The sequence below is a fragment of the Budorcas taxicolor genome, chromosome 23 (assembly GCF_023091745.1).
Source record: "Budorcas taxicolor isolate Tak-1 chromosome 23, Takin1.1, whole genome shotgun sequence".
NCBI lineage: Eukaryota > Metazoa > Chordata > Mammalia > Artiodactyla > Bovidae > Budorcas > Budorcas taxicolor.
In genome coordinates this window covers 9,510,997-9,655,175 of record NC_068932.1, presented here as the reverse complement: position 1 = coordinate 9,655,175, position 144,179 = coordinate 9,510,997, and the positions used below count along the sequence as shown (strand labels likewise).

General features: G+C 37.4%; 1 protein-coding gene across 1 annotated transcript; it reads right to left on the bottom strand.

Annotated features, from left to right (window-relative positions):
* Positions 1–44,549: 44,549 nt before the first annotated feature.
* PTEN (phosphatase and tensin homolog) lies at positions 44,550–141,353 on the bottom strand. Its single transcript, XM_052661205.1, has 10 exons — positions 141,238–141,353; positions 140,533–141,182; positions 111,553–111,637; positions 78,005–78,049; positions 71,446–71,489; positions 69,431–69,669; positions 55,348–55,489; positions 49,925–50,091; positions 47,334–47,558; positions 44,550–44,890 (listed from the first exon to the last, which is right to left on the bottom strand). The coding sequence occupies exons 1-10, from the start codon at positions 141,351–141,353 to the stop codon at positions 44,705–44,707; spliced, it is 1,899 nt and encodes a 632-aa protein (XP_052517165.1). The 3' UTR covers positions 44,550–44,704.
* Positions 141,354–144,179: the final 2,826 nt, after the last annotated feature.

Sequence of the window (144,179 nt, the reverse complement as noted above, 5' to 3'; positions counted from 1 at the left end):
ACTTGCAGTGAAAACCTTAAGTGTTGTGTATCTAGAAACAGTATCAGTCCCTTGAAAAATAAATATCACTAAGAGTAAAATGCTAAAATAATTTGTGATAACTGTGAAAACTATTTCATGTACAAAAACAATTATTAAAACCTTTCAAATAGTTCAATAAGGAAATATATCAGTTAATATAAACATTTGTAGACAGAATGCTACCTAAGTAACCTTAAACAAGAATATGACATACTTTGAATCAAAAAATGTTTACAAAATTTTAAATACAAGTAAACATGTACTAATACAACACAATAATAAAAAATATAATAATATGAGTAAACTAATAAAGATAAGATATCATAATTTTTAGTCTTTGTTAAATTTCTTGGTTTGTAACATTCATAAAAATTAATAAAATAAAATCACTTTCAAGAAATTTATTTAACATTCAAATATTTAATTGAATTAGGCTATGAGTCTTTCAAGGAAAAGTCCTATTTGGAAAAACTTTCATACCTTGAGAGGATAAATAAAAAGAAAAATATCACCTTTGTCCCCTCCAAGTTTCATGAGCAGGACAGTCTCCAAAATCTGGATACAACAGTAATTACATTTGGAGCATACATAAGAAAGGATATTAAGCATATAAAGAAAAGTAAAACATGTTACAGAACAATGGGGTACCCCAAATATCTTACTCCCCCACTGACCTCAACTGAAAGAAACCAATGGTTCACTATTGGGAATGTACAGATATTTGACCAAAGAAGTCCAAGTAGAGACAGCACTAAGGAATGATGGTTTCTATCCTGGGATATCAAAGTTTTCAAATTTGACTACTCAATTTTTAAATAAAAAAATAGTAATAACAGTTACCCTTAAAAATAAAAATCCAAATTTATTCTTATATGCCAGAATTCTATTCTTCGATAGCGTGTTCATTTTGGTCAAACACTGATCTTAACCAGATGACTCAGCAAAATTGTCTATTTATAAACCCTCTTTCTCTGATACCCTAATCCCATTTCCCTCTGCCTGGAGTGTTTTGAAACAAATCTTCAACATTTTATCATTTTATTGAGAAATATTTCAATCAGTTCAGCTCAGTTCAGTCGCTCGGTCATGTCCGACTCTTTGCAACCCCATGAACGGCAGCACGCCAGGCCTCCCTGTCCATCACCGACTTCTGGAGTCCACCCAAACCCATGTCCATTGAGTCGGTGATGCCATCCAACCATCTCATCCTCTGTCGTCCCCTTCTCCTCCTGCCCTCAATCTTTCCCTGCATCAGGGTCTTTTCCAATGAGTCAGCTCTTCTCATCAGGTGGCCAAAGTACTGGAGTTTCAGCTTCAACATCAATCCTTCCAATGAACACCCAACATCAGTCCTTCCAATGATTTCCTTTAGGATGGACTGGTTGGATCTCCTTGCAGTCCAAGGGACTCTCAAGAGTCTTCTCTAACACCACAGTTCAAAAGCATCAATTCGTCAGTGCTCAACTATCTTTATAGTCCAACTCTAACATCCATACATGACCATTGGAAAAACCATAGCCTTGACTAGATGGACCAACCAGTTCATTCTGAAGGAGATCAGCCCTGGGATTTCTTTGGAAGGAATGATGCTAAAGCTGAAACTCCAGTACTTTGGCCACCTGCTGGGAGGGATTGGGGGCAGGAGGAGAAGGGGACGACAGAGGATGAGATGGCTGGATGGCATCACTGACTCGATGGACATGAGTCTGAGTGAACTCCTGGAGTTGGTGATGGACAGGGAGGCCTGGCATGCTGCAATTCATGGGGTAGCAAAGAGTCAGACACGACTGAGCGACTGAACTGACTGAACTGACTAGATGGACCTTTGTTGGCAAAGTAATGTCTCTGCTTTTGTATATGCTATCTAGGTTGATCATAACTTTTCTTCCAAGGAGTAAGCGTCTTTTAATTTCATGGCTGCAGTCACCATCTGCAGTGATTTGGGAGCCCCCATAAATAAAGTCAGCCATTGTTTCCACTGTTTCCGCATCTATTTGCTATGAAGAGATGGGACCAGATGCCATGATCTTAGTTTTCTGATGTTGAGCTTTAAGCCAACTTTTTCACTCTCCTCTTTCACTTTCATCAAGAGGCTCTTTAGTTCTTCTTCACTTTCTGCCATAAGGGTGGTGTCATCTGCATATCTGAGGTTATTGATATTTCTCCCAATAATTTGATTCCAGCTTGTGCTTCTTCCAGCCCAGTGTTTCTCATGATGTACTCTGCATATAACTTAAATAAGCTCTCTAAAATAATAATAATAATAAGGACTCAGTATTTTCACACATAAAACATTAACAGTATCTTCTTAATAGCGTCCAGGATCTAATTAGCACACAGAGTCTCTTGCCTGTTTTGTATACTCGAATGTCAGTACACATACATGTTTATTTATTTTATAATTTGTTTATTTGAGTCATGATCCTACTAAGATATATATATTACAATTAGTTGATATAACAATTAAGTCTCAATGTGCATGTTCACTTTTCTGTTTCAATTTTTTAAAAATTAAGGATTGCATTTAATTGTTGAGGAAAATAGGTTATTGTTTTGTTCCACGGGCTGTTTTTTGATCACTGAAGTGTTATATTTACATGTCTTTTTCTTCTCTGTATTTCTCATAGAGACTTCAACATTTAAGGAATCATAAGAGAAAGAGGGTTTATGAGCAGACAAGTTTGCTGAGTGACCTAGTGAGAGGGAGAAAGGGGTGATAATAGATATTTAGGAAATGGAGCAAACAGGACTTACAAGTGTTTCATAGAAATCAATTATCTACCCTCTTCTCTACACTGTATTTTTACATGTAAATGAATCATTTCACAGCTTTTTAACCTTAGTCTCCCAAATATTTATCTAAATCTCATACTTCTACAATAAGCCAGTTTCATATTCCTAATGCTCATGACAAGTCAAATGTCTTTTTTTATTGGAATATAATTGCTTTATGATGTTGTGTTAGTTTCTGCTGTACAATAGCGTGAACCAGCCATAGGTATGCATATTCCCCCTCCCTCTCATTCCCCTATTCCGTCCCTCTACCACAGAGAAGGCAATGGCACCCCACTCCAGCACTCACGCCTGGAAAATCCCATGAACGGAGGAGCCTGGTGGGCTGAAGTCCATGGGGTCGCTAGAGTCGGACATGACTGAGCGACTTCACTTTCACTTTTCACTTTCATGCATTGGAGAAGGAAATGGCAACCCACTCCAGGGTTCTTGCCTGGAGAATCCTAGGGACGGGGAGCCTGGTGGGCTGCCGCCTGTGGGGTCACACAGAGTCGGATACGACTGAAGCGACTTAGCAGCAGCAGCAGCAGCAGCAGCAGGGCATCACCGAGCACCCAGCTGAACCCACTCTGCTCTACAGCAGCTTCCTGCCACTATCTATTTTACACATGGTAGTGTACATGCATCAATGCTACTCTCTCGATCCGTCCCTTCCTCTCCTCGCCCCACCGTGTTCACAAGTCTGCTTTCTGTGTCTGCACCTCTATTCTTTCCCTGTAAATACGTTCATCCGTACCATTTTTTTAAAATTAAATTCAAACATCTCTTTTTTAAAAACCAAATATATCTTCTACGGAACTTAGCTCCTCGTATAGTATGCTTTATCTTCATGAATGTCACCATTGTCACAAACCCAGGAATTGTGCGGGATCTTGTCTCTACTCTCATTCACTAAGTCAATCACTTGCCAAGTCCTGTTTGCTCCATGTCCTAAATCTCTATATATTATCACCCCTTCCCCTTTTCTATGCCCTGTTCTTAATTGAGACTTTCATCTTCTCACACCAAGTTTTTTTGTCTCACTCTGTATTATTAGCATAGACCAAGTCATGGTAATAGATCCAAAGATACAATGACTCAACATCATAAAAGCTTATTTCTGATTCACAGGACAGCCCAAGAGTGTATTTTAAGATAATAGGGAGGCCTGTAATGATGGCAGCACCAAAATCTTCATGACTTGGTTTCCGAAGTCTCAACCTAGTCAGTCAGGAAGAAGAAAAGCGTAAAACCCAAGATAAGCCAGCCTTTAGTGGACCTGACCAAAACGTAGCACAATTCACTTCCACACATATTTCACAGAATAAGGACACACAGCCACACAGAGACTGAGAAATGTGGTCCAGCTATGTATCTAGGCCAAAGAAGCCCAGTTTGGAAAACAGCTGATCTTCTTTGCCAAATACCTGTTATTTATTCATCGTTCACATTGCCACCAGAGTGTTCCAACAGGAAAGCTAGGTAATATTTGTTGAGTGGGTGAGTGAGGCTGTCAGTAAGCAAGAAGCTATTGCTGCTGCTGCTGTTGCTGCTGCTGCTAAGTCGCTTCAGTCGTGTCCGACTCTGTGTGACCCCATAGATGGCAGCCCACCAGGCTCCCCTGTCCCTGGGATTCTCCAGGCAAGAACACTGGAATGGGTTGCCATTTCCTTCTCCAATGCATGCAAGTGAAAAGTGAAGTCGCTCAGTCGTGTCCGACTCTTCACGACCCCATGGACTGCAGCCTACGAGGCTCTTCTGCCCATGGGATTTTCCAGGCAAGAGTACTGGAGTGGGGTGCCATTGCCTTCTTAAGAAGCTATAAAGATTCTCCTCAAAATTCTCCAACAGCTCTCCATCCATCGCAGGGTAAAAACTGTCAGTTACCACTGCATCAAGGCCCATACTTCTCTGCTTCTGATATCCTTCCAGCCTCATTTCACATCATTCACCCCTTCTTGTGCTTGTATTCAGCCATATTGGACCATTCACCATTGCCCAAATTAGCCAAGTTCTCACATATGTTATGTACACGTTTTTCCCCCTTTTCCATCCACGAAACTCCCACTCATCCATCCCTCAAGCCTCAATTCAAGAGCCATTTCCTCTTGGAGGCCTTCAACAGCACCTCACCTCCACTTCCACGCCAGGCAAAATAAGAGGCTGGCTTCACCTTTAGCACTTCAGCGCCTTGTAGTGACCCCTGTTCTGTGCTTATAGGACCTGTCTCTCCCCTAGGTAGTGAGCTAGCCAATGGGAAGCAATGGGGGTGCCACCTATTCTCTTCCTATCAGTGATAGGGTGGCAACCACTTAGGCAGTTTTAACTTTCTCCTTTTCAAATTCCACCAGTTTGTAGAAGTATAGCCAAAACACACACACACACACACACACAACAACAAAACATCATATAGACAAATGCATTAGATAGGTAAATACAAAATTTCCTCCTCCTGTTGGGTAAATGGCACCCTCACCATCACCCACAATTACCCAGACCATGTACGTATGTCTGTATATACAATCTGATGGGGATTGCCTTATCTCCCCTCATCATTTACATTTAAATCCTCAAATCTTATACATTCTACATTCTTAATATCACCAAGTTCCCTTCCTCTCTGAGTTCCACCTTGGCAAGTTCAGCCCTTCTCCTCACTCTTCCTTTCTCCTAAAGGAACTCGCCTTCATTCTACACAGTGTTTTCATGCTACTGCAGATCTGGAACTTTCCATGACACTCTCATCAGTCCCTGGACTTTCAGGCAGCTTAGCTTTAAAGAATCCACCAGCCAATGAAGGTGATGCAGGAGACTCAGGTTCAATGCCTGGGTTGGGAAGAACCCCTAGAGGAGGAAGTGGCAACCCACTCCAGTATTCTTGCCTGGGAAGTCCCATGGACAGAGGAGCCTGGTGGGCTGCAGTCCATGGAGTTACAGAGTCGGACACGACTTAGCAACTAAACCACACGACCACACACTACGCAGGAACAGACAAAAACTTCTTCCAAACTGACACTGACCCCTGGCCTTTTTCACTCAGGTCAACCAGTATTCCATTAAAAAGTTTCAACCACACCATGGAGCATTCTTTCCTTCTGACTCATATTACCCAGAAGCCTCTGGTTTCCCAGAATTTATGTTAAGTAGTGGCTGTCAGAGATGATAATATTTGCCAACAGTCCCTGGGGCACACTGCTTTATATTTTCCTGAAACAGATAGGGGATTATTTTGTCCATATTTCTCATTTCTATGGGCTTTTGCATGTATTAATTCCTCCTCCTCCAGCATTAAACAGCAACATATTCCCAGTAAATCATGAAAATTACATTATTGTCTTCTAAACATCAGTTGCCAATTAAGGTTGACAAACAAGCTCTCTGACATGTCTCTCTTGAACATCTTACTCAGCGTGTGGGTACTAATGCTTCACTCATTTTGAGAAATACTCATCAGAGGCAAGCAGGCAGAAGTAAATACTTGAGAATTTGATTTTTAGCAACTTCCCTTCATCACCTATTCAGTTATATATGCCTGCATTGTCGTCCCAAACACTAATGTTTGAAACTGTCCAGATTAAAAAAAAAATATCATGCTGCAATCATTGTTGATCTAATCACATCAAAATACTCACTGTTGTTATCTTTTCTCTCTGGCCTATTTTCATCCTTTTTTTGTACCCCAGGAGTGTGCTTTATCATACTTCCTCCTACCCATAGGTTAGTATATCCAGATTTTAGCTTTAATGTAACATTCCCAAATGCCAACATCTCCTCTATGAAATTTCCATGATGCTATCCTGCCCAGCATAATCTTTCTGTCCCCAGTGCAGTCCCTGTTCTAATATCTAGTACTGCATTTATAGACATTATTTAGAGTCTTAACTCCCCTACTTCACTATAAGGTCCTTAAGAAAAGAGTACACATGCTCTTGCTATGTTATCTTTACAGGGTCAATCAAGAGTATTGGGTTTATAGATTTTCATTAAGCATTTGTTGAAGAAATACATTTTCCCTGGATATAAATGATTGTCCTAGTTAAACTGTCACTGTAAAAAGTTTTAGTGAATAATTCGGATGGATTTGGAAGAAGGTTTTCACAATTATTTGTACAGTGTTTGATACATACAATGTAACCCAAGTTCCACTATTCTAAAGATTCACTGTCTTTGCTTAGAAGAGTCTTAGTCATGGCTGGTATATAAGCTTCTTGAGGAAAGAGAGGACATTGCCATTGTTTTCCTCTGTGTGTCTGGTATGTAGTCAGTACTCAACACACACAAAAAAACCAAATTAATCCTTCTAGATTCAGCTCAATTTCTTTCAAAAGCTTTTCTAACCAACTCTGGTTTCATTTATGCCTGATGCTACATGTATATGTGTATATGTTGTTGTTGTTCAGTTGCCAAATCATGTCCGACTCTTCGCAATCCCATAGACATCAGCACACCAGGCTTCTCTGTCCTTCATTATCTGCTGGAGTATGCGCAAATTCATGTCCACTGAGCCGGTGATGCTATCTAATCATCTTATCATCTGTCAAGCCTTCTCCTCCTGCCCTCAATCTTTCCCAGCATCAGGGTCTTTTCCAATGAGTCAACTCTTCACATCGGGTGGCCAAAGTACTGGAGCTTCAGTTTCAGCACCAGCCCTTCCAATGAATATTCAGGGTTGATTTCCTTTAGGATTGACTGGCTTGATCTTGCTGTCTGAGGGACTCTCAAGAGTCTTCTCCAACACCAGAGTTTGAAAGCAGCAGTTCTTCGCTGCTCAGCCTTTTTATTTATTTATTTTTAAATTGAAGGCTAATTGCTTTACAGAATTTTTGTTGTTTGTTGTCAAACATCAACATGAATCAGCCATGGGTGTACATATGTCCCCTCCCTTTTGAACCTCCCTCCCATCTCCTTCCCTGCATTCCTTGAGACATACAGAAAATTCCCATTGGCTATCTGTTTTACATATAGGAATGTAAGTTTCTCTCTCTTTCTAATGTTACTGTCTCCATACATCTCACCCTCTCCTCCCCTCTTCCTGTGTCCTTTTTGGTACAGGTCTTACATCCATACATGACTACTGGAAAAACCATAGCTTTGACTATACAGAACTTTGTTGGCCAAGTGATGCCTCTGCTTTTAAATGCACTGTCTATGTCATAGTTTTCCCTCTAAGGAGCAAGTCTCTTTTAATTTCATGGCTGCAGTCACCATCTGCAGTGATTTTGGAGCCCACAAAAATAAAATCTGTCACTGCTTCCACTTTTCCCCCTTCTATTTGCCACGAAGTGATGGGACTGAAAACCATGATCTTGGTGTTTTTTCACTCCCTTCTTTCATCTTCATCAAGAGGCTATTTGATTCCTCTTCGCTTTCTGCCATTAGAGTGGTATCATGCATACGTAGATATATTCATATATACAGACACATTTGCTTAAAGAAAGGATGTATACATGTATACATCCTTTCTTTAAGCAATCCAATATAACAATCATCCAAAGAAAACATTATTATTCCCTTTTTATTAATGAGAAAACTCAGAGTTAGATATCTTTAAATAATCAGGTAACAATCTGAGTGGCAGACCTCGAAATCCAATGTGAATAGGTCTAATTCCATATGGTTCTTTTTACTGCACCACAGTGTCTCTTATCGTTTCATGAGACTTACAATTTTCTTCACTTTCCAAAATCAACAGCATAGTAATACAATCCTTCCAGGATTAGCATTAACTTTAATATCTATACTCCTTTGGGATCTATTTCTCTCTGGCCCTTACCTTGTGGTACACTCTGCTTGGGAAAGTGCTCTCCAATGCTAAGAGCTCTCGTTCCAGTGCTGGGCTATCTTGGCTCCCTTTTCTGTATATAAAGTGAAGGAATAATGTCTTTTTCTTGGACTTCTCTCAATTCTTGTAGTTTAATAAAGCTTCCCAAAACACACTAAAATTTCCCCCCCTCTGGTCACACTTCCTCCTTCCCATTGATGACCTCTTTCTTATTATGGCCCAATTCTTTTCTAATAATATGTATTTCATTTTATCATTAATTAGCTGTCAACAATAAAAAAAAATCTCTTTGTCCTATTTGTTGATTTTTATAGGAATGCAAAAACTTTCTATGTAAATTGGGAGTCCTGCTTTAGTTTTGTTTGTATTTGTATGGTATGCGTGAAAAGTGTGTCCAACTCTTTGAGACTCTATGGACTGTAGCTGGCCAGGCTCCCTTGTCCATGGAATTCTCCAGGCAAGAATATTGGAGGGGGCTGCCATGCCCTCCTCCAGGGGATCCTCCCCACCCACAGATCAAACCTGAACCTTCTGAAGTGGCAGTCAGGTTCTTTAACACTAGTGTCACCTGGGAAGCTCTTGAATGACATATTTTTGCCAGTTTTTGCATTTTTAATCCAACATTTATAACAGCTCCTGGCATGTGGTAGGCATTCAGTAATTTGATCCAAGGATTGACTGAATCAATAAATGCTGATTAACCTTTGTTACCTCATCTTAGATGTCTGTTGTAAACAGAATCTTATTTGATTTTGTTTTTTGACTGACTGCAGCCATTAAATTAAAAGACGCTTACTCCTTGGAAGGAAAGTTATGACCAACCTAGATAGCATATTAAAAAGCAGAGACATTACTTTGCCAACAAAGGTCCGTCTAGTCAAGGCTATGGTTTTTCCAGTAGTCATGTATGGACGTAAGAGCTGAACTATAAAGAAAGCTGAGTGCCAAAGAATTGATGCTTTTGAACTGTGGTGTTGGAGAAGATTCTTGAGCATCCCTTGGACTGCAAGGAGATCCAACCAGTCTATCCTAAAGGAAATCAGTCCTGAATGTTCACTGGAAGGACTGATGTTGAAGCTGAAACTCCAATACTTTGGCCACCTGATAGGAAGAGCTGCCTCATTGGAAGAGACCCTGATGCTGGGAAAGATTGAAGGCGGGAGGAGAAGGGGATGACAGAGGATGAGATGATTGGATGGCAACACTGACTCATGGACATGAGTTTGAGTAAACTCCGGGAGTTGGTGATGGAGAGGGAGGCCTTGGTGCTGCAGTCCATGGGGTTGCAGAGTCAGACATGACTGAGCGACTGAACTGAACTGAATAATCTTTACCTTTATTGGTGATTTTATCCCACTTGTATTTATTTTTAGGTCATATACATTTGGATCTACTTCTTGTATGTTTTTAAATGTTTCATTACCATTTTCTAACTTTCAGCTGATGCTCTAATAATTTTTCCTCCAGTTAGGAATTTGGAATATTTTAGTTCTGCCAGTGGTTATCTTTTTTAAAAAACTACTTAAATCCATGCTTCTCTTCTATATTCTCAATGTCTCTGGTCACAAATGAATGGTATCCACTGGTGTCTCCTATAAAAGTTATGGAAATCAGCATGCATGTATATATTGGTGGTATCCATTGGTATCTCCTATAAAAGTTATGGAAATCAGCTTGTGTGTGTATATATATATATATTGGTGGCTCAGTGGTAAAGAATCTGCCCTCATGAAGGAGATGTGGGTTCAATCTCTGGGTGGGGAAGATCCCCTGGAGAAGAAAATGGCAATCTACTCTAGTGTCTTTGTCTGGGAAATTCCATGCTTGGAGGAGCCTGGCAGGCTATAGTCCATGGGGTTGCAAAGAGTCAGACACAACTTAGCAAGGAAAACAGCAAAATATATATATTTACCCTCTTACCACCTCCCTTCCAGCTGCCATTTAACCCATTTTGGGTTAGTAAGATACGTTATTGTTATTTATCTCCTTAATCTATTATATTCTTTCTAGTTCTCTAATCACTTGGTCCTTAACCTGTGTTCTCAAAGAGCTTCTGACTTGTCTTTCATTGGATTAATTCTCTGCAGTATTGATTCTGCTCTTTACTGCGTCTTATGCCACCATAATTTCTCTTATACTCTTCCTTGTTTCCTCACATATGAGTCTCACATTTCCATTTTATTTTCATCTTGTTGTCTCACCATAACATCTTTTATAGCTTATTCAAAGAATTCACAATTTCCTTAAGTACCCTGAAAACACTGAGCAAATTTTCCCTAACATTTAATTGTCTTTCTTAAAGTATGCTCATTCTGTGTTTGGAAATACTATGGTAATGCTCTAATATATGTGGCAGAATTTTTTCACATATCTCAATTTTGTTTCCTTGCTCTTTAGTCACTTTTGAAACCATTCATTTAACTGAAAATATGTATATTAGTGGAATATATATAATGTATTATATATACATTAGTGGAAGATCTCCACAGGTTTGGCCCTGGAAGAAAAATGGTGAAATGGAAAAAAAAAATCCTAACTTACTAGCACTAGCTTACAGTTTCATCCTCTAACGTGAAAGACAGACTTTAAGTAGGTGAGAAAGTAAATATCCAAAATGAGAGGCGGAGGTGGGAGGGACTAAGCAACATGGGGGAAGGAGGGTTCCCTGTTTGGGGTGAGGCTTTCATTGGCCTGCAAGCATGCTCAGTCACTCAGTCCTGTCTGGCTCTTTGCAACCCTACTGACTGTAGCCCTCCAGGCTCCTCTGTCCATGGGATTTCCCAGGTAAGAATACTGGAGAGGGTTGCCATTCCCTTCTCCAGGGGATCTTCCCAACCCAGGGATCAAACCCAGGTCTCCTGCACTGCAGGCAGATTCTTTATCATCTGTGCCACCACGGAAGCCTTCATGGGCTTGGACTGGGCCTTCTAACCGTCTCTTGCTGGTTGTAGGAAGTTGCCCACATGAAGACTGATCTCTTTGCAGATGTTGTACCTAAGATGGCCAAGAATTTTAGGCAGTTCTGAGATGGAGAATTCAGAAAAGATGGGGTTCCAATAAGATACAAAGGGAGCATCTTTCACAAGGTCATAAAAGATTTCAGGATGGAGATTTTGTTAATGGAGATGGTACTGGAGTTGCCTGTATTTTCCAAGGGCAATTTGCAGATGAAAAATTTAAGTTTAGACATAGCTCCAGGCCTGCTTCCCATGGGAAACAGTGGTCCCAGTACAAATGGCTGCCAGTTTTTCATCACCAGCTCTAAGTGTGATTAGCTAGATGGGAAGCATGTGGTATTTGGAAAAATCACTGAGAGACTTCCGGCGATGAGAAAGACTGAGAATGTTCTCCAAGGCCCCAACAATAAACCCAAGCTGCCTGTGATGGTCTCACAATGAAGGGAGACGTAGAGCAGAGGGGGGCTGGACCAGACCCTCCCCCTCCGCCACTATAGGCCTTCCCTTGCTCGGGGTAATGCTCTTCAGTAAGATAAACTGGACTGGCCCCTTGTTGGCTGCACTGCTGGCTGCTGCCCCATTTGGTCAAGAGACCTTGGAAGCCTCACAGATTCAGAACCCAAGATTTCATGTTTAAGCTTTCAACTGTAAATAAAGTTGTTGTTTTTGAAGAAAGAAAAGAAACATCCAAAATGAATCGGGACAAATTATCAAAGAAAAAGAAAGGAGTCTTATGAGAGAAAATCTGGGAGAACCTACCTTACATTGCGTGATCCAAGAGACCTCTTTTTTTGTAAACAGTATAGATTTTATTAAAATGTTCCTACGTGAAACACTGTATAATATACAGTTTTACTGATACACATGCTGAGAAGTGACATTTAAGATGAGATTTGGAGGATGGAAATAAGCAATCTATATGAAGAAAGAGTGTAAGAGTGAGCAAGGTAAAAAAAAAATCCCCAGCACATGTGAAAGCCCTGAGGCCAGAGTCATTGGCACTCCTCTACCCTCAGCACTCTGGAAGAGACAAAGTTCAAGAGGTCGGTAAAAACCAGGCCATGCGCAGCCTTATACAAGCTTGGCTTTTCTTGGAAATGTTAAAATAAATTACTAGGATCTGTAAGGAAAAGGAGTGTATGATCCGATTGGCCTTGTGAATGCACTAAGCTGCTGTCTGAAGCATGGAGCAGAAAGACAAAAGTAGAAGCTGGGGACCAGTTAGGAGGCTGGGTTGGGAATCCGGATGAGAAATTATAGTCGTTTGGATCATGGCAGAGGGATTCAAATTATATTTTGGAATTAGAACCTTGGAGTAGATAGACTGGATTAAATGTGGCAAGGAAGGGCTTATTAAACAAGAGGAAGAAATAACAAGGCTTGAGGCGTGAGCAACTGGATTGACAGTGCTGCTGTTTACTGAGATGTGAAAGGCTAGTGGAGGAACAGGTTTAAAGCCGAAAGTCAAGAGTTTGGGACAGGTTACATTTGTGATTCACTTGAAAAATAGATAAAATTGAGATTCTAAGGAAAGATCTGGCAGAGGAATATAAATTTGGGAGTTGGGATCCAGAGGTATTTAATATCTCATAAATGCATTAGAGCATCTCAGGTAAAGTACAGAGAGAGATGGTCATGTACCATAGTGTGGGGGCCTCCACAGTTTAGATGTATCAGTTCAGTTCAGTTGCTCAGTCATGTCCGACTCTTTGCGACCCCATGAACTGCAGCACGCCAGGTCTCCCTGTCCATCACCAACTCCTGGAGTTCACCCAAACCCATGTCCACTGAGTCGGTGATGCCATCCAATCATCTCATCCTCTGTCGTCCCCTTCTCCTCCCACCTTCAATCTTTCCCAGCATCAGGGTCTTTTCCAATGAGTCAGCTCTTCACATCGGGTGGCCAAAGTATTGGAGTTTCAGCTTCAACATCAGTCCTTCCAATGAACACCCAGGACTGATCTCCTTTAGGATGGACTGGTTGGATCTCCTTGCAGTCCAAGGGACTCTCATGAGTCTTCTCCAACACCTGGTAAAGAAGAAAAAAGTGAGAACAGAATCTGAGGACTGTGGAGCCACAGAAGCAAGGAAAGGAAAATATTTTAAGAAGAAAAAGTGGTTGACTTTCATTTAAAATTGCAAAGTAAAGATAATTCTTCACACTTTTTCTCTCAGGACTTTCCTCCAAACCACAAGGACAATGAGAACAGAAACACAAATTCAACTTTAATGAATCCTGGAGACATCTGCAAATCATAAAAATATGAAGAATGGAAAAGATACGGATGAATAGTAACAACCTATCAGAAAACAGTAGAAAGTAAAACTTAAATGCCTGCCATGAAAGATACTGATGAGAAGAAAGTCAATTTATTCTGCCAAACCCAAAAAAAGGGATGCAAAAAGCAGAGTGTTATAGACAGAGGGGTAAAACTGAAAACAGAGCTTTGAGATCTCGATCTCTTGCTTCTCATTATGAATGGACAGCCAAGCAATATTTCCAAGCAATATCTGGAAAGACATTTCCATTAATGTGAGCAAAAATAACCAAAGAAACTTTAAAAAAGAAGTTGAAGAAGAAAACGACAATGTAAAAGAGCAGATGAAAACTTAGAAATTTTAAAAACTGTAAGTACTTCCCTCAGAATAATGAGAATATGTGTGTCTATAAATCAACAACAGGAAGCCACGCAGAAGAGAAATTCAGAGAACAAGAAAGAGATTCTGGAAATGAAAATGTAACTTAAATTCTTTTTAAAAAATCAATAGGACTGGAAGATAAAGTCAAGAAAATTCATCAGAAAGTAGAACAAGGAAAGAAAAGATGTTTAAAAATCCAAAAATTCACATATGACTAAGAGGAGTTCCAGAAAGAGAGAAGAGAGAAAGCAGTAGGAGGAAAATTATCAAAGACACACACACAACAATTTCCAGAAGTTAAAAGACATGAAACTATAAATTTAAAAGATCTACTATCACAGAAAATGAATTTTTTAAAAAGTCCCTAGGGCACATGATTTTTGAGCACCAAAAGTAAAAAGATTCTGAAAGCTTCCAAAGAGAGAGAGAGAAAAAAAAAGGAGGGGGGGGGCTGTAAAAGAAACAGAAATCCAATGCTATGAACTTTACATCAGAGGTGGCACCATCATGGAAAAGTTGGGAACCTGGCTGCCTGGGTTAGAATCCTGACTTTGATTTACATCCTTTAGTCAAGGCTATGGTTTTTCCTGTGGTCATGTATGGATGTGAGAGTTGGACTGTGAAGAAAGCTGGGTGCTGAAGAATTGATGCATTTGAACTGTGGTGTTGGAGAAGACGCTTGAGAGTCCCTTGGACTGCAAGGAGATTCAACCAGTCCCTTCTGAAGGAGATCAGCCCTGGGATTTCTTTGGAAGCAATGATGCTGAAGCTGAAGCTCCAGTACTTTGGTCACCTCATGCGAAGAGTTGACTCATTGGAAAAGACTCTGATGCTGGGAGGGATTGTGGGCAGGAGGAGAAGGGGACGACAGAGGATGAGATGGCTGGATGGCATCACGGACTCGATGGACGTGAGTCTGAGTGAACTCTGGGAGATGGTGATGGACAGGGAGGCCTGGCGTGCTGAGATTCATGGGGTCGCAAAGAGTCGGACACGACTGAGCCACTGAACTGAACTGAATGATGTAACATTGCACAGTTAATAACTATTTATGTCTCAGTTTCCTCATCTGAAAAAAGGCACTAACAATAGCATTATCTCACAGAGTCGGACACGACTGAGCGACTTCACTTTCACTTTTCACTTTCACGCATTGGAGAAGGAAATTCCTTCTCACAATTGGAGAAGACAACCCACTCCAGTGTTCTTGCCTGGAGAATCCCAGGGACAGGGGAGCCTGATGGGCTGCCGTCTCTGGGGTCACGCAGAGTCTGACACGACTGAAGTGACTTAGCAGCAGTGGCATAGGGTTGATATAAGGACTTGGTTGTTGTTTAGTTGATAAGTCGTGTCCGACTCTTCTGCAACCTGGTGGACTACAGCCCCCCAGGCTCCTCTGTCCATGGGATTTCCCAGGCAAGAATACTGAAGGGGTTTGCCATTTCCATCTCCAAGGGATTTTCCTGACCCAGAGATCATACCAGCATCTCCTGAGTCCCCTGCATTGGCAGGTGGGTTCTAAGCCACTGGGGAAGCCCGTTATAAGGACTAGATGAGTTAATATATGTAAAGTGCTCAGAATATTGTCTGGAACCCAATATTCCCAATTTAAATATCTCCTACATAAAGTTAAAGAAGACAAATTGAACAGGACTTCAAAATTCTATGGCTAGGGACTTCCTTGGTGGTCCAGTGGTTAAGAATTCACCCTATAATGCATGGGACAGCGGTTCAGTCCCTGGTCAGGGAACTAAGATCTCACATGCCATGGGGCAGCTAAGCCAGTGTGCCACAACCAAGACCAGACACAGTCAAATAAATAAATAATTTTCCTTAAATTCTAAGGATGAGTTGCTACCGAAAAGTCATAACTAAAACTCTTAAACAAGTATGAAAATAGAAAAAACATCTTTTCAGATGTGCAAAATAGCAAAGAAAAAGAATTTATTTCCTCTGTACCTTTCCTTAGGAAGTTCCAGAATTATAAGCATCACTAAAACAAGAATTAAATCAAGAAAGAGAAAGACACAGCAGCCAGGAAAGGACTGGAAGATAAACGGGGGAGGAATGTAACACAAGAGAAAAGGAAAGTCCCAGGATCATATCAGGCCAAGAGGGCAACCACTGACAATCCAGAGATGGCTCCAGGGAAAAAGATGGAATGAATATGTTACAGTTGGGTTTGCCCATGTGGAACACTACTTGAAAGAAAGGAGGAAAAATACCAAAGGGTACAAGGCACAAGGAAATGGACAAATGGAAGCAGATCAGGCAATTACTAACTACAGAAAAACCAAAAGTTATTTAAAAAACAATCAGCACAGAGCCTGGCAAAGAGAGCAATATTTATTTAGTCCAGTGATACAAATATTTAATAGTGATTTAACTGAAAAATGTGATATATCGATACCAAGAGGATTGAAAAGGGGTAAAAATATGGGAATATGTGGGCTAAATGGCATCTTCCAAATAGTAAATCAATATAAACTTCAAAATTAAAAAATAAAGAGAGTGCATATTGACACATCATTTAGATACATGGAGATTATTATCAGATTGGGTATTCACCTCCAAACAGTGTGTATAGATTCTTCTTGCTAATCTTGAGCACCCCCAACACCACCTTTTAGATCCAACTGGAAGGCTGATGATGGGTGTTCTCATAACCACTCCAAAAGAAGTGTACAGAAGGCTGGAGAGAGCAGAGACCAGAGCCCGCCCCAGGGTCAGATTGGGGTGGGGGAATTTTTCTCTGCTGTTGGACTTCCATATTTCATTCTCTTGTCACAGGAAGGCAATTTTCCACGCCTTGTGCTTAGTCGCTCAGTCATGTCCTACTCCTTGCGACCCCATGGACTGTAGCTTACCAGGCTCCTCTGTCCATGGGGGTTCTCCAGGCAAAAATACTGGAGTGGGTTGCCATGCCCTCCTCCAGGGGGATCTTCCCAATCCAGGAATCGAATCCAGGTCTCCTCCATTGCAGGCAGATTCTTTACCACCTGAGCCACCAGGGAAGACTACTGAGAAGATGGATCAAAGAAAATTCCCAATTTGCCCTTGAGAGATCCCCTCGAGAAGGGAATAGCTACCCACTCCAGTATTATTGCCTGGAGAATTCCATGGACAGAGGAGCCTAATGGGCTATATAGTCCATGGCGTAGCAAAGAGTCAGACACGACTGAACGACGAACACTTTCGTATTATTATTACAGCCACACCTCCCATCCTCACTCATAACCTTAATCATTTTAAATTAAGGTGTGTCAATAGAGTTTCCAGGATTTACCTTCTTCTCTGTCACTTCTGTCTGGTCCCATTGCACTATAGCTAATATAAATTCTTTGAATTTTGTGGAATATAGTTGGCACCATTCCCTGGTTTCAAAACAAATTAGTTGGGGATGTTTTGGTTTTGTTTCTTCAATGTCTTATCCATTTCTAATTCTGAGAAAGCTTCAGAATTTTGTACTTAAGCTACCATCTTTCCCAGAAATCTGTGGCAACTGGCAAGGTTTCCTGATTCTCCTAAATGTGTTTAACACATATCTAAATATTTTTACAAAATGTATTAAAAATAGACCTTTTCAAATTCATAACCTAAAAAGGACTTCTGCTTCAACCTATATTACTTCACACCACTTAGTCCTGTATTGATTCAATCATACATTGTTAGCAAGGATGTTTAAAATTCTAATGCAAACAAAAGGTGGTATACCCACACAATGGAATATTATTTGACCACAAAAACGAATGAAGTACACCATGGATAAAATGTGAAAGAAGCCAGTTACAAGCGGCCATATGCTGTATGATTTCATTTATATGAAATGTCCAAACTAGACAAATCTGTAGAGACATAAAGTACTTTACTGTTTCCCAGGAGGTGTGGGGAAGGAAAATGGGGAGTGACTGCTAACAGATACAAGTGATGAAAATGTTTTGGAATTAAAAAGTGGTGATGTTTGCACAACTTTCTGAATACACTGAAATTACTGAAGTATATACTTTAAAAGTGTGAATTTTATGGTATGTGAATTGCAACTCAATAAACAATATCTCTTGCAATCTCCCTGGGGGCTTGAGACCTGTTGGAAAATTTCAAGCGATAGCATACACAATTGAATGCAAAAAAAAAAGAAAAAGAAAAAACGGTACTATGGAGAAAATCCCAAGCCCCAAATTACCTAAGGTAGAGTTTTATGTACCAATAATAGAATAAAAAATATTATTAAATGTTAAAACAAAATGGAATTTCTGAAATGCATATTGCATGCTACCATTTGTATAAACAAAAGAAAATAGAGGCTATATAAATGATTTTATGTATACATAAAATATCTTTAGGCAATACATAAAAGTTGGTTACAGTGGTTACCTCCAAAAAGAACTGGCTAAGGAGAGTATAACAAGGTGGTGAGACTTTTCGCTATATACTTTATACTACATATACTGTATCAAACTTCAGGAGATGGGGAGGGACAGGGAGGCCTAGGCTGCAGTCCATGGGGTTGCAAAGCGTCAGTCATGACTGGGCAACTGAACAACAACAACTGTATACACCATAAACTTTTTAAACCATATGAATGGAATAATCATTCAAAATAAATCAAAATTATTCTTGCCTAATTATACTTCATATTACAAATGCAGTCTCCAACTAGAATTGTGGATTTGTCTATTTCTCCTTTCAGTTGTATTAGCTTTGCTTTCATATAGTTGAAACTCTAATATCAGATGTACACACATTTAAAGCAATTACAGCTTCTTAAAGAGTTGACCTATTTTATACTAAGAAATGTCCCTCTCTCGCAGACATAGAGAAAAAACTCGTGGACACAGTGGGGGGAAGGAGTAAAAGTGAAAGTGTTAGTTGTTCCATGGTGTTCAACTTTTTGCAACCCTATGAACTGTAGCCCATCAGGCTCCTCTGCCCATGGAATTCTCCAGGCAAGGATACTAGAGTGGGTTGCCATTTCCTTCTCCAGGGGATCTTCCCGACCCAGGGATCAAACCTTAGTCTCCTGCATTGCAGGAGGATTCATTACCATCTGAGCCACCAGGGCAGGAGAGGGTGAAACAAATTGAGAGAGCAGCATGGAAACATATACATTACCATATGTAAAACAGATTGCCAGCGGGAAGTTACTGTATGGTGTGGGAGCTCAAACCGGTTCTCTGTGACAACTCAGAGGGGTGGGATGGCAAGGGGCGTGGTAGGGGGGTTTAAGAGGGAGAGGACATATGTATGTCTATGGCTGATTCATGTTGAGGTTTGACAGAAAACAAAATTCTGTAAAGCAATTATCCTTCAATTAAAAAAAAAAAGAAACATCCCACTATATTTTGTAATATTTCTTGTTTATAAGTTTATATTGTCTGATATTAGTATAGCCAGGTTTCTTTTTATTAGAATTTGCATAGTATATTTTTCCCTATTCTTTCACTTTAAACCTGTCTTTATATAAAAAATGAGTTATCGAATATGACAATCATGCTTTCTTTTCTATCTTTTAATAGATTATAATATTTTCAAAAACTATTTTAAGATTATTTTCTACTAATTTCATCACTGTTATTTCCAGGTCTGTTTTATCAGTCAATTATTTTGGTAATAGACTTTTTTAAAAAGCAGTTTTAGGTTCACAGCAAAATTGAAAGGAAAGTTCCCATATACATCCTGCCCTAACAAATGCATAGTCTTCCCGTTATTAGCATTCCACACCAGAGTGGAAAATCTGTTACATTTAATAAACCTTGACACATCATTATCACCCAAAGTCCATAGTTTAAATCAGGGTTCACTCTTTGTATTGTATATTCTATGGATTTTAACAAATGTTTAATTGCTATTATAAGTTCATGTAAAATGGTTTCACTGCCCTAAAATTCTTTGTTCCACCCATTCATCCCTTTCTCCCTCTAATCTTTGGCAACCACTGATTTTTTTTAACTGTCTCCATAATTTTGCCTTTTCCAGAATGTCATATAATTGGAATCACAATATATAACCTTTTCAGATTGGCTTCTTTCACTTAGTAATACACATTTAAGTTTCTTCCATGTCTTTTCAAGACATGATAGCTCATTCTTTTTAGTGCTGAATAATATTCTGTTGTCTGAACATTTCACAGTTTATTTACCTGTTCACCTACTGAAGGACATCTCGGTTGCTTCCGAGGTTTGGCAATAGTGAATAAAGCTGCTGTAAACATCTGCATGCAAGTTTCTGTGTAGAGATAAGCCTAGAAATCCTATGAGGTTGAAAATATGCCAGAAGAGGAAAGGTATTAGGGCGTCCCTGGTGGCTCAGATGGTAAAGAATCCACCTGCAATGTGGGAGACCTGGGTTCCATCCCTGGGTTGGGAAGATCACCTGGAGGAAGGCAGGGCAACCCACTATAGTATTCTTGCCTAGAGAATCCCCCTGGTGGGCTACAGTCCATGGGGTTGCAAAGAGTGGGACACGACTGAGCGACTAAGCGCACAGAAGAAAGGTATAAGACTAAATGAGTAAAAATAATGAAGCAGTAGAGAGCGGGAAGCTGAAAACCAGAGATCTGGGAGACATTTGAAAATTGGAAATGGAAGGATCAAGTCTAAGAGAATGATAGCTGCTAGTTGAAGTGGAGGGAAAGGAAAGATCTATGAAAGCAATCGTGTCAGGGAACTGTGGGTCTATCAGCTGATAACCTACCAGGAATCCTAAGATTAAGGGGTAGGCCTGAAAAATTCCATGGACAGATGAAGCTGGCAGGCTACAGTCCATGCGGTTGCAAAGAATTAGACACAACTGAGTGAAGAGCACAGAGGAAATCAGAAAGTAAGGTGCTAGTCATCAGTGAAGAGGAACAGATGACCAGGAAACTGCAAGATGGAGGAGCACTGAATTGTGAAGTCTAATGCCATAGACTTCAGAGGGGATGTGTTTTTTGGTTTTGGTTTTTCAGGACAACAGAAGTAACAGTGAGGAGTAAGGACCATGCCTATCCCATCACTCCATCCCTACCAAACCTTGAGTTATCTGAAATGTAAAAGTAAAGTCCACTTCCCCTTGAGGAGGTCACGGGGAAAGCAGTGCCTTGGAGGGAGGTCAGATATGAGTTATAGATTACTAATGACAGTTAATATCATGAAATAGAAAAAAATCACCCAAGCAAGCTGTTGGTGTAAAAGATGGGAAGAGGGAAAAGATCAGAACCCTGGGAAACATGGGCATCAAAATCTCACACTGAATTTTTAATTATTGTGAATTAAAATAACACATGTATATAATTTTTTTTGGCCATGCTGTGAAGCGTGCAGGACCTTAGTTCTCCCACCAAGGACTGAATCTGTGCTCCCTGCACTGGAATGCAGAGCAGAGTCCTAACCACTGCACCTCCAGGGAAGTTCCATGTGTACGTAATCTTAAACTTCAAGTAATGCTAAAAGGCTTATACTGAAAAGGGACAGATTCCTACCTCTACCTTTCTTCATGCCCTGACCCTACTCTCCAGAGGGTCAAATCCATTGTCAGCTATCCTTGTTTTGCTTGGTATTTGCCTCCATATGTTTAATTAACCATTATGCTTCTATCTCTTGATTCATCAATGTTAGACTTTAGGTATTAACCATTGCCTTTCCATTATGGTGGACGAGGGCTTAACTCTTCCATAACATCATCTTTCTCCACACACCACCACCGCACCTCAGCCAACGTCTTAGTAATTTTTGATAAAACCACTGATCAGTGTTTACCTTCTAGTAATGCATGTTAATGCTTCTGAGGAACCTTTGCTATCATATGTTCTCCCTGTATTATTCAACCCTTTATTTTGCACAGAATCAATAAATATCCCATCTTTTCATTTGTTTGATTTTCAATGTACTTCTAACATTTTTTTTGCCCAAATGTTCTAACATCTCTGTCATCTACCATCAATAACTTACTGCATATACTCAAACACATCAGTCCCATTTATTTCCCCTGGAGAGCTTTCTCCCTGAAGACTCCATGTTTGTGCTTCTTGGCTGGTGTTTCTCTAGGCGTACTGCACAGCTCTTATTTTTAGGACTTCTCTTTGCTGCTTTCCCTCCCCTTTTCCAGATCCCATGTCTTCCTCTTTCTCGGTTTACTTCTGCATTTTTGTTGAACATATTCTCATATACCTTCCTAAGAGAAGTCGCATGGGAGATATAGTTTCTGAAACCCTAAACTCCTGAAAATTTGTATATTCTACTTTTGTGCTTGATTGATAACTTGATGAGGTATAGAATTTGATATATTTTTTACATATACGATTTTTGAATGTGGATTTATAATGGAATTAATGCATTAGATATTATAAATAGAAAAATGAGATGTGAGGGAGTAGAGACAAGGGCAGATGTCCTTTTCGAGCTTGGGACTTCCCTGGGGGTTCAGACGGTAAAGCGTCTGTCTACAATGTGGGAGACCCGGGTTTGATCCCTGGGTTGGGAAGATCTCCTGGAGAAGGAAATGGCAATCCACTCCAGGACTATTGCCTGGAAAATCCCATGGACAGAGGAGCCTGATAGGCTACAGTCCATGGGGTTGCAAAGACTCGGACACAACTGAGCGACTTCACTTTAAAAAGCAAAAGGAGAGAGATAACTAAATAGGGTGCAAAAGAGAGTTTTTTTATTTCTTCACAATATAAATATGAAGGAATTTAATAATATTTGTGGATTTCAAGGGCTTCCCAGGTGGCTCAGTGGTAAAGAATCCACTTGTCAATGTAACATGGGTTCGATTCCCAGATCAGAAATATGTCCTGCAGAAGGAAATGGCAAGTCACTCCAGTATTCTTGCCTAGGAAATCCCATGGACAGAGGAGCCTGGCAGGCTACATAGTCCAAGAGGTCTCAGAAGAGTCAGGCATGACTTAGTGACCAAACAACAACAACATTTATGTCAAAAGAGGCTAAAGAAGAACAGAAAGAGAATCCAGTAAAACATGATCTTTGCCCTAGGAAAGAGAGGGATAAAGGCATAGTTGAAAAGTTAGCCTTAAACAAGAAGAAAAACATTTTTTCCTCTAAAACTAGAGGAAGGCAGATTGAGGGAGGTAGAGGGTTCGTTGATGATGGCCATAAGAAGGTCAGGATGTTGAGGCAGTCCACATAGCACAGTGACCTTAACGTTCTCTCTTCAGTAGAGGCACGCATGGGTTCTGAGAGAGAGAATAGAGACGATGGGAGCAATAAACTGAGTAGGGAAGCAGAAGTTTAGGGATGGGAGAAAGCTGGATTAGTTGAGTTCAGTTCAGTCGCTCAGTCATGTCCAACCCTTTGCGACCACATGGACTGCAGCATGCCAGGCTTCCCTGTCCATCAACAACTCCCGCAGCTTACTCAAACTCATGCCCATTGAGTTGGTGATGCCATCCAACCATCTCATCCTCTGTTGTCCCCTTCTCCTCCCACCTTCAATCTTTCCCAGCATCAGGGTCTTTTCCAGTGAGTCAGTTCTTCACATCAGGTGGCCAAAGTATTGGAGTTTCAGCTTCAACATCAATCATTCCAATGAATATTCAGGACTGATTTCCTTTAGGATGGACTGGTTGGATCCCCTTGCTGTCCAAGGGACCTTCAAGAGTCTTCTCCAACACCACAGTTCAAAAGCATCAATTCTTTGCCGCTCAGCTTTCTTTATAGTCCAACTCTCAAATCCATACATGACTACTGGAAAAACCACAGCTTTGACTAAATGAACCTTTGTTGGCAAAGTAATGTCTCTGCTTTTTAATATGCTCTCTAGGTTGGTCATAGCTTTTCTTCCAAGGAGCATCTTTTAATTCCATAGCAGTAGTCACCATATGCAGTGATTTGGGAGCCCCCAAAAATAAAGTCTGTCACTGCTTCCATTGTTTCCCCATCTATTTGCCATGAAGTGATGGAACCAGATGCCATGATCTTAGTTTTCTGAATGTTGAGTTTTAAGCCAACTTTTTCACTCTCCTCTTTCACTTTCACCAAGATGCTCTTTAGTTCTTCACTTTCTGCAGTAAGGGTGGTGTCATCTGCATATCTAAGGTTATTGATATTTCTGCCAGCAATCTTGATTCCAGTTTGTGCTTCATCCAGTCCAGCATTTCTCATGATGTACTATGCATATAAGTTAAATAAGCAGGGTAAAACCTTGATGTACTCCTTTCCCGATTTGGAACCAGTCTGTTGTTCCATGTCCAGTTCTAACTTGCTTCTTGACCTACATACAGATTTCTCAAGAGGCAGGTAAGATGGTCTGGTATTCTCATCTCTTTCATAATTTTCCAGTTTGTTGTGACCCACACAAAGGCTTTGGCATAGTCAATAAAGCAGAAGTAGATGTTTTCCTGGAACTCTTTTGCTTTTTTGATGATGCAACAGATGTTGGCAATTTGATCTCTGGTTCCTCTGCCTTTTCTAAAACCAGCTTGAACACCTGGAAGTTCACGGTTCATGTACTGTTGAAGCCTGGCATGGAGAATTTTGAGCATTACTTTGTTAGTGTGTGAGATGAGTGCAATTGTGCGGTAGTTTGAGCATTCTTTGGCATTGCTTTTCTTTGGGATTGGAATGAAAACTGACCTTTTCCAGTCCTGTGCCCATTGCTGAGTTTTCCAAATTTGCTGGCATATTGAGTGTAGCACTTTCACAGCATCATCTTTCAGGATTTGAAATAGCTCTTCTGGAATTCCATCACCTCCACTAGCTTTGTTTGTAGTGATGCATCCTAAGGCCCACTTGACTTCATAATCCAGGATGTCTGGCTCTAGGTGAGTAATCACACCATTGTGATTATCTGGGTCATTAAGATCTTTTTGTATAGTTCTTCTAAGTATTCTTCTTAATATCTTCTGCTTCTGTTAGGTCCATACTATTTCTGCCCTTTATTGTGCCCATCTTTGCATGAAATGTTCCCTTGGTATCTCCAATTTTCTTTAAGAGATCTCTAGTCTTTCCCATGGAGAAAGCAATGGCAATCCACTCCAGTACTCTTGCCTGGAGAATCCCATGGATGAAGGAGCCTTATAGGCTGCAGTCCATGGGGTCGTGAAGAGTCTGACAGGACTGAGCAACTTCACTTTCACTTTTCACTTTCATGCATTGGAGAAGAAAACGGCAGTCCACTCCAGTGTTCTTGCCTGGAGAATCCCAGGGACGGCAGAGCCTGGTCGGTCTATGGCAGAGCCTGGTGGGTCTATGGGGTCACACAGGGTCAGACACGACTGAAGCAACTTAGCAGCAGCAGCATTCTTTCCCACTCTATTGTTTTCTTTATTTCTTTGCACTGAGAAGGATAGCAGAGTATAATAAAGCTGGTTAGCAAAGTATAAAAGGATTGCCAAGTAGCTGAGTTACAAAAATAATTGCTACTCACTATCTTTCTCTGTATTTTAGAATGGTAAGTCAGCCTCATTGGAAAAGACCCTGATGCTAGGAAAGATTGAAGGCAAAATGAGAAGAGGGCAGTGGAGGGTGAGATGGTTAGATAGCATCACTAATTCAATGGACATGAGTTTGAGCAAACTCTGAGAGGACAGAGGAAGACTGAGGAGCCTGTTGTGCTGCAGTCCATAGGCCACAAAAGAGACATGATTTAGTGACTGAACAACAAGTCAGATAGGTGTCCAAGCCAAACACTTTAAGTTCCCTTTCCATGCTGCCAGGATGATCAGGGTCAGCTTTGAATGGGAAAGCCACAAGTAGAGAGAGAACATGTTGGATCTCCTTGTGCCTAACAGGTCTTTACTGAATATGAAGTTCCCACTTCCCCACAAGTGACCCTCCCACCCTAAGATCAAGTTGCTAAGGGTGCCCAGGCAATGTACTGAGCTGCCTGAATCACAAGTGCTGTGGAATTGCTTCAAAAACATGCTGCACAGGTGGTGACAGAGCCAAGGAAGTGAGAACATGTTTAATAACTTGTTTACAGGGCTTTTTGTTGTTACGTGTCATTTTCTCTCACAAGATATGATTTATGCAAAGCACTGACAAATATGTTTAGCAACATGCCCTGTTTCTAGGGAAATCTACTATACTATATTCAAAGCTGTAAATGCAAAAATGTGCATTTTTTTTTCAGATGAAGAAACTGAGGCACAGAGTGGGTGAGTAAGGTCAGAGCTAGCAAGCAGTGGCATAGAGAATTAATGTGATGATATGACTTGGTCCAAATCATGAACTCTACTACCATTTTACCTGAAGTATACACACACATTTTGTACACTCAAGCATTCACTCAGTTATTACATATTGAAGAGTTGTACACTTGGAGAGAGGAAGGGAGACAAAGAGAATGGGAGAAGAGAAAGTCTCTCGAGTCCACCATAGACAAAGAGCTGGCAGAGCACTAGCATCCATCTGAGAACAAACTGATAACACAATATAAGCCAAATGCACTGCAAATGGAGTCTTCTTTGAGGCTCCCTTGTAAAAACTGTGACCCAGCCCCTGCTTATATATCTCAAAACATACAGCTAAAAGCAAACTTAAGTTCTTCTTCAAGCTATAATTCTTCTGTTGGAAATTCTGTTAGCTAGAACGGCACTGTCCAATAGAAATAAAATGCAGACCTTACGAGTAATTTTTAGTTCTCCAGTAGCCATGTGTTTTTAAAATAGGTGAAATATTTATAATAATACATTAATTTAGCCCAGTATACCTGCAAGTTATTTTAACATTTGATCAATATAAAAATTACTGAAGAGATATTTTACATTCCATTTCTCACACTAAGTCTCCAAAATCTGGTACATAACTTATACTTCCAGCAAATCTCAATTTGGACGAGTCATGAATTTCAAGTGCTCAACAGCCACATGTGGCTAGTGGCAATGGTATTGAACAGTGAAGAGCTGAAAGTTACTTATTGGGAGGCAAACTCGGCCTTCAAATATTCCATTCATAAATTCTGGTTATACTCCATGGAGTGAGAGAGTACAACTCACCCCTTTCAGGGGCCTTAGCCTCTTTAGTATTACAGCTAGAGTATAGATCTAGAATTGAAGCAACTTGCCCAAGGTCATCCACTGAGTGATAGGAAACCCAAGATGAGCACTCAGATGTTCTAACTTCCAGGGCTGTGCTCTTTGGAAAACACCATGCCATTAATACTTTCTCTCACATGGCAGACTTCAAATGTTTTACAACGTTTGGAAATACCCTTGGACTTCTTTTCTCAAGGAAAACTCTTTTAGTTGACCTCCATATGTGCCTCTCAGACCTGCGCCTTGCCTAATAGGGTATTTTGCATATTGTAAGTGCTATAAAAATGGTTTTTAATCAAATGAGATTTGTGCATTGTACAAGCGGTACATATAGAAATTATTATTCAACTGCCATTATGTAGTTATTCAAACATTGTCACATGTACACCATGTAAAAGCACTGGGTCAGATGATCATAAAGGAAAAATGAAACTTGAGATGACCTAATTTGCCCTCGTGACATCGGATAATCACTCGATTATTTTCTAATGTTCTTGAATTCCGTGCTACAGAATATGGTATAGTCTTTTTCTGGGAATCAGTGTTAAACACCCTGGTCTTCATTATCCAGAATGTATCCCTCTGGAGAGTTAAGGCAATCTTTTCTCATTTCTATGTGACAGAACTTTCCCCCATTTCCCCTAATTTGTCACAGATTACTGTGAATGATTCTGAGACCTCATTTTCAAGTTCCTTCATCACTCTGAAAATTAATTTGTTTGGAGCTTTGTTTTAGGTAAATGTCCTCTTACTTGCCTATTCCCAATCAAAGCTCTTACATCAGTGATCCTCAAAGTGTGGCCTCCAGCCCCTGCAGAATATTGAGATCCTTTCAGCAAAACAAATGAATACATTTCCTGTCAGTAATAAATTTCAAGCTTTAGAATAAAAATTACTATTTTTTAAAACTTATATCTGCCACCATTAACTTGACAGCTTTCCAATATTTAAAGACTTTTCTAATGAGCCTAGAGTGATATTCCATGATTTCTTTTTTAACATTGCGTAAGGAAATGTGTCAACATTCGGAAGATCTACACAACTCAGTGAACCAATATTTTCCAAATAATCCATGTATGATGTTACAAAATCATGCATGGGTGAAAGATCCATTCAAAGAACAGGATGAATCAATGTGTTTGCATTAATATAGGATACAAAAAGTTCAGTGAAGGTTTCCAATTCCACATTGTACCTAACTTTAAGGAAATTACAACTTGGTGGATTGGTAGTATCAAATAAAAATATCTACCCTGGTAGCTCAGACAGTAAAGAATCTACCTGCAATGCAGGAGACCCAGGTTCAATCCTTGAGGTGGGAAGATCCTCTGGAAAGGAGCATGGCAACCCACTCCAGTATTCTTGCCTGTAGAATTCCATGGACAGAGGAGCCTGGCAGGCTACAATCTGTGGGGTCACAAGGAGTCAGACATGACTGAGCAACTTTCACTTCACTTAACTCCACTTAACAATTATCTGAAAAGGCTGTTAACATACTTCTTTTCCTAACTACATACTTATGTGAGGCCATATTTTCCTCACATACTATAACCAAAAACCATACCATAATAGATCAAATGCAAAAGCATGTATGAAAGTCTACGTAAAAAAAGATATGAAAAAATGTTCTTTTAAAAGCTACCCTTATCACTAAATTTCTGTTTTGGAAAGCATATCATCTTCATCAAAAATGTTATCTTAATATGTAATGAATGTATTTATTGTTACTTTTTAAATTAGTAAACATATGTCAGGTAATAAGGCTTGAGTTTTAATTCCCCCCCTTTTTTTTTAGCTATAAAGCATCTTTCTTTCTGGGCTTCCCTGGTGGGTCAGTGGTAAAGAATCCACTGCCTGCCATTGCAGGAAATGCAGGTTTGATCTTAGGGTCAGGAAGATCCCCTGGAGAAGGAAATGGCAACCCACTCAAGTATTCTTACCTGGGAAATTTCATGGACAAAGGAGCCTGGTGAGCTACAGTCCGCGGGTTCGCAGAAGTGTCAGACACCACTTAGTGACTAAACAACAACGAACTACACATGTAGACCTCATCTTGATACCTCATCTGAAGAGGCCTCCCCTGCTTATACTCAGTCTTATCTCCTGTCTGTTTCCATCAGAGTATTTGGCTTGGTTCTGTAATTACCTCATTTACTTCTTTACCGTCTACTAGCTTTCTCCATCCGGAGAAGGCAGTGGCGCCCCACTCCAGTCCTCTTGCCTGGAAAATCCCATGGATGGAGGAGCCTGGGAGGCTGTAGTCCATGGGGTCACGAAGAGTCGGACACATACTGAGCAACTTCTCTTTCACTTTTCACTTTCATGCATTGAAGAAGGAAACAGCAACCCACTCCAGTGTTCTTGCCTGGAGAATCCCAGGGACGGGGGAGCCTGGTGGGCTGCTGTTGTGGGGTGGCACAGAGTTGGACACGACTGAAGCGACTTAGCAGCAGCAGCAGCAGCTTTCTCCATCCACAAAGGACACGTGTGCACTGCCAGTGGTGGGCACAGGAGTAGGACCTTAATTGGGGCTTCCTATGTGGCTCAGCCGTAAAGTCTATGTGACAGTTTAGGAGATGGGTTCAATCCCTGGGTTAGGAAGATCCCCTGGAGAAGGAAATGGCAACCCATTCCAGTATTCTTGCCTGGAGAATCCCGTAGACAGAGAGCTTGGTAGGCTACACAGTCCATGGGGTCACAAAAGAGTCAGACATGCTTAGTGACTAAACAACAATATTGACCTACAGCACTATGTTAATTCCAGATCCTGGAATGCTTCGCAAATTTGCAGAAGCCATACTAATCTCTGTATCATTCCACTTTTACTATATGTAGTGCCAAAACTAGTACTGAATTTTAGTTTCTAATATGGTAAATATCAATAGGTAAAGCACACAAACAAAAGCTTGTTGAGATCCTCGATAAATGTTAAGAGTATAAAGGAATTCTGAAACCAAACACTTGAAATGTGCTCCTTACACCATTGTTCTACCCATTCCAGGTTGAAGACCATGTTCCCTTAAAGAAATGAAAGGTTTCCTTAAGTTGTTACAGGAAGTAGCATGTATAACACGATAATTAATGGCCTCCGGTCGGCAATCAGATTGACCTGGATTTAAGTCCTGGTTCAACTACTTACTGATTTTGCTATGTTCAACAAGTTGTTAACCCTTTCTGTACCTCAATTTCTCATGTATCAGATGGATATAATCATACTTCCTACCTTATGAGAATTAAGTGGCAAAACTTGATACACTTTTTAATCCAGAATACTCATTGTCATCACAAAGTTTTATACTAACAGTTGAAAGTAATATGGTGCTACTGTAATAATGGGAGATATTCTAAAGCCTTGAAATTATCTTCCTTCATCAGGAAGTCATTTTTTTTCCAGATGACTGCAACACCAGTTCAGTTTTTCTCCAGACCAACCAAGAAACTTGTCAAGATTTCTAGGTGCTAGAAACTTTAAACATCAAATCTTTTCTGCTGGAAAACTGAAAAGTATGTGTTATGCCTACATGATTGGTCAGTTTTCTGAGGATATCTCTGTAATAAAATTCATATCTAGGAAAAGGCCCAATTACAAAGGTTAAATCAAAAGTTAACATGAGCAGGTGAGCAAAGTGATTACCCAGTACTGACTCTGAGGATGAGCTTAACCATTATGTATCTGGTGATGACTCTCCCATGTTTCAAAACTGCTTTAACTGTGGGTATACAAGACAATTGACCTAATCAGATACTATTTTCTGTCCATGCCACTTTGGATATTGTAAGTCACAGAGCATTTGAAACGGGTTTTTACATATTGCATGCATGCTTAGTCACTCAGTCACATCCGACTCTTTGAGACCACCTGGACTTTAGCCCACCAGGCTCCTCTGCCCACGGAGTTCTCCAGGCAAGAATGCTGGAATGGATAGCCATTCTCTTCTCCAGGGGATCTTTCTGACCCAGGGATGGAACCCGGGTCTCTTGCATTGCGTGCGAATTCTTTAAAGTCTGAGCCACCAGAGGAACCATTTACATATTAAACCTGCATAAAACACTGTAATATAAAATTGACATAATCATGTTTGGACCTATGATAATGCTAATTTTTCACTCAGTGTTGTTGACAAACAGCAGGAACTTTATATCTAGCTGAGGGAGTCCCATGAATGTTCTTGGTTTAATATCTTATTAAGGTACTTGCAGCTAATTGCAATCAGATATATTTTGCTTTTCAAGCACTCAACCACCTTTAAGGCTTTAAAGTCAGCATGAAAATCAGACATTTATTAATTTATCTTCAAGTTTGCTGACTCCTATCACTTCCATTTTTCTGTTGTCCATGTAGTGGTTTTTATTTTTAATATCAGATGGTATACTTTTGGTTGTTAGATTTCTATGCGATTCTCTTCATAATTTCTGTTTCTCTGCTGAGAACTTTTTCCATTCAGTTCAAGTGTGTTTATCTCTTGAAGTATAATTATAACAGTTGTATTTACATCTGATAATTCTAACATCTGGGTTATCTGGAGGCTGGCTTCTCGACATTTTTTTCTTTAGAAAAAGTATTCTTGGTTCTTCCTGGTTATGTAAGTTTGGATATTGGTTTATACACCTCTGATCTTGTTGGAACTTGGGGGGATGGGGATACATTTTGTTTGATTGTTTAGTTAAGCAATCAACCCAATAAGGCTCAGACGGCAAATTCTGCCTCACTTTTTGTGAGTGGGGGCTCCGACCTGTTTCATTTGTGAAGGCTGCTCTGGTGCCTTAGGTCTGTCCTATGCATGCCCGCTCAGAAGTGAGCCCAGGACACGTGGAATGTCACACAAAGAATTAGAAGGTTTTCTAACTCTGGATTTTCCTCAGGATATCTTCAAGATGTCCCCACTCTCCCCAACCCCATGCTGTCTGACTTAGATGAAACTCTTTTTTCTGGTTCCTCTGGCACGTAAGCTGGATGTCTCCAGCCATGTACAGCTCCACATGAGGCCCACTCTTAAGGCTGAGCTGTAAGAGAAAAGAGAAATCATGGGAAATCCTCATACAAGTTGCTTTTCCAAGTTTCGACACTGCTTTATAGTCTGCTTGCTTTTGTTTACTTTTCAGGGTTCGTAGGTACTATACTTGGAGAAGGCAATGGCACCCCACTCCTGTACTCTTGCCTGAAAAACCCCATGGCCGGAGGAGCCTGGTAGGCTGCAGTTGGAGAAGGCAATGGCAGCCCACTCCAGTGTTCTTGCCTGGAGAATCCCAGGGACGGGGGAGCCCGGTGGGCTGCCAGCTGTGGGGTCTCACAGAGTCGGACGTGACTGAAGCGACTTAGCAGCAGCAGCAGCAGCAGGTACCATACTTGACTTCCACATTTGCTTCAGAGGTTGCCGTTAGCAAGAACTGAGTGGTCTGGGCACACTTGACTGGATCTGTAAGTTCCCTGCCTACTTCTCCAAATGCTTTCTTCCACCACTCTCCACTGTCACCTACTCTACACCAGCCTTTTTCTTCTTACAGGTTCCTACATGACTAAGTTTGCACCTACAACAAGCTATGGAGCTCGCTCTTCCCTCTACCCGAAATCTGTTTCCCTGCTCTTAAATAAACACTCTATGACCTTTTCCGACTTCTGAGTGTGCTTAGTTGCTAAGCCGTGCCCAACTCTTAGCGACCCATGGACTGTACCCTGCTAGGTTTCTCTGTCCATGGGGATTCTCTAAGGCAAGAATACTGGAGTGGATTGCCATGCCCTCCTCCCCGGGATCTTCCCAACCCAGGGATCAAACCCAGGTCTCCCTGGGTTTGCAGGCGGATTCTTTACTGTCTGAGCCACCAAGGAAGCTTTCTGACTTCTACACTACCATAACGCCCACTGGACATGGAAAGCATGCAACATGTCCTTGTTGGATGGCTAGCTGGCCTGCTTAACTGATAATCAGTTACTTTGAAGAGTCCAGGTATTCTGGTCCAAGCAAAAATAAAATGTGAGTTTAGTCGATCAATTTAATAATAAACTAGTAAATAGAAAGATCTCTCATTCTGTGTCTTGATATGAAAATGTGTCAACAGCTTACTATCATACCTGTCAAGAAGTTTGCAAGATATATTTTCCTCTTTTATGGCCCTTGTAGCTCACTTGGTAAAGAATCTGCCTGCAGTGCAGGAGACCTGGGTTCGATCCCTGGGTTGGGAAGATCCCCTGGAGAAGGAAATGGCGACCCACTCCAGTATCATTGCCTGGAAAATCTCTTGGACAGAGGAGCCTGGTGAGCTGCAGTCCATGGGGTCGCAAAGAGTTGGGCATGACTGAGTGACTAACATTTATGGTTCAAACAATTTAGTATTTCTCTTTGCAATTCATTTTGCATGACATACCCTTGCTTTTCTCCTGTCAGTAATAAACAATATAGGCATGACTTCATTACCCACTAGTTGTTGAGGCTTTGTTTGCTTTGTAAATTCGATTCTGTTTAACAGGTAGGAAACAACCCTGTTAAAATCTGGATCTACTTACTAGTTGTCAGATGGGAAATTTAAGGACTCTGAACTTCAGCCTTTGTGCAGAAAATGAAATACAACTATCTACCCTGAAGGGTAGGTAAAGTACGTGAAATATCTACCACAGCGTCTGGCACATACTGCAGATTCAAAAGAACATTTTTTATTTTCCCATCCATCCACCAGCCCCCAGTACTAAGAGTCAGTTTGAGCTCCCCCATGCATTTCTTCCTGCTTTCCCTTCTTTTCTTACTTCAGCTTCCTCTCTCTGTGTTTCATTTCAGTCTCTAGGTACCAGACCTATCATCATAGAATTCCCATGAATTTTAAATATGTGCCTTCAGGTTTTCTGATGTAGAACTGTGTTTGATTTTCCTGAAAAAGATTGAAGTTGCTTGAGGTTTCCAAGGACCTCCTAGTCAAGAATTTACCTCAATAAATCATGTTCATAGTGATATTTTTGTTTTAATCTTGTTGGATTTTTTTATAGAAACAATGGCTTCAGTCTTCTCCAAGGACAGCTAAAACACATTAAATATCTGCTGGGTCTGGCAAAAGGGAAATTTTACCTTATATGCACCTACTATTTTATAAAAAGACTAAGATTTATTTTCTCCTTCAAGCATTCATTACTATACAGTACTAATAATCATAACAAGCCCATGCATTATTCATATGAATTGTGATAGCTGTACACAGTACACAATTAGCCAATTAATTACTTAAAGAACACTTGTGGTTCCCTTGTTGAATATAACCATGCAAAATGTTTTCTGACCAAATATACTTTCATGGAAATATTGAATAAAACTGGGAAGTTTGATAATTTTCATACCCATAAAATTTAAATACATTTATCTTCCTTACCGATAATAAGAATTAGAAAACTAGGAAATCTTTAATTTCAAAAATATTATAATAGAAAAGGAAAGCATGAGTTTCACAGTATCTATAGTCATATTTTTGCCTTTGCATACTGTTCACTGACTACGCTAATGCCTTTGACTGTGTGGATCATAATAAACTGTGGAAAATTCTTCAAGAGATGAAAATACCAGATCACTTTACCTGCCTTCTGAGAAATCTGTATGCAGGTCATGGAGCAACAGTTAGAATCGGACATGGAACAACAGACTGATTCGAAATTGGGACAGGAGTACAACAAGGCTATATACTGTCACCTTGCTTATCTAACTTATATGCAGAGCACATCATGTGAAATGCCAGGCTGGATGAAGCACAAGCTGGAATCAAGACTGCTGGGAGAAATATCAATAACCTCAGATATGCAGATGACACCACCCTTAAGGCAGAAAGCAAAGAGGAACTAAAGAGCCTCTTGATGAAAGGGAAAGAGAGTGGAAAGGCTTAGCTTAAAACTCAACATTCAAAAAACTAAGATCATGGCATCCGGTCCCATCACTTCATGGCAAATAGATGGGGAAACAGTGACAGACTTTATTTTCTTGGGCTCCAAAATCACTGCAGATGGTGACTGCAGCCCTGAAATTAAAAGACACTTGCTCCTTGGAAGAAAAGCCATGACAAACCCAGACAGCATATTAAAAAGCAGGGACATGCCGACAAAGTCCGCCTAGTCAAAACTATGGTTTTTCCCATAATCCTATATGGATGTGAGAGTTGGACCATAAAGTTGAGCACCGAAGAACTGGTGCTTTTGATTTGTGGTGTTGGAGAAGACTCTTGAGAGTCCGTTGGACTGCAAGGAAATCAAACCAGTCAATCCTAAAGGAAATCAGTCCTGAATATTCATTGGAAGGACTGATGCTGAAGCTGAAGCTCCAATACTTTGGCCACCTGATACGAAGAACTGACTCACTGGAAAAGACCCTGATGCTGGGAAAGATTGAAGGCAGGAGGAGAAAGGGACAACAGAGGATGAGATGGTTGGACGGCATCACTGACGCAATGGACATGAGTTAGAGCAAGCTCCAGGAGCTGGTGATGGACTGGAAGCCTGGTGTTCTACAGTCCATGGGGTCACAAAGAGTCGGACACAACAGAGCGACTGAACTGAACTGATAGATCATATTTACCTGGGAAATATTAAATAGAAAAATATGACTAGCTCATTTTTTCCCAAGTCTCAGTTATTTCAAGAATAAACACTATGGTAAAAGCGTAGCTTATTTCCTTGAAAATTAGGTTGGAGACTTATTTATCAAAGCTTAAAGGAGCAATTCACAAAAATATTCCAATGAGAGGTTCAGGAGATACTCCCAGTAAGTTTAACCCTTTAGCCAAGACCAATGGATATATGCAATATGGTTTTCTAAACTGATTTGGCAGTTCGCACGTTAGGGAAGCCCATTCAGATACCTTAAATTCTTTCTAAAGTAAAATGCACTAGGAAAAAGAAGCCATGGACTCAGAATAAAAACAAAAAGCAAGACTGTCAAGGAAATTTTTAAAACCACTTAAAACCCCATTTTAAAAAAAGCTAATAGATAACATTTTCTTTCAAAATTTTATGTCCAGTTATACATAACTGCCTTGCTAGGAAAAGAAACTGGTCACTAGCAAATACCAGTTAAACAATGGCCTGATAAATAGCTGCAAATTTCTATTGTATCGACTTAATTTAAATATACTGTTTCCCTTTGATCACAAAGTTAAACTTCTTGTTTCTTGAATGGAGTAACAGAAGAGTGTGTGTGTATGGGGGGGGGGGGGGTCCCTCTGTGAAAAGACATTTTTTTCACTATTATACAGTTCCACAGGATTTTGCTTATGAGTTAAGAATATAAAGCACTAGGCCATAAATTTCACTTTTCTTGAGTAACTCAAAATTTACAACTTGTTTCCTATCAATAAATCGTAAGTGACATTTCCTTTCAGCTTTACAGAAGTGTTTAAGGCCATAACAGAACTTTAACGTCTACTGAAAAGTGCTATCAAATATTGCCAAAATACAAACACACACATTTAGTAAGACTGCAAGAAATTTAAAAATGAACACAACTCTAACAATGAAGAGAAACAGATTATTTATACATTTTGCCAAACCAATTTAGAAAATAACATACCTTAGAACATTGTAACTATTTTGAGTAGCAGTCTTTAAAATTCTCCCTAGATATACCAACGTGAGCACCTGCGTCCTCAGTAATGTCCGACTCTTCATGACCCCATGGACTGTAGCCCATCACGCCCCTCTGTCCATGGGATTTTCCAGGCAAAAATACTGGAGTGGGTCACCATTTGCTTCTCCAGGGGATCTTCCTAACCCAGGGATGGAACCCAGGTCTCCTATGTCTCCTGCGTTGCAAGTGAATTCTTTACTGCTTGGGCCAAGGCTCAGATATACCAACCATAACCCTAAAAACTCAGGAATCAATATAGTTGTAAAAGGCGAGAACAAAATTTTATACAGGATGAGTGCATCTCGCTAATTAAAAGGATGAAAAATTCTAACTACTGTTTCAGGGGAGGCCTATCGGGACTTACCCTATTCAACAGTGCAATCTCTGCTTCCGTGTCCTTGGTTCATCCTTACCCTGTTCACATTCCCCACCCCTCTCCCCACACAGCATTTATTAACTTACAAGTGGTGTGGTGACTATTCATTATCTGTTGCTATTATCCCTTACTAGAATGTAAGATCTATGAGGACAGGGATCTATTGTTCACTCATTTGTATCCCACGTATCTAGATCAGCACCTGATACATATCAAGTGCTCAAGAAAACTGAGTGACTTACAGTTTAGTTTCTTTATTGCATCATGCTGTTTTGTCGCTTTCTGTTTTGCTTTTTTTTTTCCAGGTTGCTTTATTCTTAACTCCCTCTTCTTTGCTCAACAGAGCCTTCCCGGTTTTGTTGCTGTTCAGTCGCTACGTCGTATCCGACTCTTCGCAACCCCATGGACTCTCATGTCCTTCCTTCACTATCTCCCAGTTTGCCCACATTCACGTCCATGAAGTTGGTGATGCTATCTAACCATCTCATCCTCTGCTGCCCACTTCTCCTTTTGACTTCAATCTTTCCCAGCATCAGGGTCTTGTCCTTCCAAAGCATAAACTAGAATACAATTAATGATGCGATGTAACAAATTGTCCCCAAATCTCCGTGGAAGCTAATCTTTACTTCTTGCTCATGCTAATACCTAACACATTCAATACAGGGGGAGGATTTGAGGAAGTTTTGCTCCATATAGTCACTCACGAGCCAGGCTGACGGAGTTGCACCATCTGGAACACATCATGTCCTTGGTCGCTGTAGTAGAGAAGCCTAAGGACTGTACAAGGGATTTTATTTTCACTGCTTTTCCTTGGAAGTGTCATACCACTTATCACTGCTAACTCACGGGAATAAATTAGTCAGAAGGGCCCCTTCTAACTTAACGGGGGTGGAAATTTAGAGGAGCATATGGAACGTGTGGTAATCATCATGGTGTCACGTATCAATATTATAACTATTTTAATAAAGTCCATTTTCTCTATTAGAATGGAAACTCCTGAAGGGCCAGAGGATGTTGGTTGGATCTCTAATATAATCCAAACATCTACGGACTTGACAAACATTTGTTGAATAAAAAGTTTAAAACCAAGTATTAAAAATAATTAACCTTTTTAATTTTTTAAAGAAAACAAATACTGTCCATAAGAAAGCATTTCTGTTTTCATGTCCATCAGTAGCCAAATGGAATTTTGATATAAACATTTCCATCATACCAACTTTGGATAAATGCACAACTTAGAAAATAATTCAATAATGCACGTATCAAGATTCTACCAACAAATTCATTAATATCCAAGATTCATTACTGAATGTCAAAGTCAACCAAGGTTAAGATTATTTTCATTATGATGAACTGTAAAATTCCAGTGCCAACTGGTTGCCTGAATCAAACTGTTTAATCCCTAAAACTGGAATCTAGCACTCTTAAACACATAGTTCACCCAGCCACCCAGACCTCACTACACACACACCCTCTCACACTCTCTTTTAAAAACTGCCCATTAGGGCATTATAATGGAAAAAGAAAATAGAAACTGAAAGCGCATTTGTAAACATGGGATATCACTTAGACAACAGAGTAGGCAGAAAAATCCTAAAAGTGTACATGAAAGCCGATAAATGATAAGCTACAGAAAGCCACATTTAACCATTTTAAGAATTTCACAACAGTGAGCAGATTTGACAAACTGAAACACCAGAGCCAGGACTATGAGCTTTGCTCCACTCCAGAACAAACAAAATCTCTAACCATTTTAAGAACAGATGAGAATCCACATGCAACAAAGGAGATATAAATATTCTTTTTAATTGAAAAAATGAAAAATATAAATCCTTGTTAAACATTTCATTTAAAAATATGCAGCTTTATTTTAAAATGTGGTAATGCTCAAAAATGGCAGTTGACTTCACTCATATATGTAAAAATGTTGGTAAAATATCAATACATTGGTTTATAAGTTATGTACTGCCCTCCAGCTAAATTTTTTTTCACCAAACTTAACTGTCAAGAAAAGTCTTATGTCCTAAGCCCACCATTATTAAACATGGTTAAGTTCCAGAGCTAAAAGCGAACCATTCAAGAAATAGGTTTTGATGTGACAGAAGCCTCATGAGCACAGATAATAGAGGCAGCTAAGCGATAAACCAGCAGTAACTTTCTTTTTTGCAGGTGTTTAATTCACTCTAAATTGAGCAACTGTTTGGGAATTATAGAGTGAAAAGCTCATCCTTCTTTTCCAACTTATAAGGGAACTAGAAAGGTGATGACGAAATTAACTACTAATAGTGTTTCATACATTCTGTTTAGCACATAATTCCAAAATGCAAATGTTTGAAATAGTTTTTGAAGAGAAATATCTACAATCTTAAGCCTGTCTATGCTAAATAAATGTAACTGTCTTATTTACCTAGACATGTATCATTCTGATGCCAACAATATTCAAACGTCTATGACTGACCCACTGAATTGGAAAGGGCTCTCCAGTACACACACAATCTGCATCTGCAGCACTAGAAAGAATCCAATCGATGTCCATTTTCTGATGTAATTTAACATTCTACAAATCCATGAAGAGAAATACTCTTAAAGGCTTTGAGAGTATGCACAGTACAAATTTCACCATTTAAAGAAAATATATACATGAATATACAGGAAAAAAAACAGGATTGTATAGTCACTGAAGTATTAATAATGGCTATTTCCAGGTGGTGGGATTATGAGCGAAGATTTTTTATGGGAAACTGTTCTCAACATAGCTAACTTAAAAACCAAAGGGTATTACCAACCAATGAAATTACTGTCCTTTACGACTTCACATTACAAACTTTTAAAGCTACCAACATATGTATTTGTCAGAGTGGCTACATATATTCTGACACACTTGGAAGATCTCTTAAAAGACGGAAAAATAGCAAGATCATAAAAGAATATATTTACTCTAAAATTAAAAACCACTGATAATCATTAGGTTTCCTACAGATATATAATTCCATAGGAAAATCAGTCTCTTTCATCTCATCTTTAGAAGTTTTTAAATGTTTTTCTCTATTATCTTTTTTGCTAGTTTTTTATGTATTTATACCAGTTTGGACTGAATATTTACACTACTTCCATTCACAAACATTCCTCTCTGAACTAGTAACAGCACTGCTTATCAAAACTTACACTCAAGCCATTTAAGACTAAGTTTTAGATCTGTGGCTAATTATCTGGCAAGAATAAAAGAATAAGAAAAGTTTCATATTAGCAGCAAATTAACTAGATTTAAGGGTCTTGATTTGTTGTGAGCCTTTGGAAGCCTGCATATTAAATACCGGTGATTTTTAAATTCTCAATGGAAATGGTGATGGCATTCACTTAACCAAGCTAGCTCAAATTAAGGGTAGTGAGAACATGCAATTAAAAAAAAAAAAACTACAGTAAATTCCTATTTTTCAGACATCTCCAAGATCATCTTATAAATCAGAATGATCTTAGACTCCAGTATGGTTTTCATCCATACTTAAATATCTAAAAAGAAAAAAAATGTGTGTACTCACACACACACACTTTTCATACTTTATATATTATTCACTTTTTAAAAGTTAGAGAAAATGTAAACTTGAAATAACATTAAATTGTTACATAAATGATCTGCTTTAACATTTTTATAAGCTACACTTTCACTTATTACCTTACTATGCTTTGTGAAAGGATATGCCTTACTTAGTCTTTGCACTCTTAAAAATATGAGAAATAACAAGATTAAGTTCAGGAACATAAAGTCTTTAGACTATTGTGGAATATCAATTTTTAAAGAGCATAAGTCACAATGATCAGATGAAGCTTCCCATGTTGATGGCGTATTACAGAATCAAAGAATGGAAAAGCCACAAAAATTGAAATCTGAGATATCAAATCCATTCTGGGCAATTATCTTCAGATACCCCACTTAGTAGAATATATATATATAGATATATGCATGATTTTTCAAAAATCGTGAACATTTTGGGATTAGCATATTAATATGTGCAATTTAAATTGTGCTTAAAACAATTTACTAAGTATTAGACTAAGATCCTAAAAAAGCTAGATGCCTCTCAAACATGAGTAGATTGGTACTCTACTCCCAAACTGATAAGGGCCCATGTTTTTATGTAACTGTAGGCTTTGAAGGACAGCAGGGGGTTCAAAAAAAACCTTACAAAAAAACTTATTAATCACATTTGGCTGCCCATCATTAAAATGTCAGTGAACCTAAGCAATTTAAATTATAAATATTCTCATTTAATAAAACACCCACACAATGACAAGAATGAGACTTTAATCAGTTTTAAGTGGAGTTTATAACACTAAGAGATAAAGGGTTGTTAACAAACACAATAACAAATGGACATCTGATTGGCAGGAGGCATTATCCTGTACACATCGTATTTTTTTGTGCATCCTCAGTGCATAGCATTTACACACAGAGCCACTGCTGCACAGCACAAGAGTATCTGAAGAGGCTGAATCAGAGTAAGGCTGTTGAACAGACTGAAGTTTTTTTAGTATATATATTCTATATGAAAACAGATTGAACTTTTGAACTGGCAGGGTAGAAGGCGACTCTGCCAAACACTGCAGTTAAAGCCCCCACTTTAGTGCACAGTTCCACCCCTTCCATCTGCATGCATGACACATTAACAGTATTTAAAGGTAAACGAGGCACTTTGTGGCAACCACAGCCATCGTTATGAACATATTGCACAAATTTTCTAGAACTAAACAGTTACTTGTACCCTACTTTTATTTTTTAAAGCTGAAACATTTGATGCTGCCGGTAAACTCCACTCAAGTCTATAACCTGTGCCACAGTGAAGAATGGTGATGCTATTTACTCAGCTACCCTTCAATAATTATGGCAGAAAGATGTTCAAGAGGAGCTACAGAGGACTTGGGATGGTACAGGGCCCAATTGTAAGCTTTCTTAAAAGTGATGCCTTCAAGTAACTTCAGACAAGTAAGCGGCTGCACATCCAAAAAGTCTAAGAAAACATTCCAGAAACTCAAGAGATTTACCTACAGAATGCATTTCAGGCTAATCATGAATACTGTCATAAATAAAGTTTTAATTAGGACTCGGAAACCTTTCAGTCATAGCAATTCTTGTCAAATTCTATGGGCATGGTAACTGAAATAAAGGAGAGTAGTATGTATAATATATATTTATATATATATAATATATATAATGCCATTTTTCCATTTCCAATGACTACACCATAAAATGTAAGCAAGGCTTCTCAAAAACATTGAAACATTCAAAATCAAAACCCTCATTCAGACCTTCACATTCCAAAGGAAAAATAATAACAGTGCAAAAGCCCATTATAATGTCATTATTTATGACCTGGCCCTCCATGTTACATATTGGAACAATACAAGTTATGCTTTAATATACTGTGCCCAAAACTGTAACAAATAACAGTATCAATAACTATCTTCAAAACACAAATAGTTGATTTTCATTTTAGTCAACAGTTCTCAGCTTTTATGAAAGACAAGGTGAGATAAATTTCAATGATGAGAGCTGAGGAATAGGTGTCTCTAACTTTACCAATTTAACTTATGAGCAGTCAATCAATTCTCTACATATCAATGTTTAAATATAAATGTGTAAATACTAACCGCTTTGTTAAAAAATTTTAAAACCTTATTTTTTTGAATGAAACTGACGAGGTATGGAAAACATGTCAAGATTATTTACCAAAGACTATTTTAGATGAAGTTCTGCCTAATCTATTTACCATCAAACTCTATAAATGCTGCTCTAGTAGGTCCTATGCAATCTGTATTTGTAAATTAACTAGGTCAGACCACAGCTAGTGAACAATTTCAGCACCAATAAGTTATTGAAAATGAGATTTTACACCATTAAGAAATAAATTGGCTGGATAGTCAAACATTTCAAGGTCAAGGTGTAATTTGAAAGATATCAAATTTCTGGGAAAAAAATTATTTTTAATCATATCTTCACATTAACTTTACAATAGTAGTTGTACTCTGCTTAAAATCATATGCAGTCTGGGCATATCAAATATATGATATTTAAGAAGTGAAACTGAAGCCCTAATCCTAACTCTAGCACTATGAAGAAATGATTCAACACTGCACATTTAAAAAAATCTATTCTTTCAATAGCAAATTGATAAAAGCATTATGTGGGACAATTTCTACTGAAAAAGTAAATGACTTATTATTTGTGCAGTGTTGAAAATTTACTGCAACTCTAATTTCCTTTTTAACACAAATAACGTCCTTTTAAATATAAACATTATATGTATTCAATATTCAAGTAAAATTCCCTAACAGTTAATGACATTTAAAAAAATGTGCAAAACTGCAAAACTCATTGTAATAGAATGTGTAAGGTCAAAAGGGTGGAACGGCTGACATCTATTGGATTGAATAAGTGCATCATAAATTTTTAAAGAAAAAAAAAACCGCTTACTGTAGAATCTCAAATTGAAATTTCCTGTGCAGCATTACAAAATATTGTATATTTAATGAGAAAAAAGAAGCTTGTAGGCAGCACATGAAGCATCCACAGCAGGTACATGATTGAAAACTAATAACCTAAGTGTAAGTTGTTGACTGATGTAGGTACTAATAGCATCTGACTTTTAGCACTGGCCTTGATTACACAGGAGATGGAGCAGTCATTACAACTGAGAAAACATATTTAATAAATCATTGTCGATTTTTATAATGTTTCAAGCCCATTCTTTGTTGATAGCCTCCACATTTGTATGGTTAAGTCATTGTTGCTGTGTTTCTTATCTATGACCACATTACTTTTATATCCCTTCATTTGTGGATTCTTAAGATGTTGTGGAAGGTTCATTCCTGTACCCCAATACAGATTCACTCCCTCTAGCTGCCTTTTCTAGCACCAATATGCTTAAAAAAAATAAAATGCACAAATAACAAGCAGTGACAGCGGCCAATTCTTCAAACGTCCAGATTAATAACTGTAGCATGCTAAAGAAAGGTGCGTGTAAATAGCTGGAGATGGTATATGGTCCAGAATCCAGCACACAACAAATGCCTTTCTGAGCATTCCCTCCGTTCCCCTAACCCGAATACATGCATTAGAATGTAGCAAAACCTTTTAGAAACTCCTCTTAGCCAACTGCAAACTTATCTGTTGCCACAAGTGCAAAGGGGTAGGATGTGAACCTGTGTATCACAAAGCTCTTTAGCCACTTCAGTTGGTGACAGAACACAAAATGAGAAATTCCTACGTATACACATCAGTCTGTCTCCACTTTTTATAAAACTGGAATAAAATGGGAAAGTGCCATCTTTATTCATCCTAATTGAATTTTAAATGTCCTTTTGACACAAAAAGGTATATACATGACACTACACAATCTTTCTTCAACTGGACAACAAGTGTCGAAACCCTGTGGATGTATAGGGCAAAACAAGATTGGTCAGGAAAAGAGAATTGTTCCTATAACTGGTAATCTGACACAATGTCCTATTGCCATTTAAAAAAAAAAAAAAGGTCCATTTTCAGTTTATTCAAGTTTGTTTTCATGGTGTTTTATCCCTCTTGATAAAAAAAAAAAATCAGACTTTTGTAATTTGTGTATGCTGATCTTCATCAAAAGGTTCATTCTCTGGGTCAGAGTCAGTGGTGTCAGAATATCTGTAATGATCAGGTTCATTGTCACTGACATCTGGTGTTACAGACGTTGAACTGCTAGCCTCTGGATTTGATGACTCCTCTACTGTTTTTGTGAAGTACAGCTTCACCTAGAGAAAGAAGAGAAAGTGTAAATGGAAAATCCATAAATCTGACCACTCTCAAAGATACATATCTTTATCGGATTCAGCTTTAAGTACTATGACATACGTAACCCTTACAGAGCCTTTTCAATGACCTTCTCAAGATTTCCTACATTTTCTTTCTTGGCATACACTGAAAAGAAACTGGGATGTTAATACACTACGTGTTTTTTTAAATAAGCATAAACTACAGGCATTAATGAAATAATTCTACAAAAGAAAGGTACTGATTTCAATAGTCCACATAATATTTTTTCGATCACAAAATTCAACTCACATAGAGTTGAGTTTCAAAAGAATATTTCACTTACAGCCTGTCTGAAATTCAATGTATTTTCTAATACAGATAATATTAACAATGATGTTTAGGATTCCATTCACCCTAAAAACTTCACTGAAAGAGAGTAATAAAAAAGTTAATATCATACAGTGCTCTAAATAGTGAACCAACAACCTTTACAAGCAGAGGTGAAATAACTGTCAAGACAACTCTACAGGATAGGTCTTTCTGTTTTAAAAGAGAGAAAGCTATAGTTCAGCAAGGCTAGGACACTTGCTAAAGGCCACATATCTAGTAGGCAGTGGACGTGGGATTTAAATTAGATCTGACATCCAATTCTTTGATCAGTCTATTATAGTGTCCTAGCTTTCATTCTTGCCCTCCTCTTGCCTTTATTTTAAAGGAGAGGACAGAGTAAACTTTTAAAGACAAAAATCAGATTACCTCTCTCCTGTGGAGAACACACTCAATGTATTCACACTTGGACTGATGTGTGTTAGTCAAAATGATTTCTTATCTATTGCTCTTCAAATACACTAAGCTCACTCTTGTCCCAGGGTTCCTACACCTGCTCTTTCCTCTTTTCCCAGGTATTTTATAGCTCCCTCATTTCACTTAGGCCTCTAATTAAAGTCAACTTCTTGGAGAGGCCTTCTCTAACCATCCCACTAAAAAATACACCAAGGCCACTCTCTCTCCTATCTCTGCTTTATTTTTCCAAAGCACTTACCATTATATGATATTATATGTGTTTACTGATAACTGCAATAGCTTTTATTTGTAATAATAAATATAAAACCTCTTGTAACATTAAAACATAAAATTAGAGGAAGTCACACTTTAAAAGCTAGTAACTGAGGAAAATGTAGACAGAGAAAAGAAAGTAAACAAACTTACAAATTCTAAAAGACACTTCAAAACACTTTAAATATAAGATCTAAAGGTACTTATTAGCTCCATTTTCACTTGAAACAGGTAGCCCCTCTTTATTTTTATTACTACTAGCAATATCCTTAAACTTAGGTGAAGAAAGAAGTGGGAAGGAACTCAGCCCTTTAGGAATGATTCATATGGAATGTTCTCACTGCTTCTACCATTCTCCCTCTCCATTTTATTGGACTGGAATGAAGAGAGAATTTATTTAATGGAATGAAGAGAGAATTTTTAAAAAGAAAGGAAGAGGGTGTGGCGAAAGGGAGAGAGAAAAATCAAGTACAATAGAGAAGAAGAAATGAGAATAAGAAAAAAATGGCAAACAACCATTAGGGAATGTTCACAAGTCAGATTTTTAACCTGACTTGAATTCTCATCTAGAAATATAAACAAAAGTACACAAATACATGTGACATACAGATAAAAGTAAAATGAACCAAATAATTCTGTAACAAGAGGAGGTAGGCAGAGTTTAAAAAAGGAAGAAGAGGAGAGGATGATCAGAGAAGGCCTTTCAGAGCACATGAGACTGAAGCGAAGGTTAGAATGTAAGGACAGCCAAGTGAAGGGCAGGGAGCGGCTGAGGGCTGGAGCACTATGGGGAGAAGGAAACGAATTGGAAAGACCTGAGGCAACTGAAGAACTGACAAGAGACCAGTCTGAGTGAGCTGCAGGAAGAGAATGTGGCTAGACTAGATGCAGAAAGTAGTCCCATGCTAAATTATACAGCTCTCTGTAGGGCCCATCAAAAAACCACAGATCTTTAAAAAGTATAAACAAGACTGATGATTACAATCAAGTCATTTTTAAGATAGCTCTAAGGAGTTGAGAATAAAATGGAGAGGGAGAATGGTAGAAGCAGTGAAAACATTCCATATGAATCATTCCTAAAGGGCTGAGTTCCTTCCCACTTCTTTCTTCACCAATTCCTACTTCATATTCAACTTAAATCCCCTCCCCAACTTATGCCCCATATTTCACCAAACTGCAAAGAACAGGGTAAGGAAAAGGTAGCCTTTTGACTCTTCTGTGCACCCTGGATTTCATTAGCAAGTTTTAGGTTACTGCTAGGTAAACAATGCTTACGAATATACTGAATTTAAAAATTAACCATTCAAGTCTTTCACCAGCTATATACCTAGAATAAAACAAACACACAGAGCCACTCACCAACTTCTCAATATGTTTTTAACTGACCTTAAAATTTGGAGAAAAGTATCGGTTGGCCTTGTCTTTATTTGCTTTGTCGAGATCATTTTTTGTTAAAGTGAGTACTAGATATTCCTTGTCATTATCTGCACGCTCTATACTGCAAATACTATCAATTTCTTGATCACATAGACTTCCATTTTCTACTTTTTCTGAGGTTTCCTCTGGTCCTGGTATGAAGAATGTGTTTACCCAAAAGTGAAACATTTTGTCCTTTAAAAAAAAAAAAAAAGGCATATTTGAATTTTTTTTTTAAAGACAATGCTAATTTATTCAACATTTGCCCTAGGAAGTGAACAAATCATGCCATGTACTATTTAATATTCTGAACAAAGGTAAACACAAAAACTAATACTGGACAATCTACGGGTTATCTATCTATAGCATCTAATTCCCATAGGAAGTTTCCTGTAATTCTAATCTAGACCAAAAATGTATTTCCACAAGTGCTAAAATAAACTTACTTTAATACCTTAAGTAAAATATCTTTTCTAGTCTAATGTTAGTTTTTTAAAGTGTTGAGTTTATATTATATACTAAAAAAATTCAGAAATGGATTTAATTTCCTCTGTGTTTCAACAAGCTATTACAAAATTTACTTTAACAAAAGCTCTTGAAATGTCAGTTCAACTTTCCAATGAAGCACTGAAGGGTGTTACAAACTTCAACTTTTCGTTGTTACAAAATGCCTGCCTAAAAAAAAAGATCACTTCTTACTAATAATGAGGTCTTGTAAAAAAAAAAAAAAAATCACATCAGAAATTCACTACTTCAAACCTTTCCTGATCAACATAGAAACTGTTCTCTCTCTAGATTAGTGGAACTGGCCTGTATGCATCATTTGACAATTAATGATGTACAACCCTGTGACATCTTATCTGGTACCTTAAACTGCCATTTAAATCTTTTATTCTAATTTATCTTCAAGTTTATTTTCCTGGGAAGATGGTAAGAACCTTAAGAAACTTCTCTCTTTAATGTTTTTGTATTTTTTAACAGCCCCTAGCACAGCAATAATGTGGTAGAAGTCTTTTAAAAATGTTTTATTAATTTCAATTATTTTAGCAAAGTTACTGAGTTAGTAACTACACACATACTTAAGAGTCAGAAGAAAATAAACTAGCAAAATTTAAAACTTCAAAAACTGTGGATTGTGCTAATGCACTAATTATAGAAAAACTGCTTTGTTTAAAACAAACCAAACTCTTATAACATGCAAGGAAAATCACATAAAATGGAAATAAATAAGGTAATTCAAGATAAACAAATTATTATAAATATTTAACTTAACTTTCAATTTTACATGTGTTAATGTAAATTGAAAGAATAAGAATTAGTGCACTCCTAAAAGTATAGAAAAAGTGATATAGGTGTTTATTTTTAAAAGCAAAATATAAAATTTTTATGTGTGCTAGTCTTACGATGAATAAAAGAAAAAATTTACCTTAACTGCAAAACATTTATTAATACCTCTTGGATTATTGAAAAATATATTTTCAAAGTTATGGAGATATACTTAACTTTTATTTATATAGTACACATAGGAAATGGGTTTCTGGTGAAAAAAAATCAGTTTTACATCTTGTGATTTTCCAGCTACTTGGATTCTGGATAAAAAGAAATATATTTCTTCTGATAAGCAAAATAGAAGTCAAAATTTTTGTAGTTAATGAAGCCTCCTCATTTTCTCTCAACAACAACACTAAAAAGCTAAAATTCAGGAAAATGAAATCAGTCTGCCTATGGAGACTGTCTAAAAATTAGTGATACACTACTACCTGGTATGTTTAGGAGGCAGTAACAATACACACAGCTACTGTTTCTGCTCATTACTACCTAAATATTTTGTACCTTAGGCTCACCTTAAATGTTCACACTTAGTATTTTAAACCAAGACTGTTTGTTTTAAAATGAGCTCCTATATTCTCTAAACATAGCTCAGTGAGATGCAAACCTCACTAACTTTCTAAACGAGTATATTTAAATACCACATTTTTTCATTCTTTATTACTTCCTCTTCATATTTATTCCTCGCCTAGCTGAAAATTGAAATAAATTTACTTCCTCAGTAAATCTGAGGAAGCTAAATATAAAATGACCCAGTCTCAACAAACATTAACCAAAATGGGGGAAACAGATTTTATTTATACAAATAGACCAAAATTTTCTTTCAAACTCGTGCCCCATGCTTACTTCTCGGTTTAATCAATCATCTCTTCTAACAGGACTGTAACCGACTGAATGGGGTACATATGCAATCTTCAATGCTTTTATAGAATTCATTTGCATAAGCCAAGTTAAGAAAAATTCACCTCAAATTACAAAGTCAGATGGCCTTTTCCTTCTGCTAGGACTATGTACCACTATAACGGCTCACTGATGCCATAGTAAGCAAAGCGCGTGCAGATTTAGTAGAAAACTATTCATGATTTATTAGATGTCAGACAGAAAACACATCTTTTAGTCTCTCCTTTCAGAATGATTTCTGCCAAACTAAATGCTTTAAGCAAAAGATCTGAGGTTACTATTCAAGGTATGGCTATTTTGGATATTTTTCCCAACAAAAGTAAAGAGCAAACCTTTTTTAGCATCTTGTTCTGTTTGTGGAAGAACTCTACTTTGATGTCACCACACACAGGCAACGGCTGAGGGAACTCAAAGTACATGAACTTGTCTTCCCGTCGTGTGGGTCCTGAATTGGAGGAATATATCTTCACCTTTAGCTGGCAGACCACAAACTGAGGATCTGCATGGTCAAATACATACTAGTATCACTTCACAGGAAATGTTTTTAACTGTCAAAAGCTATTTTGATGATTAGTATTAGCAACAGACACAAAGTAGTAATTTTGCATCTTTAATGCCCCAACTAAAACAAATCAATGGATACAAAATAACAGAGATACATAGATAGAAATAAATCAGTGGAAATAAACTACAGCAAAATATAATCAATACCAGATTTTCCCTAATTTGTACCATCAATATGAGGTAATATTAAAAGGAACTTTTAAAACAGGTATTTGCTGCAGTATTTTAAAGTCTGTAAAACAGAACAAAAACCACAAAATACCAATCCTTACACATTCAGAAGAAGAAAATATAACCTATAACAAAGTTATAATACATTCCATACACACAAGTTTCAATAATTATAAAAATATTAACCATATTTCATTTTACCTATAATTCATATTTTATTTTTAAAGGTATATAAAGCCACCACCACAAGAAACAGGAGGAAAGAGATTTGAAGTGTTTGCAAAGAAATGCAACAGCCATCAAGTACAAATTATAGCACAAACACATTCCATTTTCATTAACAAGTATTTTGAATTGGTCCATGTCTGTTTTAAAATATATGGTAAAAAAAAATAATAATAATAAAAATAAAATAATCTCAAAATATATCGTGTTTATATTAGCAATGCAATTAAAAGGCAGCTAAGTGTGAAAAGAAAGGCTTATGTGTTTTATTTTAAAAATCTACTCATAAATACATTTATACTAATGACACTGATGACAGAATTTGGCTTCAAGTCACAGACATTAAGATCCTAGCAGTTAAGAAAGAAAGTAATTAAACTGAGGGGGGAAGAAATGGGTTTTTCAAGTTTCAAAACATACCAAGATAATTAAGAAATAAAAACATAAGCTTGCATAAAGTGAATGAGAAATATATAAATATATAGACATAAAGTTCTCATCACCAAAAGACATCATTCTTAAATATGGGGGGAAAAAATGTATCACATTCTTTATCAATGTGACCACAACTCTGGACAAGGCAAAAAGCTTATTCAAGCTAAATAAATTTTCCAGTATAATAAACACCTACTGGCTCATCTATGCAATATTTAATGCAGTATCATCAATCAAATAATAAATAAATAGTAAGCTTGATAAAAAGTATGAGTGTTTACTGCAATATGGATTTGAGAGACATTGATGAGAAAAAGGAACTCTAAAAAGAGATATGTTATACTAACAACCTATCAGTAATCTTCACTTCCTTGACTAAAGATTCAAAGTACAATGCGCTATTTTACAAGACTTAATTTGATACTGAAAATTTCACTGAGAAGTCCAGCTTGAAGAAGCGAACAAAGTATGACTTTAAAACTGTGATCAAAACCAAACAGGATGAAAATGCCATGTAATCATTAATTCAAACTCCACTAATTCAGAATCTGATCATCTTAATCTTAGGAGTTTAAAAAGCAAATTCACTGTGAGATCTGAATTAACAGATTTTAATTAAACTACGTCTAAAATGTGCACCTTCAAGAATTTTCGAATTGTATAAATATTCTTATTAGAAATTAGTGTTACTTAGATATTTCCTCAAAAAACTAAGCTCAAGTTTTAGTAAGTGAAAAATATTCCCTCACATCCCTAAAGAAGACAATTTTCTTTACAGTATGAATTTCATGTTTTAGATAGATAAGACCACACTTAACAGAAGTCCAACATCAGTATGGTTCTTTTGACTAAGACACAACTGATATATATATATATATGTCTTTGATAGGACAAACGGTGCTCTAATAAAACAGAAATGAAATAAAACTTAGAATTCTATATTATGAGAGAAAAATCAGTGATCATCTTTTATTAACTTTTTTAACCCTTTTAGATATATAGAAGATAGTAACTTTTTTTAAATTCAGAAATATTAAGACAATAATCAAAAAAGAAAAAGGTTGTTAACTCCTGACGACTTTGCAGAAGATACTTTATTTCCACGTTTTATTTTCTTCACTGATTCCTCTTCCTCCTCCTAAACCAAAACCATTATGGATCCTGTTTGTCTCAGCCCTCACACCGTTTCTGTCTGAGCCTTCCCACATTCTCAGCTCAGTTCAGTTGCTCAGTCGTGTCCGACTCTTTGCGACCCCATGAATCGCAGCACGCCAGGCCTCCCTGTCCATCACCAACTCCCGGAGTTCACTCAGACTCACATCCATCAAGTCAGTGATGCCATCCAGCCGTCTCATCCTCTGTCGTCCCCTTCTCCTCCTGCCCCCAGTCCCTCCCAGCATCAGAGTCTTTTCCAATGAGTCAACTCTTCGCATGAGGTGGCCAAAGTACTGGAGTTCCAGCTTTTAGCATCAGTCCTTCCAAAGAACACCCAGGACTGATCCCATATTCTAGCCCTATACCAAATTTATATGAAAGGCTTAACTACCATGTCTCGTTCCTGATGCTTCTAAAACTATGACATATCTTTCACATAAGTTCAAATCCATACTTTCAAGTACCAATTGAATACGTTCATGTAAACAGCTGACCTTTACCTCATTTAAAACATATGTTTAAAACCAAAATATCAACATTCATGTCTCCAAGTCTCAGATTCCTTTTTCTTTCTTCCCTTTTCTGTGACTTATTCACCTGACCAGAGTAAAATATTTAGATATAAATGGCAAAAGAAAAACTAATCATTTGACTGCCCCAGCAAAGCATACCTGGCTTAAAGAAAGTCATGTAATTCAACTGTTTAATTTTCCACTGTTTTTCCTTCCCTCATGCAGTCACTACTTTCTACAAAACTGTACCTAACTACAGCTTACGCCTCTACTATGATCACTGACAACACAGCATGTATCAAATCAAGTCCAATATGCCTATTCGGAGTCTTCTAACAGTCAGCCACACGTTTTATTCCTATTCTGTTCTCCATCTCTATATTCTTGTCCAGCTCATTTCCTTCTGCTGTGCTTCAATTCAAGCTATTTCCTACTGCCTGTAATTTTCTTTAGTTTAAAGGCCAATCTAAATTGCATGCTTTCTCCAATGTTCAATAAAGAGCTGGACTTCCTTCACAAAAGTATCTGACAACTCCCCCCAACTTGATTTTTCTGAATATACTATTTGTAATTTACACGTACAACCACACATTTAGTTATATATTACAGCTTTACTAGACAGTATTGAATCATAGTATGTAAACAAAGAACTAGAAAATTGGTAAAGATTAAACAGATCTCAGTAGTAACTTGCAAAGTTTAAATATAATACTAAGAGGTCCAATATACACAGACACACACAACACACATGGTTTAAAGGCAGAGCACAACTGTAGAGAAGAACTGACAGATGTTTGCTAGAGAGACCAATATGGAAAAATAAATTAGAGTAGATAAAATTACTGAACTAAATGTGTATTTCTATAATATTTTGTACCTTGCCATTTGGCTCTTACACTGATATCTAACACTATAGGAAGAACATGAGTTTTTTTGCGTTTTTTTTTTTCCCCTTTCCCTTCTCTGCTATAAATCTAAGTTCGTATGTCAATCACCTCTTGACAGCATAGTACCTTGTACTCAGCAGTTTTTAAAATTGTACTGAGATGACAAAAACATCAATGAGGTCTCTTTGAAGTCTTCCACGTGCTATGTTAAGGTCTTTGGTAAATAAAATTAACTTGCCCTAAGAATACAGGAAAGATCTAATGAAGGTGATCACACCTGACAACATAAACAACATAAAGAAATTAACTCCCTAGGTATAAATTAATTCAGCGTCACAAGGCTTTTAAGTTATATAAATACTGTAAGAAGAAAACTTTAGGCTAAAAAATAAAACCACCAACAAATTGCAAAGTATCACTGAAATACTGTTAGAGGTATTAGAAAAATAACACAGTTACATCTTATCTAGAAACTACAAAATTGTATTCTAAATAAACAAAACACAGTTCTTAAACACGAAATGCAATAGGAAATGGCAACCCACTCCAGTATTCTTGCCAGGAAAATCCCATAGACAGAGGAGCCTGGCGGGCTACAGTCCATGGCGTCACAAAGAGTCAGACAGAACTGAGCACACACAGACACAAACATGAAAATACGACTAATCACTTCCAAGACAGAAACTAATACAAAAGACTCTGTAACAGAAAAAAGCAGCACAGTCTGTTCTTTTATAGGGCTGTATTAACACTTCCACATGTTCTCTCGTGACCGCCTGCTCAGGGTCAAGGTTTTAAGGTTCCTATCAGTCTAGCTTAAGAACTCTGGCAAAGAATAGGAGAGAAGCAGAAAAGGACCAGGAGGCCTGAGGTAGGCTTACAGAAGTCAGGATGAGAGAGAAAGGCAGACATCAATGACATGATCTTCTTTAAGCACTTTTCTAGGAAGTTTCAGATTTCAGAATATCCTCGTATTATTGATAAACAAAGACAAAGAGAGGTGCGGTAGATGATGTGCCCTTGGTTACACAGCACATTAATGACAACTGTAGCACTGGAGGGAGACACAGGGGTCTCAGTCACTTAGTCATGTCCAACTCTTTGTGACCCCAGGGACTGACTGCAGCCCGACAGGCTCCTCTGTCTATGGGATTTGCTGGGCAAGAATACTGGAAAGACTTGCCATTTCCTCCTCCAAAGCAATCACGCTTGAGGGCACCCATGGATCAAATCCACGTCTCCTGTACTGGTAGGTGATTCTTTACTACTGAGCCATTTGGGAAGCCTCTTTAGCACTGGAACTCAGATCTAAAGCTAGGCTTTCTCTAATACTCCACACTCAATCAATATACTTCAGCATGTTGCTATGTCTTATAACTGTTTTCTTTTTAACGTCCTTATCACCATTTCTATTAACATCTGGTCTTCCTAAGATACTGAGGAATTGGTTCCTACCCTAACACCACTGAAGTGCTGAATCTCAATGCTACTCATACTGAATCACTGACAGGACAAGCTTTAAGTCACCAAGTCAGAATATAGGCTGCATTTGGTGGTTGTGGCATGGAATACTTCTTTCATAAATATAATATGGCTTCAAAGTCTTTCAGACCCAATGGTCTGGGCTTCCTTAGGCCAATGTGTGCTGAACAGCTGAGTTAAGTAATCAGTTTGGACACCTCAGAAATATACAAACTTGCATAAAGTTTAAGTGTGGTAAATTTCTTTATAGACTTTTTATAAACTTCTACATATGTTAAGAAAAGTGTTACAGTAAATGAGAGGATGAGGATTTAGAGCACTTACTGCAAGTTCCACCACTGAACATTGGAATAGTTTCAAACATCATCTTGTGAAACAACAGTGCCACTGGTCTGTAATCCAGATGATTCTTTAACAGGTAGCTATAATAATACACATAGCGCCTCTGACTGGGAATAGTTACTCCCTGGTGAACAGACAAAAAAAGACAGAAAGGCAAAGTCAGAAGAAAAGTTTCATTGTGTCTGCTGAAGAACATATATACATTAAAAATTTGACCTTAAATGATCTAACATTTAAACCTAGCTTGGTAATAGAGTAAATCAAAGCAACATCAATATGAAGGAAATATCATAGTAACTCTCCGCCCTTAAAATCAATTATCATAGCACTCCCATCTATTCAACGGTCACAACAACCTTTGAACCATGCACCCAATAAGCAAAGGCCAGTGCATATCCAAAACTACTGTCAAAAGCCTTCACACATAGGGTTCCCCCCAAGGATTTATAGAACAAAATTTCTCACAAACCTGGATACTTATTTTCTAGGCAAAAGAATCAGCAAACTAAATAAAGACATATTGCCTTTATGAGACAGAAATAGCAGCAGCAAAAAAGATGTTGGCTTTAGAACCCAACAAAAACAAGAGTATGTGGCTGACACAAATGTATGCTATAATCTGATAACAACGGTACTTAGAGGTGTCCCTGAGCTATGTTACCTTGGAAATACATAATGTTTTAGAAAAGTTAAGTATGTTCTTGTTCAATTGCGAAGTCATATCTGACTCTGCGATCCCATGAACTGCAGCATGTCAGGCTTCTCTGTCTTTCACTATCTCCTGGAGCTTGTTCAAAATCATGTCCACTGAGTTGGTGAGGCCATCTAACCATCTCATCCTCTGTCATCCCCTTCTCCTCTTGCCCTCAAACTTTCCCAGCATCAGGGTCTTTTCCAATGAGTTAGCTCTTCGCATCAATCAGGTGGCCAAAGTACTGGAGCTTCAGCTTTAGCATCTGTCCTTCTAATGAATATTCAGGGTTGATTTCCTTTAGGATTGACTGGTTTGATCTCCTTGCTGTCCAAGGGACACTCAAATATACAAACGCTAAAAAATATATACAATTCAGGTGGTGTTTAAATGGAGACCCTGACTTACCTCAAGAAAAAAAAAAATCTAATGTGGGCAGCAATGCATTCACTAATGGGCTGAGTAAATGAGGTATTAGGGAACTTACTGAAGGTTTCTTTTCCTGTTACACAATATTACTTCAGGAAAATTTAAACATTCAACCTAGAATTTGCAGTATTTCTCTTTTAGATGTTATATCAGCATCTAAATTGCCCTATGTTGTAAAATCTCTGGACTTTTATGCTTTCCTTCTCCAATGAATAGTAGAAAGCACATTTATGTAAGTTTAAAGATAAGTATATTGAATGGCAGGTATATAGGTACTCATTTCAGCACTTTCATAAAGGTTAGTATGATTTTATTACAATTAAAAAAATACATGAAGTGCCAAATAATGGATAAAAGTCACTTCAAAATCTAAGATTATGGCTATAGCACAAAGATCATTTAATCAGGAGACTTGGATGTGAATGCTAATAGTCAAAACACAAATTTTGTTTCTTCAGGAAAATGAAGACAATACTACTACCTTCACAAGATTCTCATGGGGATTAAACACTAAATGAAGTTTACACAAAACCATGCTAAAACAACAAAATGCTACAGAAATCCGAATCAGTGACTTTAAAAATTCTACCAAATATTTAAGGTATAATTTTTGGAACTGTAGTATTTTTAGTTCTACGTATTTTCTTAAACAAACAGAACTAAAGCTGTGTTATTTTAAGAGCTGCTACAAATACCAATGTAAAAATTTATCATTAAATTTTAAAAACTGTTAAGCTTAAAATTATTCTCTATATCATATTACTTAATTCCACTTAACCTTGTCCCCCAAAAAAACCCTTTTCATGTTTATCAAGATAAAATACAGAATTGCAAAGCAGGTTGGGGGAAACAGCACACAGAAGATGGATGGGGGGGAATCTTTTTTGAACCATGTATATTTATAACCTAGTCTAAAAATTAAAATCAAATTAAAATTTAAAAATTAAATCAATGGAAACCTTTAAGACGACCAAGCTGTCAAGTTATTTATTGGGGTTTAGTGGAATGAAAGATGATCTTTTTCGTCCTTATCTTCATTCTTGGTATAAGTGTGCATGAAATAACTAGAAGATTTTCAAAGTTTTAATTTTATTCAAGTAGCAAGTGATTGGTAGTTTATCTGTAATACAGGTTTTAGAAACTCAGTTAATCCTTAACAAAAAGGCAAACGCATAGAGAAAAAATACTATGAATCTAATAGCTGCTAGCAATGAATGAGTAGTTAATGTGTAATTACAAGAATCAAAATAACCGACACATTTCAAAGAAAAATGCTGGAAAATGTAATTTAAATGTATTATTTTGCTATCAAATTATGTATAATTAGTCTTCTGTATCTTAACTTTGCAATCCTTATCTGTTAGCTAACCAGCATCTCAAATTCAATGTGCCCAAATTAACAGAAATTTAAAACTTGTGGAGAGATCAAAAGCTTCACAGATACAGACAAGCAAATGCTCAGAGTTCAGCACCACCAAGTCAGGTTAGTTTTCTGTTAGGTCTCTATATTTGGTAATACATAAACTCTAGCTTTGTTTGGGGAAAAAAAAAAGTTGGAAGGTCCAAATGTGTACTATAAGCCCTTGAGATGTTGTCCTCACTCTATTCTTGTCTCTCACAGCAGAGATGCACCTAACTAAAATTTAAATAACAATACAATGAATCACAATGTAATCTAGGATTTGAAATAAAACGACTAAAACTTCCACACTAAGTTGACAATGTGATTTATAACGTTTTAAACATCATATATCCTGAATGCATACACTGGAAACAACGATTCATGTGCACGTTTTACCTAAAGCATCTTGAATATTAAGATTAAATTTAAATATATATACATATTTTTAAAAAATCTAAGAAATGAACTTACTGATCTTAAAAAAAAAGGGCTGACCTTTAAAAGCTCTTGAAGATTAAAAATTACATGTTCAAATTTTTCCATTTTTCATTAAATTAAGACTAATAAAATCAATTCTATTCTTGAATTAGTAATTTTAAAGCTAAACTGGTCTATAACTACATCCCCAAAATATAGTTCTACTCTCTACCACTAAATATTCTCCTAGAAAATTACTTATATTCTTAACTTTGTTTCCTCAAGTAAAACATTAAAAACACTTTAATTTTAGCTAAACTCAGCATTCTAAGGTTGGCTTAGCATCACATTCCCGGCCATCATCTCAAAAAGCAGCCACTGCCTCTTCAATCCCCTTTTATTCACCGGCCAGGAGGATGTTTAGTGTTCCTCCCACTCTTCCTCCTAACTTACATTTCTACTGTCTTTACTTAGCCTCACCAATGCCAAATCTGTATCATTCAATAACTCTTTCCTCTGGGATACACTTATTAACACCTGACTACAATGTTTTCAGCATTTTGTTTATCCACCTCTCTTTCTGTCCAGTCCCAAACATCACTGTCAAATAACTAAGGTCTCATTTTACTGGAAACCCTGAGGTAACCCAATGTGAGCACCCTCAGAATTATTTTCTCTCACCTTAAAATCTTTTTAGTGCTGATATTTTATAGAAGTGTCTCTTCATGTTCACACTGGTTCCATTTTTGCAAGTGTTCTATTAATTATCGCCTCTCTGACATCGGCCTTTATTCTCTCCACCTGTCCATCCTAATAAAAAGCTCAGATAACTCATCCTTTATCCAAAATAAGCAAACAACTCTAAGACCAAAAACCTATTCTCTCCCCAAATCTTATATCCCTCTCAGACTTCCATCTTCTCTCTCTTTATAAACTCTTGAAGAGAAGTCTCCTTAACTCTTGGAAATCTGTTAGCATAAGGCTGATTTCTTAAAGGTCTTTAGTTCTAATGGTCAATAGTGGTCATTTTCTATCGTTTTCCTACTACCACTGTGGCTCATTTGTTTGGCTGCCATTCTGAAATCTCCCTGCTTCTTTCACAGGATACACTCTCTAAAGGTATTTTCTCATCTTTATTGGCTATTTCTTCTCTTCTTGTCCCCCCAAAATCGATCTCAGCTATCCCCTTTATATCAATCCTATCTACTTCAGTCTCAGTTTAGTCGCTCAGTCATGTCCGACTCTTTGTGATGCCATGAACTGCAGCACACCAGGACTCCCTGTCCATCACCAACTCCCGGAGTGCACCCAAACCCACGTCCGTTGAGTCGGTGATGCCATCCAACAATCTCATCCTCTGTTGTCCCCTTCTCCTCCTTCCCTCAATCTTTCCCAGCATCAGGGTCTTTTCAAATGAGTCAGCTCTCCAAATCAGGTGGCCAAAGTACTGGAGTTTTAGCTTCAACATCAGTCCTTCCAATGAACACCCAGGACTGATCTCCTTTAGGATAGACTGGTTGGATCTCCTTGCAGCCCAAGGGACTCAAGAGTCTTCTCCAACACCACAGTTCAAAAGCATCAATTCTTCAGCGCTCAGCTTTCTTTATAGTCCAACTCTCACATCCATACATGACCACTGGAAAAACCATAGCCTTGACTAGACGGACCTTTGTTGGCAAAGTAATATCTCTGCTTTTTAGTATGCTGTCTAGGTTGGTCATAACTTTCCTTCCAAGGAGTAAGCGTCTTTTAATTTCATAGCTGCAGTCACCATCTGCAGTGATTTTGGAGCCCCCAAAAATAAAGTCAGCCACTGTTTCCACTGTTTCCCCATCTACTTCAGTAGTTTAATTATAAATCTTACACATTAACTCCAAAAACTGTGTCTCTCAATACGACTTCACTCCTCACTCCCAGTCCAGAATTCACATGGCTGGACATTTTGAGCTGAAAATCTCACAAGTACGTGAAAAACAATATATCAGAGCTGAAGCTTTCATATTCTTGCATGGACCAACCTCTGTTAATTACTCACTTACTATTTTCTCCAGCATCTGTGGGCCAAATCTCTTCTAATACCATCACTATCATAGAGCAAAGGAAACACACTTTTCATTTGACAAAAATATAAGATTAATCACATAAACAATTAATTCAAAATGTTAAATGGCTTCCCAGTGTCTACCCAAATAAGAAGACGTTTATCAAATACTGTAATTCTTCATGTTTGTTGTTTAGTTGCTAAGTCATGTCCAACTCTTTCACAACCCCAGGCTCCTCTGTCCATGGGATTTCCCAGGCAAGGATACTGGAGTGGGTTGCCATTTCCTTGTCCAGGGAATCTTCCTAACCCAGGGATCAAACCTGCGTCTTCTGCTTGGCAGGCAGATTCTTAACCACTGAGCCACACCAGAGAAGCTCGTAATTTTTTAACAAACATAAAAGTAAAGTCCAACTTCATTTTCTACTCTTATCTCTCACTACTCCTTTCCACATACTCTTACTTTTGGCCAAACTTTTAACCTCCCCTGTATTATGCTTTCTCGTTTTAAAAATGTTATCCTTATCACACTGAGGTTGGAGGGCAATGTGAGCAGTCCTCTGGAAAGCTACATCCCTTCCAACACCTGGACCAATTTAAATAACATAATTATTTGATGCTTCAAGGTATTATAGCAGGCTGAAATACAAATCTGGTACTTAATTCTTGAAGGCTCCTACACATTTTCACTCTTAGATGGTCTATTCAGACTTTGTATTTCATCTTGAAACACTTATGATAACACACTTATTAAGAAAGTCGTGGTACATATACCCAATGGAATATTACTCAGCTATGAAAAAGAACACATCTGAATCAGTTCTAATGACGTGGATGAAACTGGAGCCTATTATACAGAGGAAGTCAGAAAGAAAAACATCAATACAGTATATTAACGCATATATATGGAATTTAGAAAGATGGTTATGATGACCCTATAGGTGAGACAGTGAAAGAGACACAGATGGAACAGTCTTTTGGACTCTGTGGGAGAAGGCGAGGGTGGGATGACTTGAGAGAAAAGCACTGAAGCATGTATATTACCATATGTGAAACAGATCACCAGTGCAAGTTCAATGCGTGAATCAGGGCACTCAAAGCCGGTGCACTGGGACAACCCAGAGGGCGGGGATGGGGAGGGAGGCGGGAGGGGGGTTCGGGATGGGGCCACGTGTGCACCTGTGGCTGACTCATGTCAGTGTAAGTAAAACCACCACAAGACTGTAAAGTAATTAGCCTCCAATTAAAATAATTTAAAAAAACTGTCCATTTTCCACTGACATTTTCAAATTCATTAGCATAGATCTGAATATAATTTTTAATACCACTTTCACACTGTCGTTCTATCTCTTCTCTCAAACCTAACATCTGATTTTTCTGTTTTCTCTTTTTCCTTTGATTGGCTTCCAAAAAGATGTATTGATTTTAATGGCATTTTTATACAATCAGTGTTTGGATTTATTAGTTCAAATGGCTTACTGTTTGCTAACTCATAAATTTATATTTTCATCTTTATTAATCCATCTCTCTACAATTTGCTATTATCTTAAAAATACCTAATATGAATTTCTATTTCTTCAATGACCAAAAATTATTTGAGTTTTTAAGTTTCCAAATAGTTGATTTAGTTTGATTAAACATTTTAACAAATTTTCTCATTCTACTGAATTATAACAAAGGGATGGAGCTTATATATTTCTACTTGGAGATGAGATTTTTATGGTTGGCCTAATGAATTATTAATATTTATAACTTTTTAAAATGAGAAAACCAATATATTTTATGGGAGTTTATTATGTTATTCAAGGACTCTACATATCTTCTTATTTTGTATCTTTCTGGTCTTCAAGTGAGGGCTCCCTAGGTGGCTCAGTGGTAAAGAACCTGCTTGCCAATGCAGGAGACACGGGTTTGATCCCTGCGTCCAGAAGATCCCCTGGAGGAGGCAACAGCAATGCACTCCAGTATTTTTACCTGGTGTACCCCATGGATAGAGAAGCCTGGTGGGCTGCAGGACACGGGGTTGCAAAGACTCGGACACGACTGAGCAGAGCGGCACGCACGTACAATCTTAAAGTACGCTAAGAAGATTTCTACTAGCACTGCCATCAATTTTTCTAATTTCTTCAGTTTTTGCTTAATATATTGTGATGTTATGTTTAACACCCTATCATTGCTAAATCTGCATTGTGGAGTGTGCCCTGTGTTAATACAAAATGGTATTCTTGGTCCAGTTTTACACATTTTGCTGTGCATCAACCCTCTTATATCATCTTCTTCAAGATGAACTTACAATCTAGATTCCTCAGCTTAAAAAGTAATTTTCTTCCTCAGTACTCACTGGGACATCTAAACTCAGAAACAATGTAAATGTTTTAACATGACACTGTTTGCTTAAAATTTGGAAACCCATGTTTCAGAGTGATCACAATAAGATTATTACAGGAAAGTAATTCAACAAAGGAAGAAATATGGTTCTTAAGAATGGTGATTATTACAATGACATCATATAACAGTGTATGCTCAGATGCTCGGTCGTGTCCGACTCTGTGCAACCCCATGGACACAAGTTATTGTATATTAAGCTACAACTACAACCACTTAATAAGATAGATCTCTTCTATTTTAAGGATAAGAAAACAGTCCTAATGTACATAATCACTTGGTTAAAATACAAGATCTGAACGTAAATAAGAGTATTTTTTTTTACTCCTATGTCCTGGGTTTTCTAACAGTATGCATACTAACTATGTAAACTGAAAGATGTCACAACCTCTCAGAACTCTTGTTTTTCCCACTGACAAAAGACCTCCAAAGTTTAGAGTACTACTGTGCTTCAGTTCGATGAAACTAACTATAAACAGTGTGCTGAATAGTGGTACATTAACCACAGAATCCTTGAGAATAATATGAAACAGAAAACTGCTGCTTTTCTCTTTGTGTAGCTACAGGTTTATATGCTGTCTACTTTGGCAACTGCAATGGGAAGAGAGCAACGATGCTCTCCATGTAGCATCCTTTCCCCTTTGGGACGCTCTCTCTCTCCCTGTGACTTGCGGGGAGAAAGAGGTGGGGCCTAGTCTTCAGCTTTGGATATATGCCCCAAGCCTCTGGCTAGAATGTTTGGTTAAGGATCGGGACATACCCTAGTTGAGGTAAACTGGAACCTAAACCAGAAATTTTTGCTTGAATTGTAGCTCTCGTCCCATTGCAGTTGCTAAAGTAGCACGCGAACCCGGAGCTACTACCTTGCCATTACTTGTGAAAAGTCTGCCTAAAATATAGAAAGATGAAAAAAGAGAGTTGAGAGACAGATTTCTGACATATGGTAAACATCTAGCTCCAGGTCAGAGTTTTTAGGTTTACACAAGCCAATAACTGTCTCCTCATGTTTAAGCTATTTTGAGTTGGGTTTCTGTGACTTGAAACTGAAAGAGTTCTAATACATTAAAATACACTTCTTTTTTCCTTTCTAAAAATGTGTATTTTTACTTTGGCTTTGGGGATTATAGTAATAAAACTAATTTGGATAGGAGAACATAGTACAGTAAAAAGAACACTGGATTTGAGGTTAGGAGACATGGTTTTCAGTTATTGCACAGATTAAATGACCAGGGGAAAATGATCTTTGCAAATCTATTTTACCATTTATATCAAATGGGTTCTGAATTAAATAACTGCTAAGATTCTTCGTGGCTCAGTGGTAAGGAAACCACCTGCCAATGCACGAGACAAGGGTTTGATCCCTGATCAGTAAGATCCTCTGGAGAAGGCAATGGCAACCCACTCCGGTATTCTTGCGTGGGAAATCCCACAGACAGAGGAGCCTGGGGGGCTCTGGTCCACGAGGGGGCAAAAGAGTCCGACATGACTTAGTGACTAAACAACAAAAGATTCTTCAAGGTATAATAACAACTTTATGCATATATAGATCGGATAACAGCGAAACACAAGTTTAGCCCAGGAGAATTACTGCGTTAGAAAAAATAAAAACCTTATAGTCAGCTTTATTAAGCCAAAAAAGAGGATAATTATAGCTTACTTTGTTTGAAATGAAAAGATGAGAAATTTTCATTAGGTTACCATATGGGGAAACTTAATAAATAGACCAGAAAAAAATAACCTGATTATACTAGCACATAAATTCATTCCTCAAAGAAACTAGAAAACTTCCTCTTCTTGGGGTCACTCGGAATAAAGTGTCTATTACTTTCTAGAAGACAGAAGTCTTCATTAAAGATAAGCTAATGAATTCATGTATAGAGATCATAACACACAAGAACTTTAATAACTGCTTTGAAAACAAACCCTATCAAAAAGAAAATCAAAATCTCAAAATTTTTTCCTAAAAGTTAAAGAAAGTAAGTATTAATGCATACTTAATCTGCCACCATTCTAGAAGGGAGAAGACAAAAGAAAGAGAGGAATAGCAGAGATTTGGGGTATGTTTGTCAGGAATAGAAGTTTGTCTCTCTGAATTCAGAAATATGGGGCATCTTTCCAAAATATACACTCACCAGTATTGGTAGGGCATTTTAATTCAATTCATAGTTGGTGATAAATATGGTTATCTATTTTAATTCTGAAATATAAGTACAAATGCAGATAGGGTAAGTCATAGACTAGATGGAAAGCAACCCTAGCAGCTTTGAGTGGGAACCATCAACAGCTCATTTTAGACTTTTTGCCATGTGCTCGTAAGGTAAAGACCAAATATGCAAAGAAATGATTCCTAGAAAAGTAATAACATGATTGCTTTCTTATAAATTACTGAATGAAAGAGTCTTCCCTCAGGGAGTTATCCTACTCTCAGAAAACTTTTTTAAGTAAGAGGTTATCAGTTGTACTTTTACTTCTCTGCAACAATCAAACCCTGAAGTATTATTTGGATATTACTAACTGCGCATTTTATGGTGAACAGGCACCCACTACTCTACCATCTAATTTGTACCAAGTATACTGAGAAAAATGGCAAGACCGCACTAGATTAACCTGAGGAGAGTCTCTGCAAAGTCTATAAATCTTAAAACAAAAACAGGACAACTAGCTCCTCTTTCTTCAAATCAAGGGGGAGGAGTGGGGAGGAGCAACATGGTAGAGAGGGTAGAGGACAGGGAGGGGAAGGGGGAAAAGGGAGAAGAAGAAATGTCTTGCTCCTATAAAAATGTCACAAAGACATAACTTTCTTCAGTATCTTAGCGTTTCTCTGTAGTTAAAGTTGGGCTTCCCTGACAGCTCAGACGGTTAAGGATACAAGCAAAAGAACATTAAAGATAGTTCTAATAAAATTAATCCTACACAAACTGCAAAACCGATAAAATGCATGTATCTTCTATAATTGTGGTTCACAATTTCAAAAATTCAAATTCACAGACTCAACCTAAAATACTGGTAAGAGGATAAATCTCTTAGCAGATGTTTCAAGAATAAAACTACTTTGGATAATCAATTATATTTATTATAAGATACTTATTTCTCTGGAAAAATGCCACAGTTAGATAACATCAGCTTTAATATGCTCCACCAAGTTTTCTTATGATAAGATTTCTCATTTTTATTTTCCATTAAGTTTTCTTATGAGAAAGACATATTTTTAAAAGTTAAAAATATATTATTATACATATTATTATTTCTAACCATCAAATGAAGTCATACTTGTAGTTTGCAACAGAAAAAGTAAGACTGTTGTATTACCTCTATCAAACAATTTTTTCCATTCCAAAAAAACCTGAAAACTATGAAGCAGGTCATGAAAGGACTGGAGGCGCCACTTCTCTTCAGCATATGACGTCTCAGCTTAGCCAGCTACCAGTTTTCATCAAATACATGCATGGTGACACAAACAATAACTCCTGATTTGGAGTCCTTTTTGGAAACTTCAGAGGACATTAATATTTTCAAAACGGTGAAGTTTCTTGGCCCAGAAAAAGGCTTCTGAAACAATCTCATTATTCTGTAGACAGAGTACACCTTAATGCCTAGCAAAACATGGTTTATGGCTCTGGTAAAATCAGAAGTTCTACCTGTCACTGTGACTCCATCCTGAGTTCACCAGAATGCACTAGTGTATAAGACTCTACCATTAATCCCAAGAGAAAGCTTATCTACTGTTGTGAAAGTATCCTACTGCTTCACAAGAGCCAAGTTTTGAACCACAGACTGTGCAAGAGGATTTGTCACAAAAAAATCTACTGTTGAGAGAGGTGCCAAATTCAGGAAAGTCAGGACTTTAAATAAAGAATTCTTATCAGGTTTTTGTCAACAAGTGGTAGCATCTATGCAATTCTTTGCTATACATTAAGTTCACTGGCTTTAGGAAGACAAATACTATAGCATAATATACGAATTCATTAACACAACTTAACTCTTCAATACTGAAACAAAACTGTGGAGTCATAACCCTTTCCTTCCTAACACATGCAGGATCTTGCCAAAAATGATCTCAATAACTAGAAGACAAAGAAAATTATGCAAAATGAATTTATCTGAAAAGTCTTAGAGAATTCTTCTTTGCTAACACAAGCCTACTTTCATCTGGCCAAAAAAAAAAAAAAGATCCCAGTTTGCTCTTTCATGAGATAGGGTTCTGAGCGTTTGTTTTCACCCAGAATGAAGTCAAAGCTAACTGGATATCAACTATGACATAAAAATTGCCAAGTCAAAGACAATGGCATAGTTTCAATGTGTTAAAGACTAAATAGTAGGACTCTTTCATAAAATTTACTACTGAGCAGAACAGCAAAGTTTAATTTTGGTTAATCTGTACCACTTGGATTTATTCATTACTCTCAAGCAGTGGCCACTGATTCTGGCATAAAAAAGTGAAACAAAATTCAGGGAATATTTATAGATTTTTTTCATATTTTTTAAAAGGTATATAACACAAATAGTTTAAAAGTCCCTACCTTAAAGCTAGTTCTATGAAGAACAAGCTAGAATCAAGACTGCCGGGAGAAGTATCAGTAACCTCAAATATGTAGATGACACCACCCTTATGGCAGAAAGTGAAGAAGAACTAAACAGCTTCTTGATGAAAGTGAAAGAGGAGAGTGAAAAAGTTGGCTTAAAGCTCAACATTCAGAACACTAAGATTACGGCATCTGGTCCCATCACTTCATGGCAAATAGATGGGGAAACAGTGGCTGACTTTATTTTTTGGGGTTCCAAAATCACTGCAGATGGTGACTGCAGCCATGAAATTAAAAGACGCTTCCTCCTTGGAAGAAAAGCTATGACCAACCTAGATAGCATATTAAAAAGCACAGACATTACTTTGCCAACAAAGGTCCATCTAGTCAAGGCTATGGTTATTCCAGTAGTCATGTATGGATGTGAGAGTTGGACTATAAACAAAGCTGAGCACCGAAGAATGGATGTTTTTGAACTGTGGTGTCGGGAGAAGACTCTTGAGAGTCCCTTGCACTGCAAGGAGATCAGTCCTGGGTGTTCATTGGAAGGACTGATGTTGAAGCTGAAACTCCAATACTTGGGACACCTGATTTGGAGAACTGACTCATTTGAAAAGACCCTGATGCTGGGAAAAATTGAAGGCGGGAACAGAAGGGGACAACAGAGGATGAGATGGTTGGATGGCATCACTGACTCAATGGACATGAGTTTGGGTAAACTCCGGAGTTGGTGATGGACAGGGAAGCCTCGCATGCTTCAGTCCATAGGGTCTCAAAGAGTCAGACATGACTGAGTGACTGAACTGAACTGAAAGCTAGTTCTGGCTTCACATTACACAAGTTTTCTATTTTTATTTTAAATTCTTTTTACCTTCTTTCTTTTCAATGACCGAACTGTGTGGTGCTCACCAACCCTGTTTTACATTTCTACCACTGCTTTGGTGACTATCCTTTAATTTGATCCATCTGTCTAGCTCTTCTTCTCATTCAGTCTCTTTTCCTTGTGCTGTCCTACATTTATTCACTTAAGTACAGAAAAATTTACCTTCTGTATTTTCAGTTAGTAAAAGCAGCTGTTTCCCTCTACATGAAGAAAGAATGAACCAAAATAAACACCTCAGGTCCTCTGCTCTGGAATTCATTTTAGTGCTATCATTCCACGGTACACTTAGTATACAGAAATGTATAGCAAATTATTATAATCAATATTCACCAAACCAGGCATTAACAGTAAGATTCAATTTTGTAAACTATCATCAATAAACCATGCTTTGGTATCTTTAGATATAATTCAAAAAAGTAACAACAAATAAAACAGGTGAGGAAGAAGTAAAGGAACAAAAATCAGTGCAACTATACAGCTGAAAATGATAGTTATGATCACCTATGTTTCTGTTTTGAAGTTAAATTAAACAGAAATTAAACTCAAAGAAAGCCCTCCTCATTGCAAAAATTACTAAAACTATAATAAATTTTCACATAAAGTTCAGATGTCTTCCTCAATAGAGCTCTCTTTCCCCTGTAAGTACTTTGGTTTTTTTTCTTTCTTGGAGACAGAAATGTACAAATTCCCTTTGCAAGAAATGTAAACATGTTTTGTCATACTTACTATCCAAAGAAATAAATTCCTTGAAAATCACTGTAAAAATTCTCCAAGAGTTCACTTGTATTACACAAATTTGTCAATGATTTTTAGCAGCCTTTGGTTTTCTGAATAAGAGAAGAACCTTTGACGAATCTTAATTATAATTTCACTTATAAATATTCAAATCAAAAAACAATCTTTATGTATTATAAAAGTAAAGATCACACTTTACTAAGTAATGATATCCAAGCTATTATCCACAGACATTTTATTTTCAAGCAAGCTTCAGGAATATAAATCTTACTTTTGATCAATGTGCTACTTTTTAAAATACTTTGTAAAGATTTCATGAGACCAAACTTTGCAATCCTGTTAATAGGTAAGATCTGCCAGCATGATATGCAAATGCAGGTATGAAGAGAAAAACCTGAATGAATCTGCCATTTGCTCATATGAAAGTTAAGGTAGCATACTGACTTAAATGTTTAGAGGAAGGAAAATAAGGGTTACCAATTATCTTGGTGAAAATTTATTTTCCAATAAATTCTCAGATCTAAGAAGACAGAAGAAAAAAAAATCAAACGTAACTTACCTTTTTGTCTCTGGTCCTTACTTCCCCATAGAAATCTAGGGCCTCTTGTGCCTTTAAAAATTTGCCCCGATGTAACAAATATGCACAAATCATTACACCAGTTCGTCCCTTTCCAGCTTTACAGTGAATTGCTGCAACATGATTGTCATCTTCACTTAGCCATTGGTCAAGATCTTCACAAAAGGGTTTGATAAGTTCTAACTGTGGTGGATTATGGTCTTCAAAGGGATACTGTGCAACTGTGATAAAAAGATAACCTCAGAATAAGAAAATAATCTCACTTGAATTGCTTATTATAAGTAGGTTAACTTTAGAAATGTTGCATGCAAATAGTTTAAAAATATCTGAACTATAGAGGAAAAGAATTTATTGTCTGATAATTTTCTAATTTTTGAACAGAAAATAATCTCTCATTAACTCAAATTTATCCATTCGACAGGTAAGTCAAGTATTATCTTCCTCACTTTATGATGGAGGCAATGGAGTAGCAACATATCAGAGGTCACAACATAACGGAGGAAGAGGCAAACTCAGAATGAAACATCGCACGAGCCTCTTATCAGGGCTCTCAATACGTTTCCTAGCAAAAGGAACTGTAACATCTATAATATCTCATTATCACAAAACGTGTATTCCAAAGAAAGTACAGATCACTAATAAGCCAACAATGCAGAAGACTGCATTTTATGCTTGATGTAACAGAAAGGCCAAGCATATTATTTTAAAGATGGTCTCGAAAATGCAACTGTTGCGTACACACAATTCTAAAGACATTTACAAAAGACACTTAAAAAATTTTTCCTTTATAATGTATACAACTGCAGCAAAGTTAATCAAGCAAAGTTTCAGGACTTTTCACATAAGTTATAAGAACTCAAAACTTCTCTGTTCCCCATTGTTGGGGCTGAGGTTTTAAAAAAGTTTTTCTAGAAATAAGACTTTAAATATATCAACTTAAATTTTACCTTATTGGTCTCTGCCTAGGTTCCACTCTATAAAAATCCTGACTAACATTCAACTAATTATCCTTTGTGTCACTTAAATATGTGAAAAGTATGTCTTTTATATCTTCAACCAAATCATTCATAATGTGACAGGAGATATACTCAATGAAGCCTTTGGTCTGACAGAACAGCTCTTCAGACAATGACTACTACTACAGGGAGTCGTCTGGACAGCTCTGATTTAGTCATCTACCCAGCTGAACCATCATTTCATCTTCTTCCCCAGTGGCATCCAAAAATATCCAGGAAAACCTGTTAAATGTCTATTCAAAGGTGGATAAAGCTCGATTAAGACACTCTTTGACCAGTAAACAGCAAAAATCCACTAAAAATGAAACATTCTTAGTAATAAATCTACCCTAGCTCTCAGTTATTAGCACTTATAAATTCTTAAACCAAGTGTTTGAAAGTCTGTCCCTAAATATTTAGGAAGGAACAATGGCATATGTATTAATCTGTAGCTCAGGCATCAACTTTCTCTTTGTGACTATCACAGCAGCATCTTGCCAAGCTTCTCAACGTTTCAGGTCTCTCGGGGTTCAGAGAGTTTCACAAACACAAATGAAAGTGTTTGTGGACTCTGAGATATGCTACACCTGAAGAATAACTCACTTAAAGCAGTTTTTGCTCTCATCTATCAGGCTCCATTTATCCATATTTCATTATACCCTTTTCCACTGTGCAGGTCATGTTCCATTACAGAATTAAGCCATTCTCCTTTCTCCCTGTAATCTCTTACTATTATGCCAAATGCCTCAAATCACAGATATAACCCTCTATTCTGTTAGTCTATAAACTTCTCCTAGTTTTCAGTTAATTCAATTTAGTCGTCCTCATTTACAAGATCCTTATTTCCAAAAACACAACAGCAAAGTTAATTTCAAATTTTCTCAGACCATCTTTAACATAAATATATTACTTAATACTTGAGATTATTCACTATTGGTATGACAGTAAAATTTAGACTGTTGGCTTCAAGTTATCTAACATAATATGTGTACCTGTACTTACCTCTGCAATTAAATTTGGCGGTATCATAATGTCTTTCAGCACATCTAAAAGAAAAATTTTAATTTGATATGAAACTATCTTGTGCACTCGAGGAAAAAAAATGCAATAGTAACAAACATTTTCTGAACCTTTATAATATACCAGGCATTATGTTAAATATCCTATATTAACTACTTTTTTTAATCCTAAGAATCCTATGAAGTAGGTCCTATTCTTTAATCCACATTTTATAATTAAGAAAACCTAGGTTTAAAATGCTAAGTGTACACAATCAGAGCTTATACATTGGTTACAAAACTTGTAATGTCACTAATATAAAACAGGGCAAATTCACCTGCATCCACACCTTCACCATTTCCTTTATGAAAATTATACATGCTAAGGGATTTGTTTTTTATTTCACAAGTATGTGTAAATAACTAGTTTCAATTTTATCTTTGCCTTATAATTGAGCATACATAGTTTTCTCAAACTATTAGTATTAAAGGTGTATGTTAAAAGTTTAAAAAAAAAGTAGGGGAAAATTTAAAGCAAAGAATGAAAGTGAATGATGCTAATCTACTCAAATACAACATTTACTCGGTTATTCTAAACCTGATCTTTCCCTCTGTAGATAAGCCAAAGGTCATCTTTTTCAATAATCTCTCATTGTTTTAATTAAAGTCTGAGAGTAATGAAAGAGTAGTAAGTAAAATCAATACAGAAAAACATTGACTTAGCATATTTACAGCATGCTAAAATTTGTCTTTTTACCAGTAGTCACACATTTGCTATCATGCACTGGCTGACTCATGATTAACAGGCCACATTTACAGGCTCAGAAAGGGATTCCATACATTAGAGTTTATGGTCAGCAGCATCCTGGTAACTCCAACAACTAGCCAAACCAGGTATTTTCAAAAATTTAGCACTTTAAAACAAATAAAGCCTCTTAATCTGCCACTGCAAAATCCCCAAATTTTTGAACACCTGAAATTTTCTCTTAACTGTACGGTAAGCTCAACTGCAGGAGAACTAGGTCTGAGTTTATAAAAATGTGTAGTCTTTAATTAATAGAAATACATTTAGAACGAAGAGTGAAACAATCTATTCTAGGTACTGTTCCAAATCCTGCTGGGGTGTTATGTAATACAGAATATATGTTTCCATGTTAACGTTCTAAAAAAACTGAAAAATTCTGAATGCTGAAACAAAACTAGTTCAAAGAGTTTCAAATAAGCAGTTATGGACCTGTGTTTTACATTTAAAAATCCTGAGAATATCTGTAAAGTTCTTTTATTTTAAACAGTTTTTAAGCTGAAATCCACATGAAGATAGGGAATCTCCTGGCAGTCAAATGGTTAGGATGGCACTCTCATTGCCGAGGGCCCAGGTTCAATCCCTCGTCGGGGAACTAATATCCCACAAGCCTTGTGGTTGTGGCCAAAAAAAAAAAAAAAAAAAGTCACATGAAAGTTGAAATAACTCTAAGCAAACTGCGATCCACTATTTTTTAACTGGTCAGATCTGAAACAAATCAACTTTTATACTACCACTGAAAACCAAGTTTTCCCATTTTAGGATATTATAATTCAGTATATTGAGTTTGCTAGAAAGAAAATTTATTAAATAATGACATGCATACATACACATCCTTGCTAAATAATTTCATATTCACTTAAATTTTTTAAAAATGACATGACAAAGAGAACTAACGACGAAAATAGTACCATTTTACACTGTCTTTGGTACAGACTAAAGAGGAGTATGGTCAATAGTGAAGAATCCGTGAAAAATGAAAGTGTTAGTCATTCAGTTGTATCTGACTCTGCGACCCCATGGACTGCAGCCTGCCAGGCTCCTCCGTCCATGGACTCCTCCAGGCAAGAATACTAGAGTGGGTTGCCGTTTCCTTCTCCAGGGGATCTTCCTGACCCAGGGATAAAATCCAGGTTTCCTACATTATAGGCAGATCCTTTACCATCTGAGCTACCAGGGAAGCGAAAGAGTCCACGATGGAATATTTTATAAGGAATCATGTAAAGATAGAGCTTAGGAGACAAGGGGAGCACTGTATGCCAGGAAACAATTCTAAGAAACTGGTCTCATGACAACAAAACAAAAATAAACATTCTGAATTTTATACAGCTTCAGTTATCTATAAAATTCCCATACTTTTCCAGCAGCTCACACACTATGACTACCTTCATACTTTGATTCTCCAGCAATATCGTTAACCGGAAAAAAACGGAGGGAAAGTGAAAACAATGAGCTACTAAATGTCTACTAGATGTGCATACCGTACAACCAAGATCCCTTGTTTCCAAATTCATCCTCACAATCACGTAAGAGTTAGTATTATCTCCAGTTTATATATGAGCATTACAAAACTTGCCCCAAACCACAATATATAAATGGAAGAGCCCAGCACTTCTGATTACAAAAGCTGAACTTTTTTCAGTAGTTTCACACTTCCACATAAAATAAAAGATTATAAAACAGTTTAGAAAACAATAACAAATTTTAGTCAAAGTAAGCATTCCTACAAGAGCATTATTTGGCAAAACAGAACCAACAAACAGTGATAATGAAAATATGACTAAAAAATTGCAAAAATCTCTACAAGTATGGATAGGACATATATAAAAACATATACTGGGTCTGGTAGGGATAAAAGTGATCTGGGAAGAGGTTAGTAGGGTAAAAAAGAAGACCCTCAATTAAAACCTTCTCTGATAACTGCACAAATACACACATACACTATTCCTTATAAAATTTTTTGTGGTATATTAGTGATAGGACAAGTTTTTCAAAACAAACCAAAATTGAATATACATGAATGGGAAATGGGATTTAACCAAGACAAGTGTTAGGAAGATTTAACCATTTATGCTTCCTTATAAGGAGAAGTCAAAAGACATCTTTTTAAAATCATCATCTCCTTAGGCTTTTAAGAGATAAGAAAAATGAAGATACACTGAAAGAGTTTTTATGAAAATTAAGCAGCAGAAAATTAAGAAAGGGATGAGATTAATAGGAAAAGCTTCCAGAGAAGTGAGACTTGCCATAGATTCAGCCAGGCATGTAGGTCTCTACTTTCTTCAACAGAACTATCCCTATATTACAAAAGAAAACTTAATAGATAAAAATTAATAACAGCTAAAAGTTTACCACAAAAGGATGGAGAGTTGTATGTTAAAGAGAATATATGATGAAACAGCCAACCTTTTAAAAATTAGTATCTAAGGAACATTTAACTTCCTCAGAGGCAAGAACTATATTGTATCTTTCTACCCTATCTTCCCCCTCCTCACCTTACCCCCCCCAGAAGATAGATTATAGAGGAACATACAAAGATGAAATATACACACTTGCACAAAACAAACTGATTAATGTACTAATTCACCAAGCATATCTGAATTTGGTTAATGATTTGAAGCTAATTCTGTCCTTTCTTAAAATAACCTTACTGAATGCCCAATAATATAGATATAAACAGATAGTCAATTATTAGAAAGTCCATGTTAAGAATTCATCTACATCCACATTATGTCATAGTTGCCATAAAAACTTTTAATATACTATTGAATATAGGTATGTTAAGCATAAGTATTTTAAGGTCTTTCCACTTACATATGGTTTCAAAGACATATATCACATGTAATTAATATCCTAAAAATAAAAGAAACAAAATAGAAACATCTGCTACTTATCAGACTCACTTACCCAGAGCCAGAAATATAAACAGGGATAGGTAAAGAAGACTGAAAAATGATGTCAGAAATCAAAACATTCTACAACTTGGTAATTCTAGAAATTTCTGAAGTAAGTAAAATTTGGGGAGATTAAAACAAACAAAAAAACCAGAAAGGGAATACTGGTATCAACAGTGGACGGTCTGCTAACATATGTACCTGTGTGACCTTGTTCAACTCACTTAACTTCTCTAGGCCTCAGATTCCCCATCTGTAAAATGAGAAGGTTGGACTAAATGATCTCTTTCAGGTACTTTCCAGTTCTATGATTCCATTAAATGGATGGGGGAATAAGCGAGTTAAAATATGTGCACCAAAAGCTACTCTCAACTAATAATGAGACAATTCATTAACTTGAGAGTCCAATGTTTGGATATACAAACAGGCAATCAAGTTTCCAGGTTAGATCCCAATGCCAACTTTAACCAAATAACACAAGTGACCCACAATACTGACAGTACAAACCTAAGTTCTAAATTCTGGAAGCAGGAAGCCACTGCATACAGGAATGAAAAGTATTTCCTTTCTTTTCTTTGGATATAATGTTAAAGTCTTCCTTCTGGGGCTCTACATGCTCAATCCTGAGAGTCTAAATCCAAAAGGACTCATTTAGTGGACTCCAGCTTTGAAAGTTAGTTCATGACCTCTTTTTTTTTTTTTTAACTTAAATTCTGAATCCATTTGTTCAAAAATTACAAAACTCTGTAACTTATTTTCCTCCACATAAACCTCTGGCACCTGCAACAAAAGTTGTTGCAGAAGAGGTTAATCCAGAAAAGAGAAAGATATATGCACAGATCATTTGTAAACTGCTGCTGCTGCTGCTAAGTCACTTCAGTCATGTCCAACTCTGTGCGACCCCATAGACGGCAGCCAATCAGGCTCCCCCGTCTCTGGGATTCTCCAGGCAAGAACACTGGAGTGCGTTGCCATTTCCTTCTCCCATGCATGAAAGTGAAAAGTGAAAGTGAAGTCACTCAGTCATGTCCAACTCTTCGCAACCCCATGGACCGCAGCCTACCAGGCTCCTCTGTCCATGGGATTTTCCAGGTAAGAGTGCTGGAGTGGGGTGCCACCTACACTAAGTTTCTATAGCACCTGTTACTTTCTTTGATTATTTTAATACCACTGCTCCCTCCACACACCATAATCTGACCATAATGGACCCAATCTGGCCAAATCTGGCTTAATTACAGCATATCCTAGACAGTATTACACCACCAAGCTTCTCACATGCCATTCTCTAGGTCTACAACACCATCTTCCCTCCTCCTAAGCCTGCAGGTCAACCTTCATGATTCTTTTCACCTCAGCTGAAGCATTCTGTTCTTTATGAAATCTTCCCTGTAATAGGCAATCACTATTTTGACTGTTGTCCACATAGCTCTCTTCTATACAAGAGTTACCTCTCCTATAGTACTTTGTCTACTTTCTACATTAGACTAATTACTTGAGGGCTGGAACAACATCTTATTCACCTCTGCACTAGCTAACGTTTTAGAATGTCCAACAGGTAACAGGCACTCAGTAAATGTCTGCTTCTTTGTGGATCTGAGGAAATCATTTTACAACTAAGAGACACAACACCTGCGCCTATGTCACTCTCAGATGTTCTGAAGTCTTATCAGAGCACAAAGATCACCAAATTAAAGGTAAATAAGCAACATCCCATAAGCCAATAAGGCACTGCTGCTGCTGCTAAGTCGCTTCAGTCGTGTCTGACTCTGTGTGACCCCACAGATGGCAGCCCACCAGGCCCTGCCGTCCCTGGGATTCTCCAGGGAAAAACACTGGAGTGGGTTGCCATTTCCTTCTCCAATGTGTGAAATTGCAAAGTGAAAGTGAAGTTGCTCAGTCGTGTCAGACTCTCCGTGACCCCATGGACTGTCAGGCTCCTCCATCCATGGGATTTTCCAGGCAAGAGTACTGGAGTGCTCGCCATTGCCTTCTCCCAATAAGGCACAGAGACGCTTTAATTTTTTGGTGAATATTTGAAAGCCCACTCTAGAAAAGAATCTTCTTACATCTGATAAACTCTACAGAAATTAAATAGTGGATAGTATACATAACTTGGGATTAAAAATTTTCCAACGCACCATTTATACATATCACCCAGGAAAAATAAAAGCCATGTAGAAACATAACACATTTTATATATCATTTTTTAGAATTAGAAAATGGTCAGTATTTGGGGAAGAAAAAATGGTCAAGGGCAGAAAAGGGAAGATATTAATATTTGACTCACATTTTTCTTTCCTTTTCTTTTTTTTCCACATCTCTACTCACAAAGTCAAAAGGAAAAGTTAAAGATAAGGTCAGCTAGCTGAATCAAGAGGCAATCGTTACACCCCTGCCTCAAACAAGAAGAACCACCCATTTTAACAATTTTAGGTAACTTATTTATCTTATATACAGTTAGAGAATATACTAATAACTTTTTCAATCAATTGACCTAGAGACAGAGAATAAAATTATATTAGAAGCTTCTCTCCATAGAAGATGGCATTGATGCTTTAACAGAAGCTCTGTGTGAATTACACTTCCAGTTACCACTTGGTTATGGGCGCAAAGATGGGCTAGATGCCAAGTCATGTAAAGCAGATCTAGCAGCATGGATCTGTGCTGGCACTGTTTTACCTCATCACTACACTTTCTAAAATGGCCTAACAATGCTCTCAATCAGACTTCGTGAACTAATTGTTTTAGGAATACAATTCTGTTAAATTTTATCTTTAACTCTACTTCACTCTAACAAGGAAACAACTTTCACTCAATAGTTATTTTAGAAGATATTTGCAAGCATACAAACAAGAAAATATACTTACAGATTGTATATCTTGTAATGGTTTTTATGCTTTGAATCCAAAAACCTTAAAACAAAACAAACAAACAAAAAGCCACCATTAACAAAAATGAGCTAACATTTGAAATTACATTAATACTATTGAGAAAAACGAAAAGACAGATTCTATTTTTCCTAATCTCAAATGTAATTTAAGAAAAATAAACTCCAATAAATATTCCCTCCATGGGTTTAAGCTAGTAAGCAGTTCCTTCTTATATAATTACTATATTACACAGATTTATAAAATCTGCAGTAAAGCCATAGCTTTTCATAAAATGAATATTTTCATAATCTCTCTTTAGCCTAACATAATGAAGTTGAGTGTTAAGAAATAACTTCTTTAAAAAGCATTATTAGCATTTAGCTCAAGTTACCTAGCTTATACATTTTTCTGAGTCACATGCAATCAAGTAATATTAAAAATAATCCTGGTAACTCAGTCATCAATTCTTTCAAACTAAAAACATTTGATATTTGAAAGATGAAAGTAATAACTACTAGTTTTATACAGTGTATTAAACATTTTCACATACATATTCTTATTTGATGCTCACAAACATCTGAGAGGTAGAGCTTCTGCACATTTTACAGATGAGGGAAGCAGGTAAAAGAAATTACAGGACTTGCCTGAGGTCATACAGCTACGATGTCAGAACTCAACACCAGAGACCTGGCTCTCAACAATTAGTGGAGAAACTAAACAACAACTACAGCCAACACTTTATGTACCAGGCACTACTTTCGACACTTTATACATATAAACTTATCAAATCCTGTGAGGGAAGTAACAGAGGGATTAGAAATTTGTAAAGCTGAAGAAATAGAATAAATAGAAGAACAAATGGAAAACAGAAGAGACAATTTTAAAAGACCTAAAATCTAGGAGATGCAACATATGAATAGGTATCCCAGAGCAAAGGATGGAAAATACAGGAGAAATCTATGATATAATTCAAGAAAAAGACCCCAAACTGAAGGTCATGAATTTCCAAACTGAAAGGGTATAATGAATTTTTTTTTTAGTTAAAACAGATCCAAATAAAGGCATACATACTTTAGCGAAGTTTTGAAATACTGAAGAGATAAACCTAAGATCCTAGAAACTGCCTGAATCAGGTTTCATTAAAAAAAATCTGGAATCAGAATAACTTCATACTTTTTAATGGCAACACCAGCAGCTAGAAAACAATTAGACAAAACCTTCTGACTTTACATTATTCCTAGTCTAGAATTCCACAGCTGCTGCTGCTGCTGCTAAGTCGCTTCAGTCACGTCCGACTCTGTGCAACCCCATAGATGGCAGCCCAGCAGGCGCCCCCGTTCCTGGGATTCTCCAGGCAAGAACACTGGAGTGGGTTGCCATTTCCTTCTCCAGAATTTCACAGCAAGATACACTATAAAACAAGTGTGAATCTGTAATAAAGGCATTTTTAAATAAGCAAAGTCTCAAATAATTTTGATTTCCACATATTCTTTCACTCAGGAAATTATGAGAAAATTATGAGAAAATGTGTTCCACCAAGACAGGGGTGGGAAACCTATGGAAAAAGATGACAAATTCCAGAAACTGAAGAACTCAACTCATGAGAAGAAAACAGAAAACAGGGAACCCCTGAATGAATAGTGAAGGAACATCTCAAGTAGACAGTCATACAGCAAGCTCGGAGAACAGCTAAGCCAGTTTAGGGATGAACAGAAGGTTCCTGAAGAAGATGAAATTGATATAATGCCAAATGTGCTCAAACATTTCCAGAGATTCAAACTTAGAGGCAAGTTTAGAGATAAATTAAAGTTAAGAAGGCAGAGACTAAACGAGAGACAGAGAAAGGAGAAAGGGAGAAAGAAGGGGAAACAAAATGCATAGGAAAAACCAGCTATAATATACTATATCGTTTACACTGAGTTCAGTCGCTCAGTCGTCTCTGACTCTTTGTGAACCCATGGACTGCAGCACGCCAGGCTTCCCTGTCCATCAACGAGTCAAACTCCAAATTCATGTCCATTGAGTCGGTGATGCCATCCAACCATCTCATCCTCTGTCGTCCCCTTCTCCTCCTGCCTTCAATTTTTTCCAGCATCAAGGTCTTTTCCAATGAGTCAGTTCTTCGCATCAAGTGGCCAAAGTATTGGAGATTCAGCTTCAGCATCAGTCCTTCCAATGAACACCCAGGACTGGTCTCCTTTAGGATGGACTGGTTGGACCTCGTTGGAGTCCAAGCCACTCTGAAGAGTCTTCTCCAACACCACAGTTCAAAAGCATCAATTCTTTGCCACTCAGCTTTCTTTATAGTCCAACTGTCACATCCATACATGACCAGTGGAAAAACCATAGCCTGGACTAGATGGACCTTTGTCAGAAAAATAATGTCTCTGCTTTTTAATATGCTGTCTAGGTTGGTCATAGCTTTTCTTCCAAGGAGCAAGTGTCTTTTAATTTCAGGGCTGCAATCACCATCTGCAGTGATTCTGGACCCCAGAAAAATAAAGTCAGGCACTGTTTCCCCATCTATTTGCCATGATATGATGGGACTGGATGCCATGATCTTAGTTTTCTGAATGTTTAGTTTTAAGACAACTTTTTCACTCTCCACTTTCACTTTCATCAAGAGGCTCTTTAGTTCTTCTTCACTTTCTGCCATTAGGGTGGTGTCATCTGCATATCTGAGGTTACTGATACTTTCCCCAGCAATCGTGATTCCAGTTTGTGCTTCATCCAGCCCAGTGTTTCTCATGATGTACTCTGCATATAAGTTAAATCAACAGGGTGACAATGTACAGCCTTGACATACTCCTTTTCCTATTTGGAACCAGTCTGTTTTTCCATGTCCAGTTCTAATTGTTGCTTCCTGACCTGCATATAGGTTTTTCAAGAGACAGGTCAGGTGGTCTGACATTTCCATCTCTTTCAGAATTTTCCACAGTTTATTGTGATCCACACAGTCAAAGGCTTTGGCATAGTCAATAAAGCAGAAGTAGATGCTTTCTGAAACTCTCTTGCTTTTTTGATGACACAACGAATATTGGTAATTTGGTCTCTGGTTCCTCTGCCTTTTCTAAAATCAGCTTGAACATCTGGAAGTTTACAGTTCACATATTGTTGAAGCCTGGCTTGGAGAATTTTGAGCATTACTTTGTTAGTGTGTGAGATGAGTGCAATTGTGCAGTAGTTTGAGCATTCTTTAGCATTGCCTTTCTTTGGGATTAGAATGAAAACTGACCTTTTCCTGTCCTGTGGTCACTGCTGACTTTTCCAAATTTGCTGGTACATTGAGTGCAGCACTTTCACAGCATCATCTTTCAGGATTTGAAATAGCTCAATAGGAATTCCATCACCTCCACTAGCTTTGTTCATAATGATGCTTCCTAAACCCCATTTGACTTCACATTTCAGGATGTCTGGCTCTAGGTGAGTGATCACAGCACTGTGATTATCTGGGCCGTGAAGATCTTTTTTGTACAGTTCTTCTGTGTATTCTTGCCACCTCTTCTGAATATTTTCTGCTTCTGTTGAGTCCTTACCATTTCTGTCCTTTATTGAGCACATCTTTGCATGAAATGTTCCCTTGGTATCTCTAGTTTTCTTGAAGAGATCTCTAGTCTTTCCAATTTTATTGTTTTCCTCTATTTCTTTGCACTGATTACTGAAGGCTTTCTTATCTCTCCTTGCTATTCTTTGGAACTCTGCAGGCAAATGGGTTAACTATAAATGACATTTATCTAGTTATAACATAAAAACTCAATATTGATAAAATCAAAATTACAATATAACCACTGGAAGTATGGGAGAATGAAAACATGTAGCTGGATTAAGGGGGAAAAAAAAGTCCATAAACTTGAATGTGAAAAGTATGTTACACAGTCAGTCAAGCAGTACTTAAAACTTTATCACTAACTGATGTCACATTATGGTTTTCGAAGATACCAAAATATTATTTACAATCAACACTGCAGAATTAACATTAGACCTGCCAACAGATTTAAATGTGTTTATAACTATTATTACACAGATATCTTAAAATACTTTATAACCACTATAATGAAAACTAATACAATAGGCATATTTATAATCCTCTGAATTTTATTTTATCAATTTAAATCATTCTAAGAAACAGTTCATAAGCTTCAACAGACTGTCTACAAGATACACGGCATAAGATTATGAACTCTTGCCATGGGGCAGTGGTTATTTACCCTATAAATCTATCTGATTCTAGTATTTCATATGTACATATTTAAGGTATGTGTAACTTTTCCTAATTCTTTTTTTTTTAACCCAGTACTTCAACCAACCCCGGAAGCATTGATTTTGCTATGAAGACTTCTACTGAACTATAAATAATATTACAAGAAAAAGTGGTATGTTATAGACCCTTTCATTCCTATCTCTTTTACCTTCTTTATCTTCTATATTCTTGGATATTTCTCAATTTGTACTTTTGGATTTTTCTTTAAAATTAGGTAAAATTTACATATAGTGAAATACATAGATCTCAGGTACACAATTCTATGAATTCTGAAACAACCACTCCAATCAAAATATAGGACACTTCTTCCATCCCAGAAAATTCCCTCATGCCCAATTGCAGCGAAGCCCCACCAAGCTCTCAGGTAGCTACTACTATTTCATGAAGTATGCATTCTTTTCTAACTGACTTCCTTCACTTACTTTTTTAATTTATCCATGGTGTAACATGTATCACTAGTTCATTCTTTTTATTCCAATTATTACTCTGTTGTATGAACATACCACCACTGATCCACTCTTCTTTGATGGATATCTGGGATTTTACAGTTTGGGGTTATTATGAACCAAGTGCATAAACATTCTTGAGCAAGTCTTTTATGGGGACATATGCTTTCACTCTCTTGAGTAAATAATAGCTAGGCGTAGAACTGCTGGGTCACAGAGTAGATAGGGGTGGGTGTACACTTATCTCTGTGAGAAACTACTGAACACCTTTCCAGAGTGGCTGTTCTATTCCACAGATCTACCACATTTTAAGAGTTTCAGTTGCTCCACAGTCTTATCAACATTTGGCACTGTTGGTTTAAAAAAAAAATTCTAGTCCTTCATTTGTTTATTAGTCATTTTTATACTTCCTTTTGTGAAATATCTAAGTTACTGGCTCATTTTATCCCCCAACTGGATTGTCTTTTTTATTACTGATCTAAAGGAGTCTTCTATATATTCTGGGTATAAGTCCTTTGTCATATATTTGCTCCCTGTGTACAACTTGACTTTCCATTTCCTTAATAATGTGCTTTGATAATCAACAACTTTAAATTTTTATAAAATCCAATATATCATATTTTTCTTTTGTTTAGAACCTTGTAGTTTCTCTGAGAAATCTTCCCATACACAAAAGCAGTTCATAAATATATTCTCTATCTTTTATTCTAGAAGCTGTATACATACTTTTAGACTTTTTTCAGTTTCTATTTTAATTTGGTTCTATTTAATTTGGTTTAATAGATAATGCTAAGGATAATTAGAATATCTAAAACATGGACAAATGATTTCAAGGACAGTGATCATAAAATTTAATAAACAACAACTCATTGCTACCTGCAGTATCTTCCACCATGGGTTGCTTATGAGAGAAAATGAATAAGCAAAAAATAATCTACAAAATACAATTCTCTCTCAGAAAGCCTACAATGTAAATGTGAGCAAAGGAGGGGAGGGGAGGTATTATGGAAGATTAACATTTCATTTTTACTTCATTCTGAGTTTGGTAACTTTATGATTTGAATCCAAATACATAAACCTACACTATATTAACAGGAATGTATACATCCTATTGCCCAGCTCCAGGGAATACTATTCAAAGGTGGTAGTCCTATACACTTAAACTGGAGCCCAAAGTAGTGGCAGGACACATACCAAAATGGTCATAGTGGTTATCCTGGGTTTACAGGGAGAGATGGGCGCTTTCATGATTTACTTTCAACACTTCTACAATTTTGTTGTTAAAATATAAGCACATACTACTTTCAAAAGAAAAAAGTTTTCTGCCCTAATTTATTTCCCCTAAAAAGTAAGAATTGATGAAGTTATATCACATTGTTCTACCTCTAAAGAGCAGGCTTCATGAAAGTCTAGGTTCTTTTAAACAGTATTTTTTAGAGTTTACATGAAATTATTATTTCCATATACTGTTTTGAAGTACAAAAAAAAAGAATCCAAGTTTTTTTATGTGACAACAGTCCTCTTCGAGAAATAATTAGTTTTAATGAGATTCATGCAATCCCTATTTATAACGACTCGGGAGGTTTTTCTTAATTGTATTTTCATTCAAACTGAGCCTGTCCTGAGGATATTAAAAAAAAAATTTTTACTAGCACACACTTGGTGCCAAATCACAAATCTGACATCAGTGAGAAATGATGTCAACAAAAAAAGAAACGATTCATTAAAATGCTGGTAATGTGTTATTCGTCTAAACCCCTCGTAGATGTTCCAGCCATGAAAAAGCTTTTTCTTCAATTTCATCAACACACTTTTTATGTTACTTTAGCTAGTAACTACTTTGTTTATAATGTATATTCGAAGATAACTGTTATCTTTTTTTAATGTTCAAGGATTATTTATTATGGGCACAACTGCTAAGAATTTCTGCTTCCCATTCTTTTATTTTTCTACATTCCTTTCAGGAAGGACAAAGGCTTACTAAACAGTCTCATTTGATTCTTCATAACACATACTTAAAAATAAAATCAGTTCTAAAAAAGAAAACTATCTGTAAGGGTAAACTTTCATAAAATTAAATATTCCACAAAATAATAATGGCTGAGCTAGTAAAATAAAAATAGATTTGAGTAGGCAAATAGGTACCAAACTGGTGGTGGCCTATTGAGGTGCAATGTTAAGGCTATTAGAACAATATCCAGGTTGGAGACTGAGAAAGAATATGATGATTGATTACCAATGTCTGCCATTAGTGAGGGAGAGAGGATAAAATAAAAATGTTCACTCTGCCATCTCCAGAAGACATCAATACAAACTTATGGGTTGTTGTCATTCAGTCACTAAGTTGTGTCCAAATCTGCAGCCTCACAGAATGCAGCACGCCAGGCTGCCCTGTCTTTCAGTATCAATTTAGAAAAAGAAAATTTGAACATTATAAATTATTATACAGTAGGCCAAGTTACTGTAACTAGATACAAGTCTATTATGAATAAGCCTTAAAAAACTTTGTTCTAAAAATATTTTTTTACACTGGCATTCAATATAAAGGGGCCATCTCTTAAAATTTGTCTTACACTTTCGACGATTATAGAGTACTGGTATAGGCATTTTTCCTTTGTAAATAACTGCAAAATTGGAAAAAATACATGAGGAACTAAACAAAAGGCAGCAGAGGCCTATGATCTTCAAGGAAAAAGAAACCTTACCTGCCTCGTGCAAAACCTGTATGCAGGTTTTTCTCTAAGTTTACCCTTATAGATACTTTTCTTTTTTAGAACTGAAGTGATTTTATTTTTAAGTGTGTGTTATAAGGAATCAAATGAGATTATTTATGTAGTAAGCTTTTGTCATTCCTGAATGGAATAATAAATAATCTTTGAACATTAAAAAAGGAAAACAATTATCTTTGAATATACATTACAAGAAGCAACAGTTAGACTCAGACATGGAACAATGGACTGGTTCAAAGCTGGGAAAGGAGTACATCAAGGCTGTATTTTGTCACACTGATTATTTAACTTCTATGCAGAGTATACCATGCGAAATGCCAGGGTAGATGCAGGCACAAGCTGGAATCAAGACTGCCAGGAGAAATATCAATAACTTCAGATATGCAGATGACACCACCAATGGCAGAAAGTGAAGAGGAACTAAAGAGCTCTTGATGAAGTTGAAAGAGAAGAGTGAAAAAGCTGGCTTAAAACTCAGCATTCAAAAAACTAAGATCATGGCATCTGGTCCCATCACTTCATGGCAAATAGATGGGGAAAAAATGGAAACACTGACAGACTATTTTCTTGGGCTCCAAAATCACTGAGGATGGTGACTGCAGCCATGAAATTAAAAGATGCTTGCTCCTTGGAAGAAAAACTATGACAAACCTAGACAGCATATTAGAAATCAGAGACATTACTTTGCCAACAAAGGTCCGTATAGTCAAAGCCTCGGTTTTTCCAGTAGTCATGCATGGATGTGAGAGTTGGACCGTAAAGAAGACTGAGTGCCAAAGAATTGATGTTTTTGAACTGCAGTGTTGGAGAAGACTCTTGAGAGTCCCTCGGACTGCAAGGAGATCATATCAGTCAATCCTAAAGGAAATCAATCCTGATTATTCATTGGAAGGACTGATGCTGAAACTGAAGCTCCAATACTTTGGCTACCTGATGCAAAGAACTAACTCATTGGAAAAGACCTAGATGCTGGGAAAGATGGAAGGCAGGAGGAAAAGGGGACGACAGAGGATGAGATGGTCGGGATCACATCACTGACTCAATGGACATGAGTTTGAGCAAGCACCAGGAGATGGTGAAGGACACAGAAGCCTGGTGTCTTGCAGTCCATGGGGTCGCAAACAGTCAGATCAACTAAGCGACTGAACAACAACCCCAAGCCTGCCTTGTTTTCAGCTTGAAGACTCTATTTTGACAGAGCAGAAGGAAATGGAACAAAGGTTTCACTGAGGTAAACAGACAGAAATTGGAGTTCTGGGTGGTAAAGCAGCTAGGGTTTGTGGAACAGAAAAGCAGAAAAAGGAGGATGGACAGATGGAGGGACTTCGAAGTCTGTGTGGAAATTAACCTCAGGGCCTTGGCATGGGTTAGGCTGCATAGCTGCAGGTTCTGAAGCATAATGGAGACAACATCAGAGAAAGGACAGTACTGGGAGAAAGAGTTATGTCCAGCCAGAATGGAGAGACTTTAGGTATTCAGCTGAGACCCTAGAAAGCCACACCTGAGGAGTAAGGACCATGACACGAAGCAAAAGACAAAACTGAAACAGGCCTACCTTAACAAAGAAAACCAAGCCTGATGATATAAGGAGATTAGCCATCAATTTAAATGCCTGCCAAAATGAAACTCAGCACACTTAAAGTAACAATTCAGACTTCCTACAACATAAAACATTCATCATACAATTAAAACTTATTAGGCATGCAAAGCAGGAAAATATGATCTATGACCAAGAAGGAAAAAAAAAAAAGCAGTCAACAGAAACCAATTCCAAGACGAACCAGATGTTGGAATTAGCAGACATGGATTCTGAAGAAGCTATTATAAAAATATACAAGAATGTAAAAGAAAATGAGTATAGCTTAAGTGGAAAGATGAAAAATCTTAGTAAAGGCATAGAGATTATAAAAGACAGAAATTCTAGATCTCAAAAGTACAGTATCTGAAAAGAAAAATCTACTCGCAAGACTGAGGACTGCAGAAGATGTGGGAGATTGAGTTTTCTAAGAATGGACATATTCCCCATTACACATGCTCCTCTTAAACATAACCTTAACAATGGTCTCTTTTAAGTGGTGGAGTCTACGGTCCATCCCCCTTGAACTTGGGCACACTTCTGTGATTACCTCAACCAACTGAGTACTGGCAGAAGTGAGGTAAAGCTATTTCTAATGCTAGGTCATAAAAAATGCCATATACTTCTACCATGGACTCTGGATCTTCACTTTCAAGAAGGTGCCATGCTATGAGGAAGCTCAAAATAGCCTACATGGAAAGGCCAGGTGTAGGGTTCTGGCCAACAGCCCCATTAAAGACCTAGATAACAGACAGTCTATACCAGAAACATGAGTGAAAACACAAATAGATGATTCAGCCCTCAATCTGCCAAAACTCATCTCCTGCCACTGAGTTTTCCCAACTAAGGCCCCAAATATTCTGGAGCAGAAATAAGTCATTTCCACCATGCCTTGTCCAGATTTCTGACTCACTTAATCTGCGAGTACAAAATAAATAAATGTTCTATGCTATTTATGTTTAGAGGTGGTTTGTTATACATAGATATCAGCTGGAAAATAAAGATATGAATTTGATAACACATAGTAGTTAATTATTTAACACAGAGAACAAAAGAAAGAAATTGAAAAACAAAAATTTAAAGACATCATGGCTAAAAATTTCCCACCCACAGTATATAAAACATCAACTTAGAGACATTACAAGCTCAATAAACTCCAAATAAGACAAATATAAAAAGAACCAAACTATGCCTATTATAATCAAAACCACTGAAAACCCAAGAGAAAAAACAAAAGGAGTCAAGAAAAAGATACATTATATATCTAGGAGAATACAAGTATGAATAATGGCTGACTTCTCATCAGATCTAATGAAGCATTCAAAAACAACAACAAAGTCATCACAGAAGTCTATATCCAGCAAAACGCCTTTCAAAAACAATCAACAAATATAGAGGATTTGTCACCAGCAAACTTGTTCCTAGGCTGAAGGGAACTAATTCCAGATGAAAACTTTGACTCTAAAGAAATAAACAAAAAGCATCAAAAATACAGGAGTCGGTATAAAAGGTCATCTTTCTTCTTGATTTCACTGAAAAATAACTGGTTAAAGCAAATAAAATAACATTGTATTCTGTGGTTTACTACATACGTAGACATAAAATACATGACAAAAATCATACAAAAGAAATGGAGGAAAACAGAATTTTACTGTTGTAGGGCTCTTATATTTTTATGCTTACAATAACAACTCTAAGAGAACTGTAACAAGCTGTGTTCTATGATTCTGAGAACAAACTCTAAATATATACAGATACACACACACACACACACACACACACACACAGCTAAAAAATAGAAGAATTTAAATGGAATACTTTAAAATATTCTATTAACCCCAAAAAGGACAGAAAAAAAGGAATGAAGGAGAATGAGGAAATAGGAATGAATGGAATAAAATAGGAATGAATGAACAACTAAACACAAATAGGAAGGTGTTAAGACTAAAAGAAAACATATTAATCATCATATTAAATATAAATGGACTAAACACTCCAATTAAGAAAGTCAGTGATTATAAGGCAAGTTCAAAAGTACAAATACTTGCTATACAAGCTGGCACACTCTGCAAGCAATGAATACACTATGCAATGCTAAAAAGTGAAAGAAGCCAGATTACGTAAATCAAATGCAAAACCAAATCTAGATGCAACCAACTCTAGAGGCTCTATACATTAACACCATGCTGCTGAATTCATTCCAACAGAGGAGAAAAAAATCTAGGTAGTAAGATAAGCTTTTACTGACTCTTAGAAGGTATCAGAAATTCAGTTATTATTTTGGTGAAGTTACTGGTGGTCCAGAGTCTGATCTTCTATCTTTCAGAATTAAACTTGATCACGTCAACATATTGAGCAGTGTTTTTCCCCCCCAGGAAATTAGAACCTGTATCGTACGACCGATGTATGATTATTATAATGATCATAACGGCAATATGTTAATGTACTGAAAAATCCAATTGCCATAAGAACTAAATTATTCATTTAAGATCGTATCTCACCATAAGGAGATCTGAGAAGTGTAATCAGAATGTTGCTGAGTAAGTGTGAACTCAAATAAGAGAACTTAAATGAAGCAATTTTTAATAGACTAAGATATTCTGATGCTTCCATCTCCACAAAAGGTATAGCTTTCCCAAAACTATCTGAAGTTCATTGGCTAAGACTTCCTTTCTCTTGGCAGTGTTTTTCCTGTATTTCAATAGCCAACCAATCTTTCTTTACACTGAAAGGCTTTATGTAGATGAAGTAAACATATTCCACTGGACTAATCTGAAGTCTTACTCTAAGTTCTAAGAGTCCTTCTGTTTCTTAAAGGTGAACTAGTATATTTCTGCTCTGTGCCAGTATTTATAGATTAGAGCATTCTATCATTTGCAAGTGCTTGGACAACTGATAAGATATCATCCAAAAAATATGTCTTGAAAACTTGCAAAGTGACAAACACTACTGTAGATACACTGGTAACAAAACTCCAAGTATGAACAACCACAATCATTAATAAAAACTGCTTCCAGCAGCTTGACAGAAACCCAGCAAACCCGGTTTTACAAACGTTCCCATTCAGAAAGCAGTCTAAGGACACTGGACAGTTCCTGCCAATCCAGCGGAGGCTAAGAAGAAACCAATTACTTTACATGCTGCACGGTCCTGCAGCAAAGCAACTATTTGGAAACCACATTTAAGTCTGCTGTGTCCACGTTCAATCGATATTCGCCCTTACAACCCTAACAAACCTACAGCTGCTACTGCTACTACTGAAACGTGAAATTGGATTGCTGTTTTTCTTTTTAACACATAAATCGTATCATGCTTCATCCCATTAAACAAAGGTAAACTTCAAATACTCTACTAGGTTGGTGCAAATGTCATTGCTGTTTCAGACTGTGAATTTTACCGTTATAACTAGGCTCAAACACATCTTTATTAATCAAAATGGGAACCATTATAATAAATACATTTGTGTCAATGAGAAGTAAGTTTGTTTACTCCTGTAGCATAAAAATCCGAGCTTCAGGATTTGACGAACTCTTGGAGAACATTTTCTGCCTCCTGCTGGTTGTAGAAGTGTTCTGCCTGCAAAAAATTGAGATACTTGAAGAAATGGTAGTTGGCTGGTGAGATGTCAGGTGAATATGGTAGATGAGGCAAAACTTTGTGGTACAGTTTATTCAACTTTTGAAGGGCTGGCTGTCTGATGTGTGGTTGGGTGCTGCTGTGGAGGAAAATCGGGCCCTTTCTGTCGACCAATGGCAGCTGCAGGCAATGCAGTATTCAGTGCATCTCACTGATTTGCTGAGCATACTTGTCAGATAAAATGGTTTCGCCAGGCTTCAGAAAGTTATAGTGGATCAGACTGGAAACAGACCACCAGCAGTGATCATGACCTTTATTTGGTGGAAATCGGTCTTTGGGGAAGTGCTTTGGAGCTTCTTTTCAGTTCAACCACTGAGCTAGCTGTTGTCGCCTGTCATATAAAATCACTTGTTATAGAAAAGCTGTAACAAACCTAGACAGCAAATTAAAAAGCAGAGACATCACTTTACTAACAAAGGTCCATCTAGTCAAAGCTATGGTTTTTCCAGCAGTCATTTACAGATGTGAGAGCCGGACCATGGAAAAGGCTGAGCACCAAAGAACTGATGCTTTCAAATTGTGGTGCTGGAGAAGACTCTTGAGAGTCTCTCAGACAGCAAGGAGACCAAACCAGTCAAATCTAAAGGAAATCAACCCTGAATATTCATTGGAAGGCCTGATGCTGAAGCTGAAGCTACAATACTTTGGCCACCAGAGGCGAAGAGCTGACTCACTGGAAAAGATCCAATTGCTTGGAAAGACGGAAGGCAGGAGGAGAAGGGGGCAACAGAGGATGAGCTATTTGGACGGTATCACTGATTCAATTGACATGAGTTTGAGCAAACTCTGGGAGATAGTGAAAAATAGGGAAGCCTGGCATGCTATAGTACATGGGGCTTCAGAGAGTCAGACGTGACTTAATGACTCAGTTCAGTTCAGTAGCTCAGTCGTGTCCGACTTTGCGACCCCATGAACCACAGCATCCCAGGCCTCCCTGTCCATCATCAACTCCTGGAGTCCACCCATAACCCATGTCCATTGAGTCAGTGACACCACCCAACGATCTCGTCCTCTGTCATCCCCTTTTCCTCCTGCCTTCAATCTTTACGAGCATCAGGGTCTTTTCAAGGAGTCAGCTCTTCGTATCAGGTGGCCAAAGTACTGGAGTTTCAGCTTCAACATCAGTCCTTCCAATGAAAACCCAGAACTGATCTCCTTTAGGATGGACTGGTTAGGTCTCCTTGAAGTCCAAGGGACTCTCAAGAGTCTTCTCCAACACCACATTTCAAAAGCATCAATTCTTCAGTGCTCAGCTTTCTTTATAGTCCAACTCTGACATCCATACATGACCACAGGAAAAACCATAGCCTTGACTAGACAGACCTTTCTTGACAAAGTCATGTCTCTGCTTTTTAATACACTGTCTAGGTTGGTCATAACTTTTCTTCCAAGGAGTAAGCGTCTTTTAATTTCATGGCTGCAATCACCATCTGCAGTGATTCTGGAGCCCAGAAAAATAAAGTCAGCCACTGTTTCCACTGTTTCCCCATCTATTTGCCATGAAAGGATGGGACCAGATGCCATGATCTTCGTTTTCTGAATGTTGAGCTTTAAGTCAACTTTTTCACTCTCCTCTTTCACTTTCATCAAGAGGCTCTTTAGCTCCTCTTCACTTTCTGCCATAAGGGTGGTGTCATCTGCATATCTGAGGTTATTGATATTTCTCCTGGCAATCTTGATTCCAGCTTGTGCTTCATCCAGCCCAGCATTTCTCATGACGTACTCTGAATATAAGTTAAATAAGCAGGGTGACAATATACAGCCTTGATGTACTTCTTTTCCTACTTGGAACCAGTCTGTTGTTCCATGTCCAGTTCTAACTATTGCTTCCTGGTCTGCAAATAGGTTTCTCAAGGGGCAGGTCAGATGGTCTGGTATTCCCATCTCTTGAAGAATTTTCCACAGTTTCTTGTGATCCACACAGTCAAAGGCTTTGGCATAGTAAAGAAAGCAGTAATAGATGTTTTTCTGGAACTCTTTCGATGATCCAGCAGATGTTGACAATTTGATCTCTGGTTCCTCTGCCTTTTCTAAAACCAGCTTGAACATCAGGAAGTTCACAGTTCACGTACTGCTGAAGCCTGGCTTGGAGAATTTTGAGCATTACTTTACTAGCATGTGAGATGAGTGCAATTGTGCAGAGGTTTGAGCATTCTTTGGCATTGCCTTTCCTTGGGATTGGAATGAAAACTGACCTTTTCCAGTCCCGTGGCCACTGCTAAGTTTTCCAAATTTGCTGGCATATTGAGTACAGCACTTTCACAGCATCACCTTTCAGGATTTGAAATAGCTCAACTGGAATTCTATCAACTCCACTAGCTTTGTTCGTAGTGATACTTCATAAGGCCCACCTGGCTTCACATTCCAGGATGTCTGCCTCTAGGTAAGTGATGCCATCACACCATTGTGATTATCTGGGCCGTGAAGATCTTTTTTGTACAGTTCTTCTGTGTATTCTTGCCACTTATTCTTAATATCTTCTGCTTCTGTTAGGTCCATACCATTTCTGTCCTTTACTGTGCCCATCTCAGCATGAAATGTTCCCTTAGTATCTCTAATTTTCTTGAAGAGATCTCTAGTCTTTCCCATTCTATTGTTTTCCTCTATTTCTTTACACTGATCGCTAAGGAAGGCTTTCTTATCTATTCTTTGGAACTCTGCATTCAGATGCTTATATTTTTCCTTTTCTCCTTTGCTTTTCGCTCCCCTTCTTTTCACAGCTATTTGTTAGGCCTCCCCAGACAGCCATTTTGCTTTTTTGCATTTCTTTTTCTTGGGGATGGTCTTGATTCCTGTCTCCTGTAAAGTGTCACAAACCTCCGTCCATAGTTCATCAGGCACTCTGTCTATCAGATCTAGGCCCTTAAATCTATTTCTCACTTCCACTGTATAGACATCAGGGATTTGATTTAGGTCATACCTGAATGGTCTAGTGGTTTTCTCTACCTTCTTCAATTTAGTCTGAATTTGGCAATAGGAGTTCATGATCTGAGCCACAGTCAGCTCCTGGTCTTGTTTTTGCTACTGTATAGAGCTTCTCCATCTTTGGCTGCAAAGAATATAATCAATCTGATTTTGGTGTTGACCATCTGGTGATGTCCATGTATAGAGTCTTCTCTTGTGTTGTTGGAAACAGGTGTTTGCTATGACCAATGCGTTCTCTTGGCAGAGCTCTATTAGCCTTTGCCCTGCTTCATTCTGTACTCCAAGGCCAAATTTGCCTGTTACTCCAGGTGTTTCTTGACTTCCTAGTTTTGTATTCCAGTCCCCTATAATGAAAAGGATGTCTTTTTTGGGTGTTAGTTCTAAAAGGTCTTGTAGGTCTTCATAGAACTGTTCAGCTTCTTCAGACTTAATGACTAAACTACAACATATAAGTCATTAGCAAAAAAACACAAAGCAAGAAATGTGCATTAAAATGATGTATAACATAACTACATTTATTTAAGAATGTATTTCTATTATCAATGGCCAAGATCAACAATGTAAAACCACAAATACTTTTACACCAACCTAATAGTCCGTAACTATCTTCTCCTAGTCATTTTCAGGTTGTCACAATCAAAATTAGTTATATATCTGACAAAAGAAAAGTATCTTGTTGAAAATGTACTCTTGCCTGCACAGTAGTACTTTCTCCAACATTATCTCAAGTTAAACAGAAAGGCAAAAATAAGAGCTTTATATTAAATTCAGGTGAAAAATAGTAATCTCCACAACTAAAGGAAATCTATTTTATCTAAAGAGGTATAAGATTCAAAGGAAAAGAGGTTTCTGGGGCTTACCAGGTGGTTCAGACAGTGAAGAATCTGCCTGTGATGCAGGAGATTCAGGTTCAACCCCTGGGTTGGGAGGATCCCCTGGAGAAGGGAATGGCAACCCACTCCAGTGTCCTTGCCTGGAGAATCCCATGGACAGAAGAGCCTAGTGGGCTACCGTCCACAAAGAGTTGTACAGGACTGTGTGACAACAGTTTAGGGTTCTATTATAATCCATTTTCAGTTAATTTTTGTGCACAGGCATACCTCAGAGGTGTTTTGAGTTCGGCTTCCTGGTGGCTCAGATGGTAAAGAATCTGCCTGGAATGCAGGGGACCTGAGTTCGATCCCTGGCTCATGAAGATCCCCCGAAGAAGGGAATGGCAACCCACTCCAGTGTCCTTGCCTGGAGAATCCCATGGACAGAAGAGCCTAGTGGGCTACCGTCCACAAAGAGTTGTACAGGACTGTGTGACAACAGTTTAGGGTTCTATTATAATCCATTTTCAGTTAATTTTTGTGCACAGGCATACCTCAGAGGTGTTTTGAGTTCAGCTTCCTGGTGGCTCAGATGGTAAAGAATCTGCCTGGAATGCAGGGGACCTGGGTTCGATCCCTGGCTCAAGAAGATCCCCCGAAGAAGGGAATGGCAACCCACTCCAGTGTTCTTGCCTGGAGAATCCCATGTACAGAGGAGCTGGTGGGCTACAATCCATGGGGTCACAAGAAGTCGGACACGACCGAGCAACTAACACACACGCTAGACTCTGGCAATAAAATGGCTATAGCATTCTGGCTTCCCAGTGTATATAAAAGTTAAGTTTACACTATACTATAGTCTATTAAGTGTTGAAAGGCACTGTATGTCTAAAGAAATGATGTACATACCTTAACTGAAAAATACCTTATTGCCAAAAAATGCTAACCATCACTTGACAATGAATAGCTTCCATAAACTTTCAATTTGTTTCTTAAAAAAAATGCAGTATCTGTGAAGTGCAATAAAGTGAAGCACGATAAAATGAGGTATGCCGGTGGTATAAGAAAGGTTCATTTTACTTTTATACTGAGTTACAGTTGCTTCTGTATCATTCTGTTAACAAGAGTATCCTTTCCCCAGTGAATTACCTCTGTACCTTTGTCAATAAACAATGTTTTTCTGCAATCTCTATTCTGCTCTAATGACCTATAAATACACAAGCCAGCCATTCCACTCACAGATAGCCAATAGAAATGAAAACACACATCCACAAAAATCTTGTACGTGAATACTCACAGCAGCTTTGTTTTTAATAGACCCAAACTGAAAACAAATGTCCACCATGGATAAATGGATAAATTATATCATATCTATAAAATGGAATATCATTCAGCAAGAAAAAGAATGAAATTAATAATAAAAGCAACAGGGATGAATTTCAAAAATACTATGATAAAAGAAAGAAGCCAGACCCAAAAGAATACATATTACATGACTGCATTTATGTAAAATTCTAGAATAGGCAAAACTTATCTACAGAGTGATAAACTTGCAGACTGCCTGCAGGGGCAGCCCCAGAAGCTGGGCTGGGGACTGATTGCAAAGGGGCATTAAGAAACTTTTTATGGTAATAGAAATGTTCTCAATCTTGATTGTGGTAATGTTTTTACATGGGTGTATACAACTGTACACTTAAAATAGGTAAATGTTGTTGCATGCAAATTATACCTTTAAAAAGTTGGTTTTTAAGAGTATATGATTATAATTATCAACTTGTAAAATACAACTCACCTCAAAAAAGTCTCAAATTTACTTTGATTAACAGCAGAAACAGCAACAGAAGGAGCACATCATATTCAGGAATTAGAACTTTTTAGAAAGAAATGCAAAATGGCACCATCTACAATAGTACTGTATAACAGAACTTTCCACAATGATGGAAATGTTCTATATCTGGGCTATCCAACACAGAAGACACTAGCCACATGTGGCTACTGAACACTTGAAATGTGACTATTGTAAAAGAAAGTAAATTTATTTTTAATTACTGTAAACTTAATAAATAGCTACATGTAGCTAGTGGCTACCATATGGGTTAGCACAAGTCTAAAAGATGTATCGGCGAAAAAAATCCAATGGAACATGCTATGCGTGCTTCTTAGAAAGTATGTTCTTGGGATAGAGCATAAAATTGAAACACAAGAACGATACATTAATAACTAGGGACTTCACAACTGTCAAAATACCTACTGAAAACAATATTTTCAAGTACATGCAATTTTCTAACAAATTTTTGATATGCTTTTCTTTTATCAGTAGACTAATAAAGAAGGGAACTACAATTTTGGATGTATTTCTAACCAAGAATGAGGAACAAGTTTGAGTGGAAATGCCAGGAAACAGGGAGAAAGTATTCATATAATTTTAGAATTCACGTCAGACAAGGAAGGAAATACTGGCATAGTTAGATATGATACAGATCAGTAAAACGGATTTCAAAAGCTTCATTTAAATAACAGGCTATGAATTCATAACTCAATATCTAAAAGGAAAGACCACAGAGAGGTTTTAAAAACTAAACTTCTGTATAAACAATTACAAATGACCCTAGTTTAAAAAAGACAAAAGAGGAAAAACAAAAATTATTTAAGACCAATAAATACAGCTATAGAGAATTTACCCAGATTAGATTAAATATATATACATATATATATATCTCTCCAGAAAAAAAGGGAGGAAATATTTACAGATGAATATAAAACAGTAGCATATATAAAGGAAAATAAAAATGGTAAAGACAGAAGAAAAGGCTTGGAGTGTGAAGCAATGTTTAAACCAAAAAGAACAATAAATGAGGCAGAATTCCACAAGCTAGCTAGCTATATAATGCTCGAGGCAGAAAAAAGCAGGAACGCCTAAATTTCCTTTTCACTTCTGTTTTCTCTGTCCAAGAAAATATGGCTCTGAAGGAATAACTCAAGAGTGATGGATGCATGATATTTTCTGGATTAAAAGTTTTATTTGCAATTTAAACAAGGCTATTTCTTAACAAACAGCTACAAACAAAAATCTTTTCATATTCCATGATTATACATATTAGTAAAGCAGAGAGCAATCAATGATTAAAAACAGAGATAAACCACCAAGCTTATCACTGCTTTATCTGAATCTTATAAAATTCAAATGTAAGAGTGGCATTATAAAAATTGTCTGAAAAAAACAGTACCACTAATTTCCAAAGAGTTTGTAAAAATCAATAATCACAGCAAGGTCAGCACACACAAACCAACCAAGGAAAAACTTGTAAACCAGTAAAGATCACCAAATTGCTTAAACTCACACAGAAATACAATCAAAAATCACATTACCACAAACTGCAAAAAGTTTTAAGCTTCGTAATATTTATTTCACCAAGACTGTGAAGACATCTTGGGGGGAAGATGCATACATGTTGGTGAGAATATAAAATGATACCATTTTTAAGTTTAAACCACGGACTCACTGCAAAGAAATTTACCTTAAGGATATAAGTACTTGCAAAAGGACACCAAGACAAATGTGTGAAATTTCTGTTTAGAGCACTGTTTTCAATAGCAATAACTGGAAGCACCCTAAAACATGTATCTGAGTGGGCTGTTTATTATGGTATGATCATAAAATGGAAGACAACCAATAAGAGAATCAATTTCATCTCCACACCAATATGGAAAATTCCACAGTATGTTAAATGAAAAAATAATAATATGAAGTATGTTTTCATTTGTATTTCTTAAAGGGTGAGTATAACATGAAAATAATTTTTTAAAGAATATATGAAATTTTTATTGTAGGTAAGAGAGTCTGAGGATGTGTGTGACGTGTAAAACAGGAGAAATGTGTAAGGGATATTTGCCATCTCTAGGCTGTTTAGCATCCAAAACTATTCCAATCTGGAGAGAATTTCAAGAAATAAACAAATACTCCCTTCCCCATCTTTCTCACATTACACGTGCAAGGTCTAAGATCAATTAGGTCCTCATGTTCTGGACACTGAATCCCAGGTAGTAAGAACAAGGTACAGATGAGTCAAGGAATTATTCAGAGAGATCTCCAACAGAGCTTAAAGTTTATGAACCCAGTCATCAATATTTAGTCATGGTGGTAGTACCTGGGACAGCAAATATCTAAGCAGCAATGTCCTCAGCTGGGGGTGCTCTTCTTTATAACCTCTTGACTTGATCTGCTTCTCTTAGCTTCTGACAGTCTTCAAAGCCTGGTTCTCTGTGAGCTAATTTTTTTTTTTTTTTTTTTTAGAATTCTCTTCTAATTAAGTTAAGAGTTACGTTTTGTCACGTGCAATCAAGAACCCTGACCTCTTTTATTTTCCTATAGTTTTTTTAATAAGTGAGGGTTGGTGAAATCATACTTTTTTTGAGTGTTCCCTTTAATATGTGAACTTCACTGTAATTTCTTATCTAGCACTGTGGGCAACAGTGAGACAGGCAGGAGAATAAACAATCTATTTAAATGAAAATATCACAGCATTTTTTCAAGGATCAGGAGTGAGTTCTCTCAAAGAACTTGAATATTACTTAGGGAAACATTCAGCATGACTGCCCCTCCCACTTCCTCCTCTCTCCTCCCAAGGATTTCATGCCCACAATTGGCTCACTGCCTTCTAAGTTTGATACAATGGAAAGGCGGAAAAAAGCAAGAAAACAGCACTTTCCAAAGGGAAATGGGAAAATTTAACTGTGGATACTTGGAAAGTTGAGACTGAGAACTTTAATGAGAGCAGAGAGTAATACTCTCAAAACTTAAAAATACTAGAATTCAAATCTTCTAATTTTTTACCTTATTTCAAATAATTTCATATATATATATATAAATCTGAATTCGTTGTGAGAATAAACACTGTCTTATTAAGTAAGTCTTTACTTTCCTCATTCCATGGAATAGTCCTAAATAAGCTTCCGACATGCAAAATTTTTTATTTTACTGGCATAATCTGTCTGGTGTAACTATTTTAGAACTCTGGAGTCTATTCAAAAGTTTGCAGTTTTCAGGAGAGAAGGCCTGGACAGTAAATCACAATTAATTTCAATTTCAACTCCTGGTGTGGTAGTAGTTAGCCACCCATCATCCCCTCCCAGCAGGCAGCCACACATGCATTCCTAGAGCAGTCTGATGCAGCTTGTGGGACTCCATCCTCCAGATATTAGAGATCTGCGTCTGGATCCTTGACAGCTGCTTCTGATTATGATTATGGATGTGCACACACAAGCAGGCTGCCATTGCTGCAATCCCCAGCAACAGAAATGGCTTCCAGGGCATTTAAAGATCCACAGCCTATTTTCTTTTCCCTTTTCTTCTTCCAGGAGCTGGGCATTTAAGAAGTATGACATCCATGCATAGGATGAATGTTAAGTCTTTCTGTGTGAATATTAGTCTTCAACTCCTTTGCGTAAATAGCCAAAGGGGTGTACTGCTTGATTATAGCAATTATGTGTAGCTTTGTAAGAAACCACAATCTTCCCAAAGCAGCTATATCATACTGTGTGCTGTGGACTTTTCATATACTGCCATACTGAATAGGAACAGAGTTTCTGTGTGCTACATGCTGGATAATTCTACCTATGTAACATTCTGGAAAAGCTGAAATTGTGGAGACCATAAAAACATCAGTGGTTGCCAGAGGCTGGGGACAGATAGATGAACAGGCAAAACACAGACCACTTTTAGGGCAGTGAAACTACTCTGTATGATACTGTAGTAGTGAATGCATACTTACATAATTTGCACAAATCCACAGGCTGCACAATACCAAGAGTGAGCCATAACATAGACTATATACATTCTCTGCATAATGATGAGCCAATGTCGGTTCATCAGCTTAACAAATGTACCACTCTGGTTGAGGACACTGATAATGAGGAAGCTATGCACATAGAGTAGGGGTATACAAGAAATCTCTGTACTTTCTGCTCAAGACAGCTGTGAACATAACATGGCTCTTAAAAAAAAAACACTCCACAGCTAATGATATGCCAAGATAAAAGACAAAGTGTCTTCTTCTGAAGTAAATGACAAGGCAGCAGGCCTACTTTTGCCACTTCTATTCTAACGAAGTATTGGATGTTCAAGCCAGAGTAATTAAGCAAGAAGGAAAAACGCATTCAAATCAGAAAGAAGTACGATTACCTGTTTACAAATGACATGATCTTATACAAAGAAAATTCTTAAGATACCACACACACACATACAAAAAAAAAAAACCTGTTAGAATAAATAAATTCAGCAAAGTAGCAGCATACAAATTTAACATGCAAAAATCAGATGCATTTTTATATAATAAACAGTCCAAAAAGGGAAATTAAGAAAACAATGCTATTTACGATAGCATCAGAAAGGATAAAATACCTAGGAATTACCTTAACCAAGGAGGTGAAATACTTGTACATAGAAAGCTAAAAAATACTGCTGAAGAAAATCAAAGACCTAAATAAATAGAAAGACATCCCATACTCCTGGATTAGAAGACTTTATATTATTAAGGTTTCAATACTATATTATGCAATTCCTATCAAAATTGCAACAACTTTTTGCATGAATAAAACCTTCCATCCTAAAACTCAGGGACCCTCACAGGACCCTAAGTAGCCAAATTAACCTTGAAATAGAAGAGCAATGTTGTAGGACTCAATTCCCGATTTCAAAGTACTTTGTACAATGCTACAATTGGCAATCCACTCCAGTATTCGGAGAAGTCCGTGGACAGAGGAGCCTGGTGAGCTACAGTCCATGCGGTTGCAAAAGAGTCGGACACAACTGAGCACGCACGCAACAATGTATGGTACTGGCATAAAGACAGACGTATACCAATGGAACAGACTAGAGAGCTCAAAAATAAAACTTTGCATATATGGTCAAATGATTTTGACAGGTGTGCTAAAACCATTCAACAGGGAAAGGAGAGTCTTTTCAACAAATGGTGATGGGAAAGGAAAGCTGGATATCCACTTGTCAAAGCACTAAGTTGGATCTTTATCTTTTATCATATACAAAAATTAACTCAAAATGGATCAAAGACTACACCAAAGACCTAAAACTATAAAACTCTTAAACGGAAAGACAGGAAACATTCATGACACTGAATTTAGCAATGATTTCTTGGATTCAACACCAAAGACACAGGCAACAAAAAAAGATAATACTGAACTGCATCAAAATTTAAAACTTTTATGTACCAAAGAACAGTATCAACATAGTAAGAAGGCAATCAATAGGATGGAAAAAAATATTTGCAAATCACATTATCTAGTAAATGATTAACATTCATCATATATAGAACTCAAACAAAAAATCCAATTCATAAACTAGCCAAGGGCTCAAATAGACATATCTCCAAAGAAGATATACAAATGGTGATTAAGCACATGAAAAGACGCTCAGCATCGTTTATCATTAGAGAAATGCAAATCAAAACCACAATGGGCTATCACTTTATACCCATTAGGACAGCTGTTATCCAAAAAACCCCAAACAAACAAAATAAAAAACCCTGGGAAAAAAGTGTTGGCAGTGAGGGTTTGGAGAAGCTGCACCACTTGCGCGTCGCTAGGAGGAATGTAAAATGACACCGCCGCTGCAGAAAACGGTCAGACAGCTCCTCAAAAAAGCGAGCAGAGGATGATCATGTGGCCCAGCAATCCCACTTCAGAGTGTGCCTTAAAATTAGAAGCAGAGACTCAAACAGATACTGGCACACCCATGCTCATAGTAACGTTATCTACAGTAGTCAATAGGTGGAAGTAACCCAAGTGTCAATCGACAGATGAACAGATAAACAGAATGTGGTATATACACTTAATAGAAGGACACATGCCACAACGGGGGTAAAACAACGTAAAATAAGTCCCCAAAAGATAAATATGATATGGAAACTTATGTAATATATGATATATGATAAGTGATATGGACACTTATATAAATACATAAGTGGAAACTTATATAAGGTACCTAGAATGGTTAAATACACAGAAACAGAAAATATAACAGTGGTTCAGGGGCTGGAAGTAGGGGGAATGGGAAGTTACTATTTAAACAGTACAACATTTCAGTATGGATAAAACAGTTTTAGAGATGGACAGTGGTGATAATTAAAGAAGAATGTGAATATACTTAATGGTACTGAACTGGACAATTAAAAGTTGAAATTATTAAATTACCCTATGTATATATCACATGATAAAAAAAAATACTCATCTCCCATCACTCTTCATCTTCAAACCCATGTTTTTTCCCCAAAAGTAACTACCCTCAAGTATTAGAATTCTTTCTCCTGGTATTTAAGTCAGCATTTCTATATAAGATAAATAACAGTGCTTCTTGTAGATTTATCAATTACCCACATATTTTCTGCCTTTGTAGCAAAGGCTAACAAAACCAGTAGTATCCCCAACACACGCTTCATTTTTCTTAATCTCCTTTAAATGGTAACATCACAACTTTGGGTTAAATCAACAGATGTTAAAATTGCTTCCTGATTCTAATTCATCTAATTTTTGAAGAATATTATTATATTTTCTCCCAGATATTATTATTTCATTATCCATCTATAACGTTCTTCCCTGAAAGCCTTCCATCTTACTGCTCTAATCAGAACTGGGTGCTCTTTAGCTTTGCGGCATCGTTGTCACCCTGGGACTTTACTGTGGTTTCTGAGTTGGATTCTCCATTGGACTCTCAGTTTGTCAAAGCCCTTTTCTTTTCTTTCATGGTTTCTCTCCCTGTTTTCCTAGGGCACATCTTCTAGAAATTGCCTAAGAAATGTTACAAGGACAGAATTTTTTGTTCAGTCCATTAAGTGTCTTTTTTCCTACTCTTGCACTTGATTGATGGTTTGGCTAGATACAGAATTGCAGGTTGACTGCAGAACATCTGAAGTGCCGTTCCTCAATCTTCTATCTTTAATTCTACTGCTGAGAAGTTAGATGCTACTGACATTTCTCAGTTCAGTTCAGTCGCTCAGTCGTGTCTGACTCTTTGTGACCCCATGAACCGCAGCACGCCAGGCCTCCCTGTCCATCATCAACTCCCGGAGTCCACCCAAACACATGTCCATTGAGTCGGTGATGCCATCCAACCATCTCGTCCTCTGTCGTCCCCTTCTCCTCCTGCTCTCAATCTTTCCCAGCATCAGGGTCTTTTCCAAGGAGTCAGCTCTTCATATCAGGTAGACAAAGTATTGGAGTTTCAGCTTCAACATCAGTCCTTCCAATGAACACCCAGGACTATCTCCTTTAGGATGGACTGACTGGATCTCCTTGTAGACCAAGGGACTCTCAAGAGTCCTTTCTAACACCACAGTTCAAAAGGATCAATTCTTCTGTGCTCACCTTTCCTTATAGTCCAACTCTCACATCCATACATGACCACTGGAAAAGCCACATTCCTAATCCTTTCTAAATGATCCTGAAAGCTTTTGAGAAATTCTCATTCTTCTTCATATTTTTTTTTAACTTCTTAATAATTTGCCTGGTATTGACCTATTTTCACTTATTGTGCTTGGCACTAGTAGGTCTTTTCAATCTAGAGACTCAAAACCTTGAGAAATGTTCTAGTATGATACTAGAAAAGACTTTCCTAGATGATTTCCCACACTGAGTGGGGAACAACACTGTGTTAGGCCAAACAAGGAAATCAACAGGCTAAATGAGCAGGAGTTTCTAGTTTTTGTCCTCTGATATACAAGATTTTATGGTTATTAAGGAAATCAGCTTTGGAATCTGACAGACCTGGACTCAATCCTCAGCCTGTTCTTACCAGCTGTGGCACTTGGGGAAGTTAGCTTCTTTCAAACCATCTATGAAATGGAGATAGGTTTACTGTAGCAATTTAGTTAGAGAACACATGCAAACTGCTTACACAACAGTAATACATATATATAAATGCAAATAAATGTCACCTATTATTAAAATATCAAAGATTAGATTGGTACAGATACTTTGATCATTGTCAAATCCATCATGGCTCTGCGATTTGTAAAGAATAAACACTAACAAAAGAAGCAGGAAGAGTCTCTGGGGACAGAGTTTTCTTCTGGGGAGATAAAATGTTTCAGAACGTGACAGAGGTGATGGTTATAAAACATTGTGAAGACACTAAATGTCCCTGAACTGTACACTCTAAAGTGGGCAGTTTCATGTTATGTGATTTACATCTGAATAAAGAAAAAAAGGAAGCAAGAAACAGACAGGCAATGAGGGAAGAAGTCAAAAGTTGTTGGAAAGGGAGAAGGGAATTGATATCCTCCTAAATTATTTTTGAAGCTTTCCTATAAATAATCTCTTTTCAACCTTTTTAAACTGAATAACCAATAATGGTACTGTTGAGAAAACAAACATGTCCTTTTTTTATTGAAAATCAATATAATGTTGATTGAGAGATCATTATATAATTAAGAGAAAAATATTTGAAAAGTTTCTTCAGGAAGAAAATGTATAAAACAAGAAAAGGGAAGATGGACTTTTGAATCGGCAATATGGCTGCTTACACACGGGTGAAAAAGCTGATCTTTCCAAGAAAAGAGGAGGAAGTAATTTATTTCCTAATGACAGACAAGAGGAAAATATTGTTATATACAACTTTTTCATTTCAACATTTCCAAAACTGTGCTCCATGGAACACTATTGAGAGAAATGTTATTTACTATACTACAAAAGAAAAGAAAGAGATAAAGGGCAAAGGAAAGAGGAGAAGAGAAAGGGAAAGAAGAAAAAAAGGAAAGGGAACATATTAGAGTTTCATTCTTGGGAGAATTACAATGCATAATAGCACATTAAAGGTTCTGCAGTAAGAAAGCCAGTTCACTTCTATTAAATTTACACTTCTATGATTTATTACATACAGAACAATTCTTAAACTATGTCTACTAAACATATGAAGCATCATCAATTTGTTAAAGGTTGCCTAGATTTATACAGGTAACATACAAATTATTAACAGATAACTTCAATATTAACCTGAGAAATAAGATTAATATACATAACAAAGAACAATAAATCACCCAAATAAAACATTACTTCACATTACCAGCTGGTCGGAGCAAGAATTTTAGAGGCAAGAAAGAAAGGAGAGAAAAGGCAGCATTAAGATGAAAAGAAGAAAAAACAATCTGGGAAGAGTTAGTTTTTCCATTTCCATTCTATGAAATGACCCTGTCTTGCCCTGTCAATTCTAACTGCTTATTAAAGAAAACACCTGCAGTAAAGATAGTAAAAAAAATTTCAACTTGGTTCACTTTTCCTCCACTCTTATTCTTTACATTAATTCCTGATCCCAGGAGGTAATCTCAAAAGGAGAAGTTAAATATTTGAATACCTCAAGTATAAAATTTTACATTGCTGTAACGAATTATATCCATAAACAGTTAATACTTTAAGCATGAAGGTATCTGGAATATGAGTTTTACTCAAAGCAATGATGTACAGCAACAACAAAGTCTGAATTCTGAACAATATTTCTTGTTTGGGGGGAAAAATCATAGGAATCATAGGAAACACATGGGATTAAAGACGAAAAGGTAATTGTAAATACTCTTTAGATATCCCAGTTTCTAAATCCCGAAGTTTACTGTTAACAGAAAAGATGTAAGAAAATAAAGACATTTTTTCACTGAGGTGTTACCATCTTTGAATAAAAAAAAAAAATCACTACTAGTGATTAGTACTAGTGTCTCCAACATCATGAGAAATGCTGGACTGGATAAAGCACAAGCTGGAGTCAAGATTGCCAGGAAAAATATCAATAACCTCAGATATGCAGAATGACACCACCCTTACGGCAGAAAGCAAAGAAGAACTAAAGAGCCTCTTGATGAAAATGAAAGAGGAGAGTGAAAAAGTTGCCTTAAAACTCAACTTTCAGAAAACTAAGATCATGGCACCTGGTCCCATCACTTCATGGCAAACAGATGGAAAAACAATGGAAACAGTGACATACTATTTTGGGGGGCTCCAAAATCACTGCAGATGGTGACTGCAGCCATAAAATTAAAAGATGCTTGCTCCTTGGAAGAAAAGTTATGACCAACCTAGACAGCATATTAAAAAGCAGAGATATTACTTTGCCAACAAAGTTCCACCCAGTCAAAGCTGTGGTTTTTCCAGTAGTCATGTACGGATGTGAGAGTTGGGCTATAAAGAAAGCTGAGCGCAGAACTGATGCTTTTGAACTGCGGCGCTGGAGAAGACTCTTGAGAGTCCCTTGGTCTGCAAGGAGATCTAACCAGTCCATCCTAAAGGAGATCAGTCCTGGGTGTTCATTGGAAGGACTGATGTTGAAGCTGAAACTCCAATACTTTGGCCACTTGATACGAAGAACTGACTCCTTGGAAAAGACCCTCATGCTGGGAAAGACTGAGGGCAGGAGAAGGGGACGACAGAGGAAGAGATGGTTGAATGGCATCACCGACTGAATGGACATGGGTTTGAGTAAACTCTGGGAGTTGGTGATGGACAGGGAGGCCTGGCATGCAGTGGTTCATGGGGTCGCAAAGAGTGGGACACGATTGAGCAACTGAACTGAACTCCAATATTGTACAAGCCATTCAAGGAAATCAGTTATCTAGGTACTAGAGACGGTCATTTCCACAGAGAGGTTAATCCTAACACACAAACTACTTACGAATTATTCATTTTCATTTTAGCTCATAGCAAAAGACACAACTTCCTTCACGGTCACTCTGTTCACCTTTCTCATAAACTAAGGGGGGAGGGGTAAACTGATAACAGCAAAGCGTTATGGCCATTTATCCATCGATCAAAAAAAAAGGAAAAAAAGAAAAAACAAAACAAGTACAGCGTAGTTATTCTCTTCAGTTGATGATTCTTCATTTTTACGTGCTACAACCATTATTCACTAGGGTGACAAGACCAGTTGGTGACAAGATCAGTTGGCTAAAGTAACCACTGGCTAACCTTTTTCTATGGAGAAGGCAATGGTACCCCACTCCAGTACTTTTGCCTGGAAAATCCCATGGGCGGAGCCTGGTAGGCTGCAGACCGCGGGGTTGCTAAGAGTCAGACACGACTGAGCAACTTCCCTTTCACTTTTCACTTTCATGCACTGGAGAAGGAAATGGCAACCCACTCCAGTGTTCTTGCCTGGAGAATCCCAGGGACGGGGGAGCCTGGTGGGCTGTCGTCTATGGGGTCGCACAGAGTCGGACACGACTGAAGTGACTTCGCAGCAACCTTTTTCTAAGAGTGACATCTGAAAAAGTTAAAAGCTAGATAAAATAAATTAGATCCATTAAAGGAGACAGAATAAACCTCAACCGCTGTTCCTGATTACAAGCCAAATGTATATGAATCTTAATTCAGAGGCATAAAGGCAGAGGTTTCTGAAGTCAGAAGATGACAGATCAAAATACTTCCCAGCACAGTATTTTCTTGATGGAGTTATTATAACTTAACATTGTATAGGAGTCAGTGACTAAAACCATCCCAAATGAAAAGAAATGCAAGAAGGTTGTCTGAGGAGGTTTTACAAATAGCTAAGGAAAGAGGAGAAGTGAAAAGCAAGGTAGAAAGGGAAAGTTATATCCAACTGAACACAGAGTTTCATAGAATAGCAAAGAGAGAAAAGGAGGGTTTCTTAAATGAACACTGCAAAGAAGTAGAGAAAAACAATAGAATGGGAAAGACTAGAGATCTCTTCAAGAAAATGGAGAGATCAAGGGAACATTTCAAACAAAGATGAGTACAGTAAAGGACAGAAATGACAAGGACAACAGAAGCAGAAGAGATTAAGAAGAGGTGGAAAGAATACACAAAAGAACTATACCAAAAATGTCTTACTGATCTGGATAACCATGATGGTATGGACACTCACCCAGAGCCAGATATCCTGGAATGTGAAGTTAAGTGGGCCTAGGAAGCATTACTACAAACAAATTCCAGCAGAACTATTTCAAATCCTAAAAGATGATGCTGTTAAAGTGCTGCACTAAATCTGACATCAAATTTGGGAAACACAGCAGTGGCCACAGGACTGGAAAAGAACAATTTTCATTCCAATTCCAATAAAAAGCAATGCCAAAAAATGTTCAAACCATCATACAATTTTGCTCATTTCACATGTTAGTGAGGTTATGGTCAAAATCATTCAAGCTAGGCTTCAGTGGTATGTGAGCCAAGAACTTCCAGATGTATAAGCTGGGTTTAGAAAAGGCAGAGGAACCAGAGATCAAATTGCCAACATTCGCTGGATCATAGAAAAATCAAGAGAATTCCAGAGAAACATATACTTCTGATTCATTGACTACATTAAAGCCTTTGTGTGGATCACAACAAACTGCAGAAAGTTCTTAAAGAGATGGGAATACCAGAACACCTTACCTGTCTCCTGAAAGGTTTACCTGTTGTAAAGAAGGTAAACCTGTTGTCAAGGAGCAACCATTAGAACCTTATATGGAACAACAGGCTGGTTCAAAATTGGGAAAGGAGTATGACAAGGCTGTATATTGTTAATTTAACTTATATGCAGAGTATATCATGCAAAACGCTGGACTGGATCAATCACAAACTAAAATCAAGATTGTGGGGAGAAATATTAACAACCTCAGATATGCAGATGGTACCACCCTAATGGCTGAAAGCAAAGAGGAACTAAAGAGACTCTTGATGAGAGTGAAAGAGCTGGCTTAAAACTCAACATTCAAAAAACTAAGAGATTATTTGAAGATTTATAACTTCTCTATTTTTTGTTTTAGAAATAATAAAGAAACTGGGGGGGGGGGGGGAAACTAAGATCATGGCATCTAGTCCCATCACTTCATGGCAAATAGAAAGGAAAATGTGGAAGCAGTGACAGATTTTACTGTCTTGGGCTCCAAAATCACTATGGACAGTGACTGCAGCCATGAAATTAAAAGACGCTTGCTCTTTGGAAGGAAAGCTATGAGAAACCTAAACAGTGTATTCAAAAGCAAAGACATCATTTTGCCGAGAAAGGTCTGTATAGTCAAAGCTGTAGTTTTTCCAGTGGTCATGTATGGATGTGAGAGTTGGACCATAAAGAAGGTTGAGTGCCAAAGAACTGATGCTTTTGAACTGTGGTGTTGGAGAAGACTCTTGAGACTCCCTTGGACTTCAAGGAGATCAAACCAGTCCATCCTAAAGGAAATCAACCCTGAATATTCACTGGAGTACTGATGCTGAAGCTGAAGCTCCAGTACTTGGCTACCTGACATGAAGAGTTGGCTCACTGGGAAAGACCCTGTTACTGGGAAAGACTGAAGGCAGGAGGAGAAGTGGGCAGAGGATGAGATGGTTAAGTAGTATCACTGACCCAGTGGACATGAATTTGAACAAACTCTGGGAGATGGTGGACAGGGAAGCCTGGTATGCTGCAGTCCATGGGTCGAACATGTCGTGGTGACAAAACAATACACCACCACCAAAGATCTGATGATCATATGTAAATCATACACACAGAACCAGAAACTGGACTTATCAGTAACCGGAAAGATGACCAATCAGCCTCAGCATTAATCCACAGTCAGAAGAGACAAATTCACATTCAGAAGAGAACAATGTAGAAATTAGCACATCAAATTAATTTATCAAAAGGATATTCTTACAGTGACTGGAAAATGTATTCTCTACTCAAGAGTATTCATACTCTTTTTATGTATGAGTATCAATCTGACTTGTTTGAATTAGTACTTGGTTGAATGCAGAATTACAGTAATGTTAAGTAGATCGACTTTAGAAATGTTTCTTCTAGGCCACAAAGAGGCCTGATAAAACTACTCCTTCACCGTAACAGCAAGCATGTTTCATGACAGCACTGCTCGTTTCCAAGATTCTCCATCTCTCTTGAGTCAAAATTTACTTCTCTTAATCTTTTTTCTATCATTCACTGTATTTCTGTAGATTGGTATTAACATTGACTAAGCCATATCAAGCTGTTGCTCCCATTCTTCCACTGTGTCCTGCCCAACTACTAGAAGGCAAACTCATTTCTTAATCACAGGCTCTTAAATCATTCCTCTGACAGCCTCATGTACCAACCACAAAGTAGTCTGGGAGTTTTTCTGTCGATACTGAAGTTTAATTCTGAACACAATATAAGCATTACAAAAACCCAACTGGGTACAACTCAATACTGCAAAAATGTAAACAGACTTTGGTTCAAAGCAAATTGCTAAAAATTAACCACTGAAAAAAACTATGGTTGGTTCATATAAGAGTATATAGATAGTTTAAATATTAAGACAACTATTTTAAAAGAATCCTATATCTGCATAATGCTTTACAAAGTGCTTTCCTGCCCATTGTAACATTTACTTCTCATAACCACCACATACTTAAACTGGAAAGTCTCCAAAAAGGATACTTCTGAAAGAGGGTACAAGGGATGATAGAAAATTTAAACTTTTAAAAGCCAATTACACTTCTACTGACATTTTACAGTTTATTTATACACAAATTTTTTGTTCTGAAATTAGAAAACATATTGACTATTTACAAAGCAGACACAAATTCCTTCTTTGATAAAATATATTATGTACTCTTAGGTCATAAATGTATTTAAGGTTATTTAAATGAGCCTTGAGAACTATTGCTCAGATATGAATGATTATTCCTCTTAAAAACGATGCAAACCTGAAAAGCAGACACCTAGGCTTTGGTGTCTAACAGATTCCTTTCCAGATCCCCTGCACTAAATACTTCTCCAGGTCCTCTGTACATTCATGCCCCTTTATAAACTGTTCTACGTAAAATTACATCATTTATGTATACCTTAGCATAAAATTAAGTGAATAAATCCACTCAAGGATTTTAAGGCTAATACCCAATTGTGAAATAAAAGACAAAAATAGTGCAATGGAACCCAGATATTAAACTGGTAAGGGGCATTTTATGGAGTCCAGGAAATCATAACACATATACCTGATTATGTAAAAGGTCAATTCTTATCTAATGAGTTTTATCCCACTGACATCGAGTAGGTACATGAAGCAAAATAAACAAAGCAGTTATAGATCATCAACGTGATAAAAATAAACTCAACATCAAAAAGTACATCTTTTTCTGTTTAGAAATTTTCCTAAATGAAAATACAACATGAATATACATCAATATTTGAAACTGAAAGTTAAAAGCTCTTACCTGACTACATCGTCTATATTGTTCCTGTACACGCCTTCAAGTCTTTCTGCAGGAAACCCCATAGCAATAATGTTTGGATAAATATCTGAGTGCTTAAGTTAAGGAAACATGCAACAATGTAAACCACATGTACACATTTTAAAACATTATCTTACTGAAATATACAATGCAAACCTCATGTAAATGTTTTAAAACATTAGCTGATTATAAAAAGCTTTCCCCACTACAAACCATGTTAATAATAAGGCTGTCAAATGTATTTATTTATAAGCCATCATGTGTAATTAAGAAATACAGGTAAATACACTGATCCCAAAAAATATCAATGGCAACCCACTCCAGTATTCTGGCCTGGAAAATCCCATCGATGGAGGAGGCCGGTGGGCTATGGTCCATGGGGTCCCAAAGGGTTGGACACGACTGAGCAACTAACACACAATCATACAACAGTGATTATTAAATCTTACTCAGTATGTTTAGAATGCATCTAAGGTAAAAGGTAACTTTCATATTTACAATACTAAAATATCCAGACAAAATCCAAAAATCAAAAATAAGAAACAGCTGCACAATTTCTTTTTCAGAGAAAAGTAGACACAGTTAAGAGTTAGAAAATTAGATTTAAGAACAAGTTATTCCTCTAATCAGATGCATAAATTGGACAACTGACCCTTTTTAGACTTCAATTTCCTATTCTACATGGTGAGGAGGTTGAGAAAACCACAATGACCTATCTTAACCCTTGGTATTTATGATGATAATACTGAACTGAGGTAGAAACTTAATCTCATATCCAAACAAGGTAATCCATACTTAGCGTGCCCATTCTATTAACTTATATACAACAGCTGCATAAAACAAACTTCTACACTCAAGAAAAATTTATATAAAACTATAAAGCAGCAGAGATTATCCACGTATCTGAGGACTTTGTCCATGAGACTGGCTCTCATTTCTTGAGCTCCATCAATTCTCTCTAATCTCATGATTTTCTGACAAAGATGTTTCAAACCAGCCAATCTTAACTGCTTTAAACCACTCAAGACTATCTCCAAAGCTCTATGCTCACCTATTGGACCCATTTATCTTCCAAATACAATACAAAATTCATCAAATTCAGTGCCTTTTTAGAGATCTTTTTAATTTCTGCTGCATTCACATTAGTGAGCTTATTTCAGTATTATTTTCAATCCAAAATAACTACTTAAATTACTAAAACCTTTCATTTTGATATTGTAATTTAAGAAAAGATTACCTATTTATTATATGTTCTATATAATTATTAGTACTGCTTGGACAGATCTACAAAATATTTTAAGGAAAAAAATGTGCATAACAGAGTATATAGTATGCCACCTTTGTCTAAAAGAAATACTTTATAAACTAATTTTTTACACATATATTTGCGTGAACTGGAATGCTCCAACACACATAAAGATAACTGAGAGACTAATAAAAATGGTTGCTTCATAGAGAGGAGGAGGAGGAGGCAAGCACACACTGAAACAAATCTGATTAAATATCAAATTGGTAACCAGGAGAAAGGATTTATTTCAAGGGTTATCTAGACACTGTAATTTTACTGTACTTCTGGGCAGGAAGTTTTCTAAGAAAAAAGAGCTACAAAGAAATTTTAAACCTTTCCAGTAATTTCTAATGACATCAGTATTAATATCTTCAAACTTTTCCTTTATATTATAGGAAAAAATCAATGAAGTTATGTTAACGACTTGAAGGTTTGTGATTATTACTGTAAGAGAAAAGAGATAACATTATAAAATCAAGAAATCAAGTAATAACTGAAAATATTAATATGAACTCATGCTTGCAGACATTTACATTGTTTAGGTCTTTCCAAAGAAACAGCCTAAAAGTATGTCACCTGAGCAGCAGTAAACACTTCTAGAACCCTGATTTCATCTTTAATATCATACTACACTAAAAGGTATCAACTCCTTGAAAAAACAGTTGACATCAGATCTGGGGGCAGGGAAAGCATACATACATTAGTGGCCTATATCAAACAGACATAGGAGCTAGCATGAAGCGTGGCTAAATTTGTGACAAACTGAGCATCAGAGGAAAAATGTAAATGGTAGTAAGTCAAAGAACCCTGAATAAAATGGAAATAAATCCCCGAGTCTATAAAGATACTCAATACAGAAGAAGTTATAACAAAACAAAAAATTATTTTCACTTTTAAGCTTTGCTATGTGTCTACTGGAATAGTTACTTTCTTTACTTTGAAATTGGTAAAGTGGGAAATAAAGCATTTATCCTACTTTTCCTGTAGGAACTCTATTTCAGGGCAACTCAATAGCTCCATTTCATAAAGCAAACACAACAGAAAACACCAGTTAATAAAAGTAAAAATTTTAGAAAAATCAATTAGAATCAGAAAAATCAAACTTTGAAAGCCCTAATAAAATTACTGACTTAGGCAAGGATCAACAAATGGTACTAAATCAATAGGTGAGTGGATAATAAGGAGCTGAACTTTCTAACAGAGGCAAAGTGATACCACACAATGTATCTTCTAATGTAAGATAACACCACATAATATATCTTCTGATGTAAGAAGACAAACATAATTGAATAATGCCCAGAAAAGACTGTCATCACCCAATTTCAGTGGTCAGTCTCAGCATTACCAGCAAGTTAAGCTGAGATCACATAACTTTTGATGTGATGCAATCTGAAGGACACAGCATCATCTATGAGAGCCGAATTATCCTCAATCTGAGAATCCACGAAGCACTTACATATAAATTTCAACTTACAGATATGAGATAGAACAAGCTAAATGACATTATGTGTATAAACTGGACAATTCAAAAAGTCTGTAGGACGTGACTCAGTATCTTTCAAATTATCTTTTTTAAAAAAAGTCAAGTATCATTTCACAGCTGAAGAGAGGAGAAATGGGTAGCTGCCCTTGGTTTAGAAAGACTTAGGGTTCTAAGTCAAGTTCACTGGTATAATCCTGTTCTGGTTACTGTTTCAGAGCAACCAGCCATTAAGGATATTTTTGAACCAACTAGAGAAATTTTAAATATGATCTAAGTATTGGCTGAGATAAAAATTTACAGAAATGGAAAAGCAGACATTACTGACTGGAAAAAAAAAAGGTTTCAAAAGAGAAGGTACAATGTGATACTATTTTAATAAAAGAAAACATATACAGCATACTAGTATAACTAAAATATGTAGACAGAAAGATTACAAACTAAAGTACTGAAGGTAATAATATCTAGGGAGTAGGAATATTGGAGAAGGCAATGGCACCCCACTCCAGTACTCTTGCCTGGAAAATCCCGTGGATGGAGGAGCCTGGTGGGCCGCAGTCCATGGGGTCACTAAAAGTCAGACATGACTGAGCGACTTCCCTTTCACTTTTCACTTTCATGCATTAGAGAAGGAAATGGCAACCCACTCCAGTGTTCTTGCCTGGAGAATCCCAGGGACGGGGGAGCCTGATTGGCTGCCGTCTATGGGGTCGCACAGAGTCGGACGCAACTGAAGCAACTTAGCAGCAGCAGTAGCAATATATAGTGTTTCTCATTTTTGCTTGTTTTAATATGATCACCTATACTGTTTCTATAACAGGTTTAAAAAACTGTTTTATAATTATCTCTGAATCTATTTCCTAAGTGTTGTAACAAAATAGTCTTGCCCTGTATGCCTTACAATCAGCTTTGTATGTAATTTTTTAAAAAGCTGAATTTCTTAAAAAATAATGATAAAAAAGTATATAGGCCAGGGATAATTTTTGTCACTTTAAGAATACACAAATTCACCCTCAACCTCAGAGGGTTCCATTAGGATCATTTTTAACATCACAAATATTAGCCATCATCTATCATTCTCACGTAAGAAAGCAGCCCCACCTAAAAATGTAATTCCTAATCACCAAAATGTTTTAGGTGTCCACTCACCAAAAAAAAAAAAAAAAAATGAAGAGACAAGAGGCTCAAATCAAGCCTGAAGCGCTACAATTCCTGAACGTGAATAATCTTTACTTTTTAACTGTCTTACAGAATACAAACATAAGAAAATGGAAATTAACAGGAAAAAAATGAGGCAGCAGGAGGGGGCAGCGAGCAGCGGCCACTACCACAAATCTGGAATTTCTAGCTAAATAATTACAAACACATTTTACTAAAAACTATAGACAAACTATGCCAAGGTTTTCTCAGCAATGCAACAGAAATTTTTTATGTAAAAAGGTTTTATTACGACTAACAAACTTACCTGACCTAACCATTAATTTCAGTGGGAATGCTAGTAAGCTTCAGGCCTTACAGGAAAGCATAGAAGTGAGGGAAGGGATAAATTAGGAATTTAGGGTTGATACATACACACTACTATATACAAAACAGATAATCAACAAGGACCTACTGTACAGCACAGGGAATCATATTCATCTTGAATATCCTATAATGGAAAAGAACCTGAAAAAGAATATATATATATGTATATATATACATACATAATTGAATTACTCTGCTGTACTCCTGAAACACTGTAAATCAACTGCACATCAATAAATTTTTTTAAAAAGAACAGAAATGTAAAGCCCCTTGAAATCCAGTCATTTTAACAAAGACTAAATTTAGATTTATCCTTCTACTATGAATATTAACAAATAAATAAGGTTGCAAAGGGCTTGGTTTACTTACTTAAGAAAAATACTTGTCAGTAACTACACATGAATAGGGATACTCATCGGCTCCCTCCTTTACTCAATTATCCAAACACACACTGAACATTCACATACTGAACATTGTGCACGGGACACTGAGAACATAAGTCTAAGTAAGCAAAGACTACCACACTCTGCTGCTGCTGCGAAGTCGCTTCAGTCGTGTCCGACTCTGTGTGACCCCATAGATGGCAGCCCACCAGGCTCCTCAGTCCATGGGATTTTCCAGGCAAGAAGACTGGAGTGGGGTGCTATTGCCTTCTCCACCACACTCTAGGAGTTCCTATTCTATCAAGGAAGACAGACACACAAACCTACAACTATGCCAAAGGCCCCATTATGTATAGATAAGATCAAGACGTTTTAAGAGCAAGACAAAGAAGGATTAATTCTGCAGAAGTAGAGATAAAATAGGTAATATGTTAGAAGTCACAAAGTAGATAGGTAATATGTTAGAAATCCTTAAGAAATAAGTCATACATCAGAAAAAAGAAGAAACAAAAGCAATTACAACATTCTAAAAAGAGGGTAGAACAGATACATGGAAATACTGGGTTGGTCAAAAAGTTCATTCAGGTTTTTCCATACCATCTACGGAAAAACTCAAAAGAACTTTTTGGCCAACCCAACACATAAAATATTCAGAAAAAGCGAGCAGTCCAGTACAGCTCACACACAAAGCTTTATGCAGAAGGTGGCAGGACTGACTAAGATTAGGTCTCGGTTTAAGGATGCTGTGACAGGAAGTTCAAGTCAATCAGATAGATAAGGAGTCAAAGGCCAGGATCAACAGGGGAGTTTCTAGCAGAGCAACAACCCATGGCTCTGCAATCTCTTACTGAGCAACAATCCAACTCTTCCTTTAACAGAACTGAGGAATCAAGCCTTCTTAAAGTTTCATTTTCCTCACTTACACCTTCCTTATTTATACAGTCTGAAATTTTACCCAATACTTTGGCATCCATCATAAATTAGAAAAACAGAGACCATGCCCAAGACAGTATGCCAAATACATTCACATTTAATCCTAACAATCCTTTGAAGTAACATTACTTCACAGATGATGACAGTGAAAGTTACTCAGTTGTGTCCGACTCTTTGCAAGCCCAAGGACTATACAGTCCATGGAATTCTCCAGGGCAGAACTTTCCCTTCTCCAGGGGATCTTCCCAACCCAGGAATCGAACCCAGATCTCCCACATTGCAGGTGGATTCTTTACCAGCTGAGCCACAAGGAAAGTCTACAGATGATGAAACTGTGGATCAAAATGAATGGTCCCAAAGCCATCAGTAGTTAAGCTACAATTCAAACCCATTACGTATGTAACTTCAAATGGAAGTAATTTACTAATCAAACATTAAAAAACTTCTAAAAGACAACAGAAAAATCTACTGGTATTTCCAAAACTGATGTCAGCAACTAATGACTACTCAATTTTGAGGCAAACATTTCTTAAGCCAAGAACTGTATAAAATAAAATCTTTCTTACAAACAACTTTTTTGCTTCCCGTTAAAATTTTTATGACATACATTTTTAGATGATTTCAACCAAACAGGAATAACCAAGGGAGGAAATATTAGAATAGACTTCACTTGCACTTACTGGATATAATAATAAGTAGAAGGGGCTAATAAAAGTACCCATCATATAGGGTTGTTTTAAGGATTAAATGATTTAATATATGAACAATGCCTAGAACATAATGATGTCTATCAACTGAACAAATGGTATAATACTAGATCTTAGGAGCCCACTCTAACTGTTCAGTTGTTTTCCAATGACACTGACTTGCTGAATAACCTAACCCTTCTAAAGAATATTAAAGCCTAACAGAAACTTTAACTCTTTATAATCTTTAGTATATTGCTTTTTTATTTAACTTAAGAACATATGCAAAATGTAACTCCAAAAGGCGTTAAAAGCCTTTATTCCCTGCATCAGTGGCTAATGCACATGAAATAAGGCGACAGGTTGAGAAATGCATACATGGTCCTCTCTTGCCCAGGATGAACGCCACCATAGCTACAGGAGATCTGATAAACACTGGTAGTCTCCACCCCACTCCCCCTCCCTCAAACAAACATGTTAAATTTGTTTTGTTTCACTTTAATAGAGGTATGTGAAGTCGCTCAGTCGTGACCGACTCTGCGACCCCGTGGACTGTAGCCCACCAAGCTCCTCCGTCCATGGGATTCTCCAGGCAAGAATACTGGAGTGGGTTGCCATTTCCTTCTCCATAATAGAGGTATAACTTAATACAGTTAAATACACAGATCTTAAGTGGCTGGTTTATGAGTTCTGATAATTACACACAGTATAGCATATTTGAGTCAAGTGCTGCAATGATCCTTCTCACATCACAGAATACTGTCCCAAAGAAAAAAACTTCAGTTTTAGAATATAATAATTTTAAAAATAACGTCCACAGAAGTTGATTCAACCCATAACTGACCTATTATTCTTACAATGTGGCTATGATAAAAGCTAAACAATTTTTTATTGGCTGTTCTAAGCATCCAAGCATAACTGAAAAAACTAAAAATATGTTCCAAGTTACCTCTAATTAACAAAACATCTTCTAAAAGAAAACTTGTGGGGGCTTCTGGTGGCTCAGTGGTAAAGAATCCACTTGCCAATGCAGGAGACACAGGTTCGACCCCCGGTCCGGGAAGATCCCACAGGCTGTAGAGCAACTAAGCCCGTGTGCCACAACTACTGAGCCTGTGCTCTGAGCCCAGGAACTGCAGCTACTGAAGCCTGCGCACCCTGGAGAGCATGCTCCACAATGAGAGGAGCCACCACCATGAGAAGCTCCCACGGCGATGAAGACCCAGCACTGCCAAAAATGAATAAATAAATGAATAACGACAAAAAGCTCTAAAAAATGTGGGTTGAGATCTCATGAGTCTACCTTACCTCAAAAGTTTATTTGAGCCTAAATTAATGGGGTTCATACGGTAAATTAACCTTGAATTTTCAAATAGAGGATAACAACCAAATATAGCTCCCTAAGATATTTTGTTTTACTATTTTCCATTCTATTGCATATTAAAATGGTAAGGGAGGGAAAAACAGGCCCCCTGAGCCTTATTTTACAACAATGTGTTCCCGACACAAAAGCTGTATCTTATTTGAAGCATAATTACCAACAGTAAAGCAGTTCTGGAAAGTTTCTCTGTAGTGCTCCATATAGCAGAGATCAATAGACATGCCTGTCCCTTTACAGCTTACAGACTGAAATGCAGTCTTGAATTATAAATCACTAACTACTTATTTTTCCTGCTATAATTATTTCTAGGAAAATTATTTCATTAAGTCACATGAAAGTTATTTTTAGAATCTAGTTAACTGAAAGGTGTGCAATATGAAGCTAGAAACTATCCCATACATGGAACATGACAGGTCAAATAAAAGTGACGTATAGATTTAGAGACTATCAAAGAGTATCCAGAGCAAATCTGAAGTTGCCCAGATCACAGAAGGAACACTGAGCTAAACTGGCAGCAGGAGTAAAGGAATCAAGTCAGACTAACAAGACAACAATCAAAAACAAGTAAGCAAATACCAGAACTTCACCATTTAATTTCATTTTCTAGGAATATCTGGAGCTTTTCTCGGCTATCTGGGAGTGCTTTCAACTCAAAGGCACTTAAGGCTCAGGTGAGAAGAAAAATTCAGCCACTGATTCATTAGTTACATCAGCTTTACATTCCTTTCAACAAATTTTAACAGGTTTAAATTTAACAAATACTTTCCAAATATGTTATATCCACATTATCAACTTTTATAATCAATTATGCTTTAAGTACCAGCCATGCTCATAGACTTCTATGACTTTCTCATTTAATAAAAGATTTTATATTTCTTACTAGATTTTTTTTTCCTTAAAAAGTGTGTTAAATGTTTGGATCTCGTTTCTAAACTGATGATTCACATTGGGAGGAAAGCAGAAATAGAAGGTGCTTGAATTTCCCAGTTGATAAAGTGCTAATTATTTACTATTTAAGAACATCTGCCCTAATATATGTCATATAATCATCCCTCTACAAACCAAATTAATGCAGCCTAAAATTTTATTTTCTAAAGTGAAAAGGGCACAGAGGTACAAAAGCATGAGCTACAGAAGTAATGAGAAAGAATGCTCAAAAAGATGGGAATTTTAAGAATAAAGGAGAAATGAACAGAACACTGGAAATATTTTCTAGGTGAAAGGCCCTGTTCTAAGCACTTAATGTATATACTGTTTTTTAATATAGAATACCAGAATTCTATCCTTAGCTTTGCAACTTAAGCCTAGACTTCAGGTTAAGTTACTGAATCTCTGAACCTCAAATACTTTGGTTTTTCTATAAAATAGTAAGACTTGCTGCAATTTCTTCACTGGTTGTTTCAAAGATCAAATGAGATATGAGGGAAAATCTTTAAATTATAAAACTGCAAAGGGGTCTACAGCTGTAAATAAGGGGCTGTAACTATTTGAAGTTGCATAAGTTAGAAATGTCCTGTTTTTTTTTTTAGTTTAAATGTCTCATTACAAGGCAACTCAATACAGTGTCTTCATAAACAAATTATAAAAGGAATTTCAATATATTAACTTAAATTCACTTTAGCATAAATTTTAGGTTCCATTGAACACTTTTAAATTTTCTGCTAGTACTGCAAAACCAGAAAGCCAAATAACTGACGAACTACTAAAGTTTTCTATTTCTCCAAGCAATTTAAGCCTCTCAACTTTCTTTAATGTTTTTATACTATACCAGCTCTTCTTGACAGAAAAGTCTACATAAATTTATATCTCACTTTGTAAATGAAAACATCACATTCTTCAAAGGTAATATTAAGAACTGCTAGTAAATCTTCCACTTACAAGCAACCCTATAAATTGGTTCACTTGGCAAGAAATTCGCAAGCTGTAATACAGAGCTGTGAAGCTGCTGCACCTTTTCACTCTGGCAATCCTACTCTAACACTACACTCTACAAACACAAACCAAAGGAAAAGGTAAACTATACAAAGATACTTACAGTAGTGCTGTTTAGCAAATCACAGTATTTAGCCTGATGAAATATAACCTGTATAGCTTTTAAAATAAGTACCTATTCACATAAACAATGTTTATAAAAGAGATCACAGAACAATATGGAAACACTGATTCATAAGATCTAATTATGTTCATATGTACATTAACAGGGAAAGATAAATTCCAGTTGACAGCTATAAAACAGAAGTAACTTTTTTCTATTAAACCATTCAAATTTAAGAATAATTCTGAAAATATTTCAAGCCAGATACATTAAGATTCCACTGAGTTAAAAAAAATATCTTTTTAAAGGAATAATCAAGGCACTGTGAACTCTGAACTATTTAAATTTAAGCAAATTAGAACCACAGAAAAATACGTTATCAAGTCACTGATGTGTGTATGCTTAGTCGCTCAATCGTGTCCCAGTCTTTGCAACCCCATGAACTAATAACACAGAAAAATATCTTATCAAGTCACTGATAGTATGAGCAATACTCTTAAAATCCAAAGCATTATTTATTAGTGCATTGAGCTGAGGTGTTTAGTGTATTAGTACCCTCAACTAACTGAATCAGTTTTTCTCCAGAGTAGTTGTTAATTATGAAATAATATATCCAACAACTGTTCAAGCCTGCATCTGTGAACCTCTAAAAATTTAAGTTGCTCAACTAACTGGTTTTAACGAGTACACCGAACAATTACCTTCTTCCTAGGTCTCTGGATGAATACGATAAGACTGATTTCCTGTTTCAGAACTCTGCTGCTGTTAAAATACACACACACACACATACCCCTCCCTACAGCGCTGCTCCCACTAAAAAACATCTAAGATTGACTACTAATAACAAATAGTAACGTTCAAAAAGATTATCAGTTCAACAACATGCATTAGACACTTATCAACATTATAAACTTGAACTAAGCCAAATAAAAGCATATTAAGACTGTAAAAATTGAAATTACTTCAATCCATTATTACACTAAAGTACATAAGAGGGTGTCTTTTATGTTCTACTATTCATACTCAATGTTAAGATTTATGCATTACTTCTGTAATATCATTCTATGATAAAAGTCATTCTTTTATCATTTAATAGAAGTAATTACCTAAAACATTAGTTTTGGCTACTATATAGCTATGCAAAAAGATAAAAGGTCATTAACTTTTACAGAAAACAAGACATTCAAAGAGTTAAGGTACAGAAGATCACAAGGGATTTGTCAGTAGTAAGACAACAAAAGCCTAGTAGCATTCAGTGCCAGTTCACTCAGTGTTAGCAAACTGCATTCTGGAAGGAAAAAAGATGCCAAGAGTTGTAACTGAATTGACCTTTTAGATACAATCATGAACAAATTTTCTAACATTCAAAACTACCACACACTAGCTAAGAAAAAACAGTTCTAATACAAATGTGTCTTCAACAAGTGCATTTTCCTTCTATCAATTCAGCCAGAACTGCAAAATTTTTAAATTAACTTCTAACAATCAAATCTACCTTTTAAAGAAAGTCATTAATTTGACCCATTTTAAAGGAAAAAAAGCTCCAAACAAGTATGTACTTACTGCTTCATTTTATATTTGGCTTTAATATTATAAAATCTATAGCTTAAGTCAGAAAATCATTTAGAAATTACCTACTTTTTTCCTCAACCAGCAAAAACAGTGTTGCCTCAGTGCAGTATTTTAAATCTGGGTAAGAACAGTATGAACTAGAAATTCAGGTAGATTTTAAAATATGAAGGCAAACATACTGGCATTTGTTCCTCTACTGGTAAGAATCATGTTACTGATCTTATGATAAGTGCCTTGTTCTAATACTGTGTGATTCATATTCCCACTGAGGGTATTTTAACCATACCAATTTAAAACTGCTTGAATAAGTGTATTATCCAAAAGAACTTAAATTACATATTTGCTAAAATACTAGCAAAAATTCATCTTAAGATTTAATAAGATAGTTTTAGAATATACTAACAGCTACAAGAATAAGTCTACATAGATGGCTTTGAACTGTTATCAGTCTTAATTCTAGACAGTGTTCCATTTTAGTATGAACCCAATTATTGCAACTAGGGGAAGAGACACAATTACTGACCATGATTAGTTATGGAATCTTCATATCCAAAGGAGAACACAGTAAAAAATCTTGGAAAATAATTAAGCTGAAACATTAAAAAAACTGAGTAGCTTTTTCATCCAGTAAATAAACTTTTAAAAACACAACATTTAACACAGAGAAAGACAAAAATACCAACAGTTAGATGGAAAGGAGAGAAATGAAGAGGGGGAAAAGCTCTTATTAATACCTCACACCCTTTAAATACTATTAAGTAAACAGAACAGGTGAAGACTTTTAAACCTCGAGTATTTAGACAGAAAATCTCACCTACATATGCACCACATTCCATGTAAGAGCTATAATTTAGGTATGCACTACCTATCCACTGCCCGCCCACCGCCCTACCAAAAAGGGCATCATTCCTTTCATGGCCTACAATTCAAGAATGAACAAATTCTATAAACTGATACTAGTAAAAACAATTTGCTTTAATCAGACATTAACTTTAAATTGGCAAGACATTTCTTACACAAACTAGAAACCCCAGATACAAAGCTACATTTAAGAACATAAATTCAAAATCATATCTAAATATTACATCTGATCATATTAATCACACTTGGCATGGTAACAAACTTCTCAGTAAAAAACAATGTCAACATAATAAAGTAGATTAAAATTAATCAGATCCTATTAAGCCCAATGTGCAATTTTAAAGACGGCTAAGAACCGACGACTAAATTCTTAGGGATGATAAGAAATTAACAACCACTGCTGTGGTTGAAAATGTAACACCAAGATTTTACAGGAAACTCATTTACTAGCATAAAGACAAGAACTGAGCTACAGAAAAAAGCAAAGACTTGAAAAATATTTAAGTAAATTTTTAAGGCAGAGTTATTCTATCCAATTCCTGGTTGAGTTCTAGAATAATGAAATTCTATAAATCAACTCTTAGGAAACCTAAAGCTTAAAAACCTTATACAATCACAGTACCAAAATCTTGTACAACATATCTCAAGTTAAAACATTATGTTTCCACTTACATATCCAAACAATCTTAAAAAAAAAAATGATGTCAGACTTTCATTACATAATATTTAGTTCCCAACCACTATCTTCAAATTTTAGTAGAAAAGTATCAACACTGGCATAACCATTGTTTTATTTTTGCAAAAGCTTAAAATTTGATATTTATTTTTAAAAATTTTAATTAATAGATGATTCCAAAAGGAGAAGTCTCAAAGCCACTTGTATCACTAGATTATCTTAACTTTTTCCTATATTTGTATAACAGATGGCAAGCCTTACTTCTTGGACATTATACAATAATCACAATCTGTGTGACCTTTTCAGCACCAAAAGGAATCCAAATAGCCTTAATAACCACTAACAGTATGGAGGTTCCTTAAAAAACTAAAAACAGAGTTAGCATATGATTATTCAATCCCATTCCTGGTCACATATCTGGAGAAAAACAGGATTGAAAAGGATATATGCACCTCAAAGTTCACTGCAGCACTGCTTACAGCAGCCGAGACATGGAAGGAACCTCGATGTCCATCAACACAGGACTGGATAAAGGTGGTGTGATACATATACACGACAGAATATTACTCAGCCATCAAAAAGGATGAAATACTGCCACCTGCAGCAACATGGACGTGCCGAGAAACTGTCACAGTGAGGAAAGCCAGAGAGAGAGGAGTCGCATATGCCACCCCTTATATTCAGTGTCTGAAAAGAAAGGATACAAATGAACCTATCTATAAATCAGAATCTGCCTCACAGACTAGAGAGAACAAACTTATGGCTCAGGCGGGGCGGGAAAGCAAGAGAAAGGGATAGCAGTTAGGGAGTTTCAGATCACCATGTACACATCGCTATGTTCAAAATGGATAATCAACATGAACATATTCTATAGCACAGGGAACTCTGTTCAATGTTATGTGGCAGCCTGGAGGGGAGTGGAGTTTGGGGGGAAATGAATACATATATAGGTATTGAGTCCCTCTGCTGCCACCTGAATATTGCTGCCGACTATCACAATATTGTTAACTAGCTAAATTCCAATATAAAATAACAACTTTTAAAATTTTAAAAGAAAAAAAGAGGGTGAGGACTCAAATCAAAAAGCTAGAAATGAAAAAGGAGAACAACTGACACTGCAGAAATACAATAGATGTGAAAGAGGTTACTTCAAGCCCATATGCCAATAAAATGAACAACCTGGGAGAAATGAACAAGTTCTTAGAAATGCACAACTTTCCAAGAACCAGGAAGAAACAGAAAATATTAACAGACCAATCAGAAGTAATGAAATTGAAACTGTGATTAAAAATCTTCCAAAGTCCAGGGCCACATTGCTACACAAAAAATTCTATCAAACATTTAGAGAAGAGCTAACACCTATCCTTCTCAAACTCTTCCAAAATACTGCAGAGGGAAAAACACTGTCGAACTCTTTCTATGAGACCACCATCACCCTGATACTAAAACCAGACAAAGATAACAAAAAGAAGATCACAGCCCAACATCACTGATGAACACAGATGCAAGTCCTCAACATAACACTGGACTGGCCAAAAGGTTCCTTTGTGTTTCTCCATAAAACGATACAGAAAAATCTGAACACTTTGGCCAATCCAAAACTAGCAAACTGAATTCAGATCCACTTTAAAAGGATCATATACCATGATCAAGTGGAATTTATCTCAAGGATGCAAGGATTCTTCAATATATGCAAATCAATCAATGTGACATTCCACATTAACAAATTTAATAATAAAAACCACATGGGGCAGTTGCTGGCAGTCCAGTGGTTAAGAATCCACCTTGCAATGCAAGGGACACATTTAATACCATGTTCCAGGGAGCATCCAAGCTTGTGCACCCAACTACTGAGCCTATACTCTAGAGCCCATGAGCTGCAATTACTAAGCCCACACACCTAGAGCCTGTGCTCCACAACCAGAGACAGCATTGCAATGAGAAGCCCACACACAGCAATGAAGAGTAGCCCCTGCTTGCTACAACTAGAGTAAGCTTATGTGCAGTGATGAAGACCCATCACAGCAGAATATTTTAAAAATATATTTTTAAAAAACGGTCATCTTATAGATGCAGAAAAACTTTTGACAAAATTCAACACCCATTTATGATTAAAAAAGAAAAAGGCTCTCTAGAAAGTGGGCATAGATGGAACCTATCTTAACATATTAAAGGTCACATATGGCAAACCCACAGCAATCATTATTTTCAATGGTGAAAAACTGAAAGCATTTCCTCCAAGATCAGGAACAAGACAAAGGTGCCCACTCTCATCACTATTACTCAACACAGTCTTGGAAGTACAAGCCACAGCAATCAGAGAAGAAGAAGAAATTAAAGGAATTCAAATTGGAAAAGAAGTAATACTGTCACTGTTTACAGATGACATGATACTATACTTACAAAGTCCTAAAGATTCTATAAGAAAACTATTAGAGCTAATCAATAAATTTAGTAAAGTTGCAGGATACAAAACAAAGAGAAATCTCTTGCATTCCTATACAGTAACAATGAAAGATCAGAAAGAGAAATTAAGGAAACAATTCCACTTACCACTGCAACAAAAAGAAATAAAATCCAATCCTAAGGAGGCAAAAGACTGTACAGAAACCTGTAAGTACTGATTAAAGAAATCAAAGACCACACACACACACGGAGAGACACACCATGTTCTTGGACTGGAAGAATCAATATTGTGAAGGCGACTATACAACTCGAAGCAATCTACATATTCAATGCAATCCCTATCAAATTACCAATGGCATTTCCACAGAACTAGAACAGAAAATCTTACAATTCGTATGGAAACACAAAAGACTCCGAACAGACAAAGCAATCTTGAGAAAGAAGAATAGAGCTGGGGGAATCAGGCTCCCTAACTTCAGACTATACTACAAAGCTACAGAAATCAAGACAGTATGGTACTGGCACAAAAACAGAAATATAGATTAATGGAACAGGACAGAAAGCCCAGAAATAAACCCATACATCTATGGTTAATTAATCTATGACAAAAAATGACAAGAATATACAACCAAGAAAAGACAGTCTCAATAGGTGATGCTGGGAAAACTGGATGGCTACATGCAAAACAATGAAATTAGAACACTCTCAAACACCATACACAAAAGTAAACTCAAAATGGATTAAAGATCAAAATGTAAAGCCTGACACTACAGAGCTCTTAAGGGAAAACATAGGCAGAACACTCTTTAACATAAATCACAGCAAGATCTTTTTTGACCAACCCCTAGAGTAATGAAAATAAAAACAAAAATAAACAAATGGGACCTAATGAAACGTAAAAGCTTTTGCAGAGCACAGGAAATCATAAATAAGATGAAAGGACAGTCCTCAGAATGGGAGAAAATATTTGCAAACAAAGCAACTGACAACAGATTAGTCTCCAAAATACACAAATAGCTCATGCAGCTCAGTATCAAAAAGATAAACAACCCAACAGAAAAATGGGAAGAAGACCTAAACAGGAATTTCTCCAAAGAAGACATACAGACAGCCAATAAACACATGAAAAGATGCTCAACACTGCTGCTGCTAAGTCACTTCAGTCGTGTCCAACTCTGTGCGACCCCACAGACGGCAGCCCACCAGGCTCCCCCGTCCCTGGGATTCTCCAGGCAAGAACACTGGAGTGGGTTGCCATCTCCTTCTCCAATGCATGAAAGTGAAAAGTGAAAGTGAAGTCGCTCAGTCGTGTCCGACCCTCAGTGACCCCATGGACTGCAGTCTTCCAGGCTCCTCCGTCCATGGGATTTTCCAGGCAAGAGTGCTGGAGTGGGGTGCCATTGCCTTCTCTGCAACACTGCTAATGCAAATAAAAACTACAGTGAGGTATCACCTCACACTGGTCAGAACAGCCATGATCAAAAATTCTACAAACAATAAATGCTGGAGAGGGTATGGAGAAAAGGGAATCCTCCTACGCTGTTGGTGTGAGTGTAAATTGGTATAGCCACTATGGAGAACAGTATGCAAGTTCCTTCAAAAACTAAAAATAAAACCACCATATTACACAGCAATCCTACTACTGGGCATACAACCTAAGAAAATAGTAATTCAAAAAGACACACGTACCTCAATGTTCACTGCAGCAGTATTCACAATGACATGGAAGCAACCTATATGTCCATCAACAGATGAATGGATAAAGAAGATATGATGCATATAAACAAGGGAATATTACTCAGTCATAAAAAGGAATGAAATTATGCCATTTGCAGATAAGTGAACGGACCTAAAATCACTGCAGATGGTAACTGCAGCCATGAAATTAAGATGCTTACTCCTTGGAAGAAAAGTTATGACCAACCTAGATAGTATATTCAAAAGCAGAGACATTACTTTGCCAACAAAGGTCCATCTAGTCAAGGCTATGGTTTTTCCAGTGGTCATGTATGGATGTGAGATTTGGACTGTGAAGACGGCTGAGTGCCGAAGAATTGATGCTTTTGAACTGTGGTGTTGGAGAAGACTCTTGAGAATCCCTTGGACTGCAAGGAGATCCAACCAGTCCATTCTAAAGGAGATCAGTCCTGGGTGTTCTCTGGGAGGAATGATGCTAAAGCTGAAACTCCAGTACTTTGGCCACCTCATCCGAAGAGCTGACTCATTGGAAAAGACTCTGATGCTGGGAGGGATTGGGGGCAGGAGGAAAAGGGGACCGACAGAGGATGAGATGGCTGGATGGCATCACCAACTTGATGGACGTGAGTTTGGGTGAACTCCGGGAGATGGTGATAGACCGGGAGGCCTGGCGTGCTGCAATTCATGGGGTCGCAAAGAGTCGGACCCGACTGAGTGACCGAACTGACTGACTGAACGGACCTAGAGATTGTCATACAGAGTGAAGTAAGTCAGAAAAACACATACTATACATTAATGCATATATGTGGAATTTAGAAAAATGATATAGATGAACTTATTTGCAAAGCGCAAATAGACACAGAGGTAGAGAAAGAGGACAAACCTAAGAATACCAAAGGGGAAGTGGAGGTGGGATAGATTGGGACCCTGGGATCGGCACATATACACTACTACGTATAACATCCGTAACTAATGACAACTGACTGTGTAGCATAGCACAGAGGATTCTACTCAGTGCGCCACGGTGACCTAGGCAGGAAGGAAGTCCAAGGAAGCAGGGATATATGGATATGTGTAGCTGATTCACTTTGCTGTAGAGCAGAAACACAAGGCTGTTCAGCAACTATACACACTCCCCCAAAAAGGAACTGAAACAATTATATCTCATTTGGAAAATGTTACACTAAAAAGTAATTTTGTTGAAAAAAGAGAAAGTGTTTCTTTTGCAATATTTTTGTTCTAACTACATGAATTAATAAATTCACTGAGAATAATCATTTACCTAATAAGGTTAAACTCATTTCCATGTTTTTATAACTGATAGTTAAAAATAAAATTTTATATAGACTATCACAAAAATTAATAATTATTAATGCAAATACACAGCAAACTTGCATCAATTACTATCACCAATTACTACGACCAAGGCAACCAAGTAAATATAAATTGCTATCATTCAAAATATGCTCTAGGGCAGGGATCCCTAAGCTCAGGGATACAATGCCTGATGATCTGAGGTGGAATTGATGTAATAAATAACAGAAATAAACTGCACAATAAATGTAATGTGCTTCAATCATCCCAAAACCACCTCCCCTATTCTGGCAAATACAAAAATTATCTTCCATGGAATCAGTCCCTGGTGCCAAAAAGGTTGGGGACTGCCACTCTAGGGAACAGGAACATCTCGACAAGTAAAACCCTTTCTAATTAAAGAGAGGAAAGCAACAGGGTTATAATAACTTTAACACAAAATGATGCGATAGTTTAATCAAATGACTTCTGTATCCACTTTCAACAAAACAGAAGTAATACTCCTACCACAGCAAAAGAAAATTTGACAGATCAAAAGTAGCTAAATTCTATTTTGCCTCACTTCAATATTACTAAAATATGCTTAAATTTTAAATATGCAATACCTATCATACAGTAAGGGAAAAAAAGCTGCTAGACATTAAACTTCAGCTACTTTTGTGTAACAGGTTATAATCTTGTGAATCAAAATAATGACAGCCTTTTCAAATATTTAGGTTATCTTAAATTCACAGTAAGGAAAATCAGAAAAGAACAGGAAAAAAAATTTGCCAAATATTAGAAAAATGTTTAATGTGTAACTACAGAGAAACAAATATTTCTGGTGATTCTGCCATTTAAAATAGTTAACGAAATTATGAGGTGCTTTGGAAATTGTTAAAACACACACACACCTTCAAGTTCAAACATACACACACACCTTGCAGTTCAAACACACACACCTTTAAGCTCACTATGATAAATAATATTTTAAAATACATTGATATCAACAAAAACTAAAAGCTAACATGGAAACATGAAGTTCCAGAGAAGTAAAATTCTTTAAGTAGTTTTTATAAAATTTTCTTAAGAAAACGGAGTTTTTTATTCATATACTGAAATAAACACCATATTTATTCAATTAAATTATAGCAACAAGTGCTATTTATTTTTCTTAAATGTGAAGTTATCACATGATTAGCAGCCCTGGTTTTAAAATATTTATCAGTATCTCTGACTAGCTCCTATAATTTCATAAAGAATCAAGAGTCAAAACTTAAATTTCATAACGATTTTTAAAATAGGCCTTGACATCTGCCTGTGCAAAGTTGACAAGCAAAGCAAATTATAATATCAAGCGAACAGAAAAAATTAATCATAGCAAACAATCTATTCCTAGAATACTTTCGTAATTATGTTTATCCTAAAAACAAAACAAAACTCAGAATCCACTAAGCTACTCCCTTGGCATCTTCCCGTCTTCGGACTAAACTAAAACTCTGTCCCAATTTTTTCTAAATACTTCACACATTAATGCAAGTTTTTAAATGTAGATAAGTAAAGCACTTATTCAATGGGCTGACAGCAAATTTAGGGTCTCAGAAAGAATGTAACACATCCATCAGAGAACCTTGGCTGGCCCTACTTTCTTCATCTGGAAAGAAACAAGACATTTTTTGAACTTGTCAGAAATTTGCCATTTTACATCAGCATATGTAACCACATCTGATTGTAACAAAAGCAGCTTTAGAATTAAAAAAGTGTAAGATTAAAGAATGCATTGAACACCACAAAACAAGTATCCTGTAAGTAAAGTATCTCCTAATTACGTAACTACTTTTAAAACTAGTGGCAATATAAAAATGAAAAAAAAAATGCTTTAATAAAGCATATCCATCCTGTTACAGAAGTTTTATGTAACATCCTTCTGAATACCTCATATAGTGCAATACACTTAACTTGAAAATATCTTCAGCCTTTTCTGACAGAAGTTCAAAGCAACACTTTCACAATCAGCCAAGTAACACATGAGCCTTCTTCAAATAAACCTTTTTTTGTTACCAGGGAACTTTTGTGGAAAAATTTCTTATAAAGAATACTAGCCTAGCAGCAGTCAAAAATACAGATATTAAAAGCCTAGCTCTATCATTTATTAGCAATTTGACCTTCTTAAATACCACAACCTAAGGGCAAAGGTACTGACTTGTATAAAATATCATACTTATTATATACCAAACACTTAAACCTCTAAATCAGAGTTTCTCAACCTCAGCAATGTTAGCAATTTGAGCTAGACAGTTATTTGTTGTGGATGAGGCTGTTCTGTGCATTGTAGGATGCTTAGCAGCATTCCTTGCCTCTACGCCGAGACAGATGACAATAGCTTCCGCCCTTTGCCCCTCTTCCCCAAGCTGTGACCACCAAAAATGTCTCTGACGTTGCCAAATACCCAGACAAGGCAGACGGGGATCACCCCCAGCTGGCAACCAATATTCTGAAAATATATTCTTCCAACCAACCTAAAAAAAGTACACACAAGGGTTTTTACCACGTTAGAGATATGAAAACCAAGGTTCACCAAGGTTAAGTATTTTGTCTTTTATCACATAACTGACAAATAGCCAAGCAAGGACTTAAGCTAGACTTTAAATCTAGCTAATTTCCAAATCTATACACCTTCCATTCCACTATGCTTTTGTAAAACTCATTGTCTTCATCTGCAAAAATTAGAGTAACAATTGCCATCTGAGCTATTTCGTAGTTACAAATAAAATGATATGTATGTGCAAATCCTATTAAACTAGAGGAGGTAACATATTAAGGATTTGCTTGACAGGAGATTCCCCTGACGCTGGGAAAGACTGAAGGCGGGAGGAGAAGGGGACAACAGAGGATGAGATGATTGGATGGCATCACCGACTCAATGCACATGAGTCTGAGTAAACTCCAGGAGCACAGGGAGGCCTGGCGAGCTGCAGTCCATGGGGTCGCAGAGTCGGACACGACTGAGCAACTGAACTGAACTGAACTGACAGGAGATAATGTAATACAGTGGTTCACAAAGTGTGATCCCCAGACTACCATCATCAGTACCGTCTGGGAACTTAATGAAATATAAGTTCCCAGGCCCCAACTCAGATGTTAATGAATCTGAAACTCTGGAGGAGGGGCAAGTAATCCATGACTGAAGTCTTGCAAGCCTTTCACATGCCCATCTAAAGTCTGAGAACCACTGATGTACGTAACGGGAAAAATACTGCCTCACCAGGTGCCTAAAAACCCAGCACCCTCTTTGGACTCAATCTTCTGGTAGCCTTTAACAAGTTACTGATTTTTTTTTTTTTTTTTTTGGAGCTACAATTCCTGTATTAAAAAATGAGGAAAGTAATGCTTGTACCATATTTTAGGCTGCTCCTTTTTTCTTGCAAAATCAAATGTATTAACAATTATTAAAGGCTTTGTTAATGAAAAATGCTAAAACAAATATAAGACACAGGGTATATGCTAGCTAATTCTATTTCATTTTTCAAAAAACATCCCTTCTGGCTTAAGTCCTCATTTCTTCATCTTTCGTATTTCATAAATGAAAAAGTGAATATGTTAAATAAATCTTACAACAAAGCTAAGTTAAGCCTAACAAAGTATTATTTTCACATAATAAAAGAAAAAAAGTCTGCACATTTCACTTTAACTCTGATAGATTCAAAGTCACTGATAAATACATATTTTAAAAATAACACCTAAAAAATATCAAGCGTGGTAACATTCCCCAAACTTCATTTTAAACGTAAAATAAAGATTTCCATTCTATTTACTTAATCTCCAGTAAGTTCCAAATAAATAGAATACTGAAACAGAAGTGTCTCACTAAATTCATGACAGCAAAAGAATTTTAAATGAAAAGAAAAAAAAAAACTATATATTTAAAACAATTGCAATTCAACATATATGCTGTACTTATAAATCACTTTAAGAATATATCTGATTCGGGACTTCCCTGGTGGTCCAATACTTAAGAACTCATCTTCCAATGCAGGAGACAAAGGCTCAATTCCTGGCCAAGAAATTAAGGTCATACGTGCCGCAGGGCAACTAAGCCTGCGTGCCACACGAGAGCCTGTGTGCACAACTAGAGAACCCATGCACCACAATTCCTAAGCCCATGTGCTTCAGAGCCTGGGCTCCACAACAAGGAAGCCTGTGGGCCACAACCAGAGAAAGCCCAATCATTGCAACAAAGACCCAGAACAGCCAAGATTTTTTTTTTAAATTTAGGAAAAAAACCATATATATCTGATGTAAGGACTACCTGCTTCAAATCACAACCAATTTATAACACCTTAAATAATTACATCTTCCTTAAAAGATCAAAAATACTAAATATATAAAATTAGCAGAATGCAATTAACACTAGTTAATAGTTTATTTGGTTATTAAATTATTAATGATTTAATAATTTAGTCAATTAATTAGTAATTAATACTAAAGAAGTGAGTACCTTATTCTACTCAGCCTAAAAACCTACAAAAAGCAAAAGAAATAAAACTGAAAGCTATTCTGAAGGGCTTTAATAACACTAAATCAACTGTATGTTTGGGGTAGTGATATAACACAAAATTTAGGTGCATGTAACACAAAACAGAGAAGTCAGGGAATTGTAGACAATTAAGTTTTCCTAGAAGTTGTCAAAATGCACAGTTCAATTCTGCAACCTAGACCTGGACCAAAAATACAGCTAGTTTACCTAACATATAACAAAACATGTAGAAATCATGTAATCAGAGAGTTGCATACATAATTAGACAGCACAATTCATTTTGTAATACAAAACAAATAAGGAAAACACAAAAACCTCCCTGGTAATCAAGTGCTTCAGTACTGAGGGCACTGTGACACAGCAAGGAGTCCCGAACAGGGAAAGAAAAAAAAAAGACTGATCCCTATACACAAGAAACGAACGGCCTCTAATAGGCAGGTCTCAAGCTTATTCCATTTTCCCCACACCTGGTAAGAATAAATTAAGAAAAAAATCTTTTAGTTCTTCCCATTTCTAGGGCCTAAAACTGGATCAAAAGTGAAAATGGGAAATAATACAAAGGTTTAACCTAAATATAACTCCCATATTAATGCACTGCCAGATTATTGTAAGTGCAAATAATAATGTAATAAATGTAACTTGGCGTTCAAAGCTGCATGACTCCAAAAATCTGAACTTAAAAAGAAATGCTACAGTGCCTTCACTGATAGTTTATGTAACTGTTGTATCACATAATAAATGTTTTGAGACAGAGATTATTCTGTGAATAAAATATATGATATTTTAGTTGACCTGTCTTTAAAGAAAATTTAATATTTTAACAAATTTTTAATGTTATAACAAAACTTTATTTTTCTACTTCATATAGAGGAAGTTTTCATCATACCTTAGTATTTAAAGCAAATAGTCTTTGATTAGTATGATTAATGCTTCCACAGTATGAGGGAGCAGAGGGTCAAACTACTTGTGATGAAACAGCAAAATCAGACATTTTATACTCACAGCTCCTAAAGGAATACTCCTATTTTAAAAAATACTCATAGCATGAACCAATTTATATGGCAACATATCCAAAACTGAGGAAATTCAGTTAAAATCACTGCTCCTCCCATACATGAAAAGACAAATAATTTCTCATACACGGGTAACCTGGAATTATAATTTTTAACAGCAGCAGTGCCCATTTAAATATTTACAAGGTGGCAAGTTCTATGCCATTACTTATCTCATTTATTCTTCAAAATAAACATTATATGGGTGGGTACCATTATCCCAATTTCACAAATAATAAAGATTGAGAAAAGTTAAGCAACCTACACAAAGTCATTCAGCTACTAAGTGTCAGAGTCAGGATTCCAACACAGGCAGTGTTGGTTCCAGAGCCTACACTGCCACCTTAAAATCTAAAATGAAACAATGTACAAACAATGTGTGGAAATAACTCATACTCAACATTTTAATGTAATTTAAAACAGATTTAACCTTATTTAAAACTTATAAAACCATACCCACTAGGTGAACTCTTCTTTAATGAGAAATTCAACTTTTAGAAATATTACTATGATTGCCTAACTTTGTATTCACATACATAAAAGTATTCAAACGCTTTTAAGTTAGATTCACTGTCCATAGCTTAAGTGATGACTACTATAATAACTAAGTGTGTAACAACTTAAAATATGATATATAAATAGTCTTTTTTCCCACACTACATACAGGTTAAGAACAATTTTCTGCTGGAAGGTATTGCCATAGTATCCAAATCTGCCAAAAGGACCAATAAGCACACACCTAATACCCTGAAGATGTCCACTCATCTCTGAATGCAAACTGGTGCAAATGAAGTGAATCTGCCTTAACCCTACTGAACTTAATTGAAACTTTCCATACGAAATTAATTCACCCCTAAGTTATGTTTATTCTTCTTAAATCAGTACTTTTCCAACAGTCTTTTTAATTCCAATGCAAATTATTTTAAAAGTACCAAACTGCTAATAGCTTTTCTGTAGCCAATGAAAAAAATTCCAAAAAGTAGGGAATAGTAGGTGAACAGTCAAATCCAATATACTAACTTCGCCTTTCCTAAGTATTTTAAGTAAAACTGAATACTTACTGAAATAATTTCTGACCCCAATCTCACAGTCTGATACATCTTAAGCCACTATCCTTAGAATAAATCCTAACAGAAATCAGACCACATAAGAATATTGACTTTACTTAAAATCATGTTTATCTAACAGAAAAAGAGAGGAGAAAAGAGTGACAGTTCTATGAAATACAAATAGAACTTCGGAACGAAGAGTGTCTACAGGAAAAAAAGTATACCAAATACATTTCCTTCATTATCATTAACAACATTTTTCTGAACGCTAACCTCTTAATAGTACAGCCAAGGCCTAACATTTCAAGTTAAGTGAAAAACTGTCATAAACGTGCAAACTTCTAAATTTCTTTTTACAAACTCCAATTTCACATACAATATTAATATAAAAACATTTCCTATGCTGCTCTCTTACTAGAAAGGTTGAGGTAAAAATTTAAAAATAGAATGTCTGAGAGTGACTTAATGTAGAAATTTTGTGAACTGATTTTCCCATAATAAATACTCTTACATTAAAAGTCACTGAAGTGATTACTTAAGTGGCTTAAAAATTAAAAAGTATTAAGCTATCACCACATGAACAAACAGCAAATGGGGCAAATCTCAAAGTGAGGACATCTGAAAATCAGACTTCCAAAAAGTATTTTGTGACTTTAAGAGGTCTGTATTGTTTTTTTTGTGGTTTATGGAAAAAAGGAGATACTATACTATACCACACAAGAATTAAAATATCACCAGCTACCTTCAATGTTGTTAAAATTCTAAAAGGTAATATATACAAATGCATCTTTCTTTACTATCTCTCTAAAACTATATTTTAAATTAACGTGGTTATGTCTCACCATATTTTATATTTACTATTTCTTTAGTGTATCATAAACAATGTTAAATCTGCACTGATGACTACTATACTATAGTGAAAACTTTTACAATGAACAGCAATAAATTCCTTTTTCCTTATATTAAGAATTACATAAACCGTAAATTTCTCAGATGTGCTTTATTCTTTAGTACGCTTTATGAAAATGAAGTTTGTAGATTATCCTGTAATAATTAGGTGGCCCAGTCATTTTGTATAGGAAAGAGATACAACTTAACTGATATAAAAAGTGTAAAATAAAAACTTTTGAGTAGAATCTTTTTTTAAAAAAATCTTCACTATACAGTCATTTCAGTAATCACTAATCTTAAAAGATAACAGCTAACTTCAACAGTCACTATACTCTCTATGAATTAAAAAGTTTCCCCTATGAACATTAATTATTTGAAAAGATGCAAACTTATCAAACAATTAAAATTCAATAGAAGCCTAAAGTGTCCATGAAATCTAAAAACAATGAATTTTTCATAGTCTCATGTTCAGTACTATTTTTCAGACTAATATTAAGGATAAACCCCCACCAACAAATTATTTTTAGAATAATTCAATTTTGAAAAAAAAAAAAAACCAACCATAGTTCTCAATTTTCCTTTAAGGAAGTCACTTCATTACTGACTTTTATAAAAACACTCCAATCACTACTTTCATTAAAGAACTGAACTTTGAGAAGGCTAACTGTTGAAACAGATACTACAACTTGTCAGAGAAAAAGCCTTCAATGGCCATTTTAATTTTTCCCCCACCACAATAAACACAAAGCACTGAAGTGAAACCAAGCAAACCAGTGCCTTAGTGTATCAAAATTATTGGAAGTGCAACTATCAAAAAGGCAAACCCTTTACTGACTTTCCTAACATGATTTTTTTTTCATATCAACATTTGGCTCAATAAAACCACAACTCTAGAAATTAAGTGTTATTAGTCATTTGATGCAATATATGATAATGCTTTCTATGCATACCATAACTAAAAGGACAGTTTTAGAGAAAGTTGTAAGTCACATAAATTTCACACACAGAGGCACGCACCCTGAAATCAAAGGAGAAATGGCTAATCGCTGCACTGCTCACATATAAAAACCTGGTAGAATAATGATAGTCCTATAACTCTGATAATTTTAAATCAAAAATAGCAAAAATACCATTTTTATGCAAAAATAGCATAAACATACTCTAAACACTAAAAGCAATCTGCCAAACAAACAGCATTCTAGAAAAATTTTTGAATGGGGGTTTACTTTAAAAAGTTAAACATTTAATTAATTTGGTCCTATACATCTAGATGACTGTCAAGTCACACCAACAGACTACTTCTGAAATAGGTTACAAATGAGAAGAACCAAGTTTAAGTATTTTTCATGATTATCTTCTGGGCAAACAGGTCAAGCTCAGCTTTAGTACTTTTTCAATTAATGCAACTCCAAAATGTCCAAATATTCTTTTAAAATACTATTTTTAAACTTAACAGAAAACTTAAGTTATGTGTGTGGTAAAGCTACTTCTTCAGTAACTGTTACCTTCACTTCATATCAGAAACTTGGGCAAAATCAGCTGCAAATACTATGTATGTATATATGTATGTGCAGATACATAATCCAAAGAAATAAAACCTCTTCATGTATGTAACATTTTTCTTCAAAAATATCTTCCCCATAGTTTTTAGCTAGAGATACAGACACTTCAGTGTCACTCTATTAGGCAAAATGTTTAGTGATATTTGCTAAGAAACCATTTTTTTTTTAGTATACTCTATTAACACCTACACAACTGCTTAGTTTTAACTAAGTATTGTCCACTGCTACAATTCATATCACCAAATTTTTTTGTCTTAATAGAAACCTTAATAAAATGCTTCAGTCACCTCAGACCAATAACTTAATCCTATTTTTCATGCCTTATACACTGGCCTACCAGTGACTCTCAATTCCTAACATATTTCCCATTCTGCCAAAAAGGAGGGCTCTACCTCCTATCCTTGATCAAAATTTGTTCATTATACCTGAAACTGCGAAGATTCATGCCTTTCAATAACCACTATCTTTTGAAATACAAAAGCCTAACTTTCAGACAGCCAACTGTACCCCAATGAAATTCTTGGGTTTCTGTCTTATTCAACAAGCTGACTCAGTAAATTTAATACACCATATGAAAAAAGCGAACACACCTACAATCCAAAGATGGAGTAAATCCACTCTTGCCAGCATTTCTGGTTATCAGCTGGTAAATTATATTTGATGTTCTACACAACTCAGAGTAAAATTAACGGATACCCAAAGGTGTCACAGGACCTGAAACCTAAATAAAGGTGAGTATCAATTCAAGTATCACAATCAATACTTAAATTTTAAGTGAAACTGAAGTTTAATCTCTGCAATCACCATTTGCTACACACAATACCCTTGAACCTACATAACATTATCATCTGAGATCAAAAACCACTCAATCTCCATTCTATTACGTGTCAGAAGAGCACTGAATCTACAATGCTACTGAACTGTACATTTCATGTCCTATTCTCCATCATCTTAAAGAGACCAAAAAAAAAAAAAGCAAATTTAACAAAATCTAGTAAGAACGTCTTTGAGAAGTATCAGACTATTGATTTCAAACTGCAAAACTTCTAAACGCGGTTCAAAGTTGTAATTAACTTAGTTTTAACACATAAACCTACTTTTGCCTTCAAATGAGCACCATATATGCTAAAATGATTCTCTCTAAAGTTATGCAAATCAGTTCACAACTCACATTTTAAAAGAATCTATCAATGCAACCCAGGAAACTAAAAACAATCACTGCATGATTCTGATGCAATAAGCCGTACGTGCAACACTAATTTTCCTTTTAATCTGATCTATACCCTTGATCTAGGGCCTAAAGCCAAGATTTAATCGAAATATGCTCAAGCTCAAAGCACCGACTTTTCTGTTCATTTAGTAGACCGGATTACCGAGCTCACTAATCCACTAACAGTGTACTGGATTCTGCGGACAATAGCCCTTAGAAAGAGACCCATCGGTGCCTTGACACTTGCAACCAGGCAAGAGTTCCGTCTAGCCGAACACACCCTAGGCTGAATGCATTCAAAAGAGACACAAAATATACATCTAGAAATCCAACCGGGGTTAAATGTCACCCACACTATGGACATTTTTTCGCATCCGTCTATTCCCACGTTATCAGAGAGAGTGACAGAAAGGCAAAGAGGAGCAGCAGCCACAGAAATGGATACAGGTCAAGTCTAAGTCGAATCCATCCTCTTGATATCTCCTTTTGTTTCTGCTAACGATCTCTTTGATGATGGCTGTCATGTCTGGGAGCCTGTGGCTGAAGAAAAAGGAGGAGAGAGATGGCAGAAGCTGCTGGTGGCGGGGCTTCTTCTGCAGGATGGAAATGGCTCTGGACTTGGCGGTGGCTGATGCCCCTCGCTCTGCTGCCGCTTGGCTCTGGACCGCAGCCGGGTAATGGCTGCTGCGGCGGCTGCTGGATGGTTGCAGCGACTGGGCCTGCTTCTCCTCAGCAGCCAGGGGTCTGGCAGCGGCGGCAGCGGAATGGGGAGAAGAATAATCCTCGGAACGGCTGCCTCCTCCGGCGGCCTCCGGAGCCCGGGCCAGGGGGGGTGCGGCGGCGGCGGAGGGGAGGTTTAAAACCGGCCCGGGTCCCTGGATGTGCCGCCGCCGCCGCCGCCGTGTTGGAGGCAGTAGAAGGGGAGAGACCAACTCTCCGGCGTTCCCAGCCCTGGAAATGGTGACAGGCGACTCCGACCCCCTCCCCGGAGCTGCGGCCGCCGCCGCCGCCGCTTCTCCCCCCCGCTCCAGGAGCGGGAGGTGCCGCCGCCGCGCCTCAGCCGGCTCCCGCCCGAGCCCACGGCTTCCACCTTCCCTTTCAGGAGAAGCCGAGAAAGAGGCTGCACGGTTAGAAAAGACGAAGAGGGGGCGAGAAACGCCGCCGCTGCCGCCGCCGCCGGCCGGCCGGCTCCCCGAGGGCGCTGCCCCCGCGGCTGCTCACAGGCGCTGAGAGGGGCTCTGGGCTGCGGCCGCCGCCGTCTCTCATCTCCCTCGCCTGCGCCCGGCCTCGCCTCGCAGCGGCTCAACTCTCAAACTTCCATCATGGCTGCAGCTTCCGAGAGGAGAGATCTGAGCGCAGCCGCGTCCCGGCGCCCGAGCGCGTATCCTGCCGCAGTGCACAAAGAGTCCCGCCACATCACCGCCCGCCGGCCTGCCCGCCCCCTCCGCCGCCGCCGCGCCGGGAGTCCGGGCGCCTCGGGAGCCCGAGGGGAGGAGGGAGGCGTACCCGACCGCGCCAAGGGAGGGAAGGGCAGGGCCGAGACTGTAGGGAGGCGGCAGAAGGTGCAGCTCCGGGTCTCCAACCTGCAGGCGCACTGAGCATGCCCAGTATGACTGCCTAGTGCTAGATCGGGCTTGTTGCGAGGCGCCCGCCTGTAACTGCACTTGCCGCGGCTTCTTCTGCAGCAACGCAGGGTGGGGGGAACGAGCTGAGCCACGGCCGGTGCCCAGCCGGAGGCAGGGTAAACTATTGCGGAGGTGGGCAGGCGGGGGCGGGCAGCGGGGGGAGGGAAGGGGCGCGGTGAAGGTTGAAGCAGGTTTATTCATCTGTCTCACTGACTTGAGGGTGAGACTACCTGCGCACAGGTGGAAAAGACCAGGTGACCGCTCTGGTCAGTGGTCAGGGAAACGCAGGGACAGCCCGTGCAGCGAGGACACCCTTCCCCCCACGCCCAGACTTCCCCGGCACGGCCTGCAGCCTGCCTCTGCTTTTGTACCGATGTCGGATCATAAGCGTTCGCGGGGATTTGACTGCAGGAGCCTCCGCCGAGAAGTCCCACCTCTCCACCCATCCCCGCCCGTGTCCTCAAGGTGTCAGTCTTAGTACAAAGAACAACCCCCTATTGTGTCTCCAGTGTGTATCACCTCACCCGGCTCCCTTTCACCGCCCCACCTCCCGCTCCCCCGGCTACTCGATTCATTTGCCCTAAAAATGAAAGCTCCTAGCAGAGCGCGCTGAGTGTGAGCACATCGCCCCTGAATTTCTAGATCCCCAAAGGCAACTGTCCAGGTGGGCTGAAAGCGGATCCCCGAAGATGGAATGCGCCCTGCATTCCCCCTGGAGAGCCGAGAATCTCTCCCCTGGGGTTTCCAGCTGAGTTCACCACTCCAATTCAAGCTCGATCCTTAGAGGCTCCTCGACCCGCCCCTTTTGGACCGCTGTGAAAACCTCGCTGGGTGAATCGCCCCGGAGCCAGGTTCTGCGCTCCCCCTAGCTGGGGAGTGCGCGCCGCAGACCCCTGTTGCAGCGCGGGAGGGCGAAGTACGTGATTGTAGGAAGCTGCAGCCCCTGTGAGTGGGCGGAGCCGAGGAGGGTTCAAAAGGAGGTGGAGGGATACGCGGGCCACAGTCGGAACTACTTTCAGGAGGAGGTCACGTGTACTTCTAGTTGGGGAACTTTCCAAATTCCCACTCCCATAAGATAGCTGTAGAGGCAAATGCTTCGCTTCCTTTGCCCAGAGTGCTCCCGCCTTGCACCGGCAGCGGGACCCCAAAGCCTCCCGGGTCTCGGTGGAAGAACAGGCTCAGACGAGCCTCCTACTGGAGCGCTGTCGGGGCTGGCGCCGGAGGAGCTGGTTACACAAGCACCCACATCCAAGCACGTGCCCCCGCCTTCCCTCACCTTGGCTGCTGCCGCTGATTCTTACAGATCTCGGAGCGAGGGTTCCCAAGCTGGTCGCACCCTTTGCCCGCTACCCACAGAGCAAGCTAGAGGACCGAAACCTGAGACTCCGAGCTCTGGAATCACTGGCTCTGCCTTCCCAACCGTGGGAGAAGGGACTGGATTTCAGGGGTCTGTCGCATCTTTCTCGCTCGCGCCCTGCCCCTTAGGGCGTAACTTTTCTGGTGCTGTACTCGCGGGGCAAAAGGGTATCTCCTGCATCAGCCCGCAGCGTGAATTCAACGACGTTGCGACAAACTTTCAGTCAATACTTTCGGGCTGATGAGCGCGCCCCACCTACTGTAGACTCAGCCAAGTGACTTATCTGGTCGGAGAACCTAGTCCATGGCCTTCAGCCCAGAACAACCTTGTCAAGTCTGCTTACAGTTTGGATTGGTTGACCTAAACCGCGAAAGAGCTGGTTCAGAAACGCTGAGAACTAGAGTGCATTTACCCCAACATTGATCGGCCTGTAAAGTGAGTTGTCCACCGTCTGCTTGGAGAGAAAGAGGGCATCAATACCAACCTAGGAATTCTTTCTTTCCCCTGGGAAGTAAAACTCAAGGAGAATTTGAGTCCATAAGAATTTAAGCTGATACCCAGGTTGAGGCACTGGTCGTTTTTTTAGATCTTGAGAGTGGGATCAGTTTGCATGTGTATTGCAGTAATTGTGAATATGTGGCTAGGGAAGGTCTAAAGAGAATTTACTCAGTGTATGACAAAGAAAGTGATACATGAGTACATCATAGTTGCAGGCAGCCCCTGAAGACTAGAAACCTCAAGAGAGCTTGCTTAGACGCCACAGACCATTACCTAACTCCAGCACTACTAATTAAACCAGGGATATTTACACTGCACTTAAGGGATCTCTGAGGCTTCATGAAACTTTGAAATTTATATGCAACATCCTTCTAAGATAGCCCTACAGGAGTTGCTGCTACTGCTGCTAAGTCACTTCAGTCGTGTCCGACTCTGTGCGACCCCAGAGACAGCAGCCCACCAGGCTCCGCTGTCCCTCAGATAGCCACCTGCTGAATCTTCAGTGTTGATATTTATTGAAGCCTGGTTTTGTGCATGGTCCTGGTCAGCTTGGGGGAAGGAGGGGCCACAAGTGAAAAAAGAAATGGAGAGCAACCCAGGAAGAACAGGAGA

Bases quoted from the DNA above. Each gene is read 5' to 3' on its own strand.
- PTEN (XM_052661205.1), bottom strand. From the start codon at position 141,353: ATGAGAGACGGCGGCGGCCGCAGCCCAGAGCCCCTCTCAGCGCCTGTG. The intron at 55,490-69,430 runs GTAAGTTACGTT...TCTGTTCACCAG, and splicing joins TAAGGACCAGAGACAAAAAG to GGAGTAACTATTCCCAGTCA. The intron at 47,559-49,924 runs GTTTGCTCTTTA...TTTTTTTTAAAG, and splicing joins AGAACAAGATGCTAAAAAAG to GACAAAATGTTTCACTTTTG.